Genomic DNA, 144179 nt, shown 5'->3' with positions numbered 1-144179 from the left:
ACGCACACACGCACACGCACACACGCACACATGCACACACACGCACACACACGCGCGCACACACACGTGCACACTGCAAGGACAGAACTGAGAAGCTGTGACATGGGCCGTATGCGTCACAAAAGCAGAAATATTCCCATCTACAGAAAGAGTATGATAATCCCTGCTCTGAAAGAGTCTGGTCATCATGCTCCAGCAGAATGACAGTATAAGCCATACAGCTGATTTTACAGTTGGTAGTAGAGCTCCATCTTCGTTAGAAATGGCACAGTCTTTACAGTGTTTGCTTCCCATACTTAAGGACCTGAATTTGATTAAAAAAAAAAACAGCCAGGCATTGGTGGTGCACGTCTTTAATCCCAGCACTTGGGAGGCTGAGGCAGGCAGATCTCTGTGAGTTCAAGGCCAGCCTGGTCTACAGAGAGAGTTCCAGGACAGTCTCCAAAGCAATACGGAGAAACCCTGTCTTGAAAGACCAAAAACCAAACCAAAACAAAACAAAAAACCCAGGCTCCATAGTGTGCTCACCTGCAATCCCAGTACTGGGGGAGACAGGAGGACCCTGAGGCTTGCTGGGCAGCTGCTCTAGTCAAATTTGTGCGCTCTCGGGTCACTGACAGACTTTGTCTCAAAGGAGTGAGGAAAGAACTGGAGAGTTGACTCAAATGTTAAGAGCACTTTCCACTCTTGCAAGGACCCAGGTTTGGTTCCCAGAACACACATGGCATTTCACAACCATCTGTAACTCCACTTCCAGGAGACCTCACACCTGACCTCCAAGGGCACCAGGCACACATATAGTGCACATGCACACACACAGACAAAACACTCATATGCATAAAAGACATCTGATTTTTATTTTTATTGACAATAATATTCTTCAGACAGTAGTTAGCAATCAAGGGACATACCCAATACTGATTTCTGGCCTCTACACATGTGTGCATGCACACCCACACACAATGGCACATAATATGCACTTATATACACATATCCCAATAATGATACATTTGTTAGTAACTACATTAAAAATTAAACAGATAAAAACAATGCTTTATTTAACCCAGTTATGACAAGTTGTTATTTTGAAATGTAATGCTGAAAGTATGCATGAGTGTGGCATCTTATACCCTCATTCAGGTACTAGGTCTTTGAAAGCCTATCTATTTTTTTTTTGGTTTTATGAGACAGGGTTTCTCTGTATTGTTTTGGAGGCTGTCGGTCCAGTCTGGCCTCGAACTCACAGAGATCCGCCTGCTTCTGCCTCCCGAGTGCTGGGATTAAAGGCGTGCGCCACCAACACCCGGCCCCTATCTATTTTTGATCATTTGGAATAGCTCCATTTTAAGTATTCAGTAGATACATGTATGCTAATGACTATGCTATTGGATAATTCCATATCTATACTTGAATATATGATCTGGAGGTGACTAGTTTCAAGTAACACATTAGAAGACTCTTATCCTTAGTGCGGTGTGTCTTCCAAGCTCATATTACCTTCACAGTGTGTTCATGGAGGAGACACAGCACGATATAGTTTCTAATTCTGCATAGGTATTACTAGGTTGTATGACTCCAGGATATCTCTTTGCTTCTCAAGATTCCATTCCTACATCTTTAGAATAAAGCCATTGGACTGGATGACTTTAAGCTGTAATGCCACTGAGAATCAAACAGCTGACTTATAACCCAGCACGCACTGCAGTTACGGATCCAAAAATCCCATTCCTAACAAGCTAGGATTAAATATGAACTTCAAGTTCGTACTGGTGCCACCATAACCTGAGGAAATGTTTTAGAGGTGAGAAGTCATGACAGCCAGTCCATTCAAATCCATGCTGTAATGACACATTTGGCACAGAGTGTTCACAACACCATTGCTCTATTCCCAGGGTATTCTGAAGATGACCCGAGAGGGCCACTGCTGAGCAGGGAAGGATAGCATCTGTATGGGCAGCAGAATGGCTTCCTCTAATGTTATATGACACTCAGACACACTGACATCGCTCAACACACACTGAAGTTACTGTGCCCCAAAACCCTGTTCCTAAGGGGGCTCGGGGTGAATACTGAAATAACATCTTGGGTAACAAATAACATCTTTAGTAATAAAACATATTACTAATTTTTTTCTATTTCTTCTCATCTGGCAAATTTAAAGTCACTAATATGGCTTGTATTATCCAGCAACAGGGACACAGGGAATGGAGAGGAAATGGACCTAGCAACACATCAGTGGGCAATTAGGAGACTAGGGACTGTAATCAAGATGAGGTGATCAAATTTCATTTTGTAAGTAGAAAATGTTATGATAAAATCAATATCTTTATTAAGCTTGCACTGTAAATCATAGAAGAAACAACATGTAGGAGAAAAACGAAATTGAAGCTAGTCAGGCACCAAAACTTTTGGGAAAAGTTTGCCTACATTACTGTGTTCGCTTTCAACACATTCCATCTCCTGCCCACTCCTCATAAGACCAGTTCTTGCCTTCAGGGAATAAAAATCATAGTAAGGGGTGAGAGGCACTTGCTATGGACACAAGTCAGATATTGGTAGGTGCCCTGTATCCTCTTAGATAAAGTTTTATGGCTCAGGGGCAAGTTTGTACCCCAGCTCCCATCTATGCAAAGTGTGCAAATGCGACACCATGGTTTGAAGATAAAATAAGGCAACAGACAGAAAAGTTCTTAAGTAGAGCAGGTATCACAGGCTAGACTCTAAGGCAATCTAGGCTATTATGCCCATTCTGAAATAGGATTCAAGAGGCAGGAGCGTACTATGTCCATGCCTGCAGCTCAGAACTTATCCACCATGTTTATGGATGTATTGGTGGTAATATTAAATTGAAAATATTTATATGAGTGCAACTCTAAAGCATTCTTACCATGCCACAAAATACTCAGTGTCAGTAATGCCTCAAGATCAGTGACTGGGCACCGAGGGATGATGATGATAGGTCTCCTAGAGAATCCTGCTAGGCATTTTGCTTTTGCTACTTGACAGTTACACCTTTCAGGATTCTAAACCTGAGATTTGTTTATGGAAGTGTTTCACTTTGAAAAGTTGCTGGGCGGTGGCGGTGCATGACTTTAATACCAACATTTAGGAGGCAGAGGCAGGTGGATCTTTGTGAGTCTGGTCTACAGAGTAAGTTCCAGGACAGGCAGGACTTTTTCACAGAGAAACCCTGTGGTGATATTTTGTTTATGATCTAATAAATAAAGCTTGCCTGAAGATCAGAATGCAAAGCTAAGTAAGCCACACTAGCCATAGAGGCCAGGCAGTAGTGGCACATACCTTTAATCCCAGCACTTGTGAGACAGAGGCAGATAGATCTCTATATAGTATAGTCAGGCTATACAAGATTGAATCTGTCTAAAAGAGAAACTGAGTTCACACAAAGGTGATCCCAGCACTTGAGATCACACGCCTTTAATCTCAGCACTAAAGAGGTGGAGACAGGAGCGATATGGCTGGGTGGAGAAAGGTATATAAGGAGGAGGAGACAAGAAGAGAGATGCAGTCTGAGATTTCACAGAGATGGATGCAGTCTAGGCAGTCGGTCTAAGGCAGGCAGTCTGAAGTAGTTGGAGGAGGCAGTCTGAGGACAGGATTGTCCTTTTGGTCTGAGTATTGGCAGAGGTAAAAACTCTAGTGGCTGGTCACTCTGCTTCTCTGATCCTTCCATTTTCACACACACACACCCATAGCTGACTCTGTATTTTTATTATTAAGACCAAAGAGAATTCACGCTACAAAAACGTCTTGAAAAAAAAAAGCGTGTGTGTTGTTGAGTGTGTGCATGCACATATGAAAGCACGCATGCAAAAGGTCAGAGGTTGTTGTTACCATTCTTCAACTGCCACTCCATCTTATGTTTGAGGCAAGGCCTCTCACAAAACCTAGAGGTCACTGATTCAACTAGACTGGCTGGCCATGAAGTCCCACTGTCCTCCTATCTCCACCTTCCCAGCATGGGGATGGGGATTACAGGCACACGCTGCCACGCCTGCCTTTTTCACATGGGAGCTGGGGAGCAAACTCAGGTCCTTATGTTTGCAGAAGAGGCATTGAAATTGAGCCATCTCCCCGTACTCCCCTACAAGCTGCTTTTTAAGTGGTTTTTGTTCACCTTCCATCACCCTGGGGAAACGCACTAGAATTTAATTGGTTTTTAGTTTATATCCTATGTGGGAAACTTGCCTACCAGTATCAAGTGACTTCATGAAACAATCTTTTCATTTGTCCAGATAAAAGATTGTAAGTGCCTTGGATTTGTTTTGTCCCTTAAGAGATCATGTGACTGAAGTTCAATCCCTAGTGTGGTGGTACCTTTTAAAAGCTGGAGAATAGTTGAAAGTCAATAGGCCATGGGAACTTCCTCATGAATGGACTAATGAATGCTGTCTCACAGGAGTGGGCCAGATCTCACTAGCTGGACTAGCTCCCTCAAAAGATGGGATTATAAACAAGCAGTTCTGGCCTCTCTCAATCTCTTGGCATGTGCTTCTGCCATATGATGCCATTTACCAGAGTCGATATGGTTAGAAGGTCCTCACCAGAGCCAAGCAGATGGGGTTGCTCAATCTTGATTTTTAAGGCTCCAGTATTGTGGGCTAAATAAGCCACTTTTCTTGATGAAACGTAAGCCTCAGGTATTTTGTTATAGCAACACAGAAAGGACTAAGACCGGTAGTTCTCTTCCTCTTGATCCATCCATTGTGTTTTCTATTTCCTGTGAAATGGATTCGACTTGGCACATGTTTGGAATCATTGGCTGGAGACCAAGCTGATGGCCCTGCGCTCCTTCTTGATGCCTTTCTCAAGGAAAAAAGTCAGTTCTTTAGAGAAAGCAGGTTGATTTTGAATCAGCTATCTGTTATATTTGAACCAGGCAGTTGTCATTTGCCCTGTAATTTAGACATTTCAAGGAAACAATAATAACATCTAACATTTAATAGCTTTAAAGGCACTGCTAGTGTATTTTGCTAGCTCATTTTGTCCTACCAACCAGTGCACAGAGCATGTACTGCTAGTTTTCATCATCCCTATTTACAGACAAGGGGAGGGCAAAGGGTTAAGCAACTGCCCTAGATAACACAGAGAGTAAACAGTGGGGCCTGGGCTGAAACCCAGGTGAATGGGTCAGAATCTGTGGCCTCATTTCCCTGTGTCACTATGGGGAGTGTGGCAGTATTCAAGTCAGAAGGGCCTTGTATTTGACCAACTTCTTGATGTAATTGCAAACATGCAGATTTTACAGTCTATTTTATTCATCAGAATTACTAGTAGTAAATGATTTTTATAGTACGGTGCAAGAATTTGAATCCAGAGTCTCTTCCAGCAGGCCATGTGTTAAGGGCTTGTGCTGCTATTGGGAGACAGTGGAACCTGTAGCAGATGGGGCTTAGTTAAAAAAAATAATAAACTAGGGTCAATGGAGGTATGCCCTGGAAGGGGACTTGGGGACTTTGGTCTTTTCTTCTTCCTCTCTTCTTTTGCTTCTAGGCCACTCTGAGGCAAATCAATCTCCTTTACCACACTGGTATATGGCCCTAAAGACATGGGGTCAAACAACCATGGTCTAGGAGAGGAATTAAAACATCCTTCATCCTCATACATTATCTCGGATATTTTTCAGAGCAAAAGACAGCTAGCACACACAGAAATGTGGGTTCTTTTCAGGGCTTTAGTTTGAAAAAATGTGGAATTAGAGTGTGTTTTATTTATGAATAAAGAATAAGGAAACCAACATCCAATGCGTTGTTTTAATGTAAGGATAAAACATATTTTAAATTAAAAATAAAGCAAGAAGGCCACTGAGACAGCTTGGCATTGGTAAGGTACTTGCTGTGCAATTCTGACAACCCAAGTTTAAGTGTGAGCCCCAGAATCCACATGAAGGTGAGGAAGAAAATCCTCTGACCTCCACACACACACCCTGGCATACATGTGGCAACACACACACTCACACTCATTCACACACATATGAGCACGCACGCGCGCACACACACACACACGCTCATTCACACACATGAGCACGCATGCGCACACACAGACACACACACACACACACACACACACACACACACACACCACAAATAAGATGAGAAGGAGCTAGTCTACCCTTCCTTGCCTTCGTGCTGCATTGCACTGCAGTCATCCTTCAGAATTCACTGAGTATGCGTCACCCCTGATGTGAAGCCTGAAGGGCTAAATTCTTCTTCTCCTGCCACCAGAGCTTACTCATTATCTATCATTGCCCTGGTCATGTTGCATTGCAATTATTTATGGATCTGAGCTGCGATCATCTAGTTGACAGGAATACCTAAACATAAAATCTATATCTGATTCCTGTATGCGTTTGTGCATTAAAGCCAATAAACAAGTATTTGCTGAACTATGTTTCAAGAGAAGCATTCATATTTAAATGTTTCTTTTATTTGGCGTTTCTTTATTCTTATAGATTGTCAGGAATGTTTAACATGAAAGAAAGTCCTAAAGGCACAGGATCACTGACACATATGTTTATTTACTATTTTGAGTTTTTGAGACAGAGTCTCACGATGTAGACCAGGCTGATTTTGAACTCATGAGCTCCACCTGCTTCTGACCCTCAAGTGCTATACCCTGCCTGGAAATAGCTGTTTTTAAAGAATTCTTATTTGAAATAACTTAGCTATATTTATCCCAGGGAATTATAGTCTAGAGATCATGGAATATTTGTGATCCATTCTAACACCTATAACTGTGATGCTATTTACATTGATTTTTTTCATTTATCCTAAAATCTTCTGGGATCCAAGTTTTAATGAGTTTCATGAAATTGACTTTTGATTTATTTTTTACTATTTGACTTGTATCCTATTTATTATAATTATAAAACACATAATAGCATTTTGTTTTCTATTTCCTGTCATTTCTGTCATTATGATTTGTAGGAGGATAAAACCACTGTTTATATCATAAGACTAATGAGATACACATAGACTAGATTGTAGTTGAAAAAATGAAGAGTAAAAAACTACAGCTCAATTATGCATGTAAAAACAAATCCATTTGCAAAACAGCTTAAATCTCACCATTAAAATAAGATAAAAGCAATTATGTGGCATTATTTTTTATTAAAATTTGTTGGAAACTGATATAGTTCTAACATGCTATAGGTCTCCTAGGAATCAATGTTATCAATCACATTTCTAAACCCCAAATTTAGGTAATTTCTGCCACTGACCACTTATTAAGCCTGAATTAAAGCCTATGCTATTTCTGATAATTTCCTGACTTTTTTACAAGCTCTTTTTACCTCCCATGCTCATGGAATGGCAGAATCAGCAGTTGAAAATAGCTTTATTATGAAAGCAGTCTACAGGTTCCATGCAGTCTCCATCAAAACCCAATCAAATTCTTTACAGAACTAGGAAAAAAAAGTCCAGAATTTCATACAGAAGGACAAAAGACCCTGACTAGTCACAGCAATCCTTAGCAAAAGGAAACCATGCTGGAGACATTGTAATACTTGATTTCAAATTGTATTACAGAGCTGTAGTAACAAAAACAAACACAAAGACTAATGCAATAGAACAGAGGTTACAGAAATGAATGCACCCAACCATGAGCATCAAATTTTATAAAGGCGCCGTGTGTGTGTGTGTGTGTGTGTGTGTGTGTGTGTGTGTGTGTGTGTGTACATGATTCAACAGATGATGCTAGGCAAACTGGAAATCTGTATGTAGAATAATGAAACTAGATCACTATCTCTCACTTGTACAAAAAAACAATTCAAAATGGGTCGATGTCCTTAGTTAAGACCTGAAACTCTAAAGCTGCCAAGGGAAAACAATTTAAGTTATAGGCACAGGCAAAGACTTTCTGGAAAGGATGCCAGCCACTCAGGAAATATAGAAAGAACTGATTAATAGGATGCCATGAAATCAAAAACACTTCTGCCTAGCAAAGGAAATAAGTGAAACCAGTAGAATGGAAAAAAAATCTCTTTCCAGTAGTATAATTCACAAATGATTACTCTCTAGAACATATTGATACTAAAAAAATTAAGCATTCAATCAACAAGTGTGTAAATTAATTAGTCTTAAAAGACAAAGTACAAATGGCCAATAAATACATGGAAAATTATTCAATATCCTTAGCCATTGAGAAAATGCAAGTGAAAATGATACTGAGAACCAGGTGTGATGGTGCACACATATAATCCCAGGATGTGAGGGTTGAAAGATCAGTACTTTTATTTACTATTTGGGGGTAGGCAAAGAACTAATAGAAAGAGGGGAGTATGATGGTATAGATACAGAAAATATTAATCATAATTAAGCTCGTTTTATAGAGTAACTAGAGATAATAAGAGCTCATTTCACTAAAGTATTTTGGAATCAAGGTTTGGAAATTGTCATTCTTCAATATATTCAAATTATAAACATGTTGGTGTTCACAATCTATTATAAACACAACAGACTCTTGACCAAAGATTCTCTAGGCACAAGTGGGAATCTATGGTAAATATTTAACAAAGAATATAAAGCTGCTTTTTTAAAAATCTCAATCCTTATTATTTCCAGAGGGATACCATTTAGTCCATCATATTCAACCTGTATTCCCACAAGGTAATGCCACAAGGGATACAACAGATTCATGAACTCTCATTACGGACAGGTGTGTGGAGCCCACTGAGACAGCTCAAACAAGCAGAAACTCACAGGATGCCAACAGTCATTCTGATATTACATTCAGGCGTGGGTTAGTAAACAACAACACTTTCTTGCAAACGTAATAGATTTTTTTTCATATGTTTTTTCTGAGGTGGAAAAAAAACTGTAGCTTTGTGTTATTTTCGTGTGTGTATTTGAGATGGCATCTAACTACATTGCTCAGGTTGATCTCAAACTCCTGAGCTCATCGTCCCACCTCTAAGTCTGGAGTGTAAAGACTACAGGCACGTGACACTGCACATGGCTTACCTACTTAAAATGTACTTATTTTATGTGCGTGTCTGTGAACCGTGTGCATGCCGGTGTTCACAGAGGCCGGAAGAGGGTGTGAGATGCCCTAGAATTGCGGTTATATAGGTGGTTGTGAGCCACCTTGTGGATGCTGGGAATCAAAGCCAGGTTCTCTGGAAGAGCTGTTAACTGCTGAGTCATCTCTCCAGCCCACTTTGTTTTTTGTTTGTTTGTTTTGTTCCTATCCTTTTATATTCTGGTAGAAAGTTCAATTTACATATGACTAGATAGTAGCATTATATATAACTTTCATAATCTCATAGTTTTCTCTTCCCATATACACATACATCAAGCATTTTAACAAGTATGAGACTGGAGGAAGGAAACTAAGTAAAGGAAAAATAATCACTCCCTTTAAAATGGCTTTTTTTCTTTTGAGACAGAGTTTCTCTGTGTAGCCCTGGCTGTCCTGGAACTCACTTTGTGAGGCTGGCCTAGAACTTGCAAATATCTGTTGGCTTCTGCCTCCTGAAAGCAGGGATTAAAGGTGTGTGCCACCACCATCCAGCCTTGAAATAGCTCTTTTAACACCTCTTATACAAACAGTCTGCACCTCTTGTGCTTTGGTCTCAACAGTAAATACCAAAGCTAACTCTGGTCATTACTTGTACTTCCTTTTGTGAAGTCAGGTTGACCTTGTTCAACTATGTTCAAGCCGTTTTCGATGATTTTTCTCTGGGGCTTGGAGTGCATTCAACGCTCATGTGGACTTTTGATTTATTGGTCACAAACAAAGGCTAAAAATCTTACAGGAGGCTAAAACTCATCTTTGTTTCAGCTTATGTTAGGAGGAAGAGTTGCTTCAGTCCCACGGAGACTCTGCCTTTATTTTGAACTTATTGCCTGGTGCTTCCAAGCAGTGAGATCAATATTTGGAGTCGTTTTATCAAGCCCTACAGTTCCAAACTGACTTTAGCTGGGCTAAAACTTCATTCGGCTTAAACAGCTCAAGCCTTCAACATTTTTTTCCCAGTGTTTCAGAGTCAATCAACCTACTAACTCATTAATGAACGTGCAATTTGTTTAAAGTGTACCTTGGCACGGTACGTTTATTACTGTAGTGTAAGCTCACTATAAAATAATTAAAACAGGGCTTAGATGGCAAATAAAGGTGCTTGCTGTTCAAGCCTGGAGACCTGAGTTCAATCCCTGGAACCCGTGTAAAGGTGGAAGGAAAGAACTGACTCCACAAAATTGGCCTCTGACTTCCACATATATGCTGTGGTACGCGCACACATGCTTGCACACACACGCACACACCATGTACATGTGTATACACAATAATAACAAAATTTAAATAAAATTTAAATGTTAAAAACTGTAGAAAATTAAACTTTTATATGGACAGCCATTGTTAAGAATAGAATAGTATGGCCAGGCTTGGTGGTGCATGCCTTTAATTCTAGCACTTGGAAGGCAAAGGCAGCTGGATCTCTGTGAGCTCAAGGCCAGCTTGGTCTACAAATCAAGTTCCAGACATCCAGGGCTGTTACACAGAGAAACCCTCTCGAAAAACAAAACAAACAAAACAAAAAGAATGAAATAGTATATTTCCTGAGGTCTATCACATATCACTATAAAGATAGATTTTTTTTTATTCAGTGGCTCATTGACCATCATTAGACAGGTCTTAGAAATACACTAATACATTATAGGTTTTTTTGCATATTCTGACTATCATTTAATATCTCTTTGCCATCTCTCTATGTTAGCATTTATAAAGCTTATTTCATTCTTAGGATTGGCCACAGACAATTCTGTGTTATAGAGATATCATAATTCACTTAAATGAATTATCTGGGTTTGTTTTGTTTCACCATACCAAAGTTTCAGTGGCTATTTTAAAAATACACCTGTATATAGATACAGTTGGAAACCAGTGTACTTAAACAATTCAAGAAGTAATGGGCCAGCCCCATGGCTCAGCAGGCACAAGACTTGCTGCCAAGCCTGACAACCTGAGTTCAATCCCCAGCAATATACCTATACGGTAGAAGGTGAGAACTATCACAAGTTGTCCTTTAATGTTCATGTGTGCTCATACATATACCTACACAAATATATGTTTATGTATATATACATATGTATATGTATATATATATAACTTTTAAACATTTTAAAGAAGCAATGGAATGGTACTATTTGATTGTATCTCATTCTTGTTAGCACCTCAACTCACTATGGGAGTAGGCCAATTTTTCAACAAATGGCATTTCAAAAATTTCACTAATCCTTTTAGTTCTTAAACATAAGTGTATTCTTATATAATTTGAGACTATTGTCCTACAGATGACCCTCCAACATGTTCTTCTATGAATCACTGAATGAAAGTAACAATTCTTTGAGCAGTATATACCTTTTCAGAGTACAAGGCACTTTCACATATGATCTCCTCTGTTTCTCACATTGCTGTGATGCACATAGGATGTTTTTATAGGATAAAAATGGTGCTGACTTGGAAATTCACGATGCTCGAGGTAACTATTTAGAGAGTAGACCCTTTGTTCTGCTAACTCTGGACTACTGGTCTGAAAGGAGTGCTATATCATCCTGGTGCCTTAATGTGAAGAGTACTCATGTGTCACTCCAATAATTGAAGTTGCTAATTTGCTATCCAGTCTTCAGGCATTTATATTTAATTATTTGATATCTAGAGATTAGACTCACCAGGCGTTTATTAGCAAAGTGCCTGAGTAATTGTCGCTCTCCTGAATAAAGCATTTAAAAGACGTTTTGCAGTAGCTGTTAATGGCTGGTGAGTTTCAATCCTTCTTTTCCTCATTTGGAATTGGAAGACGGGGAGGAATGGTGGGAAAGATCACAGGATGTAGCACCAGCCAAGGGGCCTGAAATTAGAAATTCCTATCCCCACACAGCATTACTTCTTATCCCAAGGAACTTCCCTTTACAAAGAGCCTGCAATGGTTGGCGTATTCTTCCTTCATTCCCCACAGTCCCCAGAGGAAGCAAGAGCCTGCTCAGGGAGAGGAAATCATTGTTTTGCTGTCTTCCCCTTTGGGAAAGGAAGCATATGAATGATATCATTGTTGCCATAGCTGCATCTTTAAGTTGGCTCATTAACAGACCTAACTCCACCCTTGGTTGAAACCGAGAAGGTACTTCTGAACTTCCTCTTCCATGCATCTACTGTAACAAGGGCCTCAACAATCAGTTCTGAAATCTCCCAGGACCCTGTCTCCTATTGAAATCATTGAATGTTAAACATGTCAGTAATTTTTAATCAACTATGACTTTGCTGAGTAGTTACACTAATACTTAAACAAAATCTGAAACTCCAGTGCTCTGTTCTCATCTATCACCAAGGTTACAGGAGCGTGGTCTGCCCTCATCCCACCTGCCCATCAGGTCACAGCACACTTGGCTGTCAAGTCAAACTGTCTCTTCCTTACCTACGCAATTGCTAGCACCTTACCACTTCTCTGCTTTTTTATAGTGTTGCTTTCCCCTTAAGCAAATTACATCTGGGTCTGTTTTGTTTCACCACACCAAAGTTTTGTTTTTTGCACGTCTGAATTCTAATCAATTTGAAGAACAGGCCCTCAAGTCGTACAAAAGCCTTCCCTGATATGACATCCTACTGTATGTGTGCCTTCTCACACTCTCCTTCTGATGTCTTTCCTTTTCAATTTGTAGTTGAATCACCAAATGAGTATGCTTGAGAATCAAGCTTTTTAAATCTCTTTTGGTTTTTTTTGAGACAGAGTTATTCTATGTACCATTCCCATGTACTGCTAGAGCTAACTCTTACTGTCAGTGGTCTATAGACTTGGTATATAGTAAATAAAATCCAACTTCCCTCATCTGTACATTTCCCCATGTGGTTCAGAGGCAAAGTTTTAGGGATGGGAGCATGGGAAAGACATACTCTGCTTATGCCTACTGTGATTATCTCAAACTCCATACCATCACTGTACTTAAAAGCTTGATTCTTACCTGGACATGGTGGCGCACGCCTTTAATCCCAGCAGTCTGGAGGCAGAGGCAGGTGGATCTCTGTGAGTCTGAGGCCAGTCTGGTCTAGAGAGCTAGTTCTAGGATAGCTAAGGCTACATAGAGAAACCCCATCTCAAAATAAATAAACAAATAAATAAGTTACAAGAAGTAATTCGTATCTTGAGAGTAAGCATTTCCTATGACAATTTTATCTCACATAAAACTTGCCTCATTCCATGGCCCACCTTATCTAACTTAACATTTAAAGTTTCACATTGCATGTTAATGTTTAATGTGTTGATCATAAACCCCTCAAGGATGAGAACATGATGAGAGTGACTTGCACCTCTCCTGGCTCTTAGTATAATTCTGAGTATAGCACAAGATGCTACGTCATCTTCCAAAACTAGTTTTTGAGCTCCAATTCAATAGGCTTTAAGTAAGAAATGGTAAAGCAATGTAATTTACAGAAAGAAATAAAATCCATTCTATGTAGTTTGAAAAAGGAGAGTTAAATGAAATGACCACACAAATATGCCTAGGCAAGGTTAAGAACACAAAAAATTCATTGTAAGCTACTCAAGGGCAGGCCATAAAAGGAGAACCCTAATTTTACCTGGAGTTGAAGGAAAGCAAAGAAAATAGAACCCAGGGGGGTACAGTGGTGCACACCTGTAATCACAGCCCTCAGGAGACAGGCAGGAGGAGGGCCATGGCTTCTTGGCCCCTGTATTAAAAATAGAAAACAACAAAACTCCAGAGAAACAGAGAAAAGACATAACTCGAGGAAGAAAGAAGACACTGGAGTCAGAAGGACCCAGTGAGTGCTGGCATGAAGTGGAATGGAAGAATGGCCTGGCTGCTGGGGGAAATGGGTGCCAAAGTCAGAGCTTGGGGAAATCTCATCTGCACCTTGAGACGGCCCATGCACTCCTGCTCAAAAACAGCTCTAGTGGCTGAGCCAGCAAATTTCAGCTTCAGAACATGGGGAGCAGGAAAGAAAAGGTGGAGGAGAATACAAGTAGGATGACATGGGCAGGGCTGGGCAGAATTGGAAAGGTAGCTGGCGCAGCGTCTGTGATAAACAGAGACAAAAAAGGGCGGAATCATTATGGAACAGGAGATGCCAGGAAACCCAAAAGTCATGTGAGTGAACTAAAGTCTAACAGCGGAATTTAGATCTTAACATGATGTTGATTTTCTTCACTAAATCTCTCTGAATATGGAGGATGAATGTCCTGCTTTGGTCAAAGATTTGTTTTCCAACAATAAGCCTGGAAATGAATATGCATACCAATCGCTCCAACACAATGAATAAGGTCCAATGATGGGCATAACTGTCACCATACCTGGATGTGGGGGCTACCCACCTACTGAGCACCTCCATTTTAGGTTTGTTTTTAAGTTGTTGGTTTTTCTTTTTCTTTTTCTTTTTTTAGTTTGGGTTCTGTAAATATTTATTTACTAATTTCATTTAGTAAATTTAAATATTATTTAGTAGAAAAGAGAAGAAATATTTATTTCTGTGGGAAAGGATAGTTACTAGAAACATCAAACCATTCTCCTTATGTTTAAATTTTACTTTAAATTTAGCTTATTATTTGTCACTATAGCTTCATGCCATTGGTGACCATATAGGGGGCAGTAAATAGTCACATAAATGGAATCACAGGACTAAAGACACAAAGGCCTTGTAATCTACTGTGTTCTCAAAAAATTAAACAGGCCCTCCCAGGAAAATTCTCTTTGTCAGGCAGCTTGTATGGCAGAGCCAGACCAGGAAAATCAGCATCCAAACTCAGTTACCCAAAGTTCTAGAAATGCCTGATTTATTTCTTACTAAGTTGACAAAGAAGAGAGTGGTTAAAGTCAAACTTATGGAATTAGGCAGATTGAGGCTCAAATCTAGCTGGCCCTTAGACCAATGATAATTCCCTCTTGATACTCCATTTCTTCCCTTGTAAACAGAGATGATTAAACTGGAGGTGGGAATGAAAAAAAAATGTTCAACTACTTTGTACAGCAGCTTGGCAGTTTCTTGAAAAGCTAAGCATACATCTACATGTGATCTGCCATTTCACTTGCAGTATCACATAAAAGACAATAAAATACATATTCCTACAAAGACACATACACGAATGAGCAGTGTTGTCTATAATAATTCCAAACTCTAAGTCACTAGCTGCTCACCCACAGATTAACAGATAAACAAGACGTGGCAAACCCATACAACAGAAAAGTTAATTCAAATGTGCAATAGTATGAATGGATCCTAACCATTACGCTGTGTGAAACAAAACTCTAGAGGATGCAATTTAACCCACAGAGAAAGAAAGTAGACAGTGTTTATCTGGGGATGAGGTACTTTAAAATAAACAAAATTAAATACGAGGTGATTACATAACATCTATTCTGTTAGGAAAATACACATAAAATGTTTAGCATAATGTTTGGCATGTTGTAGCCATCCAATAAATCCAAGGTACAGCAGGCTGATTACAATATTGTTTTACTTTTCTTTTGGGAAACTAAAGAAGCTAGTATCAGAGAGGCACGATGCAGGGAGCATCAAACCAAGAAGAGCACCTTTATGTCAAGCGGAAGAGTCAAAGCAGAAAGTCCGGGAAGCTGCAGGGAAGAACAGAGGTGGAGAAGGTTACAAAGAAGATACCAGAATAAAGGAATCATTTTCTCTCTCCATCTTCACTAAAGCAGCATGGGTTTTACTTTCAAATTACATACGTTATAAAATTAATACCTTTTCAGCAGTTTTACAGATAAATTTCCATTTGACTCACAGAAACTGATATTATTGTACTCAATAAAAAGCTGAAGGCATCTGAAAATCACTAAGTACTTTATAGCACCAAGGGGATCTATGTCTTATGATTAAATAGTAAGAGATACTCACGACCTACTTAATACACTGGAAGAAAAGGAATTGCATAACTGTTATATCTTGGTTTAAATATATATATGATAAACCAGCAAGTGCTGCCAGGCGGTGGTGGTGCAGACTGAGGTGGCACACGCCTTTAATCCCAGCAGTCGGGAGGCAGAGGCAGGTGGATCTCTGTGAGTTCGAGACCAGCCTGCTCTACAAGAGCTAGTTCCAGGACAGCCTCCAAAGCCACAGAGAAACCCTGTTTCGCACCCCCCCCAAAAAAATCCCCAAAATCAGCAAGTGCTTTACAAGCTGTTAGGGCAGACTCTCCAGTGGGCGGAGACATCGCCTACCTGAATTCTAAGAGAAGAAATGCATGGATGGCTGTGGAGGCTTGCAGATAGCACTGCAGAGTGCTGGGTAAACCAGCTGAACCTGTAATTAAAGGACGGGGTCACTGAAAAATATGCAAGCAACCTTAGCATGTGAGAAGTTTATACTGAAATACCATGAGCACTTGGGGAAATAATGACCATTATATTTAAGGAAGAGCCAGTCGACGAAATGTGTGAGTGTAAGACTTTCCCAACTTCAGCACTCCGAGAGCGGAAGCAGGAGAGTCAAGATCATCTTTAGCTACACAGTAAGCTCAAGGTCAGCCCGGGCTACAGGAAACTCTGTCTCAAACAAAACAAAACAAGTCCTCGTATGAAAAGGTATTTCCTAGTGCTAAACATGACATTTCAAAAACGATGTCATCATTGGAGTGACAATATTTAAACAATATGGGAAGGAAACTGGATTTATACACATAAAAAAGCTTAATTAATGAAGAACTACAGAAAGTAGAGTTCAGAGGTTCCTCTCTGCTGGGACATGTGGATTTAATACTTCTGCTTATAATCCAGGAGATAGAACTCCAGGTATGGGGTTTAGTGCTGGCCATCAACAACCGGGTATCTCTGTGAGCAATTACCTAGATTAGGATAGCCTCTGGGTACCCCTGAGAGGACTGTCTGGTTTAGGATAACCAAGGTGGGAGGACCCACCTTAACTGTGAGTGGTGCCTTCTCACTGACAGGGGTCCTGGAGGGAATAAAAAGGATGAAATAAGATGAACATTGGCATTCATCTTTTCTGCTTCCTGACTACGGATGGGATGTGCGCAGCTGCATGCCGCCGTGACTTCCCTGACAGGATGCACTACATCCTTGGACTCTGATCAAAATAAATCCTTCTTTTCCTTAATGTGATTCTTATCAGATATTTTGTCTTAGCAACAAGTAACTAATCCACCAAGTTTGCCCTTGATCTTGAGTTCCTTCAAATAGAAAATGCCAACAACAGTAATGAAGGGTGGGGGGGCATTGATTTGGGTAGGTAGCTCTGGAGTGTTGACCCCTTTCTCAGGCAAGAAGACCTCAGAGATGCTTTAGCTACAGGGCTACCATAGTGGAGTGGAAGACTCCATGAAGTTGAAGACTCAATGCTCATTCATTTTCAACTAGGTATGCAGAGGGCTAAGGATAGAAGTGGCCCATTTTCTCGCTGGATCTATACTGGAGGATGTTTCGTTGTTCTAAAGAAGTCTTCCTGTGGGAGTTGGGTGGGCAGAGCTATGAATATAGACTTTCTCCTTGAGGGTGGCTGTTTTGTGAGGATTGGCTAAAAATCTTAGGTGACCTAATAAACTGAGAAAGGGTCTCCCCATGTAGCTTTCACTAGCCTCAAATCTGCTATACAGACCAGATTAATCACCCACCAGCCTCCTGAGTGCTGGGATTACAGGCTACCTCCTAATATACTAGTAAACAGTCTCTTAACTTCTGTGCAATCTTTGAAGCTGATTTTGAGGTCTGCAAAGGCCTTTGGAGGGTGACACAGCTTGTGTGAAGGGAAGTGAATTCTTAACAGGCTAGGAATTTACCTCAGCACCCATGTGATACATAAATAGAAGACTAGAATGTGGTAGAGCAGTGAATTCAAATACCAAGAAAGATGCATAAAAGGCTTTGTTTGGGTGTTACAGACCCTTCACTTTGCTTCCCCTCTGTGTCTGAGATCACAGAGCTGCTGTGGATGCCTCTGCAGAAAAAGCCCACGAGGTCTGGAGGCTTCAAAGGAGAAGAATGCATTTGGGAAGCATTTAAAAGGTCTGTTTCCTGCCTCTCTAACAGTTCCTTTTGTTTTGAGGTAGTGGGGCTGGAGTCTAGGTCATCTCACATGATAGACAAGTTCTAGACCACTTGGCTACCCTCTTGACACTATCACTTGCTCTAAACAGGCGTGCATAGAAAACAGTTTTCACAAGAGTAAAAAATAACAAAACCATACCAGAAAATGTATTTTCAAATATAAAGAGCTAGTGCATAAACGTCCAGGGCTTACACATCACTTAATTATTTTAGTGAGCCCCGTGGGTACCATTATTAGGCACATATTAGGATCTCAGAAACCGAGGGTCACAGATATTAAATAATTTACTCAGTGCTACCTGACTCAACCATGTTGATTCAAACTCAAAATATCTGCCAGTCTCCAGTTTGTTTGTTTGTCTGAGATAGTTTCTCTGTGTTAACAGCTCTGGCTGGCCTGGAACTTGCTCTGTAGACCAGGCTGGCCTTGAACCCACAGTGATCTGCTTGCCTCTGCCTCCCAAGTGCTGAGATTGAAGGCATGTGTCACCACCACCAGGCCTCCATGTTCTTAATGTCCCTGTTTGATGTAACAATCTTGAAGTTCATGCAGGTATTTGAATGTGATTTTATTAAAATAACAAAAGGCAGTTCCATTAAAATACCCTTTCATCTTCATCACCATCTCCAATTTAATAATATTTGCATCTTATTCTTTACTCGGCACACCTTGATCTTGCTAGTACAACATCCACAATTACAGACTGTAAAAACTATTCATGTGTTGAGGCCGGTGATTTCACATAAATTTGTCTTGTGGTGCCTATTCTATTGCATTTTTGAGTAGGTTATAAATCTTGTTAAAATCAATAAAAACATAATTTCGAATGTTTCAAAAGCAATCTCCTATGCCACGAAGTCTCACATCCTTTCTGTTCTCCTCCCTTCTTGTCCAGTACAGGAAGGATTCTGATAAAAATACTTATACTTTTAAAGACAATAATTAGAAAAGTAATACACCATCATCTGAAAGAATTTAAAATATATATAAAGATATTCCATTATCTCAAGATTAAATGATGAACATTTTAATTTTCTTCCTTTAAATGTTTGAAATTAAAATGTTAACTGCTTTATTTTAAAGTGTGGTATAGGAATTTCAAGAAGTTAAAAATTACACATACATATTCATCTAAGATATGTTAAAATTTCAAATGTGCTTTTACTAAATTTAATGCAATTCTCCATAGTAATTCTGAAATGTTATTAACAATGAAAACTTTATTAATTTATTGAGTTGAAAAATATACTGAGAATTATATACTGAAGTTTTAATGTTTATATATTTAACTCGACTTTTGTTTACAATAATAGTCACTGTATAATGATAAAATTATATATAAAAAGTTTTTTTTTTTTTTTGGTTTTTCCAGACAGGGTTTCTCTGTGGCTTTCGAGGCTGTCCTGGAACTCGCTTGGCAGTCCAGACTGGTCTCGAACTCACAGAGATCCACCTGCCTCTGCCTCCCGAGTGCTGGGATTAAAGGCGTGCGCCACCAACACCCGGTTTACATATAAAAAGTTTAAAAAAATATATGACATTCTTTGAATGCTTCCATGTGCCAGGCACTATTCTCAGGATTTTGCCGGTACTTATTTACTAACTCTTTCCAACAATGGCATAAGGCAGAGACTATTATTTATCATGCCTTTTGTAAAAATGTAGACTTCAAGAGGCTTATTTAATTGGAGGGTTGATTTACCAAGGCAAAGAATAATGGTGAACTAAGATGGCTTTTGTATGTTCACTGGATTATTGTAATGATCTGAGTGCTTTGTGTAAGAATGGACCCCATAGGCTCGTATATTTGAATGCTTAGTCATCAGGGAGTAGTGCTATTTGAAAGGATTAGAAGGATTTGAAAGTGTGGCCTTGTTGGAGGAAGTGTGTCACTGGAGGTGGACTTTGAGGCTTCAAAGGTCCACCCAAGGCCAGTGACTCCCCACTTACCTGTGCCTGCTCAGCCTTTACTCCAGTGCCATATGTGCCATCATGCTTCCTGTCGTGATGATAATGGACTAACCCTCAGGAAACATAAGCATGCCCCCAATTAAATGCTTCCTTTTATAAGAGTTGCTCTGGTCACGGTGTCTCTTTCCAGCATTAGAACAGTGACTAAGACAGTGGGTAAATGAAACTGATAATTAGAACTTTGTCCTGGAAAGAAAGTATTGGGACACAGAATGAATAGATAGCTTTATTTCAGACAAGTGTAAAAGGAGTTCTTAATTGGTCTAGATAATAAAAGGTCAGAGTCAGATATAGAGGGAAATGTTAAAAGATTTGAGAGAAGGAGCAAGCCACAGCACACCTTACCTCCTAAGCATCTCCGCAGAGAAGAGAGCAATTTCCTGTTCATCTCTGCTTATATACTGTTACTGCCCAGCTATGTAACTTCCTGCCTGTCTGTATAGACCTCCAGACCTCTATGGTTAGCTAGTGGCAAGCTCCATTCTTTGATCCCCCGGACAGACATTATTTGTGCAAGAAAGATACCACCACAGAGAAGGATAGCCTCAGATGATGTTCTTGTGGATCGAGAACGAGGATGAGGTCTTGAACCGACAGGGCATGTTGGTCAATCAGTATAAAAGACATATAGTTGGTAAATAGCAGAGCTACTATCTAAGTCCAGGGAGGGCATCACCAAAGCCTACACTTTACCACTACCCAGACTGCCCTAAGAAGTACAAAGAAAAAGGCATTGCAAAGTGTAAAGGGAGGCTTTTCTTTTGAGAGAAGCCTTCCCGCCAGCCTGGTTCTAGAGCCGCATCAGTCCCAAATAAACACACAGGAGGCTATATTAATTATGAAGCTGTTGGCCTTGCTTGTTTCTTACTGGCTAGCTCTGACTTAAGTAATTACCCCATAATTGTTAATCTAAGTATGTCTCTTACCAGAGAAGTTTCCAGGCTTCCTACCCCATGGCATTACATCTTGACTCCTGTGTTTCTCCTTCCCAGAGTTCTCCTGGACTCCTAGTCCCACCAATCTAGATTCCTATTGGCCAGCAGTACTTGATTGACAAATGCACAGGACTTTCCCCCAATAGCAAAGCAAGTAAAAGTCCTCCTGCTCCACAGCCCAGTGCTAACAGCTGCCATTATATTGATACACATCTTTTGAAACCCTCTTTTCACGCAGGGTTTCCATGAAGTCAGTAAGCTTTGGTAGACTGGTATGTGGTCCTCATGGAACACGAAACCATAGAAGACATGTGAAGAACCACTTCAAGGGCATTTCTTACTTGCCTCCTGGTGTTTTTAAAAAGTGTGTAAGACCATCTCTTGTCTCCTGGAATCTGAGGAGGTTTCCATGAGCGTTTTCCTTTTCACTCATAAAACAAGTATTTGAACTCCAAAATTGGGTCAAATTTCACATACTACAGGGATGATCCTCCACAAGATTGCCCTCATTACAGGTACTGGTTCCAAGATCAGGAGTTCCCAGACAAAACACATTTCTGGCTAACTATCTGCAAATTTAAGGATTTCCATCATAATTCACTGGAATGATTTAGAGAATTAAGGAAAGTTTGTACTCAAGATTATAGTTTTATTATAAAAGGTACAAATCAGGCCCAGTGAGAAGCTTATCTGGTAGAAAGCACCATGGAAATGTGGAAGGACAAAACCAATTCCACAAAATTGTCCTTTATTCTTTATACATGCACTGAGACACACGTGTGCCAACACACCCACACACACCCACACACCCACCCACCCACACACCCAAATACCCTCCACACACATCAGAGGCAGGCATTTGAAGAGATGCATACATCAAGGCATGTAAGGCTCTCCAAAATGAAGTACCCGTGTACTGCTTCCCAGAACATTACTGTCTGTTTTCTACCCCCTACTAGCACAACACATTCTCCACCCAAACATGACCATCTGTGTTCTCCACACATGACCATCTGTGTTCTCTACATATCACCATCTGTGTTCTCCACATCATCATCTGAGTCCTCCACACATGACCATCTGTGTTCTCCACACATCACCATCTGTGTTCTCCACATTACCATCTGTGTTCTCATTGTCTGGAATTTTTATTTGGAATACTACATAGTGATTACTGATGGATCATGTGACCCCAAACCCATTTTATCAGTTAATTCTTTTTTGTTTGTTTGTTTGGTTTTTTTTTTTTGTTTTTTTGTTTTACGAGACAGGGTTTCTCTGTATTGTTTTGGAGGCTGCCGGTCCAGCCTGGACTGGAACTCACAGAGATCTGCCTGCCTCTGCCTCCTGAGTGCTCGGATTAAAGGTGTGCGCCACCACCGCCCGGCTTATCAGTTAATTCTTGGCTCTGTGACCAAACACCTGAAAGGGAAGCAACTTTAAAGAATGAAATACTCATCTTAGCTCATGGTTTGGGAGGTACAGTTCATGAGCAGGGCAGGTACGGTGGCAAACAGCTCTGTATCAGTAGAAGCTTGCAGCAGCTGTGTACTCCGTCATCTCTGGGTGGACCGTGAAGACTGGGGTGCATCTGGAGATAAAACCTGAAAGATTGCCCCATAGTGATCCACATCCTGGAGCTGGGCCACACCTCCTAAAAGTCCCATAACCTCACCAAACAGTACCACTGCCATCCTTGGGCTCCACAGCCTCATGGTCATCTCATAACGTAAAATGTAAAACTTCCAAAGTATTACAGTCTTCCAGTTCTGATGTTGTCCAAAGTCCCTTCTTAGACACAAATTGCAGGCTCAGCTCCAAGTACCTGTAGGATCAAAGTTTCATGCTTTTCAATAAACATGAGCACAGAGTAAATATTCAGGTTTCGAAAGAAATGTGGACACAGCAAAGAAAGCAGACCGAAGCAGGACCAGCCTCACCAGGACAGACATCAGACCCTGCAGCTCCGCGTCAGGCTTCTGGGGCTCACCGTGAAATGTCTATGCTCTAACAAGTTTGGGTAAGCCCTCTCCAGACGAGCCTGCAGCACAAGTGGCCTCTCTCCTGGATAGCCTGGATTTTTTGAAATCTCCAGTGCGCTGGGTCTCAATTACAATTTGGGTTTGCACTTCACAGCTTCACACTCAGGCGCTCCTTACAGGGAGCCCTGCTACATAATTGTTGGGCTTTGGTGGTTTTGTGAAACCTTGGTAAAAGCTTCTATGATCCCTTCCCTCTTGCAATTTGCATGATTGCATAACTAACATATGTGACTAGTACCAAATACTGCTACTAGCTGTAGCCTAGCTCTACTGGATCACAGATATAGAGGCCTCTTTCCAGGGGAAGACATAAACAATGTCTACCTCTTCTACAACAACAAACCAAGGCATGATTCCACCAATTCACTCTGGGCATCCTAAGTTTATCAGGCCTCCTTAGAGAGCACAGATGAGAAGTTACTTAGAGGGGTGTGAGTGGTCCTTCCCCAACGAGCCACATCTGAAAAGCTTTATGCGAGTTGGTTCCACGGTGTAAGGGTTAGCACTCTGGACTCTGAAAAGCCTTATGCAGCAGGGATGAGGGGTTCCTCACAGCTGCAGAGATGGAGCTAGCCTTCCTTACCATCATCTTCCCCAGCCTCTATATGCTCCAGTACCTCTCCCAGGTCTCGTGCAGAGTTGCCATGTGGTATGAGCAGTGGGCTACTCAAGTAAAACTCTCATGCCCTTCCATGTGGTGGTCTCAACCTTCAGCAAGTACAGCTGGTATGATCTTTGGCAAGGGGCACAGCTGAATGCTTAGCTCAGAAGATGGTCACTCAACAGCCCATAAGGCTGAGTCTGTGAAATCACTTCCCTAGGAGACCTAGATAGATCAGAAAATGCTGGAGTGTTTTCCAATGAAAAATTCCAAATGACTTTGCACTATTATGCCTAGGAGTTCTCAAAGGTTAGGCTCTTGTCCCCAAGGCATCTTTTCTGTTGTCCGAGTGGACAATAGAAAGCCTTCAACTTGAGGTTTCTTCTTAGTTACACTAATCTCTTTAATAATTACATCTGTGTTGTCTGAACCTGTCTGTTCATTCTGTCTTTAAACCACATTCAATCTCCTGCTAAACTATGTTTTTCATATTCTGTTCTGCTTTCTGCTGTTTCACTGTAAGTCTGGGTAAAAGCAGTGAGTATTAACCATGCCAGTAGTAACAGCCTGAATGTTACACTGTTTTGAAATTTCCTCTAATAGTGTAGTCCATTACTCTTTAATTCAACCTCACTCAGAATTTCAAGGCATCGGTGGAATTCCGTCAGCTCCTTTGCCAGCATACACCACAAATGGCACTAGTGCAATTCCAGTCAAAGTCTTTCTTCCTGTTAGAAATCCAAGGAGGCCAACCTTTACTTTCCACATTCCTGTCAACACTCTGGTCTTCTGTATCAGGACTGCCCATTAATTCTGCTTATAGCATGGAGGCTGCAGCTTCAAACTCTTTCACTCTCTTCCTGCAAACCACTTCTGGAGGCATATGAATCAGATGGTCAAGATTATCACAGCAATGACCCTATTATTGGTATCACATTCTATTTTCATTACTTTTTTTGGAGAAACCAAATATGTGGAAAGAAGTAATGAAAAGGAATAAGGATTTATTATTGCTCAGTTTGAAGGGATACAGTTTATGGTAAGGAAGGGATGGCAACTCTGTGACATAGGGTGTAGGGTTTCTTGGACCACCAGCCCCCAAATCATGACACAGAGACTTATTACTAGTTATGAGTTTGTCCCGCCAGCTCTTATAAGTTAATTTAACCTGTTTCTCTTCATCTACGTTTTGTCTCAGGACTTTTTAACCTTTCTTTCCTTCTGTATGTCCCAATTTCCTGCTTCTTCTGTGTCTGTCGTCTGTCTGTCTGTCTGCCTGTCTGCCTGCCTGTCTGTCTGTCTGTCTGTCAGCTTCCTGGTCCCTGGCATCATCCACAATCTCTCCCTTATTCTTTCTTGAGCCCAGCTTCCTTCTCCTACTTATTTCCTCTGTCTGCCAGCCCTGCCTATCTCTTTACTGTCTAGCTATTGGCCATTCAGCTTTTTATTAGACCAAGCAGGTGTCTTAAGCAGGGAAGGTGAAACAGCAACACATCTTTACATAGTTGAACAAATGCATATAATAAACAAATGTAATGCATCCTTACATAGTTAGAGTAACATTCCACAATAATTCGGAGCCTAGGGAAGCTGCTTGATCATATCTGGGTAGATCAGGGCTTAAAGAAAGGAAAGCACAGAGTTAGGCTACAAAGTGGCTCCATGACACACTTCCTTCAGCTAGGCCTGACTTTCTAAAGGTTCAACAAACTTCCCAACTCAGCAAGGAAATAAGGGTTCAAATAGATGAGCCTATGGGGGACAATTCACATTCAAACCATAACAATCATCAAAAATAATAAAGGCACTTCTACATTTTGGGAATTCTAGAGATTTTGCTTTCCTTCTAGGAGCCAGGAACAAAGGCCAGCCAAAGTCTTTATTAAATGATATTTTCTCCCACTGTTAGCTATAATTGTAGTCTATTAAACTGCTCAGTTGCAACATGGAATTGGCTCCTTAGCAACAGGGCATTGTCACCAAATCCCTTTTGTCTCTCTGTGGTCCAATAGGACAAGGGACATGGCAACTTTGCTGTGCTTTCTTTTAACTCTATAAATAATAAATTGGATGACGTTTTAGAAGGGCTTATTGTTTCTCAATCAGTCAAATATGTTAGCCTTTCTTGGCTTGTCATGCATAGAAGTAAGAAAAATTTCAAAGGGACAAATGAGGGAAATTAAATTATTCACTTTGCTTTAGAAATTTGACTTTTAGGGGCATTGTGATGGAAGCTGGCATAGTGGCCCATGCTTGTAAGTCCCAGCTCTTAGGAGGACAGAACAGAAGGATCACAAGTTTGCGGTCAGCTGAGGCTCTGCAGGAAGTTCTAGGCTAGCCTGGGCTACTCTGTCTCAAAAAATAAAAAGTAAAACCAAGGAGATAAATCAACAAACAAAAGCATGCAAATGTACCTCTTCAGCAGGCCACCTATGAAACACAAACACTGGGCTGGAGAGATGGCTCAGCCGTTAAAGGTTAGGCTCACAACCAAAGTATGAAGCACAAGCATGTAAGTTGGATATTGGTTATGGCCAATGGTACTATAGGAGAGGAAGATTTCTTGGAAGGATAAGATACAGAGACGCTAATAGGAAGGGACTGTTGTGGTGTTTGCTCAGACTTGTCAGAAACTCTCTTAATAAAAATGATTTTGGGAGTGTTTAGCTTTGATGAAAGCATTTTTCCTACATCATCCTAACAAAGTCTTACAAGTTGCTGCTTCAGTGAATCTAAAACATAAAAGACAGGCAATGACTCCAAGGACAACCAATTCTATTGATACAGATCTAATCATTTTTGTATTCTTTCTCATAGGAAGCTGAGACTTGTCTTCTAATAATCTTTGCTATTGATCTGTCACTATTTCATGGAAGGTGTATTCACATAGCTATTAGCTACGCTTTGTGACAGACCCTCTATGAAGTCACCCAGTTTAAACGCATGCTTTCATCCACGTTCACACAGCCTTCTCTTGGTACTCGCCACTTTATTCTGCTATCTCATCAGCGTCTCTCATAAACAGGATACACAGCTCCAATTTCATCAGTGAAGAGCACAATGAGATTGTTTCTAATAAGATAGGTTATATCATTTTCTTCCCTTTATAAATGTATTTTGTAAACTTACAATGTCTTTTTCAAAGAATGGTATGAGGGAGAAAGGAAATTGTAATGTCTATTAATGTCTCATTCTATTGTAGTATAATTGAATTTTACACATTGATTTGAGTCGGGATCTGGATCTCAGTATTCAGCATGGCCTCAAACTTGTAATTCTTCTGCCTCCCATTTTCAGGCATCACTACATGCATTTTTTCTTTTTCCTGTGTGTGTGTGTGTGTGTGTGTGTGTGTGTGTGTGTGTGTAGATGAGAGTGCATGTCTATATATGTGGATGTGGAAGCCTGAAGTTGAGTTTTCCCTCAATCACTTTCCACCTTATTATTATTATTTTGTTTGTTTCTTGTTTCTTGATACAGGGTATCATTATGTAGCCCTGGATGGCCTGGAACTGTCTATGTAGACCATGTTGGCCTTGAACTCACAGAGATCTACTTGTCTCTGCCTCCTGAGTGCTGCTAGTGAAGACACACATCACCACGCCCAGCTTTCTACCTTATTCAATAAGACAGGGTCATTCACTGTTCCTGGAGACTGCAGATTCAAGTAGACAGTCTGGCCAAAGAAATCCAAAAAACCCTTCTGACTTTGCCTCCCCAGCACTGGGATCATACACCACGATCAGTGTTTGATATGGGTGATGGGGATTAAACTCAGGTCCTAAGCTTGGCTCTTTATCCACTGGGCTATCATTTTAGGCTCACATATGTATCTTTAATAACATTTAAAATAATTGGACTCGGTGTTATGATTAAAATAATACAAGCTCACTATAAAAAGAATTCAAACAACACAGATAGTATTAGGGGAAAAAACAGAAACAAAAAACTTCATCCTTAACTCTCAAATCTATATTCACATGTCCTAAAGGCAACCACAGTTTTTTGTCCATCCAGAATTTCCTTCTGTATTAGGCATCTTTCCATATCAGCACTCAGGAGTTACCTTAGCCTTTTCAGAGAGTTGTATTTTATTGCAAATGTCATGGCATCATTTATTTAGATAATTCTATATAGATGGACAAAGTTAAATCCTTTTTCATTTTAAAGCAAGACAAAAAAATCTTTGCACGTGTTACTTTGAACACCGAAGAAAATACAGCTGTAAAGTGAATTCCTTGAAGTAGCCCTGCTACGTCAAACTTTACCTGTCTTCAAAAGCATATCAATTTATTTTCCTACTGTGAGGACGAACTTGTCTTTCTGTGTGCTGAACTAGAAACTAACCCATTTCTTATGACTGGCAAGTGGGATGCCATGTGGACCGACTGTCTTCTCTCTGTCCCTCCAGATTCACCCTGCACTCTTCCTTGCCCCAGGATGACAATCACAGGCTCTGCCTGTAGCTTCCTGTCTGCCAGCTCTAAGAGGGAACAAAGTAGAGAGAGGACTGGGTAATGAGGTTGACTGACCACTGATCAGATCTCTGTGTGATGGCTGTGCCCTATAAGCAGTTGCTCAGGAAGCTGTGTCTGTCTCTGGGTCCCAGTCCCCGCTTTCTTTCCCTGGCCTTTCAGACATAGAGAGGGTGGTCTATCTTGCAAGGCCAAGTCCTGACCTGTTTTTTTTTTTTAACCTAACCCAACTTTGTAAAGGCCAATGTCCTTGTTAAGTGCTCCTCAGAGTACCCAGTTTTCTGGTTCCTGGAACTTCAGCCTCCTAAGTTTTCCTGAGCTATGTATGACTTTCTAACTTCCTGCAGTCTAGCTACTCTAGATTCTGTTGTTTCTCTAAATGGTTGAGACCTGACACAATTATTTTCTGCTTAAGGATAGCAGAAAGTGGTAATTAATTCAGCATATAACAATACAATGGAGCACCTATTGTGTGCTAGACATTGTCTTGCTATAGGCTCTGAAGAGGAGATGGGCAAGGTTCCTGAGAGTTAGGGGTGTGGTTAGGGTGTGTGTGTGTGTGTGTGTGTGTGTGTGTGTGGTGTGTAGTGTGTTGAGCATGTTTCTGGTGTCTATGCCCATATGTGTGCACATGGAGGGCAGAGGGTGACATGAGGTACCGTCTTCTAACACTCTCCACATTTAAAAAATTATTAATTTTATGCACATGGGTATTTTGTCTGCATGTAGGTCTATGCACCATGCATGTGCCCAGTGCCTGCGGAGGTCAGAGAATCAGATACCCTGGGGACTGGAGTTACAGACAGTTGTGACCTGCCACGTGGGTGCTGGGTATTGAACCTGGGTCCAACCGGTCTGAGAGAGCGGTTAGTGCTCTGAACTCTGGAGCCATCTCTCTAGACAATCTTATTTATCTTTGAGGCAGGGTCTTTCACTTAATCTGAAATTCAACCAATTGGATAGACTAGCTGACCAGTGAGTCCCTGACATCCATCTATCTCTACTTCTAGAGATACAGAATTACAGGGTACACTGCCAAGCCCGACTTACATGCATGCTGGTATCCAAATTCAAGTCCTCATGCTTATGCAGTAAGCATGTGAGTGACTGAGCCGTCTCCCAAGTCCAGTTTTTCATCTCTTGAGATGTCATCTCATTTGATCATTTATTGATTGGATCGTTAGTTTTTCTATTTTTCAATGGGTCTTCTCAAATTCTAGCTACTAAGGTCCTATCAGATGTCCACCAGGCAAAGATCTCCTTCTGTCCTCTAGGCTGCCTCTTCAAGAGCATGCTTGTTTTCCAGATCGTTCAATCCTATTATCAGTCACTACTTTTATTTCCTGAGCTGTCAGGGCTCTCTTTGGGAAGCCTCTGGCTGTGCTTGTATCCTGAAGTGCTTTCCTGTAGCAGCTGCAGCTTCAGGCCTTACAGTAAAGTCTTTAACACTTCTTGAATTTATTTTTATACAGGGGAGAGATAGGAATATAGCTTCACTGCTCTACATGTGGATATCATTTTCCTAGAACTACTTGTTGAAGAGCCTGTCTTTTTCCCTAATCAATGTGTGTTTTGGGTAATTCTGTCCAAAATGAGTTGGCTGTTGTTATGTAGATTTACTTTGGGGCACCCAATTCTATTCCATTGGATTATGTGTTTTTGTTCCAATGCCATGCTATTTTTGTGGCTATGACTCTGTAGTATAAAGTTCAGTATTCTGATATCTCTAACATTGATTTTTCCCCCCTTAGGATTGCCTTGATTATTTGGGGTCTTTAGTGCTGTGTCATGAAACTTGGGATTGTTTTCTCTAGATCTGTGAAGAAGGTCTTTGGAATTCTGATGGGGATTGCATTGGGCAAATCCAGCTACATTATCTATGTTAATTCTGAAACTTTACAAGCAAAGAGGTCTTTCCAGTTTTAGCATCGTTTATCCATTTTTCTTCAATGTTTTAAAGTTTTCATTGTGAGACTAGAGAGATGACTCAGTGGCTGAGAGAAGTTGCTGTGAAAGCAAGAGGGCCCAAATCAAATTTCCAGTACCCGTGTAAAAGTTGGGATGCTATTCATGCCTATAAGGCCAGAGTTGGTTGGCAAAGACAATGATCCAAGCTGATGAGCTTCAGATTCAGTGAGATAGTCTCCTCACTACACAGATGTGCACTCCCAACACACATGTGTGCACACAGCATGCACCTCACATACAAACACATAAAAGATGACTTTTTCATTGTGCAAATTTTCTTATCATTAGTTTGCTTTAGTCCTAGGTATTTCTTACATACATGTGGTTGGCTTTCCAACAGGCACTGACCCTTCTGCTTTGCTGCAAGATGTCTAATTTTGTTCATACAACACACAGAGGGATGAATTATCATTTCTAACCTAGTAATGAAAATCCAGTTCCAAATAGTCTGTGATACAGGCACAGGTATACAATCTAGTTTTGACTAAAAAGACATGAAAAAGAATTTGGGGATGACATTATGAAAAGTTTTTTTCCTGACAAGTAAGAGTCAAGGGGGAAAGATGCATGTTTCCTCCTCCTTTCTCTCTTTGGAAGCTCCTTGTCTGAATAGGAAGTCTGGAAATACAACTATCTGACAAAGATGAGATAGTAAACCAGACTCAGAAGACAACACGGGAAGACAGCAATGTGAAGGGATGGAAAGCAGGCCGACCGTGGAGTTTTAGAACCAACTGAAGGATGACCTAGACCCAGATCTCCCACTACGCTCATAAGGAAAAACAAACAATGCGTGTCTAGCGCCTCACCATTACTTGGACTTTGTGTTCTTACAGCTGATAACAAATCAGCCCACACACTGGGCAATGATCTTCAACTTAACAGAGGAGAAACAGGAGCCACAATCATGTAGTTTCTCTTTGGGTAAGACATATGAAATCCGGGTTTCCTTCGAAGTATTAATCGATACTAGCAGGTACTTGATCAATACAGGAAATACACTTTTATCAAATGTAAAATATGAGAAAAGAATAATATATTATTAAAATAATAGATGTCGTGATGGTCAGTGTTAGGTGTAAGCTTGATGGAATTAAGGGACACCTAACTGGTAAATCATTAGTTATGGGAATCTAAGGCATATATAAAGAGACCCACATTTAAATCAGTGGTCTTACTAAAAAAGATCCACCCTCACCAGGCACCATCTAACTGTGTATGCTCCGAGTAGAACAAGACAGAGGGAAGAATGCTTTTCTACATTGAAGTTTGGGCAATCATCCCTACCCACAGACACCATAATCACAGGTTCTCAGGGGTTTAAGTCTGACCTAAGTGGTGCTTTTGGCTTCTCTGGTTCTCCAGTCTTTTTGGCTGAAATTGAATCATTATGCCAGCCCCTTGGTTCTCCAATGTGCAGATTGGGGACTTTTTTAGTTTCCATAAACTATGAGCACCAGATCCTATAACAAATGTCCCTGTGTCATCTGTCTAGTACGTGTGTATATATATCCTTTTGGTTTTGCTTCCCTAGAGAACGCTAATTGCAATGTAACATTTAGAGCAATTACTATCTGATGGGATCTGTCTGACCGTTTATGCAGGAGAAAGCCTTTAACAGAGGTTCTGGGTGTCAGCTGCAGGCATGTCAGAGCCCTCACCAATTACATGCAGCTTCAGCCTCATTTCTTTGACAAGAAGGCGATTTCCTTTTACAAGCATGGCTGTCCTGAATACCTTGGGTGCCGTTTTTATCCTCGCTGGCACAAGAGTCACAAAACGAGGTAGCTCATTTAAAATATTTTCCTCATGGTTGTTCTGTTTCCCCATTCAGGAAAAAGATTATTGGTTACCATGGCAATCAGCTTCCATAGCATTCCATTCTAAGTAGCTCCACAGGTGCAGCTTTACTCCACAGTCTTGACTGTAGTCCCCTGAAGATCTGCACAGCTTCCCAGCCTGTTCTCTGTGACTGCTGCTTAAAACGTCCAACAGGACAAAGTTAAGCCTGATAATTTTTGAAAAGCACTACAGCCCATGGATGTTAAAAAAACAGACCGCACATCAATTTCCTCTAATTGTGAAATTATTATGATCAATTCCCCTCTCCTGTTCAGGTGCTCAACAGCACCTGACTGTAAACCTTTTGGAATCTTCTTTTTTAAGCGTAATATGCTTTTCACTTCTCTGACCACACTTGGAAAATCAGCAATGAGATTACAATAAAAATCAAGGCAGGGAGCGTGCCAAGAGATTTATTTCCCATGTTCTGCAGCATAGTTTTCCTATGGGTAATGCTTCAATCTTTCTCCCTCTACAACTCACAAACCATTCTATTTAAGTGGGGGTGGGGAGCAAGTGTGGATGCTCTCAGATGAGTAAATCTGTCCGGAAGACTTTGCCCTGGAGTAGCCAAACACCTACATTCCCACTCTTGAGGCGGTTTCATACTTTTTAAATTGAGAGTCCTTTGAAAAGACTTTTCAACTACTCTATTTCTATTGAGAATAAGCTTAGTGATAAAAATAAGGACGGCTCTATACAAGCCAACTCAAGTTAATGATGGCCTGGGTGTGCTAAATCATGGAGCATGTGGACTGAAACGTTTAGCATCCACTAGAAAAAAATTTACTTTTTCATTCTTTCTTATTATTACTTTTAGTTTTTGAGGGCTACTTAGTTTCTATTTAATTATTTGTCTTAAGCTAGTAGGATTTCTATTGCTGGGGAGCTATTTATGTATTATTTCTGCTCATGACTTGATTTGAAGTCAGTTGTATTTTGTGATTAAAAACATGATACTCCAAAGGGAGTTGCTATTACCTAATGTTAGTCAATTAAAAATAAATCCTGGCTTTAACTCCCTTTTCTGAAATTTTTCTAGCTCATGAATGACTTTCCATTAAAAAAGGCCCATCTCATGACAGATCTATGAACATCCCATTGGAGGCTGCCATCTCCTGCTAAGGGCATGAAAGTAAACTCAGAAACTGAGACAGATGCTTTCGCCCACAGATTCTAAAATCAGAGGGTATTCATAAACCGCCCCACATATCTGAGAGCATAGTGGGAAACAGGAACTGTTAAAAAATTGAAATGCTACTGAAGTACTTTCTTCCATTTCCGGTGAGAGAAATTCATTCCTTTCTAGGAAGTTCAGTACTTATAAAACAAAACAAACCAGAAATTGGAATTTATGGTATGGCAGCTCATTTTAGGGGGGAAAGATATTTACTGCCAGACGAAAAGTTCTATAATGGTTCTCCGATTCCTCTCATAGATGTACAGGAATTGTTTCAAAGTTGGGGAAGCACAGCATTTATTTCTCCGAGAATGTCTCATATCGTGTTTCAAGGTTTTACTTACCCCCTTGGCTATATACATTGTATGAATACAACTACTTCCTGATAATGGGAATCACACACAAATGGGAAAGAAAAACAAAACTGGCCAAATATAGTTTGAGTTTACTAGAATATGAGGTTGACATAGTTATGTTCATTTTGAGCAGTTATATCACACTGAACCATCAGATTTATGTACAAAAAAAGTTGTTCTCTTTCAACTGACAAGAGGCAGCTGAGAAGAAACCCTGCCACTGTGAAAAGCAGACAGGGAGGAAGGGCTGGTGTTCTAAAGGCACAGAAGCAGCTCCCGGACTGTCTAGGCAGTTCTGTAAAAATCAGCTCACTAAAGAATACAAATGGGAGGAAGTTGTAATCATAAGCTTGAATGAAGTGTTTGAAAATGGCAAAATAAGAGTTAGTTAATACGGAAAGACCCAGAAAGAGAAAATTAGTTCTGAGGGGAAGTGTTTTTTAAAGAAAAATATTTTTTTGCATTTTAGAGAGTAATAACAATTTACATTTTAATTTGCAGGGATCAAAAGATGACATTATTTGAAGAATGGCAGTTTCACTTTTTTCATATTTTATATTTAAGTAGAAAACTCAGTTTGTCTGAAATGTACCAGTTTCTATAAGTATGATTATAATACATATTAGATAACCTGGCAACCTTTCATTATGATGCTTAAAAACCAGTACGCTTTAGTTAATCACACAAGTGTGAAGATGAGAGCTGGGATCCCCAACATCCATGCATGTGCTGGGTAGGATGTCCAGCACTGGAAAGGCAAAGACTGGATGCTCAGAGCAAGCTGGGTAATTAGATTAGCTCTACTGATGAGCTGTGAGTTTAGGAGAGGGAGAGAGAGGGAGGCAGGGTGGGAAGGAGGGAAGGAGAGGGGGAGGGAGGAAGGGAGGGAGGGAGGGGGGAGGGAGGGAAGGACAGGGGGAGGGAGAGAGGGAGAGAGGGAGAGAGTCTTAGGTCAGCTTGGGCTAAATATTGAGACCCTGTCTCAATCAAAACAAAAAACCACTAGTCCTGGCATAGTCTATAGAGTTTTAGTTGATTTTATTTTGAACTGCATTGGTATTGATTTATTATTCTTCTAAGGACAACTGCATGGTTTGGTAATATTATTATGTGCTGGATTTTCCAGGCCACTTCAGATTTTGAATATTCTGTTTAATGTCAAAAGACTTTAGTTTGTAAAATATGGTCACTGAATTTATAGAGTAACTGAAGTAATAGCCTTCAGCAGTATAGTATGCAGCAATTCTATTTCTGGGCCATGATTGTCAAGTTAAATCAAATAAAAGTTAAGTCCAGCCTGTGAATCAACCTAATAAACGGCTATCTTAGGATAATGAGGCCATTTTAAAACACGATGATTTTAAAAACACGATTTTCACGTATGTAGCTATAGAATTATAGATGGCTAATCATCCTTGCCATATAGAAAATGAAAATTACTTGAGAGTTATTGTGGTTACAAGACTCAAAAATGTAACCCTAATGTATGTTTACTAATTAAAAGGTCTTTGCTCCCAGACTGTAACTGATATTCTTGGTAGGTCAGAACTGAAGGGATTCATTGGCATTTGCGATGCTGCGGAACGATTATTATCTGAGGGAATCTAAGTTTTACTTTAATGAATTTGATTCATTATGCCATGCCGAACCATGGTTATGTTGTGAAAGGCAACGTTTAGAACCCCCTCTGCTTTAATTACTGTCCTTTGTAACAAGTTTGTTTCTAACTCCACTTAAAAAAAATCCGTGCCATGGAAGGAGGGGTAGTTTAAAAGTTACCTATGTTCAGATTGGTATTTAGGACTCCTAAAATTAACGGAGATTTCCCCCAAGTCTACCAGTAGTGATCACTCTCCCTCCCACGTTGGAATGTGAGCAGCCCGGGGATGCTGCTGCAAACCCAGTGGGAGAGGGAGACAGGACATTACCGGCGACACTTCGGCACTGTTGCTAAGAGTGATTCACTCGCGTTTGGCACATTTGTGCCAGCCAAGGAAACCTCCTCCCGCCGCTTCCTTCTCCGAGCTCTCCTCCGACTGTCTCCGGCGCTTTGGCCTTTAAGAGGCGAGAGCAGGTGGGCACACAGCAGCTCGCCCAGCCCTCCTCCCCCTGCGCCTTCCCTAATTTAGCAGTACTTCCGGCCGCGTGACATCATCCCCCGCACAGGGTGACGTGAGCGGAGGGTGACGTGTGTGCGGAGAGAAGCGCGCTGACGTTGCTATTTAAAGGTCCTCCTGCGGGGAGGATGGAGACACAGCGAGAGCACCCGGCGTGCGGAGCGGAGGAGGCCGCGGTGGCCCGGAGTCAGCGCGGGAGTCGAGCACGTCGCTCGCCCGCCGCCGCCGGCCGCTAGGGGAGGGGAAGGAAAAAGGGACGGACCGACGGACCGGCCGGCTAATCCCCTCCGGGCTGGTCCCTTACCTCCTAGCTCCGAGCCCGGGCCCCGCCTCCGCCGCGCCCCACCTCCTCCGCCGGCCTGCGGCGGCGGCGGCGCTCCACCCCTCGAGCCGGGAGGGCCGCGCTCTCCGCCCCGCCCCGCCCCGCCCCCTCCCCTCTCCCGCTCGGCTGCCGTGCTCGCCTCACGCCGGCGGCGCGGACCGGGAAGCGGCGCCGTCAGCTGCGCTCGTTTGGGAGCCGCTCTGTGAGGGCAGAGCAGGCAGCGACGGGTGCCAGGCCGCCCGGGGCCGGCGGAGGCTGCCGCTGAGGGGAGTGTGAGGAGGCAGCGGCGGCCCGGGGCATGTGAGGCGGCACGGAGCCGGAGAGACGAGCCGGGGTGGGGGGAACGAGCCGCGGCTGCCGTGCCTCGGACGAGCCGCGTGCCTCTCGCCTCAGCGCGCGGCCGCCGGGAGCTGGGGGCTGGGTGCCGGGGACCGAGCGGGGCTGGGTTCTCTCTGATTCATTCATTCTCCGCCGCCTGGAGCCCGAGGCCGCCGGTGCTGCGAGGAGAGGCGGGAAGAGGGGGCGGCCGCGAGCGAGCGGGGCTCCATTGTGCTCGGCGGGGGCCGGGAAGCCGAGGGAGGTGGGCTTGGGCCCCCTGCGCTGCTCCCCGGCGGCGGCTGCGCCCCCAGCTCGCCGCCAGCCTGGAAATGGCTCCGCTGATGCTCCTCGAGAGAACGAATCGATCCTCCCCAGCCTTCTCTGCCTGCTCTCCACCTCCTCTCCGCTCCGAGTCTTAGGAGGACGAACATTCAAAGGACAGATTCCAATGTGGTGTGCCGTGCACATCGCGAGCGGCCGCGGTTTGCACTTCGAGATTTTTTCTATATAATTTTTTTTTTAAATGTAAGCGAAGGCAGACAGCGGCATTGCTGCCTGTAGGATTTTTATTAAAGTGCACGTCGCGTTGGGTTGCACGCTCCACCCCTAGGGACCTGGTGTGGTGAAATTTGAACCCACCGCCTTAGCCCAGAGAAGGCCGAGTTCCCTGGCTCCTGGAGGCGACGTGAGCGAAATGACCAGCGAACTCGTTTTTTATAAGACTCGGTGAAGCTGGGTTTTGCGTTTTCCTACGCGTACACTGATTTTGTGGAATAGTTGAGTGCTATATTCTCCGCGCAACCTTTTCAAATTCCAAATAAGCAAATGTTTGAACGCTTTGGTATCAGCGCGAGTGAAGTCCTTTTACCCACAAGAACTAACTGAATTGTCAGCATCGTTGAATTACCTCCGGAAAAGATCTCGGGGGTGAAAAAGCAGCTGCAAAATAACAGACGGAGAAAATTCCTTGGAAGTTATTTCTGTAGCATAAGAGCAGAAACTTCAGAGCAAGTTTTCATTGGGCAAAATGGGGTAAGGATTTTGTGCTTACCACAGCTTCAAACCTGTTTGTGCGTGTGTGCAGTCGAGTGGTGGTGGTGACTGTTTTTAAATTCTACCTCTTGCTAAAAGGGTACTACTTTAAAAAATAGATTATATTTGTATTATTGTAGAGCGACGCCAGAGGTCCTAATTAGAACGTGTAATGTTGTTTGTAACTCAGTTATAGTCTTATTGATGATGTGTATGAAGACAATGCACTAAGTCTACCCTGAGCCTCTTAATTGATGAAACCGCTGTGTAGGTTACCAAAATCTTGCCATCTTTTGGTTGACCGGTATCGCTCAAAGAGAAGGGCTGCATTCTTCTAGTACTTTGTAGAAATAATCAGTTGCACAAAGGGACGATTGTAATGACTAGTTAGACTACCGTCCTTAAAACTGATCCCTTGTAAGTTGTCGCCCTCACTGTGCCTGTGTTTTATCCTTGAACATCCGAAGCTAAATGTACAGCATTGGTTTATTGGGCATGAAAATGAGAATCTCAGTGTCTCACTGTTGGGGTTTCCACAGTGTGGTTGCTAGAGAGAGAAAGCTTTTGGTTGAAGGAACTTGGTCACTTTTTCTGGTTTTCTCTTTTAAGCTTAGACTTTTAGCTTGTGTCAGCAGTGCCAGATTTATGTCTTCGTCATAAGCCAGCCAAGAGTGCATTTTCCAAACTTTTCGTTCTAATGCTAGGAGCTCTTCTTTATTTAAGCTGGAAACAGAGTGAGTGGTGATCTGTTCATTTCTTCAGTGGATGGTCGATGCTGTCTCTGCATTCTTCCCATGGTCGAATTAACAGCGGTAAATATGTAGTTGAGGGACAAGGTTTGGAGCGATGGATTCTGAGATTCATTGTGATGCTTTATTAGCAGCACACAATTTTCTTTAAAGTTCTCGAGTAGTTCCTTTTTCTCCTGGCAGTTAAAATTTGAAGTTTATTAGCTTATACAACTTTGAAAATGTAGAACACGTGTCACAGGAGTCCTTCCTCAGAAATTAATTATGAGTTGATAATTATGTTTAATACTTAAATGACAAGGATAAAAATGTAATTAAAATACCTTCTTTTATTTCTGGTGCTGCTAGTAGCTTGGTGACCTGCAAATTATTTAACCTTTATGGATTGTATTCTTATCTGTAAAATAAGGAGTATAGAAGTTTTCCAACCTGTAAAAATGAATTTTTTTCCTCATTCCCTCATTTAATAGTCATTAGCTGGCTTTTTTCTTCTAAATGCTAGGAAATAATGGTGTTTGAAAATATTTTGAATTAATTGCATCAATTTTTAAATGAGAAAATACTAAAAGATGTTAATATTGGAAGCCTTTGAAGTATGGCTTCCTGTGACTATATGCAGCTCCACAGTTTAAAATGCATTGTTTAAGTAATGTTGGAGTGTTACATGCACTCACCCACACACAAAATCAAGTGACAGTTTTTCATCGAGAAGGCTGCATTCTCCAGACTGGAGTTGCAGCAGCATCATGGAAGAGAATCAATTTTCTGCGTCTCTTATATTACATGAGTGTCTACTGTTTCACCAAGTGAAGAGTGAGATTAATTTAATACTAAAGGAGACTAATGTTTGAAATGTGAATCTAAGCTACTTACATGAAACACATTTAGACACTTAGCATAATTTGTCTATAAACAACTCACTAGCCTTTTGTTAAAAAATATTTTAAGAGGCTAGAGAGATGGCTCAGGGGTGAAAAGCTCTTTCAGAGAATCTGGGTTCAATTCTCAGCACCCACATAGGGGTTCACAACCCTCTGTAACTCCAGTTCCCAGGGATCTGATACCCTTTTCTGACCACCACAGGCGCTACGATTGCAAGTGGTGCACATACATATATGCAGGCAAAACACTGATAATGCACAGAAGTTAAAATGTAAAAAATAAATAAAATTTAAAAAATGACATATAAAATAAGGCTGTAATAGAGTCGAGACTGGTGAGTGCTATGATTTGAATTTACCCCTCCAAAATTCAGGTGCCAAAACTCCACGGCCAATGTGATGATAGCTGAGTATTGAGAGATCTAGAAAGAATGGCTGGAGAGATGGCTCAGCAGTTAAGAGCGCTTACTGTTATTTCCCCCAAATCTATATTTGAGAATGTAACCCTTTCTTGTTGAGGATAACTTGGTTTATCTGTGTTGTTGAAAGATGAAGGATTGGTGGAAATAGAAGAGAATGTCATTCATACCACAAAGGCATTTGCAGAAGTTTCTACCCTTTGTAAGTGAGTAAGCATAGCCATCTGGGCCTCTTTGAAACATAAGTTAATATTATATGACCTTTAAAGTTTTCCCAGGCAGTTCTAAATTACTGTACTTGGACGAATATCCAAAATTTCACATGGATAAGGAAGTTTATATACTACAGATGGGTTTTTGGTGAATGTTAAGTTATAATAGGATTGACATTAGCTTTAATTGTAGGTGTGATTAAGGAGTAAAGGAATTGTTTTCTTAAACTAAAATAAATGATTAGGCAGGAAAAAAATGACTTTTGTAATACTAGTTTATGAACTGTGGAAAAGGAAAAGAACAGCTGAAACCAGCAGTTGGCAGAGTCTGTCAAAGTTGCATGCACTGTTTTTAATTAGAATGAGGTCAGCTCAAGTATGGCTGTGTAAAAATAGGTATGTCTTACAAATAAACAATTGTATATGTAAGATGAAACCCATGAGCGTCTCAGTGAGGAATACCTGTTAGGTTGTGCACCCCCAGGAGCAAGCATATCATAATGTCTTCAGTGAGTCTGGAGCTCTTCCAGAACACTTGCAAGGCAACCACATCACGTCACTTCAGCCAGTTATTTTGAGCTACCTTTTGTTTTTACTTAGTTTAGTAATGCTGACTCTATTAAGGGATAGTTATGTACAAAGTGGGGGCTTCCCTACTAATGGATGATGAGATTTTTGTTTGTTTTTCTGGTATCTACCCGACTTTGCAAACTTTGAGCCTTTTCTTTTTGCCTTAAACTCTTGAAGAATGGAAATGACTGCTGCTACATTGTTACCTCGAGTTGCTTCTTTGCTGACAGATGAGAACTGAGTCCATTTTTACTTAAGGCTCCAGGGGTGGTAGCAAAAATGTGGCAATGTCAATCCACTCACAGTCAGAGTGCACTTTGTAAAGGCAACCATCTTACTATTCTTAACAATTTAAGTCCTTAGTTCTTTGTTAATTTTACCAAATGTTCAACAACAATTATGTGGCTTGTACTCAGCTGAGTGTGTTGAACAGTCAGTGAAATGTACTTCTCCCTAAAGGAGCTCTTAGGTTAGAACTGGGGAATCGTGGTTAAAGTAGATGGGAGATGATGAAAGAGCAGTAAAGGGGGCGTTTGTAGATGCACATAGTATGTTTTTACGAGGGGACATTTGCTACTATAGGAGGGAGAACAAGACTTTGAAGCAGGTGGTATGATAGTAAATGCTAAAAGGTGAGTACAGGTAGGCCTTGTAGGCCAGTTGGATAGCATTTAGGTAGAACAGTGATTGACAGAACCCTGCATAAATAAAATCTTTGTTTGCATGGACTCCTTAGGATATAGAGGAGTGAGTCTCCAGAACTTTAGCCAGCACCAGGTTAGAGTCAGTGAAAGACCAGTTATGCTGTAGACCAGTTTTTAAAACTTAAGAGAGATGATGTGGTATGCCCTACACATGTAGTCCTTGGAAAACTGAGGCAGGAGGATCTGGAGTTTGAGGCCAGCCTGGGCTATAGAAAGGGTCTGCTATAAAAAAAAAAAAGCAGACAATTTTAAAAGCAGAATATACCCACTGGAAGCATACATTTTTATGCTGTGACCTAGTATTCTCATATTTAAATGATAAAATGACACAAAATACTATCCTTTATATGATGCAGTTTGATACTTTCTATTCAATTATATTTCATTTCATTTGCAAGAAGAGATGATAGTGAAGACCCACTACTTAGATTTAACAAACCCATGGTAGCAACTGGCAGTTTGAAAAAGCATTGCTCTTGGTGGTATGATAGGAACAATAGAAGCACCAAGCTAAAACAATGAACTCTGCTGGGTAAAGGAAGTGATTAATTGGACAGTCTCTTGGAAGTTCCACCGTGGAGAGGGAGTGGTTGAGAAGTGTGTCGTTGGCCATTAGAGTCAGACTTTAGAACTAGTAGTTTTCAAGGACAGGGGTAGAAATGTTAGAAACTGCATGGTGTGCTCAAAGAAGAGTAGGCACTCATCGTACTGAGGGGACTGTGAAAGAATGAATTAGAGTTAACAGGGGATACTGAACTGCCCTTGTACTTATTTTGTTGGCTTATGTTACTGACAGTCGAGATTAAAAGGCATTAACGTTCAAAAGATCAGATCTCTGTTCTGCCGTTTGAGTTTTCTCTCTGTGTTGGATATTGCTAACTGAATAGAAGAACAGGAATCCCAAATATTTAGTATTATCTGGAATCGTCAGTTCCTACTATAAGGTGTAAGTGACTGTTTTAGGTAGCCTAAGTATGTTTGGTTAGGACCTGTCCAGTCAAATAGGCCTTTGTTTGTGTTACTTATTTTTAATATCTTATGATTTGTGACTTATGTACTTAGTGGTGACAGTGCAGTTTACAAGATGCATTATGTTTGTAGAAGAAACAAGATTTTCCTGGAGGTCAGAAAGATTTTTTTTTAACTGAGTGATTTTGAGGTATTGTAAGTGTTCAAGTTAATTACAGAAGAGCTTGTATGTAATAAGGTAATTTTAAGTATGTTTAATCCGTGAATAAGAATGGAGAATGAAACAAACAAAATAATTCAGATCTTTTTTTCCTGAAGACACAGGGTCTTGCTAAGTAGCTCAGATTGACTAGCCCAGAGTACTGGCATTACAGGTGTGTACTCCACACCCCATAAAACCTTCAACCCTTCCTGAATGATATAGGAGTATAGACAAAGCTCAACAACAAAAACCCAGTCAGCAGTGTATGCATAAAATTGTGTATCCAGAATCTTTCTTTTAGGTCAAAAAATCTTAGAGTATATACCCCATTTTCTCCTCACTCCAACATCTTCCTTCTGTCCTTCCTCTTTCCCTCTCTTCCTTCCCCTCTCCAGTCTCCTCCTGCATGCCAGAAGATTATCATGTAGCCCAGGCAGCCCTGAACTCTGTGGTCCATAGCATTCACCCTCAGTCCTTGAGTGCTGGGAGTGTGCTGTGGCACTCAGCTTGGATTTATGTTCTCAATTTAACAGTTCATACCTACTGATAGTCTTCCCTGTTCATTGTGAATCTAGCATGTTGATCCATTTTGTGTTCCTAGGTGTCTAAGGGATGGGGGAACTAACCCTTGTTTTGGTTCTTATATATTTTTGAGAAAAGAGGATGGAGTAATTGGCATGCATATCTTTTAAATATTTTGACTTTTTCCTCCATTTTCACTTTATTTTTTTATGTTGTTTTTATACTTGCCAGAAACTACAATAATGAATCTTAAATCCATTATGGCTTTTGTATAGCAAAAATAATTTTTAATGCATAAAACTGAATTTCATTTATACTTAACTATCTTTTCTCTTTTTAAGGTGGGCCGATCATTTTTCCTCATTTTTTATTACAAAATAAAATTGTTTATGAAATCTAGAAAATGTCTAATCAGTGTTTTATCCTCATAATATGATTAACCCTTGCAGTTTTTCCAACTTTTGAGAACCTCTGTATTAACTAATATTGTCATAAAATTAACCCTGCCCTAGGGGAATTTTTTTAAAGTGAACGTGTGTGTGTGTGTGTGTGTGTGTGTGTGTGTGTGTGTGTGTGTGTTTGTATGTCTTCAGGAAAGGTGTGTGTCTGGGTTCACAAAATTGTGTGGTGGTGTACTTGTAGAGGCCTGAGGTTGTATCAGGGTCTTTCCTGATAGCTCTCTACCTAAGAGTGCCACAGGATCTCTTGCTGAACCTGGAGCTCCTTGGTTTTGGCTAGTCTGCTAGCCAGCTTGCTTTAGGGATTCCGTCTCCTTTTTCCCTCCCAAGTTCTGGAGTTATCCCACCCACCTTGTTTTTACGTGGGTCCTGGGGATGCTGGGCAAGCCTTTAACCCATGGGACCATCTCTCTAGCTCTGGATATTTTCTTTTAGTATTCAATAAAGCATGAAGAGCTCCTCCACATTATCTGTGAAATGAAAGGGTTAAGGCAGAAAGGTTGTAAGAATTGACATCTTTTTGTAAAACTACCAAGCAAGAATTAGAATGGAAGTGAAAATCAAACGAAAACTGTGTTTTAGAATCATGGATAATGTGCAGTTTTCATCACTGTACAGAGTTGTTTAAAACCATTGTTACCATGTCTTATGTTTAATGGCGTATCTGGACCCATGTGTTCACATGCTGCACTCCAAAGGACTAAAAGGGATCGTCCTTGACTCTATCGTAGAAAGACTTGCGCCTGGTTCCATACTGACTTTAGTTGTTGAGTCTTAATAAAATAGTGTGCAGAGGTCCTGGGAGTATAGCCCAGTGGTGGAGCAACTTGCCCAGCAAGCTGAGGTCCTGGATCCAGTTCTTCCGCTACTGTAACCTTAAGGAGACAGCGCTGGCAGCCTTAGCACTGACAAGTGTTTTCACAGGTAAAAGTGCATTGTGCTCCATTCAGATGAGTTTGTAACACAGCACCACATTTGCACAATTAGCTGAAAGGATTTGAGTGAATTAAGTCCCATTCTTAGTATACAGAAAAAGCCTGTTTCTAGTAGTTTGAATATGTCAGGAATTATTTTTTATATAGGTAGATTTTTTTTGTGCTTAAGTATGCCTCAGGTTTACTTGAGAACTTTTTATTTCTTTCCTGTTTTTATTACATATTTGTGAGAAGCCTAAGGGTTATTCTGTAAGATATTTCTGTAATTTGGAATTTTCATCCTCCTATTAGACTCTCAGTAATGATCACTAGTAAATCTTGAATTAACTCTTAAAGATCTCAACATCTCAGCTTAGAAATTGTTATCCATGTCCTCCCATATTCCTTAACTTAGGGCAGTTATTTTGAACCTACCATTCCTTTAGCTTTTTGTGGGCTGCTTTTTTGTGTGTTCTTTTGTAAAATGGTGTTGTTTCCTATCTTACTCTGTTGTTGAAATATCCTTCTTTTGGCCTTTAGCATGGAAATGTGTGTGGTTTGTTTAACTCCCCTGCCAGCTTCCATCATACCACTTAGTAAGGACTCCACCTACTCATATTACCAGGGATCACTGTGTAGGTTCAACTGAGAAGAGCTAGGCGTGATGGCACATGGCTTTAGTCCCTGTACTAAGGAGAGAGATCTCTGAGTTCAAGGCCAGCCTGGTCTATAGAGTGAGTCCCAGGGCTACACAGAGAAACCTTTACTCAAAACAAAAACAAAAAGCCTGAGTGAGAAGACTTTCATTACCCTTTAACCCAATTTTCTTAAGTCTTCACTGATTAAAAAAAACAAGAATAGTTCTGGATCTTTCAGGAGGCCCCTTTAACCTTCTCTGCTGATAATCAAGTTGTTATTTTGTTAAATCTTTGGTAAGTTTGTGCATGTATACAATGTATTATGAATTATGAACATATTCACCCCATTGCCCTTTCCAGTATCCTTCCTTCTCTTATAGACAGCCTCCCCCTTCCCAACTAGTTCCCTCCTGTTTTCATGTCGTGTGTGTGTGTGTGTGTGTGTGTGTGTGTGTGTGTGTGTGTGTGTATAGCATGCAGGCAGACATAGCTGCTGTGTGTTTATTCTTACTGAGATTGCCCTTGTTATATCTAGAAAGTGGCGTTTTGTAGGACCTCTATTCTCAAGCACAGTGCTTCTCAACCTTCCCAGTGCTGCGACTCTTATAGTTCCTCATGTTGTGCTGACCCCCAACCATAACATTATTTTTGTTGCTACTTCATAACTGTAATTTTGCTGTTATAAACAATAATGTAAATATTTTTGGAAATAAGGGTTCTCAGAGAAGTTGAGAAGAACAGTTTGTGAATCACTTTCTAGCACGCAACACTGTTTCTGCTCCCCTTTCCTCAATGTTCCCTGAGTCTTGGAGGGGAGGATCTACCGTTTAGGGCTGCACATTTAACTGTTAAGAGTCTCTGGGTTGAATGTCAGCCATTGTAAAAAAGGATGCTTCTCTGACCAAGGTGGACAGCAGTGTTAATCTAAGGATATAGCTATAAACATTTAGAAGGCAGTTTGGTTACATAGCTATTTAGCTTAATATAAATAATCTACAGAATTGTAATTGTGGCTTTTCATTTCTTTTATTTGGCATTTTGTTAACGTTAAATATATGTGTATGCGTTACTATTTCAATGTTAATCTAAGATAAAGTATAGAATATTAATGACAGTGTATTCTGAATAATCAGTATTTAATCCATAGGTGAAATTTCAGGTTTTTAATGTGGCAGGAAGCTAGTCTAAAGAATATTTTCAAGGATGATGGAGTTTGCCATGGTGCAAAAGTATACAATGGAGCTGGAGAGATGGCTCAGTGGTTAAGAGCACTGGCTGCAGCCGGGCGGTGGTGGTGCACGCCTTTAATCCCAGCACTCGGGAGGCAGAGGCAGGCGGATCTCTGTGAGTTCGAGGCCGGGCTGGACTGACAGCCTCTAAAACAATACAGAGAAATCCTGTCTTGTAAAACCAAAAAAAAAAAAAAAAAAAAAAAGCCCACTGGCTGCTCTTCCAAGAGGACCTGGGTTCTATTCCCAACACCTGCAGGCAGTTCACAGTTATCTATAACTCCAGTTTAGGGGATCTGATGTTTTCTGCTGGCCTCTGGGCACCAGGCATGCATGTAGTGTACAAACAGGCATGCAGGCAAACATATGAAGTAATTAAATAAATAAAGTGTACAAGAGTGTATATGTTTTAGGACAGCATGCATAAAGTAGTTTGCATATACAAAAAAAGAAAAGAATGTTTTTGAGTCTTTCTAAGTTGTTCAGTTTCTCTAAAATGAGTACACTTAACTTTTAATGTTTTCTCTTTGGATTTAAGAGTGAAAGTATTTAAACAATGTTAATATCTATAGTACAATACAACTACAGTCAGTAACTGTTCATATGTATAATTTTATAGGCATTTGTATCGGTTTTAGCTTTTACATATAAAATCTTTCATGTAGTTTATTATTATTTTCAAGATTAACTAAAGAAGTAGTTGCCCTGCTTGTCCAGCAAAAACTGTTTTAAATATAAGGATTATTCTGTTGACAGTTATCAGAATATTAATGCTGTCTCCATCCTTATGGAGAAAGAGCTCCAAAGGAACATTTGACTAATGGAACGTTCTACAACTGTGAAATGGTAGAGCATGTGTTGAATCTTGCAGCTGCCGGGAGCTCTTGTCATTAGTTCAGGGAACCTAAATGGATGCTCAGTACTTGCTTTCGAAAGCTGTGTCTAATCCTTCATAGCTCTTCTAGAAAATTCAAATTTAGTGCAAGCTTGCTTCTTGGTGAGTTCCTTAAATGTATGTTTCTTGTCTTTAAGATGATGAAAACCTTGCATTTTACTTTTATTGTATTTAAATCTGCTTAATGCATTATATTTTAGAAATATTGAAGTACTTAAAGTTTTGACATCATCATCATACAGGTTTGGTATAATATTTCCACTGTTGACTTTAAATTGAAAATTTTATAAGCTAACTCTCCTTGTAGTTATTGGGCACTTCAGTCTCTGGAATACTTGGGTGGATAGAATCTGTTTCTCTGAAAATGTCAGACTGGTCGGGGGAGGAGGGACACTTGAGATGTTATTTTAGAGTATTTTTTCCTGTGCATAAAATTACAGACCTACAAGTGAGGGCCAGGATATAGCCTATTGAAGTTTCTGTTACTTGATTTTCTACTCTATAAGAAAACTGTACCAGATTTAAATTTGTCATTATTCTTTTTATTTTTATTTCATGTATGTGAACGTCTGGCTGCATGAACACATGCACACCACACACTTACCTGGTGCCCGTGGAGGCCAGAAGAGGGATTCCTTGTAACTCAAGTTACAGACTGTTGTCAGCTGCTATGTGGGTTCTGGGAAAAGAATCATCAGGTCCTCTAAGAGCAGCACATGCTCTGAAGTGCTGAGCCATCTCTCTAGCCCCCAAATTTGTCCTTTTGGAATTCTTCCTAAATTCTAATGCAGTCATCAGCTAATCGGAATGGCGTGTGATGGTGTAGGGTAAAAGGAGTTGAGATTAGTGAGGACTGTGAGAAAGTCAGGAGAACATGTACTTCCTAAACACAGTGTTCTAAAAACCTTCCAGTCATGGAAACATATCTCTAGCCTGATCTCTTATTTATTCTACAAGCTTCTTTTTATTAAAGCAAGTGTGACATGTTAGCTAGGCAAGATACAGTTTTCAAATGCATTACCTGTTAGCTACAGCAACAAGACGACTAGATCATAGTATGATACTGACAGATATTAATACTAGATTAGTTGTTCTCAATTGTGAGCCTATATCAGCACCACCTAAAGGGCTTGTTAGAAAGAAAACACAGATGGCTGTGTTTCCTTTACTATCAAATTTTTATTCATTGTGTCTTACGAGTGGGCACACAACTTGTTCTAATGAATTTGCAGGTGATGATGTTGCTGCTGAGGGATGCTTACTGAGAAATGCTACCATTCCATCAGTGAAGCTCACAAAAGTGAAAACTTGTCTATCTAGAAAGCTTACCTGATTCGTAAAGTGCCTCTGTCTCCCATTGCCTCCCAGGCTCCTTTCCTTAGGCATGACCCTCACATTTTAAAGTTAGAAAAACTATGATACAAACTGGGGGCAGAAACACCTGATTTAGCTGCAGACCTATTCTTTTTTTTTTTTTTTTTTTTTTTTTTTTTTACGAGACAGGGTTTCTCTGTATTGTTTTGGAGGCTATCGGTCCAGCCCAGCCTCGAACTCACAGAGATCCGCTTGCCTCTGCCTCCCGAGTGCTGGGATTAAAGGCGTGCGCCACCACCGCCCGGCTTTTCTTTTCTTTTCTTTTTTCTTTTGGAAGACCTATTCTTTATAAGCTAGAAAATCCTGGACAGTCTGAAATGGATCCCTCTGAACCTGATTGATTTTAGCCACACTTACCAGGTATGACCATTTCCTATTCAAAGTTTCTTCTGCTTTCTGTCATTTTTTCCCCCCAAGACAAGGTTTCTCTGTGGCTTTGGAGGCTCTTGTAGACCAAACTGGTCTCGAACTCACAGAGATCCACCTGCCTCTGCCTCCCAAGTGCTGGGATTAAAGGTGTGAGCCACCACCACCCGGCTTGCTTTCTGGCATTTTTAAATGTATTGTTCTTAAAACTACCTGAGATGTCTACGATTTCTGAAGTTTTCTGCTTTAAGAGAAAATAAGATTTCATTCTAAATTACTGATTTTGCTTAGATTTTTTTCTTTTTTAGGCTTTTATTGTTGTGTGACAAAATAGGAAGATTTTACTGGCTTAAAACAACACCTATTTGTTATCTAGAAGTTTCTGTGGGCTAAGAGTCTAAGCATTGGCAATTAGCTGAATCTTCCTCATTAGGCAATCCAGGTGGAAGCTAGGATCAGTATTATAGACATTTTCTCTTGTATATTTGTGGTTTTCAGGAGAGTTAATTTCTTTGCTTGCTGTGTGTCTTTCAAACCAGCCAAGGAAAACCTCCTTTGGATTGACCATTTACGATAAGAATCTTCCTTTTGGTTAATTCAGGGTCAGCAAATGTGTCATCTGTCATTTGTGTGCACCCCCTACTCAGGTCAGCTGTTCACCTACTCTCTAGAACGGCAGTTTTCAACCTTCCTAACGCTTCAACCCTTCAACACAGTTCCTCATGCTGTGGTGATCCCCAACGATAAAATTATTTTCGTTGCTGCTTCATAACTGTCATTTTGCTGCTGTTATGAATCATAATGTAAATGCTTGTGTTTTCCAGTGGTCTTAGACGACCTCTGTGAAGTGGCCCTTTTATCTCCAGTTTGAGAACCACTGCTCTAGAGGATTATGCAGAAAGTGTCCATCTTGGAGGCCATCTTAAATTTGGCATATTCTGTCAAGTACCCATGGTTCTTTTTTCCAGGACTTTAACTTTTAAGAATAGCCTTCTATACTCCTACTTCTATATGGACTGGATACTCTTTATGCATCCCAGATCTTCCCTTATAATTTTATCTCATTTACTGGATACTATGTTTTTGTGTTTTAACAACACATTTTTCTATAATTTCTTATCAAGGGCTAGATAGAATATAACTTTTTTTTCAGACACTATATTATGTGTGAAATTGTTCTTTCCTAGTTGTTGGGTTTATTTATATAGAAAGACAAACAAACAGCTTCCTGTGCTCTGTTAGTTGTCAGTGATATCGAACCTGATTGTTTCTGCTTCTTGTTTCTTGATGTGTCCTACTGACCTCTGAACCTTTGTGATGACATTACAAGGGGTGCTTTTCTTCAGTGCTCTTGTTTATTTATCTGTTTATTTGCAGTGCTGTGAATTGAACCCAGGGCCTCCTACAGGCTGGGCAAGTGCTCTGCCCTGGGCTGTATCCCCAGCTCTGCTTTTATTTTACTTTCTAATCCTTTGTTCTTTAGTAGTCCAGTGGGTTCTTGAAAACCTGGCACTCACTTCCCAAAATTTGGAGAGTTCCTTGTATTTTTAAGGGATAATCCCCCCTCGCTTTCTCCCTACTTCCCATGCCAAGTTCTTACTCTAAAGTCCATGCTTTAAATTCTCCTGCCTCGGCCTTCTAAGTGCTGGGATTATAGATATGTGCAGCCAAGCCTGGCTAGAAATATTTTCTTGCCCATTTTCTCCTTGCTCTTTATCTTTTGCCTGTTTGTTGAATGATAACCCTCTTCTCATTCTTGCATGCTATTTTAATTTCTTTAAAGAAGATTTATTGCACACACATACTCATACCTTGTAGCATTCTGAGATAAGGTAAATATGTTTCCCATTACATGCATGGGGGGAGGGTTTTTGTTTTGTTTTGGGGGAACCTGGGTCCATCTGTAGCCTTTTCTCTTAATGCTCGTGTTTCAGGTACTGCTCCTGTTTGTGGGAAAGGTAGTTAAAAGATAGAACTGAAGTAGAGAGCCCATTGCTCTCTATTAAAATTCCAGTCAACACCTAGTTTTAAGTCCCACACCTGTGTAATCACCTAGCTGCTGTTATGGCCAGAGGTTGTTCAGTTAGCTCTGTCTTTGCAGATACTGTCACACTTCCGTGTTTTGCCAACTTAGGTACTCTGTAATTTGTTTCCCATTCTTGAAAAATTTACTTTCTGTTTTTTGGTATTATGGGTTTATACTTTCTTTTCCCTTCATTTTGGCTTAAATGGAATTTTAGAAAAGGAAAATATATGTGTGTCATTAGTTTACCATGCTTGATCAGAATCGCTGAGCCTTCAGGTCTTGAATTTATATAAGCTATCTTTCAGAATGTTTTTACTATTGAGTAATTGATTGGAGTTTGTTTGGAAGATGACAAAAATACTTTCTAAAAATCTCTGACTAACAGCAGAAAACTCAAGCATAATTTCAGTACATTCTAAAATTAAAAACTTAAAATTGGGGCATGGAGTGATGGCTTAGTGGTTAAGAGCACTTGTTGATCTTTCAAAGGTCCTCTCTTAGAGCACCTGGGTTCATTCCCAGCAGCCATGTGATGACTCACAACCAGCAATCACTCCCAGGGGGTCTGATGCCCTCTTCTGGTCTCCTTGGGTACCAGAAGATACACACATGGTGCATGGACATGTTTGAAAGCAAAACACTCATACACATAAAATAAAATAAAAATAATTTAGAGAGAGAAAGAACATACACTACCATGCTTAACTATTTAAAACAAAACAAAAACTGAAAACAGCCCTCAACATTAAGAGTACTTGTTCTCCCTGCTAAGTTAGACTAACCAAAGTTCCGGTTGCCCTCTAACTCTGCTTCTCGAGCACTTGTTTAAAAAAATAAACACTTAGATTGTATCATGAGTCATGCTAGGTACTGGCAGTAAGTACAAAGAGGAGTAGATAGGCATGTAAACAAGAAATTATATTACTATGACTTAAATGCTGCAATAGAGGTGTACACTGAGTTTGAGCATGCAGAGAGGGAAACTCCTTGGATGGTCAGGTGTTTCATATAGTCAGCTAAGTTTGAGTTGAGACTTGAAAAACACAAAACCACAGAGCGGTTAGGTCTTTTCAGGTGGGAAGTCACAAGAGTAGTTTCAGCGTATGTGTGCGCTTGTTAGAAAGAAGGTGGTTAAGAGAGATGTGAGTAGAAAGCTGCCTGGGCCAGTGCATGACTGCCATGTTAAGAAGATTGTACACTTCCCTTAGGTTTGTGCTTCTCATGTATTTTTATGTGCCCATATACACAGAAGCTTTGAAGCGTCTTCCTTCATGCATATATATATATGTTATATTCCTATATGTGTGTGTATATATAAGTATATTTTGTATAGTAGGCACATTACTTATATAATAGGGATATTTATATGTAATAAAACATAAAAGGAGACATGAAAAAAGAGGAAAACTAAAGCTATTGCTTTAAGTAGTGGTGACCAGAAGAACAATTACCAAATACTTATTGCCAGCCTTGCATTTTAGGTTAGCCATTCAGACTACATTGTGGGCAAGTGTTATTTTTGGCAGGGTGTGTGTGTAAGAATTAACTGGGATCGAAAGACACTTAAATTTAATTCCAAAGTAGGTTAGTTACAGCAGTTTAGTCAGGCATAATTGTTTGAATTAAAACACTGTCTTAGGGCATGGCCTCAAGAGATTTAAGTAGTGACTATCTCTTAGAGTTGGCATAAACTAGATAGATTTGAAGGATAGGGGGGTAAAGGAGTTTACTTTAGTAACCATGAATTGAGGTAGAGTACCAGGGGGAAACAGGGGGTGATTGATGAAAAGTCGATGTATTTATGGTCATCTGCATTGGGGATATCTTATAATTGGATATTCAAGTCTGACATTTAGTAAAAACCAAACTTGGCTAGGGTTTGAGTTTTGCGAATCATTACACTGTATATGTATTGGTTGATGCTGTGAATGTGGATGAGTTTATTCAGGGTATTTATAGAACAGAACAGGCTAGGCTTCTCTTGGAATCATCATTTTAGGAGTAGGCAGAGGAACTGAGAGAACTGTCAGGTGAGAGAACATGTCACACAAATTAAGAAAATGAACTTGAAGAAAGGAGTACCTGGGACCATATGAGTATAACGACCAAATGAGGTAAGGGGTATCGGGGTTTGGTCTGATAGTTTTTAAAGGCTTCAAAACTGTGAATCCTACAGAATGAGGGGGCAGGATGAAGCAAATTAGAAACCTAGACATCTACTTCAAGGGAAAGAAATGGGGCTAGGAAGGTGGTTGTGATAAGTGCATTTACCCAAGGGCCTGAGTTCAAATCCTCAGCATCATATGAAAAGCCTAGTTTACAGGGCTCCTGGGCTTGCTGGCAAACAGCTGGTTCCAGGTTCAGTGAGAGATCAAGGGAACAAAGCAGAACATGAAAGAGCAGAACATACACCACACATGCATTCTCTCTCTCTCTCTCTCTCTCTCTCTCTCTCTCTCTCTCTCTCTCTCTCTCTCTCTCTCTCTCTCACACACACACACACACAAGTCAAGAATATCTGTGAAATAGCATAGCTTCAAAGTTCTCTAAGGTTCCAGAAGTTGATTCTTATTCACAGAAATATGGACAAACATTCTTTGAGGAGGAATAACTAGGATAGTTGTTGTCAAAAGGTGGAGCAGGATGTGATGTTGCACACAGGTGAAGTAGTTAACTGTTAGTGAGAGAGAGGTCTTCATCATAAACTGGAGAGATGGGCAAGGAAGGCATGGCTGTACTGTTTGTACCCTGAAGGAGAAGGACAGGAATCCCTTGGGAGTGCTTTAGTTGATAGTCTCCATTTTCTCAATTTGTTTACTGGTTCATCTAACAAATAACGTGTCAGGCACTGTTCTAAATATATGAGATCCATCTATAAACAAAGCCTTGCCTTTATGAGTGTTAAATTCTAGTCACTAGAATCTAGTGAATGATAAATGACACAGCCATGTGCCGAATGTAGATAATATAGTTATTCAGAGCTTTGGAAAGAGAGGAAAGCCCGGGAGAGATTGCTAGCCATGGCCAGTGGGTAGCTCAAAGGGACCAAGTGAGGTAAGTGGCCATAGGTTTTGGTGATCTTTGAAAGCAGTGTAAGTGTAGGTCTGCTCTACCCAAGCAGGTGGAAGAGTTTTCATGATTTCCATTCTATTAAAGCATGAAAGGACTGTGTCTAATTTTTTAGTGTTCTATCCAGGATTTTTGTTTTGGTTTGTGGCTTGAGACAGGGTAACTGGGTGGCCTGGAATTTTACTATATAGGTGAGGCTGGTCTCAAACTCATAGAAATGTGCCTGCTTCTGTCCCCCATTTGCTGGGTTAAAGGTATGGGTTACCACACCTAACCTCAACTTTATTTTACTATTTTCCCTTTAGTTGCCTGATTTCTTCTTAGAGAACATTCTGTAATCTTGAAAGATCAACTTCATAAGTAATAGAGTCTGCTGGAAAAATGTCATCCCCTTCTTTCCTTCCTTCCTCTTTCCCACTCTCCCCCATCCTCAGCCCCCAGGTACTGGGGACTGAACCCAGTGTTTCACACAGACTAGGAAAGCTCACTGCCTCTGAGCTAAACCCTAAACTAGCCAGCCACCAGTTGAAGCACCCTGAAACCAAGTCCTGTAAAAGTCTTAAAGCTCTTTGGCGGCTGAGGCCATATTTAATATTCAGCACGTTTACTCCTGGTGGATAAAAGCATGTAACACTACGAGTAAGGCTTTTGCTTTCCTATCTAGGAAGCTCTGAAGGTCATCAATGTAGTGCTTAAATGATGCTCTGACTCCTACTGAGAACTCAGTAGGAGTTATGTTAGAAACCTTTCCAAATTGTCCTGTCTTTCTTTTTCTTGGTAAGTATTTTCAGTTCTTTTATGGATAAGGTAAACCTTAACTTTCTTTCTAAATCACTCCAAGAACTTGTATTCTGTACTAATTCTGATCTTACCATGATAGCTTGGATAGTGTTTTACTTTTGTGATGGGCTGGCATGCTAAAGGAGTACATGGTAACTCGTCATTGTTAAATCAATAGTAAAGAGATAGAGGCTTTATATTATTGAAGAGTTTATTGTTTGCTCTATAAAAACAATTTCATTGTGAAGCTTCTAACGCACCATCTCTTTTTAAATCTTGGATAGGGATTTAGGTTACCTAAGCTGTAATTGCAGAGTAGCATACTGCAGACTTACTGGTTTAGCAAACAGATGAGGTTTCCAGAGTTAGAGAGTAGCACTGTGATCTTGAGCAAGTTATCTAAGTATTGTGTGCCTCAGTTTTCATATCTGTAAATGGGGAAAGAATTATGAAGACAAATGGATAAAGTTTTTAAAAGGTTGTTAAAACAATAGTTATTAAATACTTATTAATGACTAACGATAGCTGTTATTACTCTGTGATTTTTAGTTTTCACTGTAGGGTGTTTTTTTTTTTGTTGTTGTTTGTCGTTTGCACTTGAAGAGAACAGTAGAGGAAGCCGTTCTAGCTCTCCTTCATGAATAAGGAAAAGTATGGGGGCTGGTGAGGTGGTTCAGAAGGTAAAAGCATTTGTTGTGGGGCCTGATACCTTGAGCCCATATAAAGGTGGAAGGAGAGAACCATTTTCACAGAGTTGTCCTTTGAGCTCCATATCTGTGCTCTGGCCCGTGTGCACAGACACATGCTCACAATAATAACTAACTTTAAAAATATTTATATGGGTGTTTCCCATGCATATTTGGAGGCCATGGAAGAGGGCATTAGATCCCTGGGACTGAGTTATAGATGGTTGTGAACTGCAGTGTGGATGCTGGGAATTGAACCCAGGTCCTCTGGAAGAGCAGCCAGTGCTGTTAACTGCTAAGACATCTTTCCAGCCATCCCTCCCCCCCCCTTTTAAAGAAAGGTTTGTTTTGTAGTATTGGTGTGCTGAAGACCAAAAATAAAATTAATGGAATTAAAGAAGTATTTATTGTGTGTGAATGGGGACTCTCACGTGAAGCTCCTTCCATGGTTTCCAGGGATTGAACTCAGTTTGTCAGCCTTGTGTGCAAACTCCTTTTTACCTACTAAGCCACTTTGCCTGCCAAATTTATAAAACATATGCACCCTCTTCCAGTCAAATATTCATGTAAAAATTTTGTGATCTGTACCTGCCTCTAAGCCTGATGGCCTAAGTTCAATCCCCACCTGGTTCAAGAAGAGAACTGATTTCTCACAAGTTGTCCTCTGGCCTCCACACATGTGCCCTAGGTACACATTTGTGCCTCTCCAGAATTAAAGATATTAGGCACTAGAATTATTGCACATGGACTCAACATAGACTGTATATTGAAGTTGGTAATGCAAACTACAGTAATTTACTTAATATACATTTCCCAAGACTTTGGCTCAGTAAGGCTTTGAATTCTTGACTTAGCCTTAACTTACTTACATGACCTTTTTGGTTGACCTCATTCCCTCAGTTAGAAAATGGGAATATATGCCTCATTCAGCTTTAAGATTTAGGTGAAAAGCATAAAGGAGATCAAGAACCACTGAGAGTGCTAGAGGCGCTACCCGGCCCCATCTCGTGAAACCCCTGTTCTAACTTGTAGTTGCCTGCTTCTGGGTATCATGCTCATGAAGGAAAGAGCAAAACACTGGAGAAGTTTTATACCTAGTCATTATTTATCAACTTTTTACAACATTACCTTTGTTAGATTTGGAGAGCTTAGACACATTCCTAAATTTTTAGAATTTAAGTTTTGTATTATAAATGTTGTGACTAATTTAGGCATACAAAAACCAAAAGATGATTATATGTTTAACACCTATACATCCATTTAGCTAGCTTCAGTAATTAACATATAATCCACATGGTTTCATCTATATTGTTTGTCCTTCTCTGAATTGGTTTATTTATTTGTTTATTTTGTTTTATTTTATTTATTTTTTTGAGATAGGGTCTCTATTATGTTGTCCTGGAACTTACTGTGTAGAGCAGACTGACCTTGAACACAGAGATCCACCTGCTTCTGCCTCCCAAGTACTGGGATTAAAGGAGTATGTCACCACACCTGGTCAATGGATTATTTTCTATTTTAAAGCATATCTAAACATATTATATTTCATCTATAAATAACTAGGTATATGATCATTAAGTTACAAGTGTTCTTTAAAATAAAAATTTTCATAATGCTATAGTACCAAAAAAAGTCCAGCATTCTTACAGATTCTTAATATCTAATAAATATATAACATGATTATAAAATATCATGGGCTGGAGAGATGGCTCAGAGGTTAAGAGCACTGACTGTTCTTCCAGAGGTCCTGAGTTCAATTCCTGGCAACTACATGGTGTCTCACAACCACCTTGAATGAGATCTGGTGTCCTTTGCTGGCATGCAGGCAGAAGATTGTATACATAATAAATAAAATATTAAAAAACATCATCTGTCCTGGTTGCTGGTGGTGTTGCACTAGTGCAATTGTTTTCGATCTTTCTGTTCTAATCACATGTACTTTGAAGTTTCTGGGCCTGTTAAGTAGTTGTCAGCCTCAAGATCTTGGCAAATTGTTTCCATTTATTGCTTGCTGTATTACAAATGATCCCAGAATTTAGTAGCTTAAATATTTGCAGCCATTTATTTAGTTTATGAATTTGGAACTTGGGAAGGACTTTTGGGGGATGGTTTGCTTCTATCCTATATGGTTTTGGCTGGGCTGTGGAGTTACTCCTGTGCATGGTAAGCTAGTTTTGACTCTCAGCTAGGCAGTCAGCTGGGCATGGAGCCTTGATTTCTTGTTGCTTGGCTTGCTACACAGTGTAGTGGCTGGGTCCTTAAAAAAGGAAAAAAAACAAAACAAAAACAACAAACAGGCTGGAGTTGGTTAGCCTATTGTAGCCCAACCTCAGAAGTACCCTCTGCCACTTTTGCCATCTTATTTGATGAGTCACTAAAGGCTCATCCAGTTTTCCACTTTCTGATAGTGAGATGGCATGGTTTCAGAAGAGGGAACAGAGATGATTGTTTTAGCTGCCTTGAGACATTGCACATGCTGTTATTTGAATTAGAATTGCAAATATTTCACAGATTCTCTCTCCTCTGCTAATTAGGTTCTCCTTCTTCTGTTCTTACTGTGCTGTCTTTGGCATGAGGATTAGATCCTGTCATATATTCAGTACCTGATACTGTACCTGTTGAAATAGTGAAATGTTCTAGGCATGGTGGAGCATGCCTTTAATCCCAGCACCTAAGAGGCAGGGGCAGGTAGATAGATGTCTGTCTGAGTTGAGGCTAGTGAGTTCCAGGACAGCCAGGACTATTCAGGGAAACCCTGCCTCAAAACACCAAAAGAAAAAAATATTAAAGTGTATTTTTTATTTATTTAGAAATCCAAACACTTTGTTTCACTTGCATAACAGACACAATAGAAACCTATTTCTTAACTCAGGGCAAAGATGAGGTGGAGAGGCGAAACAGTTGGAGAGGGGATCTGTGTCTGGAGGTAGGATGGGGTTCATAGCTCATTGTGGGTAGAGTGCTTGCCTAATGTTTGTGAGTCTCTAGGCTTCATCTAAAGTACTGCTTTTAGGGAAAAGGAACCTTCCAGTTAAATAGATTTTTTTTTTGAAATTTATTTTGAACATTCAGATCTCTACCTACTTATGCTTTCCTTTGCCTTCCTAAAATGTAAATTATACCTCTAATACTATTTCGGTCCTTGTTTGCTAACCTGTCATCTGTTATGTGTCTATTGGTTGACTTTATCTTTCTTTTTTGCTTATTGTGGGTTGTATTTTATTTACTCTTCATCAAATGTCCTGAACACTCCTGAGCTGTGGACACAAGAACAGCCCTCTACATACCCAGAGTGTCCTTTCTCTGCAGCTCTCCTCTGTGGCTAGCTCTCTCCTCTTATACTTGGTCCTGTTACATCTAGTTGCTTTGTCTTTCCAACTTCTTGTCCTGCCCTAAACATGGGGCACTGTAAATTTCTGTGTGCGAAATGTCTGCAGACCTTCTCCAATGAGTGGGAGTGTTCCTTTGTCCCAGGAATCACTGTGCCACTCTGCCTGCTGTCAGGGTCTGAAAATACACTTCTTGTGTTTTACCCAGTATTATAGCATTTAGATGGGAGGATAGAGCCAGTCCCTGCGCTTCCATCAAGGTCTGGGAGTGGGACCCTTGAGACCCTTAAATACGTGTAGAGATTGTTTTCTAAGTGATTGAGACGTGTCACTAAAGTGAAGTTTATCTGGGGTCTGATGAAGGTAGACGAGCAGTGAGGAAGACAGATGGGGACAGGTTTTAGATAAATAGCCATCATAAGTGATTCATAATTAGCTAGACTACTTTGCTTTATGTGTAGTAAACAGAACTGATGATGCTTGTCGTTTGAATTTTCTTTTAATCATTCTTTCAGGATAGTTGTCACAATTGTGACTCTTGATTATTCAGTAATGTCTCTTTTCTCCTGGACAGTTTGAAGAGATTGCCTTGTCTATTTAGCTTGTCATTGTGCTTAACAATGCCAGAATATAGTACATGCTAATAAACGTGGGTGAAGGAATGAATAAGATGCTCTCATGTTTCATATTTAAAGGTTATCAAAAGGAAATTTCATTCACATTGAGAAGGTTGGAACTGTTGTGAAAGGGCCTCATTAAAGAAGTTTGGCTTATTTGGTTCATAATTCTCTCTGCGGGAATATTGTTGACAGAAATGTGATAGCCCAGCAATGTAACTTCAGTTATTGTGTATGCTAAACACTTTTTAAAAAGTAAATTAAGGGGCCAAGTGTTGGAGGCACACACCTTTAATTCCAATATTTGGGAGGCAGAGACAGGCGGATCTCTGAGTTCAAGGCCAGCCTGGTCTACAGAGTAAGTTCTAGGACAGCTTCTAAAAACAATACAGAGGAACCCTGTCTCGAAAAACAAACAAAAAACAAACAAACAAAAAAACCCAAAAAAGTAAATTAAGGGTTTCATAAGATCTTTGTGCACTGATAGACTTTTACTTGTATTTTTGAAGGCAGTTCTTACTTCAGTATTGAATTGGATTAGTAGTATGGTTTGGAAGAACCAAAAAACTTACTTTTAGTTATAACAGTGATCATAGAGTTTCCTTCCTTCTGCAATGGAAACTCTCATTTGAATTTTGAAAGAATGATTTTACTTCCGCAACAGAATAAAAAAGGTAAGTAAATAAAAACAGTAGTGTTATCCTATGGAGATGTCTATATGTACTTAGACCAAAGTGTCCCATATCTGCTTCAACCATTGGTTGGATTTCATGACATGTCTGAAAATTATAACATGATAGGAGGAATATGCATATTTTGTTTAAAAATAAGCTTTATATATGTAACAGTGCTTTCTAATTTTACCATCACTATTTTTCCTACTTTGATTTTATTTCTTCCTGGCAAAAACACCAAGAGTTTACTCTCCCAGCATTTATTGAATACCACTCCCTCCCCCTAGGAAAGGTACAGATTTGATGACAACAGCAAATTCAGGTTTCTATTATAATTCTTCCATCGAGTATATGGCTTTAGAACCAGACTGTATGTGAATGTTGGTGATACAACGTAGCCAGCTAATTGCATACCCTCTTCATCCATACTTACCTCATCTTCATGTGGGGGTAATGGTAACTACTTACAAAGGTAGAAAGGATTATTTAAAATAGTGTTCAGAATCATGTGTGTTCAAGTAGAAAATCTGGAAATTGTTCACTGTTACCAAATAATTTATCACATCTTGTAAATGCAGGCTGTTCTATTGTTCATAGCACCTTCATTGTTTAATTAACGCATTCCTCATTTAATAATTTATTTTTCTCAAGTGTTCCAAAAGAACACAGGACTGAGACTTAAGAGTTCTTTTTTTTTTTTTTTTTTTTTTTTTTTTTGCTTTTTATGAGACAGGGTTTCTCTGTATTGTTTTAGAGGCTGTCGGTCTAGCTCGGCCTCGAACTCACAGAGATCCGCCTGCCTCTGCCTCCCGAGTGCTGGGATTAAAGGCATGCGCCACCACCGCCCGGCAAGAGTTCTTTTTTTAATAACTTTGTCACAAGGTAAAATTAAAGCATAGATATTACTACTTTATTTAGTCTCCAGTGTATGGATTTTATGGATCTAAAAATAACTTTTTGAAATGGTTAGATGAGATAACTTCAGTTGGGGTTTGGATAATATTTAAATGTTCTAGAATGCCTGCCAGGCTTAAAGGCTTTAGAAGAAATGATGCTTTTCCTTATAAATTGGTTAAACAAGTATCTGCACTTAGTTAAATCATCATCTTCTACACTGTGTTTACTTGAGGGCTGGTCTGGAAACCCTCTCTAGTTTTAGATGATTGCTTTGCTTGCTTTCTTCTTAAGTGGTTGGTTTTCTTACTGGTTGTGGCATCCCTTAGGGTGAGCTTGCAGGTTACAGCTAGTCGTAGAAGCAGCAGTAGACTTCTTGTTGGGTAGGGTAGTGCTAGCTTTGTTATAATTCTGAGATGGCAGAATTGATGGGAAAGGCTTTTATCAATGAAGACTTTGGGATGGTTTCTTTGGGAAACATTTTATAGGTAAGAGTGTCTTCAAGTCTTTTTTTTCTTGATGAATCTAATAACCCTAGAGCTACAATATTTTTAATTGGGATTAATTTTAAAAATTAAGACATTTTCGCTAGGCAGTGGTGGCACATGACTTTAATCCCAGCACTCGGGAGGCAGAGGCAGGTGGATCGACAGCCTCCAAAACAATACAGAAAAACCCTGTCTCGTAAAACCAAAAAAAAAAAAAAATTAAGACATTTTCTATTTTGTCAAGTCGAAAATCTCTTAACTTAGATTTACCTTTTTTTTATGTGTGTGTATACATATGTGTGTGCGTGTATGTATGTGTGTGTGCATAATATATATATTCACAGAGACAACATTATTTCTGGTTGTTTTTAAACACATGAATAAATTGTTGAACTTGTTTGCTGAAGCATTTTTTCTTATAAAAAATGAGATGAGTCAAATTACTTGTAATCTCACCACCGAGAAGTCTTAAGCTTTGGTGTGTGATATTTTATTCGCCTACTAAGTATTTTCCATATCCCTGATGTATCTTAAGTTGCTGGGGGCTCAGTAATTAAAATCCTTTTCCTTGAGAGAAAAAGAGGAGTTATGATTTTTAATACAGATACTAGGTATGTCATCACTGAGAGGGTAGCATCTTACCAAAGGTCTGGAGGAGACATAGGAAGATGCTGGGAGGATCTGAGGGAAAAGGGCACTTTAAACAGTCCTTAGGTAGGAGGGTGCATGTATTGAAGGAGAGGGTTAGTGTGTCTAAAACATCAAGAGGGGCAAATGAAGTTGAGGGTGTGGTAGTTTGTGTGAGATTGCCCCTCGAAGGCTTGTACATTTGAATGTTTGATTACTTGTTTGGGAAGGCCTGGGAGGTATGGTCTTGTTGGTGGAGACTTGTCGTTTGAGGTAGGCTTTGAGGTCTTTGAGGTCTCAGAAGCTGAGTCCAGGCCTGGCCTTGGCTCTCTCTGCCTGCTTCTTGTGAATCAGATGTAAGCTCTTAGCTGCTGTTCCAGCGCCTTGCCTTCCTCCCTGCCTGCCTGCCTGCCTGGTTATTGCCACGCTTCCAGCCATGATGATCATGGACTAGCCTTTACTCTGAAAATGTAAGCCAGCCCAGTTAAATGTTTGCTTTTATAAGTCACCTTCATCATCATGTCTCCTTATAGAACTGTAGGAGCTGGAGACACATCCAGTGGGAGCTCTTCCTCTTAGCAGCATATGACAATGACCTTGGAGCCTTAAATCCATTAGCTGGTGCTGTGCTGCAAGGAGGCCAGTTTCTATTGTGCAACCAGATTGAGAAATAGTAGCAAAAAATCACTGGGTCACACTAAGAAATGAGATGTTGAAGCTGATGGAGAGTTTGGAGAAATTGTTCTTCTGTCTCTGGTTTTCTTATTTTAAGCCAGTATGTATTATGAAATCTCCCAGACCCAGAAAAGTAGGTACTAACTATTTTAATAGCCATCTGCATGTTACCACATTTGCTGATTTTATTTTGTCCCCTTTCCCTACCCTTTTCTCTAGAATATCTTAATGCTAGTTTGTTTGTTTTTATTTGGTTGTTTTTGGTTTTTCAAGAAAGGGTTTTTCTGTAGCTTTGGAGTCTGTTCTGGAACTTGCTCTGTAGATGAGGCTGGCCTCAAACTCACAGAGGCCTCTGCCTCCTGAATGCTGGGATTAAAGACTAGCTCTTACCTCTACCTCAGGCTGATTTGCTTTTCTGATTTTCAGCTTGAAGTTTGAACCTCAATATCAGTCTCTGGGTCTTTTATTTTTCATGCTACATCTCTGTGATTAGTTATGTAAGGTAAATTACTTGGATAAAATTGCTTTGTTAAAGGGTACATACAGAAATCTAAAAGCTTTGAAATGTATTGTCAAATGTTTTCCAGAAAGACTGCACCTACTGACTGCTTCTGAAAGTGTCTCTTCCCTTTAACTCTCACACTGAATTTTGTCAGGTGTTTATTTGTTTGCTTTTAAATGTTTTGATAGGTGAAAAGCAATTCATGGCTCCATTTGCAGTTCTTCTATTTCTAATGAGATAGACTTAAGTTCTCTCTTATTTACATTAAAAATAATTATATCAGTTGCTGGCTGTGTGACCTTAAGTCACTTAGGACCTTCGTTTTTATCTTGTACACCTGCTTCATAGGCTATTCATGAATATTAAAGCTTTTTTAAAATGGAGAGTTTTAAACTTTTTGACTGTGGTACATAGTTTTTTTGTAACCAAAAGTTTCATGGAGCAACACATATCCCCTTATCAAGTCTGAATTGTTTTGAGAGTTTATACTCATATTCATTTTTATAAATTCTTTACTGACCATTATTGAACACAACCTTTTGGTTGTAGCCTCGAGTTTGCAAAACACTGCTCTAAGTTATGTCCTGCTGGGTCTTGTATCTGTTGTCATCACCCAGTACCTCAGAAGTTAGCTTCCCTTTATGGCAGTAAACCACTTCCAGTAGAACTGTATTCTTGAAATAAATAATAAATACATTTGAGTCTATAGTGCTGTACTGACCAAACCATTAATATTGCTGCTGGGAGATGTAGCTAATGTATGTGAGCAGAAATAACACATTACAGGGATTATATTTGCAGAGTCCATAACTGAGAAACATTATTGATAAAAGAATCTCATATGTAATTTTTGTTACTGTAAAATATGACAAAAGTGATCAACAACACTTGATTTTAACATAGCCCCATTTAAACAGAGAAAGAAGAATGAGAGCTGGGTGTGCTAGGAAGTAGGAAGTTAAGGATGTGACTGCCTTATAGAAAGGACCAGATATTCACTGTGGACTTGCAGTGAGTGAGGATGGAGTAGAGATGGGTATTATTTGAAAACTACTTGGTAGTATCCCTGGTCAGTAGTACAACAGTGTGTTTACTCTTGATGTGTAGGTTAAGTATGTTTTGCCTAAAAGAACCCAATGGTGTGAGCATTTTAAAGATTAAGGTAAGAACTTAGGCATTTACCATTCTCCCACTGTTCCACATTGAAAAAGTTTAGAGGACTGCTACAAGGCTCACTGTATAAAAACAAAAACTTTTATATTGAAGGAACAATTTTTCCTTGGGAAAGGAGCAGAGTATATCTGTCCTATCTACACTATATTGCAGTGGTTCTCAGCCTGTGGGTCGTGACCTCTTTGGGAGTGGCATATCAGATATCCTGCATATCAGATATTTACATTACAATTCATATCACTAGCAAAATTACAGTTAGAAAGTAGCAATGAAATAATTTTATGGTCACTACCACATAAAGAACTGTGTTAATGATCCCAGCCTTAGGAAGGTTGAGAACCACTGCTACATTGGTTTTTAAACAGATGCCACCAAATTAGAAAAATAAGGTACTCAGCCCTACTCTTGTGAGTATTGGTCTTAATTACTGTCTTTATAATAAATAGAATTAATAATACATATATGAGATTTCCATATATATGGCCAGAGGTTGCTTTAGATTCTGAATTTTAAAATAGGAATCTAAACAAGCTTAGAAATGGGTGGAGAAATCCGTTGACCCAAATAACCCATAAGTATATGAAGAACTGTTTAAACTCACTGTCATCAGGGACATGCAAACTTAAAGCAGCTTTGAAATGCCATTTCATTCCCATCAAGTTGGCAAAAATTAAATCTGTTTCTTGGACACTACCAAATGTTGGTAGAGTGCAGTATGGACCTATCAGTATAAATTGGTACAAATGCTATGAAGATTAATTTGGATAGTGCATATCTCGTGTCAGGAATTCTGCTTCTGGAATGTGCACAAGAAAACACAGGGAAACAGTGAAAAAATTGGAGCAACTTGTATGTCTTATCAGTAAGGAAATGGCTACTTACAGTATTGTCTAGTACAGCTAGATATATGATGTGAGTTATGTCATCTTAATTCACTTTTGAAGTTCAAAACAAAACCAGTTTCAGTGTATTTTGAGACACTACATTAAACATGTAATTAGTGCAAAAACAAAAATATGAGTTTTGAAATCTATTATGTGCATTTAGTGCACATTTCTATTCAGCTGTTTTCATTGGAAGTATTTCATCTGAATTTAAATTTCATGAAATTTATTGTTGGGGAAAAAAAATCCATACCAAAGGTGTTCCTTGCATTTTTTTTTCTGGTAACTGAAATGAATATGACAGTTTAAACGTAACCTCAGTAGTACTATTCTTCAAATGCTCAGTAGTAGTATGACTAGTGTCTACCACAATCTGATCATTGTAGGGGTACTGGTATGTGACAGTTAAATTGCCTGCATATGTATAAAATGAAATATACATAATTCAGTTTTGCAATGTGAATAAAACGAGAGAAATGGTGAGAGATTTTATTACTTGAGTAATTTGAAACATTTTTTATTTGTGTGTGTGCATAATACCTGTGTCTCCACTGATCAATTTAATATAGTTGACAATTATCTTTTTCCTTGAAGGTGCTTTAAGCGGCCTTTTAATGTTTCAGTCATTTTTAAAGTTTAAAGAACTGAATGTCTACCGAGAAATCTTCTCAGATTTCCCTGGGGCATACTGTTAGTTCTCTGAATTTTGCTTTATTTTGAGGAAATCTTTAGGCCAGGAAAGAACATGTAAAGTATAATAAAACTGATAATACCAATTTTATACATAGCTCTAAATGTTACTAACTCCTGATGCATTTTAAACCCATGATATTTTAATTGTTTCTAAGTAGAGAAAATTTCAAATAAGTGGAGAAGCAGAGACAACAGTTGGCAGTGCCACCTTTTAAGTCTGTTTATCTCCCTCTTGTGTGGCAAGGTCATGTTGTAATTTTGTATTTGCCACATAGTAACTTGCAGGTTTTATGAAGCACTACCTGCTGTGTGTTTGGTTCATCACTAGATGGAGTTCTTACAGTATAACTGTGTTGCGTAGGCATTGGTTGAGTCGTTTTCTTCAAAGTAGACTTTTTTTTAGTAGAACATTCCTTAAATAAGGAAACGCCAGCTAAACACATAACATAGCAATAAGAGTTCTTTTTTTGTGGGGAGGGGGAGGTTTCGAGACAGGGTTTCTCTGTGTAGTTTTGGAGCCTGTCCTGGCACTCATAATCTGTAGACTAGGCTAGCCTCAAACTCACAGAGATCCACCTGCCTCTGTCTCCTAAGTGCTGGGATTGAAGGTATGCGCCACCCCGCCTGGCTGCAGTAAGAGTTCTTATGTGATACTTTTTTCTTGGTTTGTACAAAAAACACCACACATTTTCATCAAGATTTTTGTTAGGTATGTTGGGGTAGGAGAAGGGGATAAATTGAGATTTAGGCCTATAGATAAGCAGTTTATATATAAGTTTGGAAAGATAAATCTTCTTAGAAATGTCAGTGCTTGTGTTCCTGCTTGACGGAGGCAAGCTGTGCTAGCCACCTCAGGTACGCCCTGAGTCTGTTCTCAGACCTGCAGTAAGTTAATGCACGTTAGACAGCATCTGTCCTTACCTTGACTTAGCCTTGTGCTTGTTCTGAGTTTTACTCTCACCTATGCCATTCTTCTCTTGCTGCATCAGATAAAGTCCAAACTAGAAATTTTGTTTTGTTATTTTACTCTAATCAATGGGGGCATTTTTTTGTCAGAAGTTGGGTATACCTTTTTTACTTCAGTCATGCTGTCAGGCAGGTTTAAGTTTCTGCTCCTTTACTTTCCTTTTTTTCTTCATTGTGAATAATAGACTTTTTTGCCAGATACTCCAAAGTCCATCAGACTCTAAGGTGCTAAAAATGGCCATTCACTGGTTCTTTGGTAGTCTTTGAAAATGTTCTCTAAAGCATCCTTTTCTCAAGTTACATAAATGTAACTTTTCCACAATGACATTTTTTAAAAGATACTGTAGTACTTCTGCAAAGTTAGGAAAATTCAATAGTAGTTAAAGGAATATAAACAAAAGTAGTTAGTTCACTGTCCCACACCCTCCCTCATCTAGCCCCGTCACCAGGGCAGCTGCTTTTTACAGTTCCAGTACTTATTTCTTTTGGTGGTTGTCCTTGCATAGCTCTTATGCTGCTGTGTTCTGATTAATAGTTTTGGGTGTTAAATCTCTGTGATAGAAAATCAACTGGGAGTAGACAGTGGCAACATTCTACATTCTCCTTTCTACTTCTTCCTCCTTCCTCCCCGTTAATTTCAGAGCAGTTATAACTTTAGCTATTGAGGTATACTACAATTTTAAACAGGATCCCCCAAATCATATGTACTGTGGGGTGGTTAAGAAGATAATGAACAGTTGTTAGTCTGTATGTAGTTAGCCAGGCTGGAATTGTGCATGATCAGTAATCATATTGAAGCAGAAAGGGGTGAAACAAGTTACTGTAGCTCATTTATATATTAACCTCTTCCATTCATATTTGTGTGTATTTTAAGAAGCAACTATTTCACTCAGGAAACCTGTTTTTTCACAGCAGAAGCCTGAAGGTAGGCTGACTCATTTCTTTAGTGACACAATGAAAGAACTAGATTCTTTGATTTCCAATGTAGTATTAGTGAAGAATGTTGTCCATGTGTGTAGTTGTGTTTCCCTTATAATGTTAGGATGACTTCTTCAGATATAGTTGGTATATGTCTGTAGTGTTTAAGACAAGACTCTTTCTTATGTGTTATCTCTTGGTGAGTATCCTTAGAAACCTCCAGCAAACTTCTGAGTTATTTCATTGACCATAATCATTGCTTCATTGCTTTAGAGATCCATTTATTGATCAACTTCTGGCAAGAATGGAATTATAGAGGCAGGTGTGTAGCACAAATTCTCTTTGGTCAATAAAAACTCAAGAGTTAGCTATCAGGGGATGAAAGCTGAAAGATCAGCAATGCAGAACGACCAGCCACTAGAGTTTGTACCTCTACCAATACTCAGACCAAAGGAGCAATCCTGTCCTCAGACTGCATCCTCAAACTGACTGCTCAGACTGTCATGAGCTCCTTGTCTCCTCCCACCTTATATTCTTTTCTCCGCCCAGTCATATGACTCTTATCTCCACCTCCCTAGTGTTGGGATTAAAGGTGTGTGATCCCAAGTGCTGGGATCACCTTTGTGTGAGCTTTGTTTCTCTTTTAGACAGATTCAATCTTGTGTAGCTCAGGGTGGCCTTAAACTAACAAGAGATCCATCTGCCTCTGTCTCCTGAGTGCTAGGATTAAAGGTGTGGGTCATCACTGCCTGACCTTTATTGCTAACTAGTGTGGCTAGCTCTGCACTCTGATCTTCAGGCAAGCTTTCTTTGTTATAGCATAAACAAAATGTCACTACATTTCCCCTTTTTTTGCCTAAAATAAAAAAGACTATAACTAATATAAGAAAAACTATATACAGAAAGTACAAGTAAATACAATAGCTATATACAGTATATACAGACAATAAATACATCAACAGTGTCTAGTCCATTTCTTTTGACAAACTCAGAGAAAATGCTCCATTATCCTGTCTTGATGAGTCCAAAGTCTTGCACCTAATTTACTTTCTTTCATAACTTACATTACCATTCAAAATTATTTTTTGATATCTTTCAACCTCATACACTTTACACCTCTTTAGTGAGTTTCTTTTCTGCATCTGGGAAACAAAAAAACTATAATTATCTAGTCTTCAACTCCCTCAGAGACCTGAAAAGAAAATAATATTAACTGAGTAAGCAGGAAGTGCAGACAAGTGACTTCCAAAAAATGCAAGAAATGACTAAACAAAACAAAACAAAAAAACAGCTGGCTCTCTGGATAGTCACCGAAGGTTCCTCTGCAATGTTGGGGCATCTATCTTTTACCTACAGGCTTAGGATATTCAAAAGACTTTGCTATGAAGCAGGATTTTTTGAAGGACTGTCCTGCCTCGTTTTGACAAGGTGTGGCAGTCACTTTCTTTTGTGTCCTGCTTGTCCAGTTAGGACAGCATCCTGTCAGCAGTCGAGTTATGAGCACTTTCTTGCTCAGTGGCTTACCTTTGCCACAAAGGAAGTAAACTTCATGTGAGTTTCTTCGATGTCCATCATCTTCTGAAGTAGATTGGTGCTGCCAGGAGCAGACAAGTTTCATTGTCATAAAATAAAGAACCACCGCCGGGCATTGGTGGCGCACGCCTTTAATCCCAGCACTCGGGAGGCAGAGGCAGGCGGATCTCTGTGAGTTCGAGGCTGGGCTGGACCGACAGCCTCCAAAACAATACAGAGAAACCCTGTCTCATAAAACCAAAAAAAATAAAAATAAAATAAAGACCCTATGTTATTAAAACATCTTAAGTGCCATACTTTGTAGATCTCTGAAGTGTTTGAAGGTGACCTGTCTATCTAAACTATATCTTTTGACTTTGAAAACATACCTAATATGACTAAAAGTTTAATTGTAAGAGGTGGCTAATTATTAATCTGTGTTTCCTTATTATCCTGAGTTGGTAATAACTTTCAAGAACTAGAAATTCGCATTACATTGTTAAATGAGCTGCATAGATACAATACCTTGAGCAAGATTAGAAATGTATGTACAGTATGTTTTAACAAAATTAATCTCAAATTTATATCAGTATACAAATATTATATACAATATACAAAAATCTAATCCAATGTTTGTTTTGTTCATTTTAAATGCGTGTTTCTTATTGCACAGGTGTTTGAGATCTAGATATAATAATTGTCAACTCCTGTGAATTTGAATAAGACTTGTTTTTATAGCAATATTATAGTTTTTTTTTTAAATGTCCTGTCTCAGGTGTCTTCTACTTTCAGGTCCCCATGTCTGTATTTAAAGTTTTAGAATCTATCACTGAATATAAAACTGTAACAGCTTTTTAATTGTTACAATATATAGCATTTTAGAATTATTTTCATACTAGTTTACTAAAATAATTGAGTGAACCAACAGAAAAACACTCCAGTAAGCTGTTGTTATATTAATACACTGCTTTTTAACCACTGTTCTTGTTACAGATGTGTAAGAAATTATCAAGTACCCTAGGCATATCTCTAGGATTGACATTTTGCTTATGTATATGTATGAATCTGTGTGTGTGTATATAGTTTTGCTTTTCTAAACTAGTTTAAAGCATTTCATGGTGGGTCTGTTAGCTATTTAATTTGAGGTTGATGTTGTTTCTTAGAATGGTTAGTTTGTATGTTCTTAGCAAGTATCTACTTAAATAATACTGCAGTCATTACTAAACCCTCAATTATGTATTGTCTGCATATATACATATTTCCTAGTGACCAGTACTACATAAGTATAATTGATAACATCAGTAACAATGTCAAATATCAATACCAATTTTCAATGAGCTGATAATGTATACCTCAAAATTTGTGTTTTATTTTTATACTGTGTATATAAATACAAGTCCTAGCATGAGGAAGAGACCAGAGATAATATAATTGTGTACTGAATTAAAGGTATATGAATTTCTTTATTGCAGAACTTATTAGGATCTTTATTCTTCAAATTTACATAGTAGATACTTTAGAATTGGATCTGACTCAGTGTTTGCAAAATGTATTTTATAATGGAACTCCTTTTTCTCAGTTTCATAAAATAGTCAGAAAAACACTATTTGATTCAGTTACTATTTTTGTGAGTTATTGTGAAGGTAGTAAAATGATGAACCTTTACTAATAATTGCTATCTAGTTTATTAGAAAAAGTATTGTGTTTATCATCTGGGTACTTGACAGTCAGTTTGAGATGCATTTTAAGTCATTCTAAAGATGAGACATAATATTCTGGTTATATTCTCTCTGTCACTTCTTCCACAGCTTTTCTCTAAGGAAGTTTATTAACATGCACAGTGTTGAAGCATATTTTAAATTGCATGGCTACAAGACTGGTGATTTCCCTAAACCTTGCATTCTACATGGTTTTCTCTTCTAATTAGATTTTCTAACCTGACAGATCTACATGCCTATTCTTACTCATCTGAATTTGGTCAAGATTGAGATCTACTTCTCATCTTCCAGTGTCAAATCCTCTGTTCTGTTTACTACCCTGGCTAACAGTACTGTTATTTTTCAGTCCCCCAAAATAGAAATCCAGGAAACTCAGGTTCCTCTTTTATCAGGATTTGTATCACACCATTGACATAAGTATTTGCTATCCTATACATTGTAGTTGTTTAATAGCATTCTGTCTGTTACCCACTATATAGCAACAGGAGCCCCCCCTCCCCAAGAACTGAACCTAAAGCTTTATTCATTTCCTGGCTGATAGGTAAGAGTAATGTTGCCAACTTTATATCTTCCTCAAAGCGCACAGTTATGTTCTGCCTAATTTCAGTTGCTTCCAGTGGAGATCCCCAAACTTTTCTATTTCTTCATTCTTAGGTCTTGTATACTTGTTAAAATTCTTATTTAATTAAAAAATATGGGTGTGATTGTTTTGAAACACATGTGTGCATGCCCTAGGAGACCAGCAGAAGGTGTCAGATCCCCTGGATCTTGAATTATAGGTAGTTATGATCCGCCATGTGGGTGCTGTAAATTGAGCCCCATCTTCTGGAAGAGCAGCCAGTGCTCTTAACCACTGAGCCATCTCTCCAGCCCTCTCATTAAAGTTCTTGCTAAACACACAGTGTACTATGTCTTCTTCCCAATTGTCCTATGATTGTTTTCTCCATGAGAGCCCTCCTTTTAGCATTTTTCAGATAATCTATCATGCTGAAGAACGTTTTATTTTTAAAGTGTCTCCAGCCTCTAGACTGGTTCTTGGCATGTAATAGATATTTTTAATCTTGTGCTTGTATGCTATATCAGATGTTGTAGTGGTGTCATTAGTTCTATGAATTTTCCTTTGTATTAGTGACCATTGTTTCTCTAGTCTATATCATCCATTTAAGTTGACTTTTGACCACAAAAATCTTATTTTGAACTTTTATTTAGAATATTGAACAAAGCACATACTTAGTTGATACTCAAATGTCTTTTGCTTATGAGATAATTGGGTAGCAGATGTTACTGAAGGAATTAATGTAAATTGAGGAAGTTAATGTATGGAAAGTCTTTACTCTATTTAAGACATTGTATTTCCAGTGAATATAGATTTGTCAATTGATAGAAAGCTTAATGGGACAGTATCATTATTTTAATTACTCATTTAGTTTCTTAGAAAATGTTTATTAGCATATATTTCTATAATCACTAGTCTGAACTATAAGTTTTCTCCTATCAGTTGTAAACAACAAAAAATCCAGTCAATAGGGTGGTGATGATGCATACCTTTAATCTCAGCACTTGGGAGGCAGAGGCAGGTGGATCTCTGTGAGTTCAAGGACGGGTAGGGCTACCTGTCCTAAACTACCCTAGCCTAAAGGGGGCTGGAATTCTAGTCCATATAATGTCTCAGCTCCCTTCTCCATAAACCTTCATAAAGTTGTGTGTGACTCACTTTCCGTGCGTGTTGGAGCTAGCCATGGTCAGGTCAACTGTACTTTAGTCTGTAGCTTTAAGGAAAAGATGAAAAAGGGGAGACGGGGGCTGCAGAGCTTTTGACAAATAGGTTTTGTTGTAAGGCCAGCTTCCCCATGAACACAGGACTGAACATGCCAAAGAGGGAATGTGTAAGACCATACCAGTTCAAGATTCTCCATGCACCGCCTTGCCGGACCAGCACATCTCAGTTAAGGGAACCCATCCAATACCAGTTACACTTTGTTTTTTAGGGACGGCACAAACGTATTACTCCTTTAAAAAAATGCTTTAATAAAAGTGGGGGCCTGGTGTTATTTCCAGAAATAAAGCTTGGAAAGGGGCAGCTTACCTGCAGGGAAGGAACCTTTTCTCACCAACACTGTAAGTGCTAAAGTGGACAGAGGGGAGACATGCTGTCCCATTCATGAGGTTCAGTCTGAAGAAACGTTCCTGTCACCACTTTGTTCACTTCCTTGTTTTTCTTTTCCTATACTCTGTTTTCTTTACACTTACTCTTTAAAAAATACTTTAAATTATTTAAAATAAATTTGATTTATTTAGATTTAAACATTAAATATTCCCAATTAAAAGGTTAACATTTTGAGCCAGCATGGTGGCTCAGCACTCAGGAGGCTAGGGCAGGAGGATCTTGAGTTCAAGACTAGCCTGGGCTACATTCTCCATAGATAGATAGGAATGTACGCACACAATACATACATACATACATATGTACATACATACATGCATGCATATATACATACTGTTGTTTGGACTAAGGGAAAAAGAGCAGCAAAGACAACGTGGTGTTATTTCCAAAGCAAGTTTATACAAAACTTGGCAATTTTGGGCTATAGTTCTCCTGTTGTGAGCAGATTGCCCTGTGCCTTCTTTTCTACCTTGTAATAGTGTTTTGAGTAGTGATTCGTGTTTGTTCTTTCTAGTTGTAAAACCTTCTCGTACATTGTTAAGATCCTACTTGATTTAAGAAAGTATTGACAATGGTTTTGAGTACCTCCTATATACTTTCCTGTATAACTCAAGAAAGGATATTATATTGAATGGCTTCGTTCAGTTATTACAGAATGAGGTAGTTCTAAGTGCATAAAATGTTAGAGTTAGAGTCAAATAGAAGGATTCTTTTTTTTATTTTTTTTGGATTCTTTTATTTTTATAGTTTTTTACATTTCTTTTATGTGTTTACTTATTTATTTATAGACATGGTCTTGTTATGTTTGCACCTCAGTTTTATATTTGCAGTTCAGTTTGGCCTTGAACTTACAAGATACCCTATCACTGCTTCCCAATTGCTAAGATTGTAGGTATTCCACAGTACACTCAGTTAATGTGTAATTCCCTTTATTATTATCACTGTTTTAATATTGTGAACATGTGACCAATTATAGCGTGACTTGTGCCTGAGTCAAGCTTATCTAACACCCATTTTTCTTCATAAGGCACATTAACTTTGCATCTATGAGTATATAACACTTAGGAACACTTCAGCATTATACTGAGAGGCCATTTTAAGCAGTAAAAACATCTATAATAGCACAGCAGTGCAAAAACCGTGGCACTAAACAGACCACTAAAAAGACACCTGCTTGTATAGTCTGAGTGCTAAAACAAGACAATGTTGTCTTGTTCATCTTCAGGTGGACAAGTGCATGTGTTCAGTGATTCACATTTTTCTATAGCTCTGTAAGATGGTGGCTGGGTGGGGGTGTCTATTATATTGGTTCTCTATTGCTGTGATGAAACAATAACCAAAAGCTTGAGGAAGAAATTTGTTTATTTGGCTTAAGCTTCCAGTCCATTATTAAGGAAAGCCAGGGCAGGCACTGAAAGCAGAATCCAGAATCCACAGATGATTAGTATTTACTGACTGGCCCAGCTTGCTACAACCCAGGACCACAGTCAACAGTGGGCCTCTCCCTCCTCCCCCTCAATCATCAATCAAGAAAATTCCTCAGAGACATGGCCAAAGGACATTCTGATGCATGCAGTTCCTCAGTTGAGGTTCTCTTCCCAGGTGATTCGAGTGTGTGTCAAGTTGGCAGAAACCCACACAGCGTCACTAATGACTTCTAGTGAGTAGCTAAATCATGAGTGCAGAATCTCTGAGTATTGAGAATTGGCTATAATTGATTTAAAGAAGCTTATAATGGTATAGTTACACTATTCATATTGGAAAGAAAGGTTCGTTGTTTGTGGGTATGTGTAAGTTTCTAGTAATGCAGTCACCTTTATGTTTTTTTTGTGTCCTCTTGTCTAATGAAATACAACTGTTTTCAGTTATTCTTTTTCTTTCTTTGCTCAGGGAACAACCTATCTTCAGCACTCGAGCTCATGTCTTCCAGATTGACCCTAACACAAAGAAGAACTGGGTACCCACCAGCAAGCATGCAGTTACTGTATCTTATTTTTATGACAGCACAAGAAATGTGTATAGGATAATCAGTTTAGATGGCTCAAAGGTAAGTCACATTTACTTCAGGTAATCTTACTCCCTTGCTTTGTTAAATTTCAATTTCTTTCATATTTTTATTTTCATGAAAATATTCCTTTTTGAATTATTGAAGTTTAACTTTAAGAAACAAAAAGTGGTCATTCTTAGAGTAGCAACATCAAGGGTTTTGAATAAATTAACTCCCTTATTATATTGAGTTTTATGAGGAAACGTATTCTCCAGATTTATGGTGGATTAGTTTATTTAATGAGTATTCCTTGTATCTCTGTGTTGTATTTATGTTAAATAATAAGAAAATATTGGTGAACAGTGGATTTCCATATTAGTCATTTTTTTTCATTATTGTAACAATGCTAGTTATTGGTTACTTGTGGAGAAAAAGATTTATTTAGCTTACAGTTTTGAAGGCTAGATTGTTCCATGACCTACAGGGCATTCATGTACACATACACATAATATAAACACATTTTTGAGTAGCAACAACAACAAAAAAGTATAATGTTTATGGCAATTGCTGTACATATACTTATTATTAATATTACTAGGCTAATAATTTTACATACAACATAGTATGGTTTGAGGACTAAAAGTTCATTTAATTTGATGCTAAATTTGTAGTTTGAATTTTCATTATGCTCATTCTTAGGGAGGGTGGAGGAGTACCATGCGTAAAGCCTCTGCTCAGTGTCAATCACCACTACTACCACAAAGAAAGAGAAGGCGGGCAGGGATAATATATTTATTTCAGGAGCAGACCTTATGTTGGAGTCTTACTAGATTATAGGACCTCAGGGCTATATGTACTTTGTGTCTTACATATAAGTGATTAATCTGTGTTTCTCCAAATAATTGGTCTTAAAAGGCTTGAGATGATGATAGTTCCTTTCTGTGAAGTGTTACTTAATGAAGAGGAGCTGCTTATAACTATTGGTTTAGTGAAGTACAGCAGATATTAAATGTTATCTCAGGCTGTAGACTGCTAATTTATTTCCCCTACTTGAACTTTCAGTTTCTGTAATATGTGTGTCACTTGGCCTAAACTACAAGTATAATGTACTTTTTATTGGATAGGGTTTAAAAAGGGTTAAATGCAAATAGAGGACAACTGATGTAGTCCACATGTAAGGAGAAAAACTGACGTAATGAACTTGAGTTTTTCCAAGTTTTCTGCTATCCCATCTCCATCTCTCTGTTTCATGATTGCTTCAAAAAGCCCAGAGTGCCCTAAGTAGAAAATGTTCATTTGTTCTTTCTTTGTGCTTGAGCTGTGAATGTTAAACAGGGTTTTTTTCTTTGTTTTTGTTCTCTATGTCTCTGCCTCTCTCTCTGACACTCTGTCTCTGTCTCTCTCGCCATGAACTCAAAATTCTCCTGGCTCTGCCTCCCAAATGCAGGGACTAAAGTTGTGTAGCAACATCGTATTGCTTTAGTTTTCTCATCATGGTATAGAGACCCTAGCTTGGCCTAGCCAGGTTCAAAGCATTCCTGATTCGAAATGACACACTTTCCTGCTTCTTTACCTTAAAAGGGCAAAAACTCCAGATTTGAGAATTGTTATTTTAAAGCACTAACTTTTTTCTTTTAAAAAATTCTTAATGAAAGGATAAAAAAGCGTGGTGGTGCATGACTTTAACCCCAGCACTTGGGAGGCAGAGGCAGGCAGATATCTAAGCTCAAGGCCAGCCTGGTCTACTGACTTCCCAGATAGCCAGGGATACACAGAGAAACTCTGCCTCATAAAACCAAAAGTATTCTTTGTTGTGTTCTAGCCAAAAAATGTAAGAAATAGATTTTCAAGCATAGGATTCCTTAACGTTTTTCTTCAGTGACTGAAGGACTAATGATACAGAAACAAGAATACAGATTAGAATGGATCTCTTTAACAAGACACAATGAAGTTAATTTGAAATGAGCCCTAGTGTCCAGCATCACACTGGTCAGTTTTTCTTGTTGCTTATTAAATGTAGTATCACCACCTTTTAGAGTTACAGGGTCTGATGCCAAATGCTCTTTTGCCCTTGGTTAACGCTTAGGTCCTTCCTTAAACGTTTCTTGGAGAACACTGAAAAATCACCTAATCTAGAACAATGCTTGTTGGTCTTCATTTGCTTTCCTTCATTCTCTGTCATATCCTTTTAGGGGCCTCACAGCTATGGCATGCCGTGAAATTCCACTGTTAGCTATTTCTTTACTTTGCCCTAACCAACTCCTATAGAATTAACTGCATTGCCTCTCTTAATGTTGTATCTCAAATATTTAGAGTTGTGCGTGGTAGCTAGTAGGTACTCAGAGAACATCAAACAAATCAATGATCTTTCATTGTTTGTAATCTTCTTTTTAGTTAGTCCTTCTTTAATTTTTTAAGATTATTTTATTTTATATATTATTTTGCCTGCATGTGTGTATGTATACCATGTGCTTGCCTTGTGCCTGAAGAGGACAGATGAGAGCCTCAGATCCCCTGTTACTGGAGTTATATGGTTGTAAGCTGTGGGTGCTGGGAATCAAACCAAGGTCCTTTGCAAGAGCAGTGATCTGCTTACCCATCTCTCCAGCCCCAGTCTGATGACTGCTCCACAAGTTAAAATGATCATTAGCATGGTTTACATACCTAAAATGATCTGCTAGTGGAAGCTATTTTGAACTAAATGGTGAGGGAGCTCTGGAAATACACATATAGAAACTATACAAAGATAAAACTCTCATACCACAATAGATAACATCCGTTTCCTGTGAGAAAGGAGATAGCTAGTGTCTGTTGTACCAGCTTCTTTGTCTTTAGCAGGACATATGTGTCCGTATGTCCTTGCTAAAACTTCATCAGCTCCCCATAGTACGTAAACATTTATATTTGTAGCGTTTCACTTGGTAAATAAATTTAAACTTTTTTTCAGAAAAGGCTGGACATTTACTAGTTTGCTAGATGATAATTTCAAGTTTAACAACATAAATGCTTTTGTTATTGGTGCAATTATAGTTCTTAGTTTTAGGGGGCACCAGATTACCCAACTGTAAATGACCCTTTCATTTCCAACACTGGCAGAGAACATGAATTAATATGTTATAATAACTGCAGTGTGTTAAGATCTCCAGAGTTAATCTTTATTAACATGCTAAAAATGCTATGTTTTCTAAGAAATTATGTGTGAAATAGAAATGGTGTTGCCACCAATCCGCATTTTATGAGAAAAAAAAGTGAAAATACTTCTTAGGAATTTGTTGTTTCCTTGAGTAGAGAAAAGGACTGCTAAGTTGCTGAAAGTCTTTTTTTTTTTTTGCATGAAAATATATTTTGTGTAAATAGATTGTAAAAAGCTTGACTATACATTAAAATATCGAAATCATTTATATTCATACATTATTTGTTTTGATTTAATTTTGTTTTATATATGTGGGTGTTTTGCCTGCATTCATGCCAGTGCACCACATTCATGTTGGCTGCTTGGAAACTCAAATAGAAGGTGTCAGCTCCCCTGGAACCGGAGTCACAGACATTGTGAGCTGCTAATGTAGGTGCTTGAAATAGAACCCAGGTCTTTTGGAAAAGTAGCCAGTTCTCTTAACGCTCTTAGCTACTTAGATATTTTTCCAGACCCTTCTAATTTTTTTTGAAAGATTCTGTTAAGAGTAAAGCCTGTTTGTTTCCAGGGAATATTAATAAATATTGATCCTCAACATTGAAAGGGAAGAAGTTGACCACATTCAAAACTGTTTGAAGGCTCAGTGGTTGAGCACTTGCCTAGTATATGCAAGGTCCTAAGTTTGATGGCCACTCTTCCAAAATGGGCCAGTTGCACTAAAAGCAAGATAAAAGTAGCTACTAACATGTGTCCATTATCAGCTTGTAAAAATGGTAGATTTACAGGATGCATCTTTGGGGACTTGGGTGCTAGCTCAATTAGTAAAGTGCTTCCTTGTGCAGACATGAGGATCTGAGTTCTGTCCCCAGCATCCATGTAAAAAAGCTGGACCTGGTGGTATGTGCTTGTAATCTTAGCACTGGGAAGGTAGAGACAGGTAAATTTCTTAGCCTTGCTATCCAGCCAAATTAACCTAGTGGGAGACACTGTTTCAAAAATCAAGTTTAATAGCGTTTGAGGAATAACATCTGAGGCTGTTTATCCTGCACAGGCACATACACATGTATGTACACACACGAGCATGCAGACACACACACACACATACACACACACCCTTACTCCAACAAATACACACAAAAATCTTTGAAGCTTTTGCATCATTTAAAATATATCTATAGTTCTATATATTTCTATATTGCTACCACTGCAATTATCTTTATGTGTTTGTAGGTTACAAGTGACCCTGTTTTTATGTAGCTGAAATGGTCATATATTTAAATGCCCATTTGCTTATTTTGCCTAGTGACTTTTGTTTTATTTTTCAGGCAATAATAAATAGCACCATCACTCCAAACATGACATTTACTAAAACATCTCAAAAGTTTGGCCAGTGGGCTGACAGCCGGGCAAACACTGTTTATGGATTGGGATTCTCCTCTGAGCATCATCTTTCCAAAGTAAGTTATTTCAGTAGTCTCTAAGAAATTCTTCATCTCTAAATTATGTATCCTACATATGTAATAGCAATTGGAGAATGCAAAATATAGAGAAACCTGTTTAATGTCTATAATGAGAGAACTATAGTGACTTTAAAATACAAATATTAATATAATATTAAATGTTATATAAATAAGTATAAGTATAATATTAACATAAAAATATCACTGGATTTATTCTTCATAATTTTTCATGAAGATTTATTGTATACATCCAGAATAGTCATCACTGGTTAGTAAGGCTTCTTGTAGTGAATTATCTGTGTGGCAGGAAGTAAAAGTAGGAATTATCTCTCCAGAAAAGATTTTGCTGAAAAAAAAATTTAGTACCCTTCATTTGGAGATGATCTTCAAGATAAGCAAACTCTTCCAAATTGTGAAAATACAGTTGATAGGAATATAGATTTCAAGTGGATTTCTTGTTGTTTGTTCCTTAATATGAAAATAGTCATATGTAAGTTGTTTGTTGAGAAAACTGTGATTTGCTTGAATGTAGACTCTCTGAATGTCAGCACCAAGGGATTTCTGGGATAATGCTGATCAAATGAATTACGATGGCCAGAAAGACTTATAAAATGCAGAGCATCACCAGGCTAAATGCTAGAAATAAACAATTGTCCTGCCTATAAAGAAAGCTACCCCATGCTTACATCAGGGCCATCTTGAGTTCTTGTGTGTATTACACAGAAAGAATGGCTATAAAGAGTTGGAAAAGTACTCGGGAAAGACATAATCACAAGATACTAAGGTGATTAGTGTAGCACGAATTCTAGTTGGTCTTAATAATTAAAAACCCAGCTACAGATACTGTAATTAAAGCTGAAGACCAGAGAAGCAAAGCCCCTAGAGTTCTCACTTCTACCAGTGCTCAGACCAAAAGGGGCAATCCTGTCCTCAGACTGCATCTCCAGACTGCATCTGTCTCCACCAGACCTCAGACTCCACTGAGCTCCTGTCTCCTCTTGCCTTATATTCCTCTCTAGTTCAGGGATTAAAGGTGTGGGAACCCAGGTGCTGATGAGATCACCTTTGTGTGAGCTCAGGGTGGCCTTGAACTCAGAGATCTGTCTACCTCTGTCTCCCAAGTGTTGGAATTAAAGGTGTGTGCCACCACTGCCTGACCTCTATAGCTTACTAGTGTGACTAACTTAGCACTCTGATCTTCAGACAAGCTTTATTTTTTATCATAAATAAAATATCACCACAGATTTATGGTGATTATTACCCTACTCTCTAGATTCAGTGTCCACAAGGCATAAAGATTTATGCTAAAGCTTCTGTGTTAACTAGTCTTTTTAAAGGGTTTGCCCTTTTGACAGAATTTCAGATGCTTTCATGAGGTTTAGTATAAACAGCATCTGGAAATTAAATTATTTGAATGCAAGGTAAACAGATTCTTGTAGATAGATGTAGTTCATATACACATTAAACCTTAAGCTTATTAATTGTATAAATTGTTGAGATCCTTTAAGATGAGTTACTTTAAATGTCTTACACCTTTGTGAATATTTATTGATTTGATTTATAATTAGATAGTTTAGTAGTTTAAATTATCTACTTGGTTTTCTTGTATTTTAGTTGTGAACATTCCTTTTTATTTTCAGTATAAATTAAAGTTTAAGGCTCAGATTTTGAAGCTGTTTTAACTATTTGTGATTATAAACCATTCTCTATAAAATGCTTATAGTTGTGTGTGTGGCCTGATAGGATTGCTCTTAGCTAGTCTTACTTTCTAAATATATTTTTGAACTGTGGAATAGGTATGAGTTTTAAATAAGAGTTTCTCATATAGCAATCCAGTAGAATATTAAACTTCCAGAAATGATCTCCTTGAAAAGTTATATGCATACTCTAACATGTTAGTGATTGGTAAATCAGACACTTTATAGAATGTTCTTTGCTAATGGAGAGAAATCATAAATAATACAATGAATTTCATGATCTTTCACAACAGTGCTAAATTATTGATTTCTGAAACAAACTTTCATGAAATGTCTTTTAAGCTTAAGTAATTTTGTCAATAAATTAAATCCTTCATTACATATTTCCAAGTTACTGAGTAGCTGGCAAATATAGTAAAGGAATAGTCATTTAAAACCTGTCAATCATACTGTCTTATCTTACCTCTTCTTGTTTATTTGGGGTGTGTGTCTGGGAATGGCTTTTATGTTTTAAGTTTTTTTTCCCTCTTTAAGTTATAATATATTTACTAGTTGTAACCCCTAGCATTTTTGAGTTTTGATTGAATGTGGAATAATGTGATATATAGTTCATATTTTTTTATTGCCAACTCCAACAGGTGTTTTAAGTTATATGGAGAATTAAGTTTTCAGGTTTATTTTGTAGCCCACCTTACTCCATCTGAATATAGTGATAGAATAGCTCCCATATCCCAAACAAATAGGCACTGTGTGTGACAGTGTCCTAAGGGTTTCTAAGAATTAGCATTTCGTGAATACTTTCTTAATAGCCTTTTATGTTATTCTTTTTCGTTTTTAGCTTTATATTGTTGCTTTCTGCTACTGAATTGACTGTTTAGAATTCTTTGCTAATGAGTTTTTAGTTGTTAGTGATAATCACAAATGTGATATATAATGTCTGTATAACTTACATAACATGAGAATTATTTATTATTCTATTAATAGTTAAAAGCTTTTTCTTAGTGTTTTGATGTACAAGTAGACTCTTAAATGATTTCATTTACTTAGTAATTTAAAAAAGCATAGTGTATGCCTGTCTACCGACTCTATCACTCATGTGAGTCTTAATTGTTTGTTAATGATCAGAGGAGAATATAGATAAACCAGCTTGCCAAATTCTAATTTCTTTATGTGGTGATATTTAAATAAGATTTATCACATTACTTACGTACAATGTTTGGGGTTTACGCTTCTTTTCCCATCATTTTCATATTTCAAACTGTACTTGTTTGGAGACTGTGCTACTTATGTAAGAGTCAGTTCAGAACATAAAGGAAAATGGGCTCTGTGACATACTGCTACTTGGTTAATGTGTATAGTCTCTGCGTTCAGTTTGCAGAAAAGTTTCAGGAATTTAAAGAAGCTGCTCGTCTTGCGAAGGAGAAGTCGCAGGAGAAAATGGAACTGACCAGTACACCATCACAGGTGGGTGTCCTTGACCTGTTCGCATGTGTGAGCCTTGATCACTGCAGACCTTCGTATCCGCTATGCCTGAGTGAAATTTGCAATAACGGCAAGATTAACTGCCAAAGTCATTACAGAAGTACACTGTTTAATTATTCTCTGACAGAAAGTATGTCATCGTCTACAAGGATAACTTTAAAAATCAATATTAACCCAGATAGCCTTTATGTACCTGTCTTAGTTTGAGTTTCTGTTGCTGCGAAGAGACACCATGACCAACTATTAAAAAGTAAAACATTTAATTGAAGTGGCTCACTTACAGTTTCAGAGGTTCAGTCCATTGTCATGGTGGGGAATACGGGGGGCGTGTAGGCAGACGTGGTGCTTGTTCTTGAAACCTCTTGAATGATCTCCGATAGTTCAAATAACTATAATCTTCCATGGTTTTGCTATTATGGCCCATTATTCTACTGCTTTCCAAACTCAAAAGTACAGAAGTCTAAATTCCTCTAAACAAACATATGGTCAGGCCTGTAACAGTAATACTCCACTCCTGGTATCAACTTCTGTCTTAGTTTGAGTTTTTATTGTGAAAAGACACCATGACCCCCAGCAACTCTTAAGAATTAAAACATTTAGTTGAGGAGCTCACTTACAGTTTCAGAGGTTCAGTCTTACAGTGGGGAGCATGGTGGCCTGCAGGCAAATGGGCTGGAGCTGAGAGTCCTACATCTTTCAGGCAACAGGAAGTCAACTGAATGTCACACTGAGAGAAGCTTGGGCAAGGAGACCTCAAAGCCCCACCCTCACAGTGACACTTTCTCCAGCAAGGAAGCATCTCCTAATAGTGCCATTCCCTTTAGGGGCCATCTTCTTTCAAACCACACAATACCTAACAAAGAAGAGCAAAAGCAGGAGATGAGCACCCTGTGTTTTTGTCCATGTTCTTTATACAGGCAATGGTAAGCCAAATTTGGCCACTAAAGGAGAGGCTCAGAAAACAAACAAAAAATGCATTCATGTCCCAGAAGCTAGGTGTAACACACCAAGCAGACCCACAAGGGAAAGCCCGAAGGGAGTAGTTAGAGGCAGAAAGAGCAAAGGAAATCTATGCCAGACTTACTATTGGGATTTCATGGGGAAAGTGGAGGAACAATAAAATAGTTTAGGATTGGCTAGTTTGATCAGTTTCATTGGCTCTCAGTTTCTGTTGGCTCTAATCTGGCTCTGGAGTGATTAATACTAAGAAATATGTTTCTGAAATACTAGGCCAAATAAAACTGCTTTGTTTGTTACTAGCATGGCTAGTTTTATATCAAAGCTTTGTTCCCCTTTAGGCTCCTAGTTTCTCTAAATATTAGCCAGTTCTAGGGGAGAGAAGTAGTTTGTCTAGCCAAAATGTTACAACATATTGCATAGTTGTGATGAGTAGAGTTGCTTATGTACGAGCATGACAACCTGAGTTCTCTCCCCAGAACTCACAAAGTGATAGGAGAGGACCAACATCCATGTCGTCTGCACCCTACATGCTCGCCATAGCTTATGCACCCCCAACACCCATGTCTTCTGACCCCACACACCTGCTAGCTTGTGCGTCCCCCACCATAACAACAACAATAATTTAAAATTCAAAACATTACAAAATATAAAACATTCTTCCGGATCTTAAAATCTACTTACATCTATTTGTAAGCCTCACTAAGTATAAAGAGTTCATTTTTATTTTCATTAGGAGAGTTCTGCTAAATGTGCTTTCCTCACAGACTACATATTTACTGTGAGAAACCAAAGCCCATTCTTCCTCAGTTGTAGTGACCTGGGGTAATGTGGGTGATTTTGTGAAACTGTGTTGCATGTTTTTTTCAAATGCTCTGCTACTCCAGTGATTCCTTTAAGCATAAAAGCCACTTAAAATTATGTGCCAGTATGTATTGGGAGTTCTAATTCTTTAGGAGGATGCTTTTGTTGTTACCAAAAGATACAACAAAAAGCAATTTCAGTAAGTAAATACACAAACATATCAATAAAATTATAGTGAATGATACATTGTCATTGTATTTAATTACCATTTTCTAGTTATAACTTAACATTGTGTTTAATTGCTTGTCAACTATTATAAGTTATTAAGCTAATTTCTTGTCTTTGGTGGAAGGTATGTCTTTAAGCATTTGCTTTGATCAAACAGACATAGAAAAGATGATCATACTTGAAAAATGCTATGATATAAAAAGAATGAATATTCTTAATTTGATCAGCATTTGAGATACAGGTCTTAATTTATCTTTTCAAATATTTGAAGTCTATTAACTTATTATGTAGAAGTCAGAGAGAAAAGTAGAAAAAGCAATTTCTCCTTCCTCCTCTTCCGTGCATTTGTGACAAATCTAATGCTTCCGTTTTGTTTGAATGGAATAATTTAAATGGAATAACTGGTGAAAGTAGATGGTCAAACCGTTATTTTTGAGGTGGTATGCTACATTCGTTAAGAATATTTAAGTGTGGGATGGGAATATAGCTCAGTGATAGAGAGAGACCCCTTGCATATCAGACTCTAGGCTGGATGACCAGCACCACAAAACAAACGACATGGGGAGCCCAAGATAGCTCAGCATATGAATTCATGAGCTGTGCAAGCCTGATAGCCTAGAACTGATCCCCAAAATCACAGGGTGGAAGGAGAGACCCAACTCTTGATCCTATTGCTGTAACATTCATGTACCCTTGTCTTCTTTATTCCCTCCACTTCTCTGGCCCTCTGAACTTTCCTTCCACTTCTACCTCAACAAATATACAACAAACAATAAAGTAAAATCCAAAACCAAAGCAAAAACACTTTCAAGTCAGACATCATTAGTATTTTCTTCTGTCACTGGAGGAGTTGCATAACTCAAGAATGTTCATACATCTTAGCATGAGTGTTATATCACTTTATTCAAAGAGGTGAGTATGATAAGGATAATGGCAACTCATGGTTAGTGAATGATGTGCACTCTAGAGCTGGGCTTGAATCTTGGCACTAACCCTTATTAGCTTTATGAATTAGGTGAGTAAGTGGGGTTGGGGAATTGCACATGACAAATGGGAATGAGACCAACATACTCTCAGGGCTGTTGTGAGACTTCAGTAAGGATTAGAAAATGCTTATATATAGTAAATTCTTAGGAAATATAGGCACCAGTTTCTGTGGTTATGATGGTGAGGATAATAATTACAAAGTCTTTAAATAGTGCCTGACACATAACAGTTGTTAGGAAAACATAGATGTATGTGTAGTGCTTTGGTAAAGCCATGACTAAAAGCAACTTGCAGAGGAGAGCATTTATTTGGTTGACATATCCCAGGTCACAGTCCATTGAGGGAAGCCAAGGCAGGAACCTGGAGGCAGGAACTGAAGCAGAAGCCATGGAGGGGTGCTGCTTATTGGCTTGTTCCTAATAATGTACTCAACTTGCTTTCTTGTATAACCCAGGACCACCTGCTTAGAGTTGGCACTGCCCATGGTGGGATAGACACTCCCACATCAATTATTAATCAAGAAAATGCCTCTCAGGCTTGCCTACAGGCCAGTCTGATTGAGGCAATTCCTTAATCGAGATCCCCTCTTCTCAAAAGACTAGGCTGTGTTAAGTTGACAAAGAACAACCAGCACAACATACATCAGAATTCTCTTGAAGCCTTATTAAAACACACTCCAGCTTCTTATTTAAGGTCAGAGATAGAGCCCAGATATTTGTATTTCTGATTCCTTTTCAGGAAATACTGATGCAGTTGGTTAATGTATGGAATGCTGTAAATAAACAAGTCATTCCATCTACCTTCAAACCCTGAAATGAAAGGAATCTGGCATTTAGACAGAAGTTAGCCACTTCATATTCTTATAGTCTTGAACTATATAAAGCTATGTAGACTTCTGAATTAGTATGGAGAGAGTTAAAGCCAGCGTGAGCCTGACAGAGTAGCACTGTCACTGTTAGTTAAGTCTGTATGGGCTATAGTAAGTCTAGGTGAGGTCTAGAACCGTGGAAAGGGAGTGGAACTGATTGGACAGCAGGAGACTGAAGGGTCAGGTTCTTTTTGTCTGTTGGAATCAAAACCAACAGTTGATCTATTAATCAGGAAAGAGAGCTAGGGCTTGAAGAACAAGTCTGTAATCCCAAGTACTCTGGGGGTTGAGGCAGGGGGATTGTGAAGTATGCCTGGGCTGCAGACTGAGTTTAGAGACAGTCTGGAGAACTTAAATAAGTGGGATCCTATCTTGACATAGCAGTAATTGAAAAACAGGATTGAGCCGTAGCTTAGTGATCCAGTGCTTGCTGAATACACAAGAGGTCCTATCAGTCCCCATTGTTGCGGAAAAATGTGAGGAAGCATTTTAAAGGATTCTTACTTAAAATTTTTATGTTAGCATTCAATAATTTAATTCTCCAATATTTTAATCTAAAACCTTTCAATACACTTTGACTTGAATCCTAAATTTATCTTCTGTGTTTTAATTCTAATAGATTAAGTAAACCAACGGTTAGTTGTTGTGGGAGATCTCTGCAGAGTGAGGGAAGAATGAAACTGAATCCTGGTGAGGGAAGAATGAAACTCAGTGCAGCCCGGTTTAGGTAACCAGTGCTGGGCCAAGATTCTTGGAGTCTGGCATCAGCTCATATATTTTTGCCATATTTAAGCATAGCACAATTTTGGAAAAACTTTTCAGACAACAATTAACTCATTCCCCTGGGTACATAGAACTCAAGATGTTTACATTGAAACTTTGCAAAGTACATACAGCTTCATCCCTGAAATAGATTCTGTTGACTTAGACACAGTGTTCAAGATAAAGTCTAGGGAGAATGATTAAAGTAAACAATCCCCATGGGAGTCAGGAGGCCCTAACATAACATAGACGTCACTTGGGCACTTGTAAAGTACAAATGACATCTCTCACGAGGATGAGTTTTATGGCCTAGAAGCAATGCTCAAGGCTTTAGGGGGAAAGGTCTGGGATTAACAAACATAATATTCTGAGCAATACGGGCAGAACCTGGTTCAAGGATCACCAGGTTGTTAAATGCATGTTCCCCAGCATTCTGGGAGAATAGCCAAGTATCTTTTCCCTCTGAAGAGATCAATGTGACCTTAACTTTCCTGGCTTCTCCAGTGTTCATCTATGCACACAAGGACCTTTTCGCCCTCTACAAGTTTGCTTCAGTTTTGAGGTTGGCTTTTTGCTATCCTTTTTTTGTTTGTTTGTTTGTTTGTTTTTAAGGGTGGGTTTATTTTGGCTTGCAATTTTGCAATTCAAAGGGATATATGTTCATTATGGCAGAGGATGTAAGGCTGCTGGACACATTGCATCTGAAGTCAGGAGGCAGAGAGATGAATTGGAGGTTGCTAATAAAGCTAAACCTTGGCAGTTGCAAAGATATCTGAATATTTTGTATCATTTCTCTAATATTTGGTAGTATATATGATATTATGTAAAAGATACAGTGTATTATATATAAATTTAATTCACCTGTGAATTTTACTTTATAACCATTTGCTTTTCAGCCATTTTAAAGCATTTCATTTGGTTTTAAATAAAATAACCACTCTAGTTTTGCTTTCAAATTCCATAAATTCACATAGTTTAATCTAATTATTAATTATCTAAGTACAGTCGGCATAAACAGTCTTGAAGGCAAATACTGCTGACTCCTGTTAGGTATTTAATGCAGTTACTGGGTGCAAAATTATATTAGCAGAATGAAGATTGACCTGTTAGTCATGAGCTTCAGTTAGTACATCTTACAATATTAATTAGGCCTGGAGAGGTGGCTCTGCAGTTAAGAGCACTTAATTGTTCTTACAGAGGGCCAGAGTTCAGTTCCCAGCACCTATGTCAAGGAGCTTGCAACCCCGAGTAACTTCAGCTCCAGGGATACAGCAATCTCTTCTGGCCTCTGTGGGCACATGGATACACTCATACAAACATATATACTTACATATAAATTAGGAAATAAATCTTTTTTAAAAAATAATATGGGTTAGTTCAGATTCAGATTTTATTTTTCTTTTCCTTTCTATTCCTCTTCTTTCCCTTTTTTTTTTGTGGAGGGGAGGTGCATATTGTTTACAAATGCTTACTATTTTGCTAATCTTTAGTGTTGACATAGAATTATAAAAGGCCTTTAACATAATTAAAAGTTTGTTAATCTTCTAGACTCTATGTTTAGAATTCGATAGAAAAAGCTCCATGAAAAGTATGAATTTCAGCACTCACAGAAGCAGTCTCTTGAAATTAAAGGTGGCCCCTGTCAGATAGGATCAGAGGAAACCCATGGCCTTGCTCCATGCTGGGCACACACTGTGCCCTGTGTAAGAACTGTTATAGTTGTCAGGAATTAGGATTTCAGAGATGGTGGCTTAATGGTGACAGAACATAGGGAATAATTTACACCAGAGGATAGCAGGATGCTTGCCAGAAATCTTAACTCTATCTTCTTTATGTACCAAATCATGAAGTTTCTCCCCTAGATTTCCCTGTCAAACTTGTGCACAGTAAAGAGAGGTATTGACAGTTTTACTGAAGTATGAATGAGGCAGAATGAGCCTTTCATGAATGTTTGTTAAATAATAAAGGGCCTGTTTTGGTTTAGCTAAAGGATGAAACTAAGGAAATTTCATTTCAGGCTTTATTAGAATTAGTATGGTCTGGTGAGGAAGGATAGAGCTACTAGTGCCCCCCCCCCAGAGTAGATGGTACTATTCTTTTGTTTTCTTGAGACAGTGTCTCCCTGTGCTGCTCAGCTGGTCTTAAGTTACTTTCCTCCTGCCACATCATCCTCTTGAGTGCTGGGATGCAGGCAAACACCACCCCATCCAGTTGCCATTTCGCATTCTGAAGTAATTCTGTGTGTGTCATTTATTCTGTTTAGACCAGATACTTTCTGAATTGTTATCTTTATACTTTTAAATTATATTTTGGTTAATTTTCTTATCAGTTGCTTTCCTGCAAAAATAATTGTCTTTCTTCAAAATCTAATTCAAATTTCAGTTGCTATTTGATTCATCATAAGCAATTCATTTAGATGACATTGTGTGTCTAAACATAAGTGTAACGGTTTTTTAAAAGTCTCTTACTCTCTTCTTTTCTTTTAAAGGAATCAGCAGGCGGAGATCTTCAGTCTCCTTTAACACCAGAAAGCATCAATGGGACAGATGATGAAAGAACACCTGATGTGACACAGAACTCAGAGCCAAGGGCTGAACCAGCTCAGAATGCATTGCCATTTGCACATAGGTACACGTTCAATTCAGCAATCATGATTCAATAAGATGTATAATGTAGAAGCTTACTTGGTTTCAGAGACTCTTGAAGTTGCAACCTTTGAGTGAAAAATACCAGGTCAGACTTCTTTAATTTACTGTTTTTGGTTGCCTGAATGAATATTTCCATTATTTGTGGAAAAGGGGATATTGAGTTAGTTAAAGGAGAAACATTTTTAATAGAACAAAACATAAAACCCTTCTATTTTTTAAAGACTCCGTTTATTAACCAGTTTTCTGTCTTCACATATGTAACTTAAGACTTATGCATTGTAATTGGAAGCAATAGGATCCCTACTCTAAAGTTAAGCTTTACCATAGTCCTAGAGATGTCATAGCATGGTTTCACAGAAGTTGGTAGACCAGACATGCGGCTAGGAACAGTAATGGCAGATTGTTTTGTTTACCAACAAGAGAAACAGCGTGAATTGCTTCTGAATTTTTAAAAGAATTCTGCATTCTAAAAGATACAGTGTATTCTAAATGTATTATAAACTAGTTATATCAATTATTGACCACACTGGTATTAATAGACTGTAGAGAGGAATGTGAAATGGTACTATTGAAAATAATTTTTTTAACAAAGGTTATCTGCAATCTGCCTTAACATAAATGTTAATTTTTACTCTTATTTGAATGCTTTTACTAAGTAGTTTATGTAAAATTAAGAAAATAGTTTTTGTTTTACTGCACATTTGTGGAAGGACCGAGTTTTAGAAAATTAAATTCTTGACAGATTAAAAGTTACAAAGTGAGATATTTCAAGCTGTTTTAAGTGAATTTTAATTTTGATTGAACTGTATTAAATAATAGGGACATAGGATTAAACATACTAAATGAGTACTGAGGAATCATATCAGGCTGAGGTGGAAGGAAATCAGGAATAAATGGGAAATTTTGAATTAATGATGCACTAATACTAATTCTACGTAGGATAGTAAGTTGAAGTAAGTTACAGGTGCTTTCTTTCTCTAGCTCTACAGATAGCCAAACTCAGGAAAACCTCCATTCTCACAATCTGATGACCAGACATTCATGTTGATTTAGTGAGTAGTCTTTTAACAAGACTGCAACTCTTTGATAACATCACAAAAATTACATTATTTAATTATAAAAAATGATACTGTAGGATAGAATTTTTAAATATTTTAACTATTTAGGAGAGGAAAAATTTCCTTTCTATTAAGTAATATATAACATTTCCTTAAAAGACTGAACTACACTGATCATAATTTTATACTAAATTTAACACCTATATTGAACCATCTATACTGAATACTATGGCATTTAGAAATAAGAACTTTTAAATTTAACATTTGTAGAAACTACTTCTAGTTTATAAACCTAAAATTTTCTAAATGCTTGCTGTTTTACTAATATCCCTTAATATTGATATTGCTTCCCTAGAATTGACTCTCATCTACTTTTTTCCCTGTGTTCTTGAGTGTCTGTTGAGAATCACTTTTCCCTTACAGACACTGCTTCTGTGACCTCCATGACTTGTCATGGAGGATTTGACAGTGTTCTAAATAGAAAACCTAGGAGATTAATTTAATCTTATAATAAGGTATTTTATAATCATAGTTTTTTTATTATTTTAAGAATATCCAACTATAGGATTTTATAAAAGTATTTCTTTGAGTTCAATGATATATGATTCAACATTCATCTACTTCTTTGGCTGAAGTAAGGATTTTCATTGGAGGTAGGTTATTTACAGCTACTGAAAGAATTCAGATTGTCAAGAATATAGAAGTCCTCAGAGATGGTATTAGTCAAGATTTCCCCAAGTATAGTAGTTTCAAATCAGCTTTATAGGTTTTTCATGGCTTCTGAAAAAGAAGACAAGTAGAAAACATCAGTAAAGCTCACTGTAGTGGTTCAGTGTTATGCGTGTGTGTGTGTGTGTGTGTGCGCGCCTTTGGCTTATGAGAAAAACTAAACCACCAATTTAGTTTATGTGTCCTAAGTTTAATTACTCATTAGTAATGACTTTGATTTGACAGCCCAATTCTTCTGACCTTGCCCTAATATGTATGTATGTATACATATCATAATATATACACAATAATTTAAAAAATATTTTAGGGGTGTTTTGCATGCAGGCAAATCATGCCTGGTACCCACAGAAGCCAGAAGAGGTGTGTCAGATCTCTTAGAACTGTAGTTATAGATGGTTGTGAGTCACCATGTAGGTGTTGGGATGTGAATCTTGGTCCTCTACGAGAGCAACAAATGCTCTTAAGCACTGAGGTAACTCCCTAGCCTCCATTGTATTATTTTAAAAGCAAATCCTAGATACATAATTTCATCCACATTAGTTTCTTAAAACTATCTTGAACTTTTAAGGAAATATAATTAATCTGTGACAGTTTTTGTTTTATTTAATTCAGTGGCATAATTCCCTGCCTTGAATCATTTACTACTTTCTTTGGTTTTTAAGAACTATACTCTTAAAATGTAAGCATATGGGCTCTTATGTACTCTTTAGTTAAGTGTTATAGTACTGTTTTATGTCCCTGTCATATTCTATGCAATAATAGTCTAATCAGATAAGTTTTGAGGAATGAACACTCAGGTGTACTTCTTTAAATGTGTTCAAAAGCTTAGGAGATATAAAACAGGAAGAGTGTGAGAGTAAACGTTTGCTAATTTCTTTGAGGGTATGTTATTAAATATTTTCTAAATTGCTTTTTTCTTTAAAAATATTTTTAACTTAAATGATAATATCCTTTTAGGGTTGAACAAAAATTCATTGACAATCTGAAGTGACTTTTTAGGGTGTAATTTGAGACTGTAGTCTTAAACTAGCTGGAACTAAAATGTAGTTAGATCCTAATAGACTCACCTGTATGTGTGCATTTTTTAAAAAAGTTGTCTTCTCTCATTCAAGGTAATTGTTTGCTTCCTGGTGTCATTTGTGTGGGATTCTAGAATGTGTCATCTCTAACAATAAGTGGTTGGATTTTAAGATTTAAGACAACCTAAATTCTCTCAGAAGTAGTTAGTTTTATATTATTGTAGTGCTGTTGGAATGTGATACTGAAATACACTACTGAAAATTAAAATTTTTATTTTGTTAATTATAACTGATTCTCAGAGATGCAGTGTTATATTAGTATATTAATAAACAACTGCTATCATCTTTTTGAGAGTTCAGAACAAATATCAGCAGTTTGTGAAGCTATTTTTGTACTGACAAATTTTGATAAGTTTGGCTACTGTAATGGAAAATAGGCTCTTTCAAGCACTAATTATATTTGAATTCTTCTAATGTTTGGATAATATATTCTCATGGTGCTGATGGACTTTATGCATTTTGGCGGTACTGCATGTATCTTCTGTTCTGTTAGAGACTTTTCTGTCACTTGTGTGTTCGAAACAACTCATTAAAAGGTATATGCAGAAATGTTTTCTAGTATATTTCTTTTTGCTATAAAACAGTATTATAATAATAAACACCAGGATTAGTCCACTCCATTTATATGTATTATCTTAGCTTCAGAAAGGGACTAGATTGCTAGAAGTTTTTGTACAATTTCAAAACTAAATTTCATTGGATATTTTAGGTAATATTTTAATCAATTTATTAAAAATTAAAGTATATTTAAGTGAGCTAAAGTAACCAAAATGTACTTTTTATAAATTAAATACAGTTTGTACTTATTTGCAGATGTTACAAATCAGAAAAGACTAAATAGCGTTAAGTGGTCTAAGTACCACCTGGTGTGCTGGCACACACCTTTAATCCTAGCACTCTGGAGGCAGAGGCAGACAGATCTTTGTAAGTTCCAGACCAGCCTGGGTTACGTAGTAGGACATTGTCTCAAAAAGGGGTCTAACTTATCACATATTATGTACATCCAGGCATTTGTTTCTCTCTTTTTAAAGAAGTAAACAGAACTTAGAAGGCTATAGTTAAGAGCTAAAGTAAAAATAATTGCTGTAGATAATTTTTGTTTGGATAAATCTATAAAGCTTGGATTTAATTTCATAAGTGATTTTTATCACTGATAAATTTATAGACAAAAATTTTATGTTGTACAGTTCCCTTAACTGCTACAGTTATGACTTTGCATTGTCAAACCTTAAAAACTACACTAGATTTTTCAAAATTAATATGAAAACTAAGGTAACTTGAGATCATAATGCAGCAATTTAGATGATACAGAATTTACCATAATCGTGAAAGGGTTGCATCTTATAACAAATGCCTTCTTGTTAATTTGCTACTTAATTCTGATCTGCATTTTCTGTAAGCTGAGAATCAATTTATGTCTTTTTAAAAAAAATGCAGCAAAGAATATAGTTTATCGACCAAGATTGTTAAGTAGTTTTCTGAATAGATACACCTAATTTTCTCTCTTAAATTTTTGGAAAACTACTTTTCAATTTCTGAAGTCATCCAAGATTTTGTGGACATGTTGAAATTTGCCAAAGCCTTTTGTGAGGTATTCTCACTCAGTATTGGTTATTTATAAGAAAAAAAAAATGACTCTGTGAGATCCAGACATTTCTTTTTTTTTTTTTTTTTTGGTTTTTACAAGACAGGGTTTCTCTGTATTGTTTTGGAGGCTGTCGGTCCAGCCTGGCCTCAAACTCACAGAGATCCACCTGCCTCTGCCTCCCGAGTGCTGGGATTAAAGGCGTGCGCCACCACCGCCCGGCAATCCAGACATTTCTAAACTACTTCCAGTCTGGGTTTTCGTCCCTGCTGTTACTGGTAGTGAAGAAAGGTATTGAGTAGTTCACCTCCCGTGGCTGTCAGCTTCTTTTTACAGCTATGTAGCTGGAGTTAGCTATGTGGTAACTGGCCATGGATGAGATTGATCTAGATTACTCTCTCTTCCTGTGGAGGACTTTTCAAAACTCCCCCCTCTTTCTGTTCTTAGCAAACCACTGTGTGGATTCCATTCGAGAGAGGTTTGCGATTTGGACAAGTCTGCTCTTGCATATAAGGAAGATGCTTTTATTTCTATTTGACTCTTCTTTTAACAGTATTAAGGGTTAAGACCAAGATATAACAACCCTAGAGAGGCAGGCAAGCCACATACATAGGTGAAATTTGTGGTATCGGTGATTGTAAAGAATAATGAGGTCTATGGTTAAGTAGGGTATGCAAGATAATGAAGTTTTTAGAAGTGAAGCTACAGGGATGTCATCTCGTGGCCAGCTGATTTCTCATCCAGACTTTTGAAGCCAGCCTGCAAGGGTCAGACAGATGCTTGTTTCTTACATTAGTCTCCCATCATATGAAAATAAAACGACAGTTTGCTAAAGTATGTTGAAAGTATGATCTAGCAGCAGGCTTCCTTATGAAGTATAGAAAGTATAGGTATGAAATTGTTGAAATGACCATACCCTGCATTCATTTATATCAGTTTGCCATTTTTCCATTTACAGTTTAGCTTGTTGACTAAAAAGTTAATTTTTATGGCTTTTCCCATGTTGAAGTTTAAAATATTAGGACTGTGGAGATAGAAGGCACTTTGGCTGTTGTGTAGTTTGGACACCACTTCATTTTACAGAGGTGGAACCGGAATCAGCGTGTTGTGTAACCGTATCTGCTGAATGACTAGATTGCATCAGAGAGATCTCCACAAGTTTGGACCACTAGAGTCTAATCTGACCAAGGGAGTTCTCTCTGTATAAACTATAAGCGTGTCACTTTTCAAACTCACCCTCCTCAGTTTTATTATTGTTCAACAAGTTTGCCTCTGCATGTTTAACTCCCTACTAGGGACTTCCCAACCTCCGAACTAGGCCTCATTGGCCTGAATTTCTAACTATCCTTCATATATTTCTACTTATTTTAGATAAACAATAAATAATGAATAGGTTTTTTGAACAAATAAATGACCTTTTGCTTTTCCTGTTATTAACTGAGATCATTTAACAAGGTGCATCAAGGTGGTTCAACTTGTTATTAACATATGCACACACATTTAGTAGAACTAGCAAAGATACATATTTGAAGAGTAATCAGCTTAATGTCATAACTCTAACAAAAGGCTGTTAATATTCCCTTTACTACTTATTTATTTATTTCTGCAGACCAGGTTGTCCTGGAACTCACTCTGTAGACCAGGCTGTCCTCGAAGTTACAAAGATCTGTCTGCCTCTGCCTCCTGAGTGATGAGATTAAAGGCATGCACCATGACCACCAGGTTCCCTTTACTATATTTTTTAAATTTTTATTAATTATATATGCAGTATTCTGCCTGCATGTATGCCTGCAGGCCAGAGGAGGACACCAGATCTCATTATAGATGCTTGTGAGCCGTGATGCGTTTGCTGGGAATTGGACTCAGAACCTCTGGAAGAATAGCCAGTGCTCTTAACCTGTGAGTCATCTCTCCAGACCCATTTTACTATTTTTAGTGGCAGTTTTTTAGAGAAAGAATTCACATGCTAAACAATATTGAATATGCTGTTTAATATTCACATATTACAATGTACAATTCAGTAGTTTTAATATATTCACATAGTCATACATCCTTAAGTATAATGAATTTTTACCACTCTTCCTGTATCCAATCAGGAATTCCCTGCTTTGCTTACACATACATATTCTCTTTCATCTGCAGCACTAAAGTCATGAATCTACTCTGCCTGTGTGGGCTTCTTTCTATACATTTCATGTAATAACTCATAATGTACACTGAGGGATATGTTCATTCAGTGGAAATGCTTTGGAGGGATCGCCAGATGGTTGTGGCAAGCAGCTGCACTGATTTGCTCATTCTTCTCCAGATTATGAGGGTTCTTTTCTTTACATAGCACCAGGACTTGTTACTCTTTGTCTTCTTCTATCCTCCCCGTGCTGGCTTTGAACCCAGAGCCCCAAGTGTGTTGAGTCAGCACTGCACGGAGCAACACCTTCTCCCTCATCTCTTTTTGAGTGCCATCCTCTGGGATGCATTTGTATTTATTGTGATTTTGATTTCCTTAATGGCATCTTTGGTATGCCTGTAGACCACTTGTGTATCTACAGAGAAATGCCACTCAGCTCCTCTACCCATTTTCAGTTGAGATTTGTCTCTTTATTTTTGACTTGTAGGAGTCCTTTATATGTATAGTCTAGATATTAAACTCTTACTATGTAAATAATTTGCCAATGATTTCTCAGTAGGTTGTTTCTTTTTTGATGTGCTTTGCCATATAAAAGTTTTAATATTTATTTATTTCTGATTTTATTTATATTTTTTCTTTAGTTGCTTCTGTTTTTGATGCCATATACTAAGAAATCACTGACTCGTCTGAGGTCAAAAGATTTGCAACACATACATTCTTCTGAGTTTCAGCTCTTCAGTTTTAATCTGTGATTCATTTTTTACATGTGATATGAGGTAGAGACTTGCCTTCATTCTTTTATGTGATTATCTAGTTTTCTTAGCACTATTTTTTTTAAAGACCATTCTTTCTGTATTGAAAATATCTTGGCATTCTGAACAAAGACCATAAAAATGGAAATTTATTTCTGGGCTATTAGTTCTGGCCCATTGATACGTTCTATCCTTATACCGGTATTACATTGCCTTCATTATATTAGCTTTGATTAATCTTAAAAATTGGGAAATATGAGTTGATTAGCTTTTTTCATCTTTTTAAATGGTGACTCTTGAGTCCCTAAAATTTGTAAGTGAAGTTTATCCTATAGAAAGTCCCTCTAAACCTAGGTTAAAAAAAGAGGACCCTAAGAAAGACATATATGGTTCCGCCTAGGAAGGGGGAAAAAGACAAAACCTCCTGAGTACATTTGGGGCATAGGGGACAGGGTAGGGTGGAAGGGGAGATGGGAGAAAGGGACTGGGAAAACTGTGTATCTCAACTTTTAAAAAAATAATAAAAATACACACGCATACATACATACATGCATATATAAACATTTTTTAAAAAAAGAAATTCCCTCTAGATTCCTACAGAGAAACTGGAATTCTGATAAGGTTTTATCAAAATTAATTTAGTAGTTTTAGGGTTGATTCCTTAGGATTTTCTATGGATAAAAATTTAATTTTCTGCCAATCGGTACAGCTTTATTGTATTATCGTTCATCTAGGTGCCTTGTATTTCACTTTCCTGACTACTGGCCCTAGCAAGTACAGTATTAAGTATTAAGAACAGTGGAAGCCCTTTCCTTGTTTCTGATCCTAGGGGAAACATTCAGTCTTTCACCAAATTTCAGCTGTAAAGTTTTTGTAGATACTCTTTATTGGGTTAAACAAGTTCCCCTCTATTCCTAGATTTTTAGCATTTTTCCATCATACTAATTGCTGTTAATGATTTCTTTGCTTATGCCTCCACAATGTTATGGTTTTACTATTTTATACGTTAGTAAAGGCAGCAATATCCATGGGTTATTTCAAAGGAAAAAAAGAAACTTGATAGGAAAAATTCTTATAAAAATAATATTTTTAAAGAATGTAATACTAGGCATCACTTTTACTGTGTTCAAAGGTGAAGATTTCCTGTCTTCTTTTTCTCTCTCCATCATATAGGAAATACCTCTTATATAGAGAGAATATAAATAGAGTTCACTTGCTACCTGATTTTTAAGGTGCATTGTTGCTTTGTATATTAAAGTTATTCATTTCAGATCATTGATTTCTACTATAATTGTTGCTCTACAAATGTTTTTTTATTGCACTATGTCAGCTGGGTGTCTTATGATCATTTATATGATCGATACTTTTTTTCTTGTTGTACTCTATCAGGTGGTTGTTTTAAATGGTCACTTGTATGATCAATACTTACTTTTTTTGACAGTGTTTCACTGGTCTGCTTTGGAGGGTTTGTGTTTTGGAGCACAGGCATTTAAAAAATTTAGTAAACTGCATTTATTTATTTATTTATTTATTTATTTATTTATTTATTTATTTTGGTTTTTCAAGACAGGGTTTCTCTGTATTGTTTTGGAGGCTGTCGGTCCAGCCCGGCCTCGAACTCACAGAGATCCACCTGCCTCTGCCTCCCAAGTGCTGGGATTAAAGGCATGCGCCACAAACGCCCGGCAACTGCATTTATTTTTAAGCAATGCAGGAATACAATAGTTATGTCATAAGACTTTTTAAAAGCATTGCATGCATAGTGGGATAGGACGTCCTAAAGAAATTAACGATAAAAACTTTTACTTGAGACCCCAAAGGGCTTTGTTTAAATTTTCAACAATAAAAGTAGTCCATGACACTCTTAAACTGCAATGTTAGACATAGTTCTGCAACATGCTTTCTTAATCCAAGGTTATAACTTTGGTGTCTATAAATTTGAGGTTAATGTCTTTGCTCATTAGAAAATGTGTTTTTAGAAAACATGGCATAGTACATTTTTATAACTAAATTTTTCTAAGGTATGCTTATTTATAAGCTAAATTATTATTAAAGGACTTTCTCATGCTCTATAAAATACAGTACCCCCCATCCAATACAGAGAATGTGTAGTTTTAATTTGTTATGTAATGAAACAAATTCTGTGCGTTGTCTAATGCCAAGCACACTGCTGTTGTACATACCCTTTGCTTTGCTTTGCTTTGCTTTGTTTTGTGAGACAGGATCTGGCTGTGTGGCTCAGCTGACCTTGAATTTTCTATGTCTTGGCTTCCCAAGTGCTGGAATTACAGGAGTTTACCCACACCCAGCTGGTAGTCCTACCTCTTTCAAGAGGTAGTAACTGTCTTGTCACCATTACATGTGGCCACAAAGTCATAGGTTCCATGACAAAGAAAGAGAAAGATCTTTAATGGGATTTTAGAGGCCTTACACATACAGGCTCTGCTAGTAGTGGAGCCCTGGTCTCATACTAATCAATGGAGCATATTTGGGTTTTACTGCTAGTGAGAAATAAATACAAAACATCACATATTTAAATAGATTCCTATACTTTTCCCTAACTACCACTTTTAAAATAAATTCTACTTGATTATTTTTTTTTCTTTTTATGGAAAAGTTGGACTCTTTATTCCCTTTCATCCTATACGTACTGGATGGTAGTTTTTTTCAAGTTAAAAAAAATCAGTTCTCCAAGATGGACGTTTTTCCCCACTGTGAAGACAGCCAATTTTCCTTGCTGGAGAACTTCTTTGGCCCTGGTTATTTTTTAACATAGTCCCGATTTCCCTTGGAAGAAGAGGATCTGCAGTTTACTCTAATTGAAAAGATACAAATGATCCCTGACTGAGAGAAGCTCCTGAAAGAAACATGACAGTTTAAAAGACCCAGCCATGCAATTTTACCATTGAAGATTGAAAAGAAAGTAGTTCTTTTAAAGAAGACTCCTGCTTGAATTCTGTGTGGTGAGAACATCTAAACTGTTGCCACCTAGAGAAAGAAGAGCGGGACTTGGGAAGACATTTCATGTTTTAGAACTTTGGAAAATACCATAATACCTGTTTCAGAAGACTCAAAAGCCCTTGATGGAGGGGGGAAAATCTGTTGAAAATCAAAGTAGCTTCCTGATGGAATTTGTTAAAAGAAAAAAAAAAAAACAAGCAACCTGGTTTTCTTGGACTTCTAAATAAAACTGATTCATAGGCGTTATTTCTTTTGGAACTTAGCATATATAACAACTTTTTTATATGTAATATTGGCACATGTAACATTGCTCACGTACATATGTTGTCATGAACCCCCCCTTCCCCCACCTCACAGGGATGTTGTGAGGCAAATTTTAAGTCTTCCCAAGAAATGTCTATAAATAGTAATTCATGCCTATCTCTTTGTTGATAGTTTCTGTTTATTTAAAAAATTGTAAGTGCTTTATTATATCTATGAATGAATATTCGGTAACCTTTTGGAAGATAATGGCATTGTATTTGATTCATCAGTGAACATCCTTGTGTAAAGAATAGTTTGGCTGCTTAAAGGATTAAATTGATTCTTTTACAAATGAGCTTTTATACAATAATAAAGCTATAGTAAAAATGTCTGGGTTCCCCTTTTATTTAATTGGTATTACTATACAAATAAAAATTTGATTAGTACTTCATACTATAGAGAAAGAAAATTTGTATCTATTAAATCAGGGAAATCAGGGGGTGAATTGAAGGATTCAAGCTTATACACTGATATTTGTAAACAAATAAAAATTCTTTCTATATGATTATATCATTGAAATACTTATTTTATGACTAAACCTACGTGCCATAAAAAAGGAAACAAACATACCTCTAGGGCAGTGGCTCTCAACCTACAGGTTGTGACCTCTTGGGATCAAACAACTCTTTCACAGGAGTAGCCTAAGGCCATTGGAAAATACAGTATTTACATTAAAATTCATAGCTGGAAAAATTACTCTTATGAAGTAGTAACAAAATGGTTGGGGCTCACCACAACATGAGGGACTGTATTAAAAGGCCGCAGCATTAGGAAAGTTGAGAACCACTGCAGTACTTCACTGCTCTGGGGGAAGAGTGTTGAAGGTGGTGGTCTGGTTGTTTGGTTGGTTTTGTAGTGCTGGGGAGGTGTGACCCAGTAGGTCCCATGTGCTAGGCAGGCACTCCTGACACTGAGACATACCCGTGTCCATAACACCTTTCAATAAATTTTACAGCCTTCACTAGAAACCTACTACCTAACTATCCTATACTCCATAGATCACTCAAAGGATGCACATGTAGGAACGGAAGCTATAGAAGGGACGGTTCTTTGCTGACTCAGTTTAGTGAAAAAAAATCAATTTCCCCCCTCCTGTTCCATTCTCTCCCCAAACCCCTGTGTGTGCATGTGTGTATTTCTTTGTTTGCTTTTGTTTTTGCAGTGCTGAGAATCAAACCTAGGACCTTTACATGTTCAGTAAGCTTTCTACCAATGAACCTTGTCCACAGTTTGATTGCTCATTTAATAGTTTTATGATCCACAGTCATTTAAGCATTTTATGTGTATCTGTTGATGTAAGTAGGCAAAAGTGGTCCATACTGTAGTTTTCCATATCAAGTTTAGTATACACATTTGAATACTAAAACAAGCATATTTGAGGAAATTTTGTTCTCTTACTAAAAATTATGTAAGCAGTGAACTATACAATGAATTTGAGAACACTTCATGAGATCATTGATACAACTATAAGAATTAATAAAGCCTCAAAATTAATCTGAACCTTGCTTTTTATATGCCAAAAATGTTATCTTAACTCTAAGAGGTCAGTTATTGCTTAAGATACTTGTTTAAAAAGTATCCCAGGACTGAAGAGATGGCTCAGAGGTAAAAGCACTGACTGCTCTTCCAGAGTTCCTGAGTTCAAAGCCCAGCAACCACATGGTGGCTCACAACCATCTGTAATGAGATCTGGTGCTCTCTTCTGAATGCAGGCATACATGCAGGCAGAACACTGTATACATAATAAATAAATAAATATTTTAAAAACTCGATTTGAAAAAATATATCCCTCATAATACATCTAACATATGCTTGCTTTTCTAGTTGATGTGTTTTGGAAACAAGTATTAAAGTTTATGAACATGTACTTCAGAAAAAATGGAGACATACAATAGTACTGATCACTACCTTAATAGTGTTAATTTGTCTAATATTTAAAACAGTGCTTTCTTCCACCTGCTTTATCATTTATAGGATGCATCATGAACCTAATTTAATTCAAAAAGGAATTTTATGGAAAAATATGAAATTAGAGTGAATATCCTTGATTAAGAATTTTGGAATATAAAATACTTACAAATCTGGAACTTTTTTCAAGTGTCAATATTGATGCCACAAACTGAGAATTATGCATCTGACCACATGTGGTAACTCATAGTCAACATTCAGGCAAACCAAAAATCCTGTGTAAAATTATCTTCTGTCTGCATGTAAAATGTATATAAACATAAATGACTTTCATTCCCAAAAATACCCCATTGTGTGTATGAGAATCATTATGTATATGGAAAATGTTTTAAATCTGAAACACTTGTAGTTCCAAGTAGTTTAAAGAAGGATACTTTAACCTGTCATGTAAGGTTTTGCCATCATTTTGTTCTCTGAAGATGCAGACTGTTCTTAACCATTTCAAAACTGTAGGGACTGTACTTGGGTTCTTCTGGTTCAGCCACCTGTTCTGTTCACATAAACAAATGACTTTGTCTCTCTGTGCAACAGTTCTCATCTGTTAGGTAAAAGGGGAAGGACTTGATTATTTTAATGTGACCCCGTCTTTAGTCAAGAGATGACTGTCTTCTGTGGCTGTGCCTGAGATTCAGTACTGGCTTTATAATTGTTAAGCCATGCAATGTTGCTGTGCTATATAAAGGAACCCTTCTCATACAGCAAGTTAGCTAACTCTGCCTTTAAATATAACATTAGGAAAAAGTAGTATCCTATGCTTTGGCATAATGTGCACATATATTTGAAATTATTTAAATTCCTCCCAGATGGCACTACAGATTCAAAATGTAAAATACATCTTTTCAACAGTAGATTCATGTAAAATTAAAGCACTAGCCTAAGATATGGGATGAATTCCTAAGCTCCTGGAATTGACTATTATAATAAGTTTCAGAGACATTGCTATCTGGTAACTAGACTGAAAGATTGAAACAAGGTTGATAAATAGCTTGTAGGTTGAATTAAATCTCCTACACTTGCAAGTTTGGAGTTTAGCAGTATTAGTAATAGGTTCAGAATGTTGTTCAGTGAAGTCATGACTAAGTATGTTCAATCCTAAGCATATGCGTGTGCTCCCCCACACAAATAAATAATTGGCCAGCTGTAAATAAATTTGCTCCCTAAAGTGACTTTCACCAATCTATGGAAAACAGTGGTGTCACATACACATTCTTTGGGCAAACCAGATGTAAACCTTCAATGAGTGATGCATTACTATATCTGGAAAAGTAGTATAGACTTTAGCACCCTAAAATTTGTTAATTGATACTACATGTAAGTCATACCTACCTGTCCAGCACAAGTTCTAGACTAGTTTATAGAAGTAAAGTATTTTACACAAGGGCCAACAAAGGTCACCCTTTGCATTCAATTTACTGAAATTTTGTAATATCAAATGAAATGCCTTTTTTAAAAAAATTTTCTTCCTGGAGAGATATTTTGTAATGACTTATTTATGAATGCTAGTATCAGAGTCTGGTTGCCAGGTTCTTTTAAAGACTAAGTAATGGAGTATGTGGAAATCTACTTATTAAAGAGTAGCCAGATTTATATTTATCCTGTGGGTTTATAAAATTTTGTTTTCTGTTGTTTCATGAAAAATAGAATAGATACCATTACCCATTTTTTTTCCCAGAGGAAAAAAATCTGAAGCATAGAGGTGTTAGGGATTTAAAAGAAACTAACCCAAATATTATTTTTTTTATTCTTAGAACATTTCATACATGTATACAATGTATCCTAGTCATATCAACCCCAAATTCCTCCTTCATGCCTTCTGTCTCCCTTCCTCCCTACTTCCTTTCTTTCCTTCCTTCCTTCCAACACACTGAGTCCAGTTCATGCAGACTGTGAGCATGGCTGTAGGACCATCTATAGGAGCCTGGGCAGCCTACCACTAGCCATATCCAGGTTAGGGAACTTTTACAAAGGAATCAGAATTAGAACTTTGACTAACCCTCTATGTCTCTGTTTAGTCTTTTCCTTGGTCTGTTGTGAAGAAATTTCAAGTCTCTAAAGGAGACCAAACTTCAAAAATATTAATAAACAGAATTTAGTCATTATTTGGCACAAAAATAGATTAGGATTGCCTGAAAAGTACAGTTGAAGAGCAGTGAGTGTTGAGTCTGTAGACATTTACTCATTTGAGGACATGATGTGCATTTAGGTTAAACCCATATGGTCATGTTCATTTATTTAATCATTTTTTATTCTTGGCAGTTAATGCATTTGATCATGTCTGCCTTCATCCCTTTCTCTCAGCCCCACCCTCATCTCTCTGGAGCCCTTCTTCCCAGTTCTTTCCCTTCTACTTTCTGGGCTGTTTGCTTTCTTCAAGGGTCCTACAAAACTCAGTAAGGGGTGTTTGCATGTGCTTGGGTATCATGTTATTGACTAGATCATGGGCAGTTTACCAGGGGCTACGCCCCTGAGGAAAAATGCCTTGTCCACCCCCTAGCAGCCATTAACTCCTTAGCTAAGGGGGTTGCCTCAATATGTTCTTCCCCCGTCCATCCTGGAATGTTGGCAGACCCTATTTTGTGCAGATAACCATAACTGCTGTTGAATTCATGAGGCAGTAGCCATGCAATGTGCAGAAGACATTTCACAATACTATTCCCCATCTTCTGTCTCTTAAATTATTTTCTATTCCCCTTCTTTAATGTTAACTGACTCTTAATGGAGGGGAGGTGAAAAGAGGTTCCATTTAGAGCTGAACACTCAGCAGTTACTCCCAGCACCATGACCAGATGAGTTCTGCCTTAACCACTGCCCACTGCAAAAAGAAACATGTCTGTGTAAGGTTGAGAACAGCATTAATCTCTGGGTATAAACAAATATTTTAAAAGGCTTGGCATCATGTTCATTTTGTAATTGTAAGTGACATGTGTCTTAGAGTCTAGTGCATATGCTTTTCTGTTTGTAGCCATAGTAGTCTTGATTATTGGTTTATATTTTCAGAGAATTATTAGGGGATCTTTGGACAATTTATGAGAGTGTAGGCCACAGTAAATGTCCTTTTATGTGATTTCTTTGCTCTATGATTAGGTAATTAGTACTAAGACTACATTCTGTATATTGGCCAAGTAGCTAGCTGTTAATCTTCGATCTTAGTTTAAATCTTAGCGTAGAGCTAAGTGATATGTTCCTGAAATCATCATAGGATTGGCAGACTTTGGCACACATGTCCTAAGAGTTCTCAGATTTTCATGTAAGCATATTGCAACCAAGAGTAGCTAGAGAGGCACTGTAAGAAGTTGAATCTTCCAACAAAGCTGCAAAGGTATTTTGCAGATTGAGCATATCTAGAAATTATGGGTATCTGGAAGGCACAATAATGTTTGTGTAGTATTTAATATGTTTGTGTGTATATATAACTTCATGCACTGGGTATCTTTTGACATGCCATGAGTGCAAAGTCATTATCTATACTGCTTACATATTCTACTGCCCTCATGTTGCTCCTAAGAACAATCTCATCTGCCTTCATAGATGCTTGGTACATGATTCCTAACAAATAAGTATTGAGACAGATGAATGGATGCTGCCAGAAAGACCTGTTCATGCTTGACTTGAACAGTGTAGTATATTTGTGTAGGTTCAACATAGTTTTGCCTTCATCTTGAGATCGTAGAAATGACACATCTGGAAAGATAAAGACTTGGAAGAAGTGCAAATTCTTTCCTGCTTAGCTTTAAGAGTAAGAGAATAGGAAGAAATATGCAGTTTTAGTTTTCTATCCTCTGAAGTTTCTTGAGGACCTTTGTCATGCTTACCCATCCTTGACTCTCCCTGCCTGCTGTGGTACATGACACATTGTGGAGGCATAATAAACATCTGTTGAGCAGGTGACTGGTTGTTTCTTTTATATTATGTCTTTTTCTTCTTCCCTGTTAAGGTAGAAAGCCCTTAAGGATGATGGAAATATCTTACACCTAGAAAATGCTATTGACTTAACTAATTTAATACATTGACTGCTTGAATTAAGTTTGTAAAATATGTAAATTGGCTACGTAGTAATCATCAAAATGTAACATCACGTATCTCAATAAATAGCATGGTGCTCAAATGCATATTGAGTAGTTAAGAGTTATTTGAACTTTAAATACATTAGTTTTAATCCTTCCAACATCAGTAGGAATGTATGTAGTTTGTAATAAGTAGTGTTGTTGCCACTTTACAAACAGGAGAACTTGCAGAACAGAGTATAAGTCATTTATCCAGAATCATCCTGGAAATTGCAAACAGAAACTTCCATTTCAGTCCATCTTTTTAACTGAATTATAGGTGCTAAGGAAATGCACTTGAAGGGATGAAAGCATTCATTTTCCTTTTTGTTTTCAGGTACAGAGTAATCTATTGAAGTCATCATTTTTATTTTCCTCCCATACTTGATGTTTTTGTATTTACAAGCCTAAGTCTAGATCTCTGTACAATTTCAGCTTGCATTGCCATTGTCGAAGTGTGGGGCAGGGAAAGAATGAAGGAGACGAAAGGAGTGGGGGGAGGAAGGAGGGAAAGGCAGGTTGCTTGGCCGACATACTGTTCTCAGGACTATGTTAAAATAACTGAAGGATTTTTATTCACCACGTGAAAGTGTATAGTCTGTCACGTCAGGGACAGCACAGCTGCAGAAATAGCTCAGGACACGGGTATAGCCTGGCCCTAAGCCACCCTGTGCTCCTTCCCAGCAGTCTGCTCTCTCCAGCTCTGCCCCTCCCCTTAAGGATCCCCAAAGCAGAAGCACCAGCTGGAAAGCAAGTATTCAAATACACAAGTCCAAGGGGAACAATGAGTTCACACCATAGCATTCAGGCCATCTCCTAATGCAATGGCATTCAGTTCAACTTCTGAAGGTTCTGTACTGCAGTTCCAGTCTGCTGAGACTTAAGGCGGACTTAGCTGTGAGGCCCTGTTAAATAAAAAAATCAAGTTACCTGCTGGGAATATACAGTGGCCTAGAGTAGACATTCCTATTCTACAAAGAGAATTGGGGCATACCCAGGAAGACTGAAAACCAGCAGGACAAACACCAAACTCTGCAGCATCCTTATCACCCATTGCAACCCCCTGGTAATAGCATCTTGACTCCCAGGAGGCTTTGACAGCATGTTCTTTCCTTCTAAGATGCAAATCTTAAAGGTAGATACTAACTGAGCTAAACTCATATAAAACTCAGAAGCCAAAAATACATAAATGCCCAATTTTTGTCAAATTTGTCAGACAATCCTAAGTTGCTGGAACTTTGGGAGATAGAAGCACTTCTGATTATATTAAGCTCTGAATGCCACTTAGCACTGTTGAGGTCTTCTGTGGGTATGCTATAAGTAGTATCAGTACCATCTAAAGTAAGTTTATCTTCTTGCATTTCTTTATTCTCTTTTATGAAAAATGTGTCTGAAAGTGTAATTTTACTTTCAAAAGATAAATGCTTTTGTTGTGCAGAGTTCGTGACAGAGCACCTGCCCGCACACATGAGCCCCTGGGTTTAAGTTGCATGTTCTTGAAGAACCAGGTCTGCATTCATCTAGTTTCACCTAAAATGGTAGTTATAAAGGTACAGTTTACCTGATGAGAAGTAAGCAGTCAGTTGTCACCAGCATAAACTCGAAGGTGTTCATCCCAGCAGGCTGTTTATATAGATGAATACCATCTAGGAAGGTTTCTCATAGGCTTGGAATATGTGGGTTTTGGGATGCTTTTTGAAAGATGCTAAGTAAACCTCTGAATCTATGTTTAGTAGTAAGCTCTTAGTTTTACCACAGCCTTCATTCATCCATAGAAACCAGCCTACAAGTGTTATTAGAAGTAAAATAGCACTATGAGCAGTCTGCATTCAAATGTATTGTAAAACTTTTAACTTCCATGTAAATATCTGCATATTTTGCAGCCCATTTCTACAATGTAAAGTCTTCAAACTACTTAAGAATTCCATCTCAGAGGCTGGAAAGATAGCCCAGGTTTAAAAGCACTGCCCACCCTTCCAAAGGACCCAGGTCCAATTTCCTCCACCTACATGGCAGCTCCTAACAGTCTGTAATTCCAGTTTCTAGGGGATCCAGCCCCCTCCTCTGGCCTTCTGGGCAGCAGGTATGCTGACATACGTGCAGGCAGAACACCTATGCACATAAAATAAATTTTAAAAGCAAAGATAATTTCACCCCAACTTTAATATTTTTATTTTTGACCAGCATACTCTAATCTTATTTTTACTGATCTGTATCCTAAATTCATTGGAAAGTAGTTGTTTTTCAGTGATTTCTGCATAGCATTCATTCTCAGTACCCTACCATATGACTACATACAACCAATTATAGATGACCTTTTAGTCAATGAAACAAAGAGAAGTTATGGCTCAGTGGGAGAAACTGTAAAACAGGAGCCTAGTTCAAGTCCTTGCCTTTCAGCATATCTGAAGGTTGGCCCTCGTCAGCCTTTGCATATGATAATCTGTATTAATTGAAATTAATAGTATTGAAACTTAGTTGTAATGTGATTGTGTCATGTGAAGAATTCTTTGAAAAGGTAAACATGGTGGCACATATCTTTAATCCCAGTACTTAGAAGGCAGAGTATGTGGATCTCTGATTTTGAGACCAGTCTGTTCTATGTAAGAGTACCGGGTCAGCCAGGGCTCGCAGTGAGACCCTGTCTCAAAAACAAAACAACCCCCCAAATCAGACAAACAAAAGAAGTTCTTTAAAAAAAAATCACAGATTACTAAAAGAATTATTTAGATTAAGGAAAAGAATTTTGTCACTGTTAACAACAAAGAAAAATTTCCCTGGCATATCAGTTGTATATTATCGGACAGCTGAAATATTGACTCTTGCTAAACTAACTTGGGGTGGAACCAGTGTGCCATCACCTTGGCAATTAAAGTAAGCTATAGAGGCTTTGCCAGCTATAGAGGCTTTTGCCGCTGCCCAGGCTGATCAGGGAGGCTTAAGCATACAAACAAAAAAGCTGCCCTTGATACTAATAGCATCCAGTAATAAACTAAGCTATTATTAATTCTCTTATCATTTACCCTTAGGGTCAGTTGCATAGTGCCTTGATCAATGCTCTTAGCTTTGCATATTATTTACATAGCTTAAATGTGCACTCACAGTTGGTGATAATGAATCTGCCTTAATGACAACAGAAACAGACTTTTGTTCATACCATCACTCAAGCATTAACTAGTTTTGACTTTTGATTATAGCCTCCTCAAAAGCAAAATTAGGTTGTCAATGTTTCTGATTCTGAATACCAAATAATGGCCATTAAAGTATTGGCTACTACTAGGTCCAAAAGATAAAACATTTTCATGGCAAAATATTAGGAAACAGATTTTACTATAAAATATCCATTTTCTTCCACCCAATTATGGCTTTGACAAAATCTCTGTTAATGCTGTCTCTATTTCTGCCAGTGCCATTAACGGCTGAGCCACTCTTCAGTCCCACCAAACAGTTTTAACAGTGCTTTTTTTCCTTAAGGACCTGCTTTGCAAGGAAGTTGATCTTCGTGTCCTCTGCAAGCTAAATCAGCATGTAGTTAAAATGTTTATTTGATTTTGAATAGGTTATGATTATATATTATAATCTAACAAACAGAGGACAGGCTTGAATTTAGTAGACCTCACTTTTGCAAAAGATAGATACATATTCATAAGAGTTGAAAGAAGCATCGTTTTTCACCCAATAACTAAAGCCTATGACCTGGAGACCTCCTCAGTAGAGCACTTTGGGGGAAAGTCTCTAAAGAAGGCCTTAGTAAATACTTGTTTTGTTGTTTGTTTGTTTTCTAAAGGTAAATCAACATAAACACTGGCTTGTATTAATATAATAGATTAGTAATTTGTAGTATCAGGTTGGCCCAAATCTTTTTTAGTCTCTGCTACAAGTTACCAATGAATCGAGTGATTAGTTACCCTCTTTTGTGTGGGTCCTCAATCCTCTAAATGTAATGATACAGGAAAACTATTTTTATGTTAAGGTATTTAAAATACTTATTTAAAATGTGGCCTTTTATAAGCAAACATGATTGAGAAAGAATTTAGTGCTCATATCTGGTTCCTTACAGAAAATAGACTGTTGTAAATTTTCCTAGGAATCTCTGTGGGATTTAATACCTGATATTAGAGCCAGCAGTGAGACTAGAAAGTGACCATAAAATTGGGACTTCCTATGGCCTTTGAGTTGTATGTCTTTCCTCAGCCACAGCCACATTACGACAGAAAGCTCTAGTCACAGGAGGCTAAGACCAGAAGTGTACAGATGTGGTACATATCTGTACTGCATGTCTTGAGATCTATGTAGAAACATTTACAGAGCGCAATTAGGGGATCCAGGACATTTCTGAGAGCCACCATGAATGCCTCCATCTTAGTGAAAATGGAGCAAGAACTAGGAAGCTGCACAGTAGTTCTGAATGTTTTATGAGCTGAACACATAATTCAGATTTGGGTTTCCCTGTGTCTCCCCTCTCACCATCAGAAATCAACCACAGGCCGTGCTTCTGACAACGAGTTCTGTTCTCTTATTTTCTTACTCCTTCATTAATTTGATGAAGTTATTGAGGTCTGCACCAAAGGTTTAGACTTGTCATAATTTATAGTACCAAGGAAGGAAGCTTAAATCATTCAGTGAGTACCAAATGTTGTTTTGAATTATATCTATTTTGGTCATTTACATCACTGATCAAAAAGAGTCCCTTTGAAATATTTAACATTAAATCCTTAGCTTTTCTTAGCTCATTGAAGATGCTTTTTTTATTGCTTATTCATATTGGGAAAGTCCCAGTGTTTTGAACATCCTTTATATATTTCATACAGACTACTTACTCCTGAGAATTAGCCTATGAAGATAGTTTTTGTTAATCCCTGTTTTACAGATGAAACAGTGAGGCTAAGTGATGAACCCAGGACCTTACAACTGACTAGTGGATATTGGAGCCATCAAACTCCAAAGCCTGTGCTTGACCCACAAGTTTCAACACCAATATTTTTTGAGACAGGGTTTCTCTGTATTGTTTTGGAGCCTGTCTCGAACTCACAGTGATCCGCCTGTCTCTGCCTCCCGAGTGCTGGGATTAAAGGCGTGCACCACCAAGCCCGGCTCATAAATATATATTTTATAATCAAAGGCATCTTAGAGATCAGCTAAAATAAAAACTTACTTAGCTTTTGTAAAGACAGTAAAATATCACTGGCCATAAGGAACTTACAAAATTAATAAAGTTGTTTCCAAATGTACAAGGAGGGCCTTTGTATCAGTTTTAAAATATTTCTGAGCTGTGAAGAATATACACAGCAGGCAAGAACTGACTTGTATGCCTGGGTGTACATGCACATGTGTGCATACGGAGGCCAAACATTTATATTCTTTGTCTTCCTCTTTTGTTTTCCAGCTAAATTTTTGACAGACTTTCACTGAACTAGGCCAGGTTTTGGCTAGATTAGCCAGCCAAGGAGTTGAGGCCAGCCTGGTCTACATAGTGAGTTTCACAGGACAGCCAGGGCTGTGTAGAGAGATCTTGTCTCAAAAAAAGAATGAAAGGGAAGAAAGAAAGGGGTGAGGAGGGGAAGGAGGGAGGGAGGGAAGGAGGAAGGAAGAAAGGAAGGAAGGAAGGAAGGATCGATACTGACTCTAAACTCTTGAATGTATCTTTTTGTTGTTTTTAAGTGGAACTATCTTGGGGTCAATAGTCAGCACAAAAACACCCAGCCCAGCAAGAACACAGCATGCTTGGATCAGGATTTGTCACCTCCATTCTCCATTCGGCATGGGTTGTGAAGAACAAATGGTGGGCAGTGCAGTGGGGGGCGTCCACTGGGCACTGGCCTGGCCTCACTCTTGATACAGAGAACACATTTTTTTAAAACAAGGCTGTTTGCACCCTATTTTTAAGCATTTTGGAAAAAGATGATATAATTAGTTTTCTTAGTGCTACATTATTAAAGGTAGAGTTCAGGCAAGGGGTGACCATTTTAGAGACTCCAGTGACAGATCCAGACTCCTGGAGCCCTGTCTTCAAACTTGCAAGTAATCATCCATTGGCTTATTCAGAGGTTAAATAAATAAACACACTGTTTATGCATCATGCTTTCATTTTTTGAAGTATTTTTCTCCTTGATTTATATTAATGTAATACTTTAATGAAGCTTAATACTTTCCTCACAAAACTTTGACTTTAAATAAAGAGAAACTGAATTTGAAATCAAGCATAAGGAAACTTGGCTTGTAGATCTGAAGCCAAGAGAAAATTAGCTGGTCCTTTGTGAAGGGAAACTTTACACAACAACCAGAAGCAAACACAAGAATGAAGAATTATTTTGCCTTATCCTAGCATTCATAGTGTTTCGGTTGTCTCTAATCATTGAACAAATTTGCTTTCTCCTGAGTAGTTAAGATTTAACTTTCAAAACTGTGTCTATGGTAAAAGACCAGATCATCCCCAAGAACACCCGCAATGTTTTTGTACTGGTGAAAATCAGACTCAGGCCCTGCATATGCAAGGCAGGGAGCAACCTCCCCAACATTTTTAAAACAGGTTTTTCTGAAATGTAAAATGCCAACTTAAAATTACACTGCTCAAGTTAATCCAAAGATACTAGTTACTTCTAAATATCTTAGAGCGGAATATAAAGGAACATACTTCTTTCAAAATTGGGAAAATTATCAAAACATTTACATGTACATAAGAATCAAGATAACTCATTTGTAGAATTCTCTTTAGTATGACAATCCTTGGTATCTATGGAAGTCATTATAATAGAAGTATTTACCTACTTGGTAGCCAAAAGAATATGTGTATAGCCACAGGAGGAAAACAAAAACTGATAAGCACATGCACTAAATTGTATTTCACTGTGCCTTAAAAATGTGATGACCCAAGGAATAGCTCAAAGAAGAGGAAATAGGAATGTTCTCTGAATAACTCAGATTTACCATGGGGTAAATTTTGGCTAGTGGGCAAATAACTCTTAGATCATGCATTCATTTACCTTTTAATCGGTGTAAGAAAATGTAGACACTGGGGGCTGGAGAGATGGCTCGGCAGTTAAGAGCGCTGGATGCTCTTCCAGAGGAGCCTGGTTTGATTCTCAGCACCCATATGGCAGCTCACTATAATGCCAGTTCCAGGGGATCCAGCACTTCCAAGTGGTGCACAGGCATACATCTATCATACACATAAGACAATAAAATAAAGAAGAAGATGTAAAAATACAAAAACTTAATACTAAACTGCTTCCCTATAGTGTTCATTCCAGGCTCATTGTGTACTGTGGCCTTATGCACTGTACTGTGTTTTGGGGTCCTGAAGAGTAAAAAAAGTAAAATCCCTTAGACGTCTTGACAGTGTCAGGGCTCACTGTTAAGTACACTGGGACTCAAAGGCATACTCATGGAAACAAACAAGTACACTAAGGGACTGGGTACCTTCAACCTTTGCTGTCCTGTTTCTGTGATCTTGCTTCAGTTTCTTGCCACCCCACGCACTTGCTCTTTGTGCCTTGTCTGTGTCACTTTTCTCTTGCATTTCCCTGATGCTTTAATCCTTCTCCACCCATGTATTTCTTATCACCATCTCCTGTGGCGGGTACACCCCCTTTTCTTATCCTGTAGCACAGCGGGTCAGCTTCCTACCCACCCCGTCTCTTCCCATGCCAGGAAAGCAAAGCTCATGGAGCAGTTCTGAGACAGTTCTACCAAGCCGAAGAGGCTTTCCAGCTCCTCCAATTATTTGCCATCATATAGTCACAGAAAGGACATACAAAGCACGTAGAAAGCCTTTCATTGTAATAGTAACATACTTTATTAAAGGAGCTACATACAGTGCCATTCCCCCTTTTTTAATGTACAAATTTATGTACATTTTGATAGTTTATATACTTGTAAAGCTACACACAGATGGTTAACCGGTTCTCCATGCTCTTTTGTAGTCAATCCCAATGTCTTTCTGTAATTTATTTTTCATTTTGCAAATCGGATATACAATACTCACTAAAAAGTAACTCCATACCCCTTGACAGCATTTTTGTGTTCCTTGGTCTTGACTGTGTATCTCAAAAATAGGTGGAGACATACAGTATTTGTCTTTTGGGGAGCTGACCTTTTGTATGTAAGATGACATCCTCCAGGTTCATCTGTTACAGTATACTCAGAATTTCCTTCCATTACATGTACCTGTACACTTCATTTTGTTGGCCCAGCCACCACAGAGGGACATTGGGTTGCTTCTACCTTTTGACTACTGTGACTAACCCTGTTATGAGAGTGGGTATTATATTTTTCAGCCTTTATATCTTAAAATATTTCTTCAACCCTCTTTTACTAGTCAGCACATTTTGTTAGGTAGTTTGATAATAATCTGCATGTTTTGTGGTCTCCTTTTTCTCCTTGCTTTCAGTTCAGCTGATTTCTAATAGTTTCCTGCAGTTAAGTCACATTCCCTGAATCTGTCAAAACCATTCTTTATTATATTGTTTCTGATACTGTCACATGATTCTTCCTTGTAGTTTTCAGTTCTATGCTGAAATTCACAATCTGATCAAGCTTGATGGCTCCTTGTTGACTAAAGCCTCAGAGGGCTGTTCGCTTTCTTTGCTTAGCATGCCCTGCATCTGAGTAAAAAGCCGTGCATTGCTCTCTCTTTTGACACTGGCTCATTTATTGCTCTTTGGTACACACGGCAACTTACCGAATGTCAAACATTACATTAGAAAAACAACAGCAGTTTATAGCAGTTGTCCCTTTATCCATGGGGAACTGGTTCCAGGACCCATCCCTTGTCAGTACCTGAGGGGTCCTCAAGTCCCTTATGTCAAGTGGCATAGTGTTTGCATATATATCCTCCTGTACACTTAACCTCTAGATAAAGTAGACTGATGCAGTATATTTGCTATATAAATAGTTAATGCTTCGCTATTTAGGAAATAATGATAAGGGAAAGTCTGTTTATGTTCAGTACAGACAAAATTAGTTGCTCCTAATCTTTGTAGCCAGTAGTTGATTGAGACCACAGATATGGGACCCATAGATATGGAAGGCCAGCTACCGTATTTCCTCCTATACTTGGGCATGACTCTTATGTTAGCATAGAAGTTAAGTCATTCTACTTAGGGGTTAAATTAGAGTTTGATTTTGTTTAGCTTTTCACCCACCTCTAGCATTGTCTTCTGCTTAGGGTCAATGCTGACCTGCTGGAGGTTCCAGGTACCTCCTTAGCTTTTGAGTTGTTTTATGCTTTATCCCCGTCACAATGGGAAGTTGCTTGGTGCTAAGAACCCAACTACCATCTGGTAGCAGGTAAATGCTGTCTTTGTTCTGCGGGTCTTCTATGGGAATTTCTTACTCCTCTCACAGAGATTGAAGACCTGAATCCTGGACTGTTTTCTGCTCTTCCTAGGGTCTAGAGGGTTGTTCTCTTGGTCCCTAACAGTAATAGGTCATCCCCTGGGCCCAAAGAAGTAGGGGAACAGTTTGAGATTATCTTTTTCTAGTAGACTAAACCTGGGCAGGCTGTATAGCTTCACACAGTGAGGGTGTCTCCCTTCATCCAGGCTTCTCTTGCCTCCTCTTTGCTTCTGGTCTTTCACCTATGCCACTTCTGTCAGAAGACTGTGGTACAGAGCTGTCAGAAGAGTGTAATACCTCCCTTGGCCCATGTGCGTGCCTCCCAAGAGTCTTAGAGATGCTTTTTAACAACGTTCTTGCTGACAAACAAATATCATTCCATGTGTGAAATTATATAATTATTTTGTTGACATAAAGAATAAATGCATTTACCTGGATTTAACCATAGTTTACTGGATATTTAGGGTTATGTCTTAAACTTGAGCCTCCTTGAATCTAAATAACCAGCAAATTTGAAGACACTGGATGTGCTGAATTGTTTTTTGTCAGCTTGACACACGCTAGACTCATTTGGAAGCAGGAACCTCAACTGAGAAAATGCCTCCATAAGATCAGGTTGTAGGGAGAGATAGCTCAGTGGTTAAGAGGTCCTGAGTTCAATTCCCAGCACCCACATGGTGGCTCACAACCATCTGCAATGGGTTCTGGTGCTCTGTTCTGCAAACATCCATGCAGGCAGAACACTGTATACATAATGAATAAAACTTAAAAAAAAAAAAAGATCAGGTTGTAGGCAAGCCTGTGGGGCATTTTCTTGGTTAATGATAGATGGGGAAGGGTCCGGTCCATTGTACGTGGTGCCATCCTGGTGGCCCTGGATTCTATAAAAAAGCAGGCTGAAGAGGCAATGGGGAGCAGGCTAGTAGGCAGCACCTCTCCATGGGCATCAGCATCAGCTCCTGCCTCCAGGTTATAGCCCTGCTTGAGTTCCTGTCCTGACTTCCTTCAGTGATGGTGTAAGCCACATAAACCCTCTCCTCCCCAGCTTGTTTTAGTCATGTGCTTCATTGCAGCAATAGAAACTCTGACCAAGACACTGGAAAATCCTAGGATAAATTGGAAAATGTTGCTAACCTACTTTAAATATGTACTTATATGGTCATATCTTTTCTAATAATACATTGGTCATATGAATTAGGTTCACTATAAAGAGCTCATTTAACCCTACTTCTCTAAAAACCTGTCTCTAAATTCAGTCATGCTGTGATACTCTAAGAGTTAGGACTTCAATATATAAATCTAGGTTGTGGGGCTCCCATTGAACCTGTAACAAAAGACACTGAAAACAGAGTTCGAATATAGAGAATCTGCAAGATGACAATGTCCACAATGTCCTGTGCTACAATTAAATATTCTGTATCTCTGCTAACCACTAGTCATGTGTAGCTTGTGGCTTTTGACTGTATGAAGTGCGCCTAGTGAGACTGAAAAGTGAATTTTTAATTTTATTAAGATTGAACAATGTAAATAACCACATGCAGCAGTGACTGACATTTAAATAATGCTTGACTAATCTCTTTAACATGTAAAGACTGGAGGATCAATACAGTTAAGATATGGGTCTAGTACCACAGTCAAAATAATTAAAATAAATAGACATAGATTGTGTTACCAAATTCTTACTGGAGTTTCCGCCAATAGAATATAAAATAAAGCCAAGATAATGTTTTAAAATGCCCTCAATCTTTAGATTGGTATTGTTTTCTGACAAGTAGATTTTAGAAATAATCCTTTGAAGTCATTAATTTTTAATTTTAAATAGGTTTGACAATTATATACAGTGAGTGTTTAAATTAGTCCAGTAAGATTTCAGTTATTGGATTGAAGAGTCCATTTAAAATGAAACACTTCTGGGGGAAACTGGTAGGTGGTTTTAATAAAAACTAATTCATTTAGAGCAGGTAAATAGCATGTTTTTCTTAGAAAACCTAAATCTAAAAAGTCATTCCACAAAGGAAGAATTTGAAAAGAGTTTCTTTTTTGAGAATGAAAGTAGTTGGCTAAGTTATTGCTTCATTCTGTCACTTAATGTTTTGATGAGATACTGTTAACTGGTAAACAGCCAAGTTATAAGTCTGCAGTCCCATAGCCCTTCAGCTGGTATCCCTTAATTAATGTCTTACATGATTGCAGTATAACCATCAAACTTTGGGGATCAGCACTGCTGCAATAATACCAGCTAAGTCTCAGCCTTTCACTTATGATTCTTCTTTTTGTTGTTTCTTTGGCAGTGCTGGGGATCGAACCCAGGGTCTCTCCCATGCAAGGCAAGTACCTTACCATAAACTATACCAGCAACCCCAATGTTCCTTTTCTGTTTTGAGGGAACCCACTCAAGGATTCTACAGTGTATTTCATTGTTGTCTCCAGTCTCTGTTCTGGTCCTTAGTCTTCATATTTTTTTAAGTATTTAGTTAATTATTTTGAAGAATGTCCTTAAATTTGTTTTTTTTTTCTTATTTGATTAGCTTTTTGAGTTTGTTTGCTTCTCTTAAGACTATCATTGAAAATGATCTGCTGTCTTCCTCTGTCCTGTCATAGGGTTATAATGTGGATATATCTTAAAACTGGTATTAAGCTTTAGAAATTTTGATGATGGAAACTGCCTTTAATATATTGCAATTATAAAATATCAGTCTATAAAACATGCCTTGTGATGCAAATTGATACTACATACAAAATCATTGATTAAAGAAAGCTATAGGTATCACTGTTTAATGGGACAAAGTTAGTAGAATTTTATTAATTGGAATAAAATTCAGTAATTAAAAAGAGAAACCGTCATTTCTTTCAAATATGACAATTCTCCATTGGAAAGTTAACAGAGTAATTATCAAGAAAGGGAACTTCCCAGTGAATAGAATTGCTTTTGCAATAGAAGTTATTAGAACCATTTTCTTGATGTAGCATATCATATGAAATCATTTTATTGTAATACATTTCTGTATTGGAACATTTAAAAATTCTGACTATAAAGATACAAATCAGTAATTAAAAAAATACTATACCACCTGTTCCAACCTTACTGTCATGCCAGCATCCTCATACATCCCCACTGAGGGATGAAACTTAGTGGACATTGGTGCTCTTAAACAATATACTTCATTGTTAGGTATTATTTTTGGCTTTGGGTATAGTATATGTGTATCACATTTGCCTATTAGAAGTATTCCATTCTAGAAATACCTTTTCTATTTTTATTGTTTGGGGTTGTCTTTGAAAACACCTTTAGACTATAAGCCTGATAATAGAATTGAATATTGTTGTCCATCAGAAACAATACTCAGGAAAATGACAACATTTTCTCCTTGTTTTGTTTTAGTTCAGCAATCAGCAAACACTGGGAGGCTGAACTAGCCACCCTCAAAGGAAACAATGCCAAGCTCACTGCAGCCCTGCTGGAGTCCACTGCCAACGTGAAGCAGTGGAAGCAGCAACTGGCTGCCTACCAGGAGGAAGCTGAGCGGCTACACAAGCGGGTAAGGCCGGCAGCGCTGGGGTGCAGGCCTTGTGCAGACGCAGCACATGGAACCTTCTAGGGATCCCCTTTGATATCAGTGAAGTGTATGAGCTAAGTTTCCTGTTTTACTGGCTCAAGAAAAACATTTCTCACGGTTTAATGAGGGTGAAAATTATATATACCTTTTGAAAACAAATGAACCGACTATAGTTTCAACTGTGCCAATTATCTGTGTGACAAAATGGCAGAGCAGTAAATGGAAATGAAGTAGAGATGACAGAGTTAGAACAGAACAGATACCATCCTCTCCTGTGTATGAAAATTAACTTTCAGTTTGCAAGATGAGAAAGTTGTGGAGCTCTGTTTATAATGCATGACTATACTTAATGATTAGTAAGATAATTTTTTTATCACAATGGAAACTTAGCTTATGACAAATCACTGGTGGTAAATATCCATTGGAGATCTACTGTGTTGTCTTGCAGCAGTCAGCTGAATTGAATGTTGAAGCATTTATAAAGTACACGCCTTTAACCTTAACACTTGAGAAGTGAGGCGGGAACCTGCAGCCCGAGCTTGCCCTCATACCTCCTCGTAGCTGGTGTCAGCTCCTTTAGTACTGTGCTCTGGGTGTACCAGCAACGAGTCACCTCAGCCTTGCTCTAGATGGCTTATCTGACCACTGCTCTCTTCTCCTGTTTTCTATGTGCACAGTCACTTTTGGGATGTATTGGACATTGTAAGTGAGCTTTTACAAAGTCTTCTAGTTCCTTTGAAGAGTGTTTATTTTATTATTATTATCATTATTATTATATTATGATTATTATCAGCAACAGGCAATAAATCCCTTGAATTTTTATTTTGATAGGTTTTAGTTTTTTTCAGTTGTCACCAGTTTTGGGGAAATCACTTAGTCTAGTCCCAGGCAGTCTTTATCCTTAAGATGTCACCTTCCTGAGGTGTCACTGGAAAGCTTGAAGTGTTTTCAAGGTCTCATTCGTTTGACAAGATTTCAAGCTGCCTTCTCAATGGCAAATGCCACCACAGCTCAGTCCTTTCAATGTCCAGTTTTTCTCTGTCCTCACCTTCCCCCATTCCCACCCCTACCCTGCACTCCCTTACCCTCAGCTGTGGAGTCCACTAAAGATTTGTGGGAGATCTATTTGCCTTTTATTTAATTCCCCTAACTTCTAGGGTTCCAAAAATGCTTGGATGCCTCAGGAAAACAAAGCTAAAGGTTTCAGCTTAAGTTCATCAAGCTGTACAGCTGTACTGGTCAGTGCCTTTAGATAGAGATGTGTAAGTCATTGACACTAATGTGGCTATTCTTCTAGAGTTGGCTGTTGGGCTTTGGTTATTGTTTTTTGCTATTGTTTGTTTGTTGTGTTTGTCTGTTTTGCCCACAGGTTTTTTTGATGTTGTTGTTTGTTTTCTTACGAGAAGGGTAGTCCACTAAACTCATTCTGTTATTACCAGCACTGAAATTCCCTTTAAGATATTTTTAGTTAATCAAATAAATTATATATTGATTTGTACAAATCAAACTGATGCATATTAAATAATAAAGCGATAACAAAGGTGTATGTGTGTGTCTGACTGTATGTGTATGTAAAATGTCTGTGTGTGATTGTGGGTAAGTTTGTGCAATGACGCTCCTGTGTTGAGGTTTTGGGGACTCAACTCAGGTTGTCACATTTGTGCGGCACTTACTTTTCCTGCTGAGCTATCCCTCCAACCATTCCCAGGAGTTTTTTATTAGGTGCTCCATTGTGAACAAGGGAGAAGAGAGTGTCTAGGGTTCCAGTAGGAGGGATTGGCTTTCAGAAGATGGGTTATGAGTTGACTGCCTGTTAAGACCAGAATTCTCTTCAGAGGCACACTTTAGTTCAGTCAAGAAGATGAACATGAACACCATTTATTCTTAGGTCAAAGAGAGTTGCCTACTGTTGAAGTATGCATCTTGGCCAAAGTAGAGTATTAGATAGGTTGCAGCCACTGAATGAAAGACCCTAAGATTTAATTTACCATGGTGATCTGGTGATACAGTGCTTGCTTCACATATAAAAGGCCCTGAGTTCAGTCCTCATTAGTGAAAAGATGAAAAAAAAGGTTTAATATTATAAAAGACTTTGAATGCCATGCGATGAAAAATTAATTTGTTAGCAGTTCTAGAATATCTAAGAAGAGAGACCACAGTTGTAATTAAATGTGCTGCAGGAGCATTGCATTTGTTCAGTCCTAAGTAAAGGTCTGTGTAAGGAAGCATATTAGCACCTATGCAGAAAGGAAGTAGGATGTGAAAGAAACACAGAATATAGAGGGTGATTTGCCATTTTGGAGGTTCAAGGCAATTTTGCCTTATTCTAGTCAGCAGGAATTTGAGAGTGTGGTGTTTGAAAAGTTGTGGTAGGATGTCTGTAAATGTATCCATGATTTCTTCCTGTATTAACTGGGGTGAATAACTTTTAAGTACACTGACCTTTTCTATTATCTTAAAAAGCTGTCAAGTGTTCATTAAAAAACAATATTACTTGTTGGCTCTTGGTATCTTCTTAGTGACTGAAGAACTGTTGTCTTTCCTATAAGAGGCACAGTTGACACTAAGTCTTTCTCATATCCAAGTTCTTAAGGTGTTTTTAAGCATACCTTTCATTTCAGATTCTCTTGTATTTTAGAAATATATTTGAAAAAATCCTAATTCCGTATTTACTGAAGACTACAAATGGGGAAAGCAGACAGTCATAGATACTTGTATAAATTCTAAGGAACTTTCCTTGTAGGGATTCTTTGTAGTGATTAATCACTTGTTTCCCTAACCTGGCTCTAACCAACATTTGAATAATTCATTGTCCCCAGACTATCTAATAATCCTTTGGTTTTTGCCATCGCCTTAAATATTTATCTTTAAAGAATTTATTTTATGCTGAAAATCTTAATAGTCTTTCATATAGTAATTCAAAATTCATTAACTTCTCAGGAGCTTACTATGACTTCAAGAAACCCTTTGAAATTGCCACTTAATTTAACTTGTGTTCTCATTTAATTGCAGGTCACTGAGCTTGAGTGTGTTAGTAGTCAAGCAAATGCTGTGCACACCCACAAGGCAGAACTAAATCAGACAGTCCAAGAGCTGGAAGAGACCTTGAAAGTGAAGGAGGAGGTAGGTACCACTCCCCGGTCCCCGTGACCCAAATAGCACTGTATACAGCATAGTAGACTGTCAGGTCTGAAGCCCTATGTGTAGTACAGTGAGATTGTGGGCTTTTGTTTCAAAGATAAAACTTGTGCTGAATATTCTGAAGCTTGTTCATGTTTTCCCCAGTCATGTTTCTGTTGTTGTTATTAACTGTGTTGAACTATGGCTGTCTTTTGTATGAGAGTTATGTAATCAACAGGAAACCATTAGAGATTAAATGAGTTTTTGCAAGTTGTTGCTTTCTTTGGTTTCTAGTAAAAAAGGGGGGGGGGGAATTGTATCTCAAACTGGAAGCTATATATTTAGTGCTAAAGCCATCAGATTATACTTGATGGTAAAAACCTTTCTGAACTGGGCATATGATATTGTGCCTGTAGTCCCAGGGTTTGTGGGTCATGGCAGGAAGCTCTGGAGTTGAAGCCATCTTTTGTATGTAGTGAGTTCAAGGAATGGAGTATAGCATGAGACCCTGCCCCACCTCCAAGAAAGGAAGAAGGAAACTTCACTCTGTTCCTGGCAACATACCTATACAGACACACATCTCTCTGAAAGTCAATAAAGGGTAGTTTTTTAGTTACTCTTTCCTCAGAACTAGGAAATAATCGCAGGGGGGAAATTAGTTCTTCCCTCTCCTTATTTTAAGTTAAATGTTGTTAAAGACATTACTTTACCTTTTCCAGGAAATAGAAAGGTTAAAACAAGAAATCGATAATGCCAGAGAACTCCAAGAACAGAGGGACTCTCTGACTCAGAAACTACAGGTGAGCTAAGTAAAAATGGTAATTGATTCTATACAGAAAGTATTAGTCATTCTTTCACATCATAATGGCTTTCTTATGCCTTCATTTTTATTTTTTTCTAGTACCTCTGATTTATGCCTAATGCCTGATGTTCAGTGTTGTAGGCTTTCCCTGATTACTTCATTTAGGTAGTTTGTAATCATTGGTGGTCATTTACAAATTGTTGTTAGTATAGTACTTTGGAAATTTCTGACTTTATCATTAAAAGTACCCTAAACTTAAGGGAAAACACCTCAGATGGATTTCATTTAGTATGCCAGGCTACTGTCTGAAATCTGGCATTCCTGTACCATAACGGGACAAAAGTCAGTGCCTTTTTCCTTTCATCTGCCTTAACCAGTTTTGCCTACTTTTCTGCATAGCTAATGTACTTCCTGATTCCAGTTGACATACATGCATCCTGTGTTGGTGGGAGTCAGATGCAGAAAGATTTTTCAAAACTCATTACATTACTAAGCTGCCTTTTGCCAGCTTAAGCTAGCTGCCTCAAGAAGGATTAGAAGCATGTTATTTTTTTTCTAAGATTTATTATGTATATAGTGTTCTGTCTGCATGTATGCCTGCATGCCAGAAGAGGGCACCAGGTCTTATTACAGAGGGTTGTGAGCCACCATGTGGTTGCTGGGACTTGAACTCAGGACCTAGAAGAGCAGCCAGTGCTCTTAACTGCTGAGCCTTCTCTCCAGCCCCTATAGGTACTTTAGAACAGAAACAACTGTGTTCACAAAGTGAGGAGTTTGTCAGAGGCATATGAAGAGAACCTGGAAGCCCAGGAGTAGAAGGAGGACCAGCTTATAGGAGGACTCAGCAATGTTTACTCAGTACTTGCTGTGCACAGTACAATGCAGAGGAACCCAGGGCTTGAAGAAAAGTAATTTGTGCAACCCATATTTAGATCAAGACAATCCAACTCTGATACCTCTGTCCTTGATCACTAAACTATGCAACAGTGGTGACCCTTCAGAAAGAAAACAGCCTTGGCCAGGCATAGTTTCATACACCTTTAATCCCAGCACTTAGGAGGCAGGGGCAGAAGGATCTCTGTGAGTTTGAGGCCAGCCTGGTCTGCATCTGAGTTTCTGGACAGCCAGGGTACACAGAGAAACCTTATTTCAAGGAAAAGCAGAAAAAAGAAGACAGGTTCCTTACTGGAAACAGCCCCCCACCCCCACCCCCTTGCTTTGAGTGTCACATCCCTTCAGCAGACTGAGAGGCGAGATTGCTTGTTTGCATCTGTCATAGAAAATGTTATTTCTAGATTTTAACTCTCCTTGTGGAGCACTGGTTCTCAGCCTGCATCTCTGTGTCCTAAAGATCGCTTACTAATGTGCGAAGACATTTTATAGCTTCATTACTAGGAGAGTGTTACCAGTACTTAGTAGTCAAGGCAGTGATGCTGCTAAACCCGGTTGATCATCTGGCCCTAAATGTCAGGGCTGAGGCTGAGAGGCCCTGGCAGGGCTGAGTATGATGCATGTAATTGGGGCTGGAGGGAAGAGGGTGGGTGGATCAAGACACATAGCTACAAAGTACTGAAGCTTCATTTTGTCTGATTCTAGTCTACTCTCAGTTACTGTCTATTGCTGTGAAGAGACACCATGACCAAGGCAATGTATAAAGGAAGCATTTAACTGGGGACTTGTTTACAGTTTCGGGGGGTGAGTCCCATCAGGTAGGGAATGTGGCAGCAGGCAAGCCTGGTGCTGGAGTAACTGAGAACTTGTTTACAGGCTGCCAGCAGAGAGTGATTGGCCCAAGAGCATGCCCAGTGACAAACTGCCTCCAGCAAGGCCACACCTCTTAGCCCTTTCCAAAACAGCTAGGGACCAGGCATTCACATATACATGCTGCCATTCTCACCCTAACCACTGCAAGGAGCTTGCAGTACTTTCCTAATGATTCTTTTTAAAACGTTTTTCGGTGTAAATTTTGGTCACTTTGACAGTGACCCCCTTCCAAAGAAAAGCTGAGATGTTTATTCCATCTTCATAGCATATCAAACATTAAACATCGATGTTGGTATTTCTAAGTGTGTTTTCTTGTCAGTTGAGTAATAGTTTAATTTTACAGCAGGCCCCTAAAATTGTTAACCCTTCTTTCATTTAATATCAAGTATTATCATGAAAAGTCTGCACGGGACATCTATTATCAAAAGTGTCAGTACTCGCCGGGCGTTGGTGGCGCACCCCTTTAATCCCAGCATTTGGGAGGCAGAGGCAGGCGGATCTCTGTGAGTTCGAGGCCAGGCTGGACCGACAGCCTCCAAAACAGAGAAACCCTGTCTCGTAAAACCAAAAGTCTCCATTAGAAGTCTAGAGAGCTAAGGCCGTCCTGCTCTGTGGTACTGGGAGAACTCCCACCACTGAATCGGAGGCATATATGGGTAGAAAACTCACAGCAGTTGCCCTTACCTGCTGAGCCATCTCACTGCCCTGTGACCTTTGTACATCTTCAGCATGGCACTCGTGCTTAAGAACACGTGGGCTGTCCTTGCTGCCAAGTCATCGTGTGCCTGACTTCTCCCTGCAGTCCAACTCTTAACTCTGATGTTAATTTCTCTGAGTTGGCCACTTAATCACTGCTGCTCCGATGCCAACTAAGTCCCTCACTCCCAAGAATGCTTTTTTCTGTTACCAGGCTTCATTCTCCATCTTGCAGTTACCACCATTTGAAATGATCATATTTATTTCCGATGTATTTTTGAATTTTTTATTTTGAAATAATTTTAGACTTAGAGAAAAGCTGCAAGAACAATCCGGTTATATGTCTTTCCCTTGCTTTTCCTAACCCTTAATATATTTGTCCTACTTGTTTTATCATTCTGTAGGCTGTCCCCCACTCCCTTCCTGCCTTCTCTCTCACTGTCCATATGCATCTGTATGTTTTGTTCCTTTTCTGAACTGCTTGACAAGCAGTGACATATATGCTTTTCCCTCTAAATACTTCATTGTTTCTTTTCTAAAACTAAAGGTCTTCACTTACATAACCATCAAAATCAAGAAATTATTTATCCATACCTTAGTCAAATGCCTATAATTATCTTAATCCCTTTTCTGACAAAATTTACAAACAGGTTTTCTGCCCAGTAATCCATCCATTCCATGATCAAATATTCTGTTTGCCATGTCTGTTTATCTTGGTGTTCCAGCTTTGGCCAAGGAGAGCCTCTTTGGCCAAGGAAGTCAGGACAGAAACTCAAGGGGCAGGATCCACGGAGGGGAGCTGCTTACTGGCTTGCTGCCCATAGCTTCTTCAACCCACCTTCTTACAGAACCCAGGACCAGCAGCCAGGGATGACACTACCCACTATGATCTGGGCCTTTCGTCATTGATCATTAAATGAGAAAATGCTCACAGCTGGACCTCATGGAGACATTTCCTCAGCTGAGGCTCCTTCCTCTGATGACTCTAGTTTGTGTTGAGTTGACCCACAAAACCACCTAGGTCACATACCCTGCCTTTACAAGGGTTCTGGGGATTCAAACTCCAACCTCACACTTCTGAGTGTTTAAACCCTTGTCCCAGTTCAGAATTTGTCTGAGTTTGAGGCCACCTGTTCTTTATAGGGAGTTCCAGGCCAGCCAGGGCTGCACAGAGTGCCTCTGTCTCAGAAAAGAAAGAAAAGGATGGGGGCAAGCCAGCTAGCCTATAAAGGCAGGGAATATATCTCAGTGATAGAGTGCTTGCCTAGCATATGTGAAACCCAGGATTTGCTTCTCTCGTACTTCCAAAGAACAAACAAACAAAAGGAAACAAAATCTGGGCTTCATATGTTCTTGTTGCCATTGCGACATGGTAACTTCTAGTCCTCCCTAGTAACCTTAAGTACAACCATATTGCACAATGTCGTTTTTAGTAGGGGTATGTGTGTGTTTAAAGCCTGATATTATCCTTATAGCTTTCTTTTGCAGTAGAACACTGTGCAGTGTTAGATGACAAATGATAGCTTTCCCCAGCCCCAAACCAACTCATTTGAATGTACACTAAAGATAAAGATCATCGTTTTGATCTGTAGCTAGTAGGTTTGGGATTTTTGTTTTTGTTTGACCATGGTGTCAATCAGAAACTGCCTTCTGTGCAATCTAGGACTGAGCAGGTGACATACTCTGGAAAATGGGAACTAGGTCTCCAAGTATGGAACTAGGGGAGGTTAGACCATTTCAAATTCAGCTGAAATGGTGGTTCTGTGGCACTTCCTGCTCGTCCTGAGGACCAGATCAGTTCCCAGCACCCAAATCACAAATCTCACAACTGCCTATAATTAGTTCTGGAGAATCTGACACCTGCTAGCCTCCACAGGCATCCGGTGTCAGCATATACATGGCACCCCTACACATACATATGGGCATAAATAAAAACTAAGAAAAATAGTTAGGTTGGTTTTCCCAACTGAAGGGGTCTCAGTTGGATAAATTATTCATTAAAATAGCAAATTTATTTGTCTTTATAGTCCATTGTCATCCTCCTACCCAATTCTTGATTTTAAATGTGTTAGTAATTACTGAATATATGAGAAACAGAAATGGTCTCAAAGACAGTACCAATCAAAAATGTATCTTCAAAGGCCTGTTAACCCCTTCAGTCTAGTGCCTTGCTGTCTCCCCACCTTCTCACTGCCTAGAATTCTGTCTCGTATAGTAATTAATCTCACGGGTGACCTGTTTGTGCTGTCTTTGTCTCTTCTTACGCAAGTGAACCAGTATATGTACACAGGTATTTCCTCCCTTTTGTAATACAAATAACATAGTCAAGATTATTCTATTATACTTTACATTTTCATATAAAATACATACTGAAAATCTTTGTATAAGTTTGTAGTGACTTTTTTTTTCTTTTGAGACAAGATGTAACCCTGGAACTCCCTATGTAGACCAGGCTAACCTTGAACTCATAGAGATAAGCCTGCAGTTACCTCATGAGTGCTGAGATTAAAGGCATGAGCCATCACCGAGCATACTTACCTGTTTCTGCTCTTAGTGGAGATGCCTCTCAAATTTTTCCACTGAAGGAAATACTGGTTTTAACCCTAAAATACAAATTTTTTATTTTTAATTCTTTTTTTAATTGAGGGTTTTTTTTCTTCCAATAGTGTTAAATTTTATTAATGGCTTTTTAATGACTATGACACTAAAGATAATCTCCCTAGATTCCTTTCTTCCTTTCTGGATTACTTGTTTTTTATCTCTATATTTTAAAGGGGTGTGTGTGTGTGTGTGTGTGTGTGTGTGTGGTGTGTGTGGTTTGTGTTTGTGTGGTTTTTGTGTGTGGTTTGTGTGGTGTGTGTGTGTGGTGTGTATTTGTGTGGTTTGTGTATGTGGTGTGTGTGTTTGTGTGTGTGGTGTGGTGTGGGTTTGTGTATGTGGTATGTGTGTATGTGGTGTGTGTGTGTGGTGTGGGTTTGTGTGGTTTGTGTATGTGGTATGTATGTGTGTGTGTGTATGTGTGTGTGTGTGTGTGTGTGTGCGCGTGCGTGCGCGTGCACCACATATGTGCAGGTTCCAATGGACCTGATGTTGCACCAGGAATGGAACTCTTAGCTGCTGAGCTGCCTCTCCAGCCCTTTCCATCCTCACATTGGCCATGAAGTTTTGGCACCTGCACTCACCAGTCTCGACTCTGTTACAGCCTTATTTTATATGCCACTTTAAAATTTTACTTATTTTTTTTTTTTACATTTTGGAATTCTTTATTTAAATTGAAAACAATCCTATTTTGCATACCAATCCCAGTTCCCTCTCCCTCCTGCCCTCCCATGCCCCCCCCACCATCTCCCCATCCCACCCCATCCACTTCTCAGATTGGGTGAGGCCTCCCATGGGGGATCATCAAAATATGTCACATCATTTGGGACAGGACCTAGACCCTCTCCCATGTGTCTAGGCTGAGAGAGTATTCCTCTATGGGGAATGGGCTCCCAAAGTCCATTCGTGTACTAGGGATAAATACTGATACACTATGAGTGGCCCCATAGATTGCTCTGGCCTCCTAGATGGCACCCACATTCAGGGGATCTGGAACAGTCCTATGCTGGTTTCTCAGCCATCATTCTGGAGTCTATGAGCTTCCCCCCTTGTTCAGGTCAGCTGTTTTGTGGGTTTCTCCAGCCTGGTCTTGACCCCTTTGCTCATCATTCCTCCCTCTCTACAACTGGATTCCAGGAGTTCCGCTCAGTGTTTAGCTGTGAATCTCTGCTTCTGATCCCATCAGCTACTGGAAGAAGGCTCTAGGATGGCATTTAAGGTAGTCGTCAATCTCATTATAGGGGAAGGGCATTTACGGTAGCCCCTCCACTATTGCTTAGATTCTTAGTTGCGGTCATCCTTGTGGATTCCTGGGAATTTCTGTACTGTCAGGTTTCTCGTTAACTGCTTGACCCTCCACCACTGGGAAAGAAGGCCCAGAGACCTGGGGGCACCCTCCCCACACCCCAAACCATCCAGCACCGCATGTGCCACCATTGGAGCCTTGGCCTGGCCCACACCAGGAGAGGAAGAATGACCACCTGAACAACAGACCCTACCTACACCAATTGGAGAAAAAGAGACCCTCTAAATCACAGGCCCCTCTTGCGCCCACTGAGGAAGAGATGGGTAGATGACAGTGTAAGAATACATTCAACAACATAAAGAGTAGTATGATCCCACCAGAGACTAGGAGTTCTACACCAGCAAGACCTGAATATCCCAACATTTTTTTCCTACATTTTAGCATAGATATATTGGTATTTTGCCTGCATGTATGTCTGTGATCACATGTGCACACCTGGTGCCTGTAGGGTCCATAAGGGGACTGGAATTAGAGGTGGTTGTATATATGCTGGAATCAAACCTATGTCCTTAGGAAGAGCAGGCAGTGCTTGTAACTGCTCTTAACTGTTCTAGTCCCTACTTGTCATCTTTGAGAAGTCTCATTCTAATCCCCATTCTCCTGCCTTGTTGCAGGTGACCCTGCTCAGACACCCCTTGTGGGAGGGGATGTCTTACCGCACCAAGGGCACAGGCACTAGGAGTCTGAGTAGCAGAGCGTGCTGAAGACTCGGTTAGGCCTGCCTTTATACCGGCTCCCAATGTCCCTATGGCTCAGGCGGCCTACTGCTGCGTTGTCCTTTTCTCATTGGTGTCTCTGGTGAGGTGTCTCTCTGTCAGCAGTCTCTGGGCATAGAGGCAGGCTTGGCTCAGGAAGTGCCTACTGCGCATGCTCATGCAGGCTGGCCTGGGCACCTGGGCAGGGGGACTGTGCCTTGGGTAGGCTGGCAGACAGTTTTAGTCTTGGTTTGCTTGAGTGCTGTGCTGAGGATTTTCTTTTATTTTCAATTTTTTTTTCTCAAAGTGGTTGTTGAAAGTCATTTTTCTCAAGTAATAGTGGGCCATTTTAATTTCCTTATCTAATTGGGCATGATGTATACCCTTAATCCTGAGTTCAGCGTATTTCTGTGAGTTGCAGGTCAGCCTGGTCTATGCCACAAATTACAGGCCATCTAGGACTACATAATGAGACCCTGTGTTAAATAATAGCATCAGCAACAATAATAGTATATATCCAAGGACTTTATCTTTTGGTTCTTGTAGGGTCTGAGCTCAGGGGCAGAGAGAGCCTCACTAAGTTTCCCTAGGTATCCCCAGTGGCAAAAGTTAATAAAATGGTTCACACATAAAATTTAAATATTCTTATATGCTATTTTTCTTCTGCAACATATTTAATATGTAATTGAATTTTCTTGTCTTCTGTTTCAGCCCTTTTCTGGTTTTTCTCTAATTAATTTGATTTTATTCTCTTGAACTTTTTATATAATTAAGGAGCAGTGAATGAATTTACAAGTGTTAGTAAAAACTTTTTTTTTCATTTTAGTAGGGCCCTTATACTTCATTTCTGATGGGGTTTTCCTTTTTTTTCCCCCCTGTTTCTTTCACCAATGTAATCAACTCCCCTGCTTTTTCAGTTAACATCCATAGTTTGGGGGAATTTTTTTGTTGTTGCTATCGTGTTTTGAGTCATTTGTTTTCATTTTATGTTTATGGGTGTTTTGCCTGCATGTTCTGCCTGTGTATCACATGTATGTGGCACCGTCAAAGGCCAGAAGAGGGCATTGAATGCTCTGGAGCTGGAATGGCAGACTGCTGTCCACTGCGTGTAGGTGCGTGTAGGTGCTGGGGACCAAACTCAGGTCCTCTGGGAGAGCAATGCTCTTAATCACTGAGCCATTTCGCCAGCCCTGAATCCTTAATTTGAGGTGCCTAATTCAAGTTCTTTTTTGAATACTTTTATAACTCAGCATGGAATATCATGTTAAGAATTTTTTCTGCTTTGTAATTGATTGGGGGAAGTTTTTGTTGTTTCTTACTAAATTACTTAGTATTTTCTATTGATAGTTTTATAAATGAACAGTTCAGTTCTGTGGACAGAATGGCAGTTTACGGTGATTTATAAATTCATGGTTCAAACAGCCTCTTTTGAGGGGCAGTAATAGAAAGGTTGTGTGTGTTTCAATGTTTTAATCTTTCTTTATATAACGGGAGCTTAACTTTTTTTGTCTTCTTTTGTTCTTTTCTGTACTTCAAGGCGCCTTGCCTTTGACTCTCTTTTATGAAGAGGTATTGCTTTGCAGTTAAGTCCCTCAAATGTACCACAGCTCTGTTGTACCAAGCCATCATTTCTTGTGTGGGTAGTCACAGAGGTCTTCCTCTTTCTGTCCCCTGCACAGCCCGTCCTCCCTCTGGAAAGGATTAGAGTGACAGCTTAAGAAACAGGCCTGCAGAAGTTGTTTCTTGGTTCTCTGACTGCCAGTGGTTTGACACTTGGGTTGTCCTCTGTGTTTAGTAATATCGAAGTCCTGAAATTTTCATAACTTTATTGTTGTTGTGCGTTCATATGGTTTGTAGAAGATGACTGGCAGATGTCAGTGTACAAGCTCTTACTGCCTTGTCCATTCAGAAATATCTTCTATTTCTTTCTTGCCAATATCTTCCTCTAGAAAACATGGTGTATTAAATAGGGACCGTTTTACCTTTGCTGAGTATTTATTCCCAGTGCCTAATAAAATATGTCTAACAACTAATTGTTAAATAACTTCTCCAAAATGCGTACATTTTCACCCATTTTTCTGCATAGAAATGAGTTGTTGATGCTTCTTTTATTGATTTAAATGTCCTGTTATGTTGAAAGTCTAATAAGACATCAATATATCTTAATTACAGACTTAAGCTGTGAAACAGGTGTCCATAAGAGAATTTTTGTCTTGCTTTATTTTTTTAGATTGAATGGTACAGGATTTAAATGTAGAGAAAATTAAACATACCTGGTCACAGTGGTTATAGCTATGTAATTTTTAAAATTTTCTGGAATGTTTGAATCTCTAACATATAACACATAGAATATGACCTTTGCCCAGTAGAATTTTGTACTTTGTACTTTTGGTTTTTGGCCTTTAAAGCCCTCTGAATCTGGCCTATAAAGTGCTCTTCCCTCCCTCCCTCCCTCCCTCCCTCCCTCCCTCCCTCCCTCCCTCCCTCCCTCCCTCCCTCCCTCCCTCCCTCCTTCCCTCCCTCAAATCTATACTGTGAGATTGGTGCCCTTCACGTGTCTTCAAAAACTAAGAAATGAAAGGACAAAAAGCCTACAATCCTATGGCCAGAGAGTCTGGGAAACAGAAACTTCATTTAGTGGCTGATCAAAGAAGAGGCAGACTCCCTTGGTTAAGTACTGAGCTGAACTCAAGAAAGCCAGTAACAGAGGGAGGACTGATGATCAAAGGGATTAAGACTGGGCTGGTTTAACCCCCAGAAACAGCTGACCAGACAAAGGTTAACTCTTGAATCCCAGGCATCAACCTGGGAATCCAGCATGGGACTGATCAAGACCCCCTGAATCTGGGTGTCAGTGAGGAGGCCTAGGGAATCTATTGAGCCTTGGGCAGCAGATCAGTACCCATCCCAAGTATACACACGGACTTTGGACTCCCATAGAACAATGTGAGGTGCACTCTCACCCTGAACTCTTGGGGAAGGGTCTAGGCCCTGCCCTATATGAAATGACAGACTATGGACACCCCCATGGAGGGCCTCACCTTCCCTGAGGAAATGAGGGGATATTGGGGGGGGTTGGGGGGAGGACACGGGAGGAGGGGAGGGAATGGGAGAGGGACCTGGAGCTGACTTGTGAAGCAACCTCGTTTCTTATCTAAATTTAAACTGGAAAATAAAATATAAAAAAAAAATGGTGGTGGAAGACAAGCTTGAGAGACAAGCACAGGCCACAAGGGAGCTGACCAGTGTGCGCAGGCCGAGAGAGGTGCTGGCTGTGACTTCAGTCACACCTAGTTGGCCCCTGTTCTCTGGGTTGTCCGCTCTTACCCTACAAGCGTAGTCTCTAAAATTAGATCAGTACCATCTGTATTGTGCTAGTGCTGTTGGTTATTTAACAGTAACATTCCTACAGAGACACATCTTGGAGTTGGACATTCATTCTAGAGAGTATAAGGCTCTTTTAACAACTGAGGGAATGTGTTTTGTATGGTTCCACTTAATATGTTTGGGTGTTTTGTTGGTTGGCAAGGAGTACAAGGGAGTCTTTCATTCCTAAGGAAGACTGCGGAGGGCAGACTGGGCTACGGCTGGGAAGTGGGCATGATGGTGAGTGACACTTGGTCTATTTCTGTAGCTGGAAACATTCTGTCCTAAGCTTGTTGCTGAAGTGCAGGAGAGGGCTCCGGGTAGTCATGAGTGGAATTTTTACATTTGATCACAGGATCTGTGCCTCCCTAATAGTTCACAGCCTCCCTGGATTTAGCTTCCGAATTTATAAATACTTATTTGTGATTCTTTTACTAGTTATCTTCACCCTGCAGATTACTCAAAGAATGATTAAAAACACACGTGGCCAACATTGAAGTGGCTAACACCAGCTAGAAAATACTTTGAGATTTGACCAGGTCTTTACTCTCTTCATTTATAAATTATGCATGTACTGTTTTTCTCTTAATTCTCCTATCTGGGGAGTGTTACAATGTTGCTCAAACCCTGTTAAGAATTGCTCCTGTGGAATCACGTGATTATGTTCAGCATTAGCAACTGTTACTTTCTTCAATTTTTTTCAAGTCTATTTACCCAGTCCTCAAGACTTCAGTGTTTTTATTACATTTATGTATGTATTATTTATTTATGTATTGTTATGGTGTGTGCTGCAGTGAATATGTGGATATCCAAGGACAAGTTTTAGGAGTCTGTTTTCTCCTTCTGCCTTGTGTGTCCCAGGGACTGAACTCATGTTGTGAGTTGTCATTGTTGTTGTGACAAGGTCTCACTAGGTGGCTCTGGCTGTGGGAACTCTGGCTGTGAACTCACAGAGATCTGTCTGCCTCTGCCTCACTAGTACTGGGATTAAAGGTGTGTGCCACTACACCGGCTTAAGTTGTGAATTTTGGAAGCATGTGTCTTTACCTGTTGAGCTATCTTTTTGACCCTAAAAATTATATTTCTGAGAAAATTATGTGAAAATTAATATGGAAAAATATTCATAATTCAAACATCAAAATTCTTTCCCTTTTTTAAAATAGGTCTTTGTTTTTATGTGTATGTCATTTTTCTCCTTCCTGGATTTTCATCATAGATTGTTAGCTTTATACTTCTGATACATCTTTCGTCTGCATGTATGTCTTATGCACTACATGTATGCAGTGCCTTTGGAGGCCAGAGAGGGCATTGGATCTCATGGAACTGGAGTTACAGATGGATGTGAGAGGCCATGTGGGCTCTGGGAATTGAATCCAGGACCTCTAGAAGAGCAAGCAGCCAGTGCTCTTAACCATTGAGCTGTCTTTCCAGCTATAAATTAGATTTTTTTTTCTTGGTTTTTGAGACAGGGTTTCTCTATGGCTTTGAAGGCTGTCCTGGAACTAGCTCTTGTAGACCAGGCTGGTCTCGAACTCACAGAGATCCTCCCGCCTCTGCCTCCCGAGTGCTGGGATTAAAGACGTGTGCCACCACTGCCTGGATATAAATTGGGTTTTTAAAACCAAAGTTAAATCATTACTCATGTAATTTTGGTTTTGTTATATAATTTTGCTTCATTATTTAATATTTGTCATGCTTAGAAACATTGTTGAAAGCCATTAATAACTCCTAAATAATCCTTAATTTGATAGCATTTAAACTATATCAAAAATTTTAAACATTTTGTATTGTGACAAAATTTTCCATATATATATATTTTTTTCCTCCTTCCTGGATTTTCAGCCTGGAGCTGTCAGTTTTATACTTCTGATTCATGTAGTTACTGTCTCTTACTTATAGCCTTTAGAGTTGAGCCATTGTGTATCCTTACATATACATCCCTTTGATCCTGAATGCAGGACCAGGATCAGTATCAGACAGTCTTACAGTCTCATTTCAGGGAGTTGCTTTTCTCTGAACTCTTACTGTAGAGTTACCTGATAGGAGAAAATACTTTCTCCTGCCTCTGCCTGCTGTCACCCGATTTCTCAGTTGCAAATGAGCAGCAGTAAAAGTGAGATGTAAATAATGCTCTGGTGGGTACTCTGCCTGTCCTGAGAAGTCCCCAATGCCTCTGCTGTAGTGAAGCCTGGTGTATTCACACTCAAGCCCTGGCTCTCTGAGATGGCTGGGTTCAAATCTCCTTAAGGTGTATGAACCTGAACGTCAGAGGCTCAGCCTGTGAGTCAGACTTATCAGAAGACACCAGGGACAACAGGAAGTTGTATTGATCTAAACACTGAACTGACATGTACTTGTTTTGTTTCTGAAGGAAGTTGAAATTCGAAATAAAGACCTGGAGGGGCAGCTGTCTGACCTAGAGCAGCGCCTGGAGAAGAGCCAGAGCGAGCAGGAGGCCTTCCGCAGTAACCTGAAGACGCTCTTAGAAATCCTGGATGGGAAAATATTTGAACTAACAGAATTGCGAGATAATTTGGCCAAACTACTAGAATGCAGCTAAGGAGAGTGAAATTTCAGTGCCAGTTGATGAAAAGATACTGTCTGTCTTCGTAGGACTGTTTGAGTTCTGCACCAAGATTGCACAAAATTTTTTGAATATCATCCCTCCAAGAGGAAGGTGTTTTGAAAATTGGAATTGTATATTTCAGTATAAATTTTAGAATTTAGCTTGTAGCTAGTTGGGGAGAAAAAGACATGAAAAACTTGAACTACAAATTACCTCCATGTATATTGGCCATAGTTAACTAGAAAGTTACAAGTAGACACTTAATGCAGTCTTTCCCCCCGATATTAGCTAATGGGAGAATTAACAATGTCTGGGTCCTTCCTCCTTTTTTTGTTCAACACAGTGAAGATTATCTGCTTTTTAAATTAATTTATTTATGATATCTACAGCTGTGTTTGTGCAAAAACTTAGTAATGAGAGCCCTGTCTTTTGTTGTTATCTGAATAATTTCTCAGGATATTTTTGCACTGCTGAGAAGCAGGGCCATTACCAATTAATTCTTGCCAGGTGTGGGAGAGAGCTCCGTCTTTAACGGAAAAGCCCTATAATGGTGTCTGCGGTTCCTCTGTGTACGCGGAGTCTTTCACTTGGGTGGCTCCTCCAGTACACTCTGCTGTTCTCCAGTCTGTCTGCTGTATAGTTTACCTTTCCATATTGATCCGTGTGTTTATGAAGAGATACTGTCTCCCACTTTATTCCACATTTTAAAGCCAATTAAACAAAGGCAGCTGAGTCCCTCAGATATTTTTCTTTTTAAATTTATAGTAAATTTGAAACACAGAACTGAAATACAGCAGTCCATCCTTTGTGGTTTAGGCTAGCAATGTTAAGTTATTTACAGAAAATATGCAGTTACACTTATTTATATATTTGGCAGGAAATCTTTTCTGAGTGATCAATGAATTTCAATTTATGAAAAAATAATGGCTATGGGGGCACTGTTTATTATAGATAATTTTAAGGTATATAGCTGATTTCAAGGAGGTCCACTTCCACCTAGCAGCCATCCAGAGGACTGTATCTAAATTGTCACCGTGGCAGATGGGTCTTCACTGAAACCATGTCTTCATTCAAACTTCACAAGGCAATATTTTGAACTGTTAACTAGGCGTTTCCAGACTGGAAATACCTTCATCAGGCTCTTCTTGAAGAGCAGGTTTTAGTGTCGTTTCGATGTAATTTTAAGACATTTAACAACATGCATTTCTTTATATGGTACATTTCTTTCACAAAGCTATTTTAAAAGCAAGCCAAGTGCTGTCTGCTCTGCCCGAGTCGGAATCGCATCGGAATACATATATTCTTACTGTACAATGCCTGTGATGTTGAAGAGGGTTCTTTTTAGTGTATGCTTGAGTACCTAACTCTGGAGTCAATGAATGCACTGATTTTTTTGTTTGTACCCCAAATGATTGAATTGTTAAGTACAAAGTAAGCAGACTAACCCATTCTTTTCACTCATAAACAGATTCTTAGTACTAATTTTGTTTTATATTTATGTGTATGTACGTAAATACGTACATATATATCAATTTATATTAGAGTGAAAAATAAATGGTTTGTTTCTAAAGTTAGTTTCTACAGTGAGGTGTCTCTGAAAAATCTGTATCAGACACTTAATCATTATGTATTATATGTCCTATATTATATGTCACATCAGTCACCCAATCTATTTTAGGGTATTTTTTCTTACCTGTTTATTATAGAGAGAATAATTTAGGTACATGTGCTCAGAGCTGAGATAGTTCTCTGATAAATCAGGTAATAAAATTTATGTGATGGATAGAATTTTGAAAACAGATATGATTTTATCTGAGTCTCTGAGTATCAAAGAATACCAGGTTTTAATTTAAATAGAGGACTAACACTAGGGTTCAGGGAATTTAGTTACAAAGAGTTTTAAAAAAAATCTAAAAAAAAAAACAGTCTAAGCTGTTGATACGGTAAGCGAATTATTTTAATGATGTAATAAAATATTTTTAAATTTTGGGATAGCGATCATTTAATGGGAAAATGACTCACCAAAATGTCTCCATTTGAATTGTACTGATAATGTGAGGCATATGTGTAATTCAATATATACATATACCTATATGTATATACAGAAATTATTTTTAATATTTTCCTACTGCTGTGAAATTTAAAATTGGAAATTTTGTGAGTGTTTTCCATGTCCAATAGAGCCTAATTGTTTCTTTTTTTAGTAACTTAACAATTTCTTGAGGGCTGCACCTATAACTTCCCAGCTTGTCAGTAGACATGTACAGTACTTGGGATAAGGTGGACACAAGTGCACATATAAATAAACCCTTCTTACGACTATTTCAAACATTCACTTACACTAGAGGAGCATCTAGAACTCATCGCCTCTAAGTCATAGGTTGTGTGCCTACTCTAGCTTTTTCCATTGCTGTATTATATAACCATTTGCATATTAAAATTTGATTTTCCCAGAGATTAATATTATATAATGTATCTATATTTAGATCAAACTGTGGTAACATATTGGTCAGAGCCTAATGTTGGGGACTATAGCCTGAACATGTGGACTTGCAGTGATACAGGAGGAGAGCAGAGGTCAATCCCATTTGTGTATACATTATTACAACTATGAAATCTTGTACAAAAGGAAAAACTGGAAAAAAACAAAAATACAGTTTTTATTTTGAAATACATTTGTTCTCTGGAGAATGTACTTCCTCTTTTTTTCTCAATCTTTTAAGGGTATTTAAAGCATTTAAGCAATGGCAGCATTTCCTTCAATCCTACAGGTGCTACTGGATTTTGATTAGTATGTGATGTTTTAAAATCCTGACTTTGACATAAAAGGTTTTATAAGTATTTCCCTGCCTGGAAAATTAGTTTTTATTCTCCTCTCCTCATTCCCTCCTCTCGCTCTGCCTCTCCAGACTAAAAATGAATATTCATGAAATTGCATTCTCCTTGTCCTAAAGGAAGTTTGCAGCACCATCAAAACCCTGATGCTTTGTCTCCTTTGAACTGTTGGGAGCAGTTAGAGAAGAACTTGTCCCTTATCTTTTCAGGTGACACTGAAATGGTAAGCCATCACATGACCTTCGAAAAGCCATGTCTTTGCTCTGTTGACATTAAATGTGTCCTTTAGCAGGTGTGTCTCTGCCGTCTGTGTTTCTGTCTGCCTCTGGAGGGTGCTCTTGGGTTGCTGCCCCCTGACCTGGACTGTCTCCAGGATGCAACAGGAGGCAGGCCGTGGGGAAAACTTGTGGGTTATTGTTTTGAGCCTTTCATTCGTTTAAATATTTGAAATTTTGTGCTTAAAGACATAAATTAGTCTATATTGAACCTTCTAGCGTAATCTTTTAGCATTCGTGAGGTAAAGTAACATCATTTCTTTTCCTTTCATGGTGCTTGGGAGTCAAGCCCAGGACCTAGCACATCCTAGGCAAGTACTGTGCCACTGAGCTACTTCCAGCCCTATATACAATCGTAAAGAAGAAAATTCCAGGTAAGAATAGTTGCGTTTGACACATTTAAAAAAAATCTTTTGTAGAATACTACAATGTATGGTTAGTAATAATAAGTACTTGTTAAGAATATATATACATCCACTATCCTAAAGACAACAAAAACTGTCTTAAACTGGGAATCATTATTCTTTTAATCCCAGTATTTAATTCCAGACTGAGGCAGGAGGATTGAGAGTATAGTAAGACTTTGTCTCAAAAATAAAGACAAATAAATTTAAACCAGTAAGTCCAGATCACTGACTGCTTCACCCAAGAAATTCTGCATCAGCACCATGCTGCCTGACAACCTGTTAGGCCACTGGACAAAATGGGTGCCCTAAAATATATATATATATATATATATATATGCATATGAGTGTATTGTATACAGGAGTGCATGCCGGTGCTCTCCTGGATCCCCTGGAACTGGAGCTACGGTTAGGTGGGAGCTGCTGTGTGGGTGCCGGGAACTGAACCCAGGGCCTCTGCAACAGCAGCAACTGCTCCAACACTGGGCATCTCTGCAGCCCTAATTCTCTGAGAATGTCACACAATGCTTTTTTTTAGTCATATCCTTTTCTGTTCCCCAACTCATCCCAGCTCTCCTCTCCCTGTCCACCCTGCTTCATGTTCTGTGTCTTGACTGCAAGAGAAAACACTGGGGACGTGGGAGAAGAAGAGGGGGAGAAGGAGAAGCCACTGAAAACATGGAGTCCGGTGTGTGTTGGCCATGCTCCTGAGCATGAGGCCTGGCTGGAGTACTCCTTGTCACTGCAATGAAGACTTGTCCCTCTCCCCGCAGCTGTCAGCTGCAGATACCCTCTGGGTCAGGGGTGGGACTTTGTGCCCACTTCCCCTTCTTAGTGCCAGGGTTGTCTCTCTGAACCTGTCCTGTCACAGTCTGAGTTCATATGGGCATCAGCCCTGTTGTGTCTAGGAAACGTCTTGTCTTTAAAGTCACCTACCACCCCTGGCTTATAGTCTTTCTGCCCCTCCTTCCTCATAGATGCTGAGCCCTGAGGGGAGCGATGTGACAGACACCCCAACCAGGGCTGAGATAGTATTAATGAAAGCAAGAGCCCGAGACTAGCTAGGCCATAGGCCCAGGGGAAAAGCTACTCCTAGTATTCTAGGTGAAGGTGGCAGGAGAATGACTCCTAATGACACACTGCTGTGCCCGTAGCGCTGCACACTGCTCAGCTTCTCCGTGCAGTAGACGGTGACTAACACAGACCACAGCCTGGCACCATACAGAGACACTAGGAAGGAGGCACCTTCCAAGGTAGCCATGGGTACTCTTAGAGAGAGAAGGCGTGCCTTAGCACATGCAGAGACATGCATGAAGTCCTCAGCAAAACAAGCAAGAAAGGTAAAAATAAATGAAAATCTTCTTTAGGTCTCTGTTACTAAAGGCGTGTGAGCCGTGAAAAAAATTGCTTCTGGACTAGGCTAAAAGGCCACAAACACCCAGACTTCCTGTGGATTTCTTCATTTGTTGGGCACGTTCCACCCTTCAGAGGCTGCGCCGCAAGCCCAGCATAGCCACTCATGCTCTTAGTCCCAGCCGCCCAGATGGCTGAGACTGGAGAATAGTTTAAGACCAGGCAATACACCCTGTCTCTTTAAAAAATAAGTAAGTAAGCAAGTAAATGAATAAGTAAATGGGGGCATGGAGAATTGTCATTACTGTGAAAGCAGACCCAGTAAATAGAAACATAAGGACCAGTCTTTATCTGAAGCCTATCAGGAAGGCCAGACACAAAACCCTCCCCCAACCTCGCTTCCTGTTTTGATGCTGCTTTTATTTGTTACTTATTTATTTGCTAGGGTTTCTTTTTTGTTTTTTTGGTTTTTGTTTGTTTGGTTGGTTTTGTTTTTTGAGATAGGGTCTCTCTGTGTGGTCCTGACCAGCTTGGCACTTGCCGCATGACCAGGGCGGGCTGCCCTGGAACTCAGCAAAGCTCTGCCTGCCTCTGCCACCTGAGTGCTGAGATTAAGGCTGTGTGCCACCACACTTAGCTGCTGCTGCTTTTAACCAATTGGGGTTGCCTCGAGGAGTCTCAGAGACCCTGAGAACATCCGGCCACTTAGGATTTGTAGCCTGCTCCAAGAGAAGCTCTTGCACTCCCCATTCTCTGGGATTCTGACCTACTTTTGTCAGATACTTTCATGGCAGCTAACACCCAGGAATAGACATACTACTCTGCTTCCTCATAGAAGCATTAAATGAAGACACTGGGTGTCTTAATAAATGCAACTGCAAGGCTGGTCTGTAGTGTGGAAAAGTCTTTGGGGTATTTTTCTGTCGGCAGGTTTGCTCATGTGTGTTGTGACAGCCTTGCTGAGTGCTCATTCAGTAAGTACCTCCATCTGTGTGGCTTCTAACTGAGACATGTTTGTTCTCCCTGGCTTTTCATGGAATGACAACTCAGAAGGCATGGCTACAGATGAGATGTGTGTGACATGGACACTTCCTCTACAGTTTACCCGTGAAATAAATGTGAGGGGTACTGTGTCCATGCTTGGCATTTGAAGACAAAAGAAAGGTTCAGATGGTGGAACCTGTTGTGTTCACAGCTATAGGTCGGGTGTCTGGCCATCTTCAGGAGGCAGAGTTCTCGATCTTTTGGTTTTTTTTGGTTTTGCGAGACAGGGTTTCTCTGTATTATTTTGGAGACTATCCTGGAACTCGCTCTGTAGACCAGGCTGGCCTCCAACTCACAGAGATCTGCCTGCCTCTGCCTCCCAAGTGCTGGGATTAAAGGCGTGGGCCACCAACGCCCAGCTCCCGATCATCTTTCTGATGCAGTTTTTTTCTTCTAATTTACCTGCCTTACCTCTCCAAAGTGTGTTAGAACTCAGTTTTTGTGTCTGACTTTCTTCCGTTTCTGTTACTGGTGTTGTTTTGAAAAGAGTCTTATGTAGGCTAGGATAATCTCAAGCTTGATATTCAGGGACAGTCTGCCTCCACCCCCCCTAGGGTTCTAGGCATGTCCCATTCTATTAATATCGGCCCAGGGCTTCATCCATGCTGGAGGAACATTCTGTCAACTGAGTTACAGCTCTGGCATCTGTTAAGACGCTTCATAGCTACGTATCTCATGTTTCCTCTTCAGCCTTCCCTGATGCTGACAACTCTTACTGCCATTGTAAGTTACATATCACACTTTTGTAGGTGTTTTACTCATGGACCATGCTTTAGCCCCAATTTGAAGAAAAGAAAATAAAAAGCTTACAGATTCTCAATGATTTAATGAAAGTAATTATTCATGTGCAGAATTTAAGTTCATTTAACCTGAATAATATCTCAGTTTGAAAGCACATATTGGTAGTCCCAGCACTTGAGAGGCCAAAATGGAATTACAGATTTGAGGCCAGCCTAGTATACACAACAAAACCTGCCATGAAAAAAACAGTAGCTAAGCCACACCTTTAACAAGAGCATTTGTTCCTGCAGAGGACCCAGGTTCAATTCCCAGCACCTGCATTGCTGCTCACACTCATACATCACTCAACTATCTCTTATGACTGCCTCAGACCTCAGACTTGTACATAGTGCACAGATACTGCCCACACACCAGACATGCACATAGACAGACATGCACATAGTGCACAGATGATGCACACACATCAGACATGAACATAGTGCACAGACAATGCATGCAAAACACTCATACACATGGAATAAATCTAAAAAAGCAAAACACAAAACAAAGCCAGCCTGGTCTACAGAGCTAGATCCAGAACAGTCAGGGCTACACAGAGAAACCCTGTCTCAAAAATAAAACAGTCAAAATCAGGAGCAAATCAATAAGATCTTAGGAAGACAAGTCTGCTCCTGGAAACTCATCCCTAACACTGAGAGAGCTCATGGGGTAAGTTTTGCTGTTCATTCTGGATGACTAGGCAATGTTGGCTCTGTGGAAGCTAAGGGTTCTCCCAATCGATCTAACCACTAAACCATGAGTGCAAGTTAAATCTTGAAGAAGGCTGAAAGTGGTCAGGAAATGATTATTAAACTACCTGCATTGTGCTGGGTATAGGGGCTGTAAGGGCGTCCTAGTCAGCTAGCTTTTTTTCTTATGCCAAATTCGATTTAAACAAAAATAACATAAGCATGAAATTCCCCCATTTGAGCGACCCCCCCCAACAGAGTTTCTCTGTGTAGTCCTGACTGTCCTGGAACTCGCTTTGTAGACCAGGCTGGTCTCAAACTCACAGAGATCTGCCTGCCTCTGCCTCCCAGGTGCTGGGATTAGAGGGGGTGCGCCACCACCACCTAGCATAAGTGAATGAGACAATTCAGAAGGAAGAGAGACGGCTCTGAGTTGACATGAGTTGGTGGGTTAGTAGCCGCTGTGGGGCATGTCATAGCCTCTGATACACACCTCATTTTCTTTTTTGAGGCAAAATTTCTCTATATAGTACTGTCCATCCTGGAACCCACTCTACAGCCTTGAACTCACAAGAGGTTCACCTACTTCTGCCTCCCCAGTGCTAGGATTTAAGGCATGTGCCACTATGCCCAGTTCATTTAAGCCACTTCTGAGAGCCCAGTT

General features: G+C 39.0%; 1 protein-coding gene and 1 long non-coding RNA gene across 2 annotated transcripts; one reads left to right on the top strand and one right to left on the bottom strand.

The window, feature by feature from the left end:
- Positions 1-15367: 15367 nt before the first annotated feature.
- Positions 15368-18458, bottom strand: LOC121133204. Its single transcript, XR_005869998.1, has 2 exons — positions 16212-18458; positions 15368-15602 (listed from the first exon to the last, which is right to left on the bottom strand). It is a non-coding gene; the product is annotated as an uncharacterized LOC121133204 (long non-coding RNA).
- A 17519-nt stretch (positions 18459-35977) lies between these two features.
- Homer1 (homer scaffold protein 1) lies at positions 35978-138976 on the top strand. Its single transcript, XM_005065653.4, has 10 exons — positions 35978-37213; positions 74601-74757; positions 79156-79287; positions 82359-82451; positions 89564-89703; positions 117957-117992; positions 119048-119204; positions 122235-122345; positions 123062-123142; positions 135941-138976. Exons 1-10 carry the CDS (start codon positions 37209-37211, stop codon positions 136127-136129), a joined length of 1101 nt encoding a protein of 366 aa, XP_005065710.1. The 5' UTR covers positions 35978-37208; the 3' UTR covers positions 136130-138976.
- Positions 138977-144179: the final 5203 nt, after the last annotated feature.

The sequence above is a fragment of the Mesocricetus auratus genome, unplaced genomic scaffold, assembly GCF_017639785.1.
Source record: "Mesocricetus auratus isolate SY011 unplaced genomic scaffold, BCM_Maur_2.0 Super-Scaffold_100020, whole genome shotgun sequence".
Classification (NCBI taxonomy): Eukaryota; Metazoa; Chordata; class Mammalia; order Rodentia; family Cricetidae; genus Mesocricetus; species Mesocricetus auratus.
This window is presented reverse-complemented; position numbering and strand designations above follow the sequence as displayed.

What these genes read in the sequence shown, in the direction of transcription:
- Homer1 (XM_005065653.4), top strand. An exon ending in CTGAGCATCATCTTTCCAAA is followed by an intron (nt 79,288 to 82,358) that starts GTAAGTTATTTC and finishes CTCTGCGTTCAG; the next exon opens with TTTGCAGAAAAGTTTCAGGA. An exon ending in CAGGGTCTCTCCCATGCAAG is followed by an intron (nt 117,993 to 119,047) that starts GCAAGTACCTTA and finishes GTTTTGTTTTAG; the next exon opens with TTCAGCAATCAGCAAACACT.